Source organism: Natator depressus, chromosome 10, assembly GCF_965152275.1.
Source record: "Natator depressus isolate rNatDep1 chromosome 10, rNatDep2.hap1, whole genome shotgun sequence".
Taxonomy (NCBI): domain Eukaryota; kingdom Metazoa; phylum Chordata; order Testudines; family Cheloniidae; genus Natator; species Natator depressus.
Window position 1 is genome coordinate 57,551,987 of NC_134243.1, and position 144,179 is coordinate 57,696,165.

The 144,179-nt window shown below is 42.1% G+C and overlaps 2 protein-coding genes and 1 pseudogene across 3 annotated transcripts in view; 1 reads left to right on the forward strand and 2 right to left on the reverse strand.

The window, feature by feature from the left end:
- Positions 1-20,156: 20,156 nt before the first annotated feature.
- LOC141994669 (tetratricopeptide repeat protein 24-like) lies at positions 20,157-44,854 on the reverse strand (annotated as a pseudogene).
- Positions 44,855-58,340: 13,486 nt separating this feature from the next.
- On the reverse strand, positions 58,341-93,461 carry AQP9 (aquaporin 9). 2 transcript variants are annotated; one of them, XM_074964757.1, is made up of 6 exons: positions 93,022-93,461; positions 76,023-76,149; positions 72,485-72,622; positions 67,714-67,832; positions 65,091-65,308; positions 58,341-59,771 (listed from the first exon to the last, which is right to left on the reverse strand). In XM_074964757.1, exons 1-6 carry the CDS (start codon positions 93,121-93,123, stop codon positions 59,570-59,572), a joined length of 906 nt encoding a protein of 301 aa, XP_074820858.1. In that variant the 5' UTR covers positions 93,124-93,461; the 3' UTR covers positions 58,341-59,569. The 2 variants fall into 2 exon arrangements, with proteins under 2 accessions (XP_074820858.1, XP_074820859.1); XM_074964758.1 differs by having other exon boundaries at positions 92,868-93,072.
- A 25,078-nt stretch (positions 93,462-118,539) lies between these two features.
- Positions 118,540-144,179, forward strand: part of ALDH1A2 (aldehyde dehydrogenase 1 family member A2) — a 65,565-nt gene continuing 39,925 nt past the window's right edge. The window contains exon 1 of the mRNA XM_074966256.1: positions 118,540-118,731. Within this exon, the coding sequence (XP_074822357.1) occupies positions 118,615-118,731 (117 nt within the window). The 5' untranslated portion in view covers positions 118,540-118,614. The remainder of the gene's footprint in view (positions 118,732-144,179) is intronic.

A 144,179-nucleotide genomic window follows, 5' to 3' on the forward strand; every position in this document is an offset into this window, starting at 1 on the left:
TTTGACAGTCTTTTGAGTATTAGGGTGGGGTTTTTGGCTTGTTATCTGATTTATTAAAATATAACATTGTTAAACACATTCGGCATGAACTTCAAACTTTCAACTTCAGCTGCTAACATTAAACCAAAAATAAAATGCATCCTTTGACTATAGTTGTTGGACTTGGATCAGTCACGCTTTGAAGAAGGAGGATGTGTGTTCTGCATAAATCTGGGCTAGACTTAAACACACGGGGTCACTTGCATATTGAATTTGAAGTTAAGATTAGGCACACGCACAACAATAGAAGAAACTACAGTGAGGTTTAAAAATAATTCAGTACAAAGTTAAATTTTATTGCCAGTACTGTTCTTGCAGATCAAAGCTATGCTAATCTGGTCTAGAGTTAATTTAATATTTTGCAGCCTCCTGTTCCCCTGATGCATGTTTTAGGCATTAATATTACTCATTCATTTTTACAGTAAAATACTTTTGGAAAAAAGTCCTTTGCTTTGTTGTGGCCTCCTGAGGTGGAAAGTCACAGAGATGTTAAGTCTCACACTGCTTGCTCCAACTTCATTTCATTGGATGGAAGAACTGTCCTAGTCCTATCTCATAACATGCAGTGCTCCCTCAATAAACTTCCTGCTCTGAGGAAGGCTATTTTACCTAGAGGTTGAAACTGTCCCAGATGTTCTCCTGGCCTTCTCTATATGGTACATATTAATATATGTGTACGCACTATGGTGGGGAGCCTTGAAGAGGGATTTTCACTTGAGGGATGCATCTGTAGAATCGGAAGGTCTTTCTGGAAAATGTGCTATACAGCCTTGTTTTGATGCAGGGGACTCAAACTATGTTCTGTGAGCTGAATTCTATATTTAAGAGTGTATTCCTCTCAACCCACAACAGAATTACCTGTGGGAGTTTGATACAAGGGTCAAGGGTAGGTTATAGCCTTTGGCCAGATCTATACTGGGATCCAGGGCCAGATTAACCTTTTGTGAGCCCCGGTGTCAAACATATTTGTGAGCCCGCATGTAAGCATTGTGGGTCTGGTGTGGCAGTGCCATTGGTGCCATAGTATACCCGGTACTGAATCTCAGAGACATTTTTCATTTTGATCACACACCTCTGCATGACTATATGCATTGCCATACACAGTTCCATCAGCCCCCAGTTTTTCTCATTGAGCTGTACACTCATGTGGGTTTACCAGTGTCCAGTGAGCAGAACTTTTGTAGTGATCAGGGGAAACTCCCCACAGATCTATCTCCTTCCTCATTCAGACCTTCTATAGCCTTGTCTCCAGGACCACCCTATTTCACCAGTCACAGTATGTGGTCCTAGTCTCAGCTCAAAGTTCCAAAGCCAGCAGCTACCTGATCAATTCTGACAAACCCCTCCCTCAGCACCCATCCTGCCATTTGAGCAAGCCACTTGCAAACACCATTTCCCCAAAGTGAGGACTTAACCCGTGGAAACCTGAAGTCACCAGCCTTTCTCCCTCAGCTCCCATCTACATGCTAGTCTACTACCTGGTCACCACCACCTCTCCCCAGGCCTGTTTCCCTTCTACCTTGGACGCTATTCTCCCCTGCAAGCCTGACCTGCTTCCTCTTTCCCTGCTTCCCTTGACATTCCTTTCTTATGGGTGACCTCTGTTCCTTGAGGTTAACTCCAGTTTCTTTATCTGCTCCTAGCTTAATGGCCCCCAGAAGTCACAGAGCCACCTGCAGCTTCTCTGGCTAAAGCCATGGGGCCAATCGCCAGAGGCGAGCCTTAGATAGCTGTAGCTACTTGTCTAAGGAGGGGTGGTGATTCCAAGGCTGAGCATGTTTGAACCTTGCAACGGCGGCACTATGGACTCTAAATCCTCAGTGCTGGCCCTAGGCAGTTGCATACTCTGCAGTTAGGCACTTCCCTCCTCTAGGCCATGGCTTTAAGTACCTGAGATGCCCATCACCTGAAGCAGAGGCGACCAATTCCCATGCATCCCTCAGCTAGCACATAGTCGAGCAGAAAGTGCAGCCTGAATGATTTTGGAGGCTGTCGTGCCAGGAGGTCCCCATCCCTGAGCAGCAGCTCTGCCACAAGCTCACATGGTCCCGCTCCGCTGTGGTACCAGGACCCTATGAAGACAGTGGAGTTACCCCATGTATAACCAGTTCTGTCCAAAGCCTGTTGAAGTGAGTGGGAGTTTTTTCATTGTCTTTAATGGGCTGTGTATAGAAGCAAAGGACCCCATTCTAGACTCTAGGAGCAAAGTGCATTCTATGCTGCACTGGTTTACTGTTGTAACAGGAAGGTCTCACATTACCTAGTGAATAAGCAACACCTCCTACATCACTTAACTTTTTCTGAGAGTCTTCCCACCCAATTACTAAGTGTAAACCTGCTTTGCTTACAAAGGCTGAAAATATCAGGTAGTATGGTTACCAAAGCAAGGCACTTCTGAATTCAGTAGGAATTTTGGTTGTGCACAGCACACAGACAGGACTGGTTCCCACGCGGTTACAAAACTTCAGCAAAGTGGAAAAATTTTCAGCTTGTGTGATTGGAGGCTATCTGGATCCATATTATAAGACTGTCCTACATAAAAGTTGAGGTGTCTTTTTGTTATTCTTTTGTTCCACTCTTTGTTTCTGTGGGGAATTTGCCAATGCAATATTACTGTCTTCTTTTTAAACAAACAAAACTAAAAAAAATGATAATGGCTGTTGAAAATAGCAATTCCAGCCCTAGTTAGCACTGGGAAGATGCCAGCATTTGTTGCTCAATTTTATCCTACTTTTTCTACAGCAAATTACAGTCAATCAGTATATTTCATTTGGGAGAAATAAAGTAACAGCAGCCTAAATTGAGCTTAAGCACTCCTGAATTTTGAGGGTGTTCAAATCTGGAAGGCAGGTGCTAGATTCCCTTTCTGAATATTAGTTAAATCTGGAAAGGAAAAGCCAATTTCTGCTTCCATGGCTCAGAAGTGGAAATCCTCCTCTACTGTATCTAAAGCTGCCCAGGTCCTCTAGTAGAACCTTCCCTCCCTTACTTTTCATTTTAACTTCTGGTGGGATCCACATACCTCCCTTCAGAAAGAGAGGTGCACTGTCCATTTAGTTCACCCAATTCCTTTTTTGTGGGCTGCCAGGCAAGGTCACACCAGCATCCCTAATGCAGTCTGGGGAAGTCTTCTGAGGGTGATATCTGGGCCAAAACCTTCTACTCCTTGGGCATACTTGTTCCCCATTCACAGTGCCACACCCTTCCAGGGCCACCTGGGGTGGGGGGGTGGCAACTGGGGCAATTTGCCCCAGGCCCCCGGAGAATATTATAGTATTGCAACTTTCTTTTATGGAAGGGGCCCCCGAAATTGCTTTGCCCCAGGCCCCCTGAATCCTCTGGGCGGCCCTGCCCCCTTCTAGCAGCCAGCTCTCCATTCACAGCAAGCTGCGGTGCATGGGGTCTCACAGCTTCCCCACTCCCTCCCCCCCTTTTCCTCTTGATAGCTGCCAAGGGAATGCTGGGAAATGTAGTTCATTCCCTGCTCCAGGGCTGGATCTATAGGCAGGGAGCTGGCCAAGGAACTACAGTTCCCAGGGCCCCGTGGGTTCTCAGCTCCCATGCTGGATCCCTGCTGCTCCAAGGCTCGCTCTCAGAGCCTTGGCTTCTGCAGCGCTGTGAGAGGGGAGGAAATGAGTGTTGAGTGTTCTGAGCTTGGGCCCGGCACTCTGGAGCCATTGGCACCATGGTAAATCCGGTACTGCTGGGATCGCTTTGCCAGTATAGCTACACCAGTATGCTATAGCCGCATCCACACTTGGAAAGCTTTGCTGGTATAACAGCAAAACTGTGTTTTTGCCAGTATAGCTTAGTCCAGGTAATATTTCCAACCGCCCCACCAAAATAAAAATGAAGATGCTCTATTGGTAGAAGAGAAGCTATACAAGGAGCTTTCTCTGGCACAGCTATCAGTCACAAATCACACCTCCTCACATTCTTGACCGACAAGGCTACGTCAGCAAAAGTTTGTAGGGTAGCCTGGGCTTTTATGCAGTAACTGAACTACTGGTGCTTTGCCTGATGCTCTGAGTACAGGGTTGTGTGTATATGTGCCATCTGGGAAGAGCCCCTGTCTCCTCTTGCTCCTGTAGATGGGAAGTAGGGAAGGGAGGAGTACCTTGCTACCAACTACTTCCAGGTGTGGCTTGCTCCCCTCCCCGGGTATTGACTAAGGCTATGTTTACACTTAAAATGCTATAGCAACACAGGTTCTGCTTCCCTAGACACTCGCTACAGTAACGGCATTGCTGCAGTTAATCTACTTCCCTGACAGGCAGTAGCTAGGTTGATGGAAGAGTTCTTCTGTCTACCCCGGCTTTGCTACATCTCTTGCAGTGTGGATTTTTCACAGCCCCTGGAAGAGGTAGCTATGCCAATGCAAGTTTTCAGTGTAGGCCAGCCCTTAGCTCTGCTGGCCAGCCAGTTGCAGGCTCTGTACCTTTCTACCGCCTTTTTTTATCCCAGGGGTTTGGGTAGGGAATGCAGCATGCTGCCCCCGTTCTCTTGCCTACCTCTGGATCCAAGGTGCAGGGAGCTGCACAGGGCCATCATGGGTGGTCTTACTCTCCTGGGCAGCTGCAACCAGGCCCTGACAATCTCTGCTCTAAAAAGCTTACAGGCTAAAAGATTCAGCATCCCGCTTCCCTCTCTCCCACCCCTTCTCCCATTCCATCTGCTAAAATGATCAGCCACAAAATAGTTGGTTAAATAGCTCACATTTGAAGTGTCACCATTAGGCTTAGAGTTCACATCTTGATGAGATGAATTTGAGGCAGAAAATTTCACACCTTTGAGCTGTTGTTTATGGCTGTCTGCAGAATCAAGACAACACAGTTTCGTATTTTGAAAGCTTTCTTTGCAGTCACGAGGCCAGAAACTTTTTTTTAAATGAAAAATCAAATTCTGAAAAATCGAAATGTATTTATGTGGTTCCACACAAAACATTAGGTGGGCCAGCTCTGGTCCAGGAGCTCTGTTTGCACCACACCTGACATAAAAGGAATCTTAGAACTTGGTGAATCTGAGTGAAATTGTGGACCTGTGTCAGTGTCGTCATATTGTATTTGCTCTCTTTTCTGGCCTCGTTGGGTATTTCTATGCTGTAATTAGACACCCGCAGCTGGCTCATGCCACCTGACTCAGGCTCGCTGGGTTCGGGCTAAGGAGCTGTCTGATTGCAGCGTAGACATTTGGACTCGGGCTGGACCCAGGCTCTGGGACCCTCCCACCTCACAGGGTCCTGGAGTCTAGACTCCAGACTGTGCCCCAACATCTACACTGCAATTAAACAGCCCCTTAGCCCAAACCCCAGGAGCCCCACGGCCAGCCGCGGGTGTCTAATTGCAGTGTGCACATACCTTTCCAATCATTCACAGCTCTCTAAATTCAGGGTGTCGTTTATTTTGTATTGAACTAATGCAAATCAAGTCATAGAACCACTGTAGAGTAGAAATAATTAAATGGCTATTTCCAACATTTCAAGGTATTTTCACTGGTAAGTGAAGCTGTTTAGTTTTTTTCAGAAGGGAGAACAGAAAAGGACACTAACCTTTTTTGTGACCTTTGCTCAAGGGAGCTGGCAGAGCTCAGAGATCCTTTTTTTTCTAAAGTTGCTAATAGAAGCCTAGTTTGTTCCCAAACCATTATTTAGAAGCTTTTGTTTTTTTTCTGCCTGCTGCAGACCAAAACAAATGAAGTTCAATTAGAACTTGAAATTAGTTCAAAACAAATGAAGGTTTTTCAACACACATGGTAAATTATAAGCATTCCCAGTCCTCTCTTTAAAACCAGGCTGTCATGTTGAAACAGGGGGACTGCATTGTACTGAGTGTAAAATCTTTGTCTTATAGAGAGTAGGAGGTATATGATATCAATTTAAAAGGTTCTGAGGCAAACCAGTTAGAGGTTCATTGACAACACAGTGACCATTCATCTTCCAGATTAAATGTAAAATTAAGATCCTGATCACTCGTGGTCATTTAAAACTCCCAAAGAATCTTTCGAGACTGTTGTCCTGGTCAAATTCCAACTTGCCGTAATTACGTTCTTCCTACCCCTACCCTAAAACCCAACAGCAGGTTCAGATGGAACAAATTTATTCACCATTTGCTGACCTAACTACTGTGGTTGTGTTGCAATGCACTATTAAGCAGTTGCTGCCTTTCAGCTTATGAGTTGCTTCATTTTAGTGGTGTATGAAGTGATTTGTGGGCATAGTTTGTACTGTGCTTTGAGACCAAAGGTACTGTATGAGTGTTCGCAAGAAGAAAAGGAGAACTTGTGGCACCTTAGAGACAAACCAATTTATTTGAGCATAAGCTTTCGTGAGCTACAGCTCACTTCATCGGAAGCTTATGCTCAAATAAATTGGTTAGTCTCTAAGGTGCCACAAGTACTCCTTTTCTTTTTGCGAATACAGACTAACACGGCTGCTACTCTGAAACCTGCATGAGTGTTGTCATTTTAGCCCCAGAATATCTGAGAACTGTGTGGAGGGTGTTTTAGAGGCGCAGTATAGATAAAACTAGTGGCTCTCAAATGGTGAATAGGTAAAAGTGAGCTGTAGCTCACGAAAGCTCATGCTCAAATAAATTGGTTAGTCTCTAAGGTGCCACAAGTCCTCCTTTTCTTTTTGCGAATACAGACTAACACGGCTGTTACTCTGAAACAGGTAAAAGGCAGGAGATGCTGTTGGACAGATAAAAGGAATAGTATAGAGGGAAATGAAGTGCTTATGGTTTCAGGTAGTGGTTGGCACTGAATATGATTCAAAGGATCGTTTCACTGTGCAGCAAAGCATAATGAGAGAACGCTGGGAAGCAAAAGAAGGTTATAGATTTATTGTAATAGGAGACTCAATCATATGCTTTGTGTGTAAAAAGGGGTTAGCTACAGGATTGTTGTTAATCTTCCAGAAACAAAGATGAAGGAGGTTGCAGAGAGACCTAATACACAATTCAAGAGATTTGATGTTCAGCCTCTTGTTGCGCTACGTGTTGGACTAAATGATGTCAGAGATACTTAAAAGGAAATTCAGACTCTGCCTGGAAACTGAGAGCAAGGAAGCATGAGACAGCATAAGATATGAGAGCCTTTTAAAGGTTTTATCTACCTCCTAAACTGCTCAATCACAGCAGCATGCTCAGTTTCCTGCCCCTCTGTCCAGACACCTCATAGCACCTGAACTTTTCACCTTTCATGTTTTTAGGTGTAGATGTTCAGCTGCTAGACTATTTCTAAAACAAACAGCTTAAAAAAGAAAGCAGCTAAATAAATAACTGATCTGTGCAAACCTGTTTGTCCAGGGAATAACCACACGCCAAAATAACACTTTGTTCAAACTGCAAAATGGATACAATGGATGTAGGGAACAAATTTTCTAGGAGAGGCTGCCAGTTCCATTAACCTTTGCCCCTGTGCTGTGAATGGAAGCACAACTGTGCCTGCCTGATTTATCCAGCAGCTTGAAAGCAGAGATTACATCCCAGAACTTGAAGGTTTTCTCTCCATAGATAACTTGAGTTTAGTAGGTACAGCACAGCTACCCTTGCATACTCACGTTCTGCTACAGCGCCTTTCTCCTTCACTAGTTAGCAAAGAAAGTCAGGAAAAATCAGCAATTTATTCCCATCATTTAAAAAAAAAAATTGTGTGCCCAAAAAAGGACTTGGTGCTTAACAGAAACAAGACATGGTCCCTCCCCTGAGGAGCTTCCAGTCCAAGGCCCTAGCCCTGTAACTAAATCCACTAGTGCAGAATTGGTGTCCATATAGCATCCTACAGACTTTGGTGTGGGGCACTGTATAATGGGCTCGGAGTCCCATTGACTTGATTGGGACACTAGGAACACTGTATGGGCATGGAGGTCTGTGCGAGAGGTCCAACTGATTTCAATAGGATACTGTATGGGTGCAAGCGTTTGGTTTAGGAGGAGGGAAGTAGTGTTAAAGTGGCTTGGATTGCTGGGCTTCCTTATGATTCTGGTGATGGACCTGCGGCCCAGAAACACAGGGCTGGGTGAGAACCAGGAGTTCTAAGGTGCAGGAGACACATACAATGAGTAAAGCACCCTGTGAACCTGTTGTGGAGTTGAATAATTAGTTATTGTAGAACTGTGTAAATATTTTAAAAAACCCAAACACTTCATTTATGAATGGCTGTGAATAAAATACCTAAGTGCAATTTGCTGTAAAATGTCCCAGAAGTTTGTTTCATGTTATTGAAATGTTCATCTCAGAAGTGGGCTATTCATTATTTAGCATTTATAATCATCATTGTGCTGTATGTAGCTTGTATCTGTATTACTTTTGTGCTCGCTTGTTCTTTTTAATGTAAAATAAAGGGAATTGTGTTTGAAAGTATAGGGTTCTCCTTGTATATGGGAAAACAGAAGTTATTCTCTAGACTTAAAAATCTGTCATCCAGTCAGGGAACAGAAAATCTATACCAGGCGACTATAATACAAATGGTGATTAATCAAAGTGAACAGTTTATGAACAACCCCCATAGACTGAATACTAATGAATAATGCATGCATTTGAGGAAACTATGATTAGCTCCTGAACAATCCACTGAAAAATAACCCTTTTTTTTTGTTAAAAGATATTGTTTTAAATAAATAATGTAACTAGCTCTCTTTAATTGGCAGACACAACATTAGCCAATCATAGCATGTTTTCAGCAAGTCCTGAATCATGATAGAACCCTTTTGCACTGTTGAGTGTTTACCAGTTTTCTTGCCTTAACATCTGCTTTAGCCTGTGATGCCAAATACCCATCTATTGGTGTTAGAACACAATGTTAAATATTGAAATTACAAAATCTTAGCGCAGTATTTTAGTAGCATTTAATCCTGTTTCTTTTGGGCTTTGTATTTCTTCAGTTATAGCCTCAGTGGTAGGAACTATACAAGAAAATATGAAGATGTACTGATATAAAGGAAAATATAACTTAGAATGGTAAAATTTTCAGATGTGCCTAAGTGTCCTAAGCATCTAAATCCATATAATTGTTTAGTTAATTGAGGGTAAATAGTGGAATTGTATTGAAGTAACTATGAAATCTACATGAATGTCAGAATCTCAATGTGGTACCCAATGGGGATAAAACCCTGCTGCTGCTTGCTTTGAAATCAAGGAGTATCTGCTGTTTAAGCTAAAGAACTAGGCCTTTTAGCTGGAACAGTAACAGACTCCTAAACATCTTAGGTGAACCAGCTAGCGGTAGGACATCCACATAATTGTCACTCCAAAGTAGCATGGAAGTTTCTGATTCCAGCTTTTTGCATCTGATCTCTCTTAAGTTTTGTATCTGTGCAGATCCACGGACTTGAGTGACGTTACTCCAGAGGTACCTATGTTATACCAGAATCTGGCCCTCTGTGTCTCATAGTATGTAACAAAATCAGAACACTCCCTTTCACCTGACTTTGAAACAGATTACAGTTTGATGCAACAATTTTCACTGTAAAGTGAAGCTTTCAAACAAACATCAATGAAAATTCACTCCTTAGACACAGTGAATAGTGGTCACCAGCTAGTGTCACTATTTTGCGGGTTCTACAATAGAAGCCACAATGCTGCCACACTTTTAAAGAGACTGCAGAATTAACATGTTCTTCAAATATATTCTCAAACAAGGTTACTTGTATAATAATCCATATGACCAGAGATACAATTACCGTGTAAATCTCACACACAAACAGGGATCCAGGAAAGCAACTTGGATTTTTTTTTTTAACAGCAAGGCCTCTCCCACATGAACTAAAGGTTATTCTCTCTGTGAGACAGCCACATCACTCATCTACATATATTTGGTCCACTCATTATAGTGGGCAAACAGAGATCAAAGGTAAGCAGTGTTTTCCCCAAGAATTGAGATTAGGGGAGGTGTTGGAATATTTAGGGCGGGTGAGGCCAACAAGGGTTGAGACTGTGAGGGCAAAGGTGGGCTGTATGGCGCCATAGTAAAAACTGAAACATGTTTCACAACATTTTATTAGATTTAACTCATGTTTTAAAATCATCACAAAAATTAAAGTTGGCCACTCAAGCCTCCTACGATGAGCTACATCTACATCCATCTTGGTTTCTTGTAATTTTTCACTTTTTGGTGTCTTCTTGTATGTCCATTACTTCAGGTCCTTTATGATATGCTCATGATCAGGCAAAAGGCGACTTCTTTCAGAACACAAAATTCTATTCAATGAGGAAAAAGTATGCTCAACTGTAGCGGTTGTGACTGTGAGTAGCAAGTGATAAATTCCTACTTTTTTCATCCCAGGAAACATAGCACAAAGATTGGGTCGAACAACTAGTGAGGAGAAAGAAGTTGAAGTTAAATCTTCGTTCATCGTATAATATTCCACTCTGTGTTCAAAATTCTCTATTTTGTCCTGATCACATAGCAGCCCTATTGCTGGTAGTGCCTCACTCCACTCAACTGTAGATGTTTTATAAGACAGGCATCTGTAAAAGCTACATGGAGATTGAGTAGAATCCAGAAATCGCTATTGTAGATTTGTAAGAATCGAGTCTGTGTACTTTTTCAGTTGGCTTAACAAACACTTCTTGTCCTCTTCACTTAAAGAGTCAATATAAGTACCTTCATTAGTCAACTTCTGGACTGAAGTCTTTGCTTCTTCCAGTACATTTTCAATGGATATCTCTGATTGATGCAAGGGTAGCTTCTATTGCTGGACAAAGATCTACCACTTTTGTAGCAGATGCCTGGTTGACGTTGTTTAATGACCCAAGTGGTTTCAACAGTAGACATACAAGAGAGAGAATGACAGTAGTCTTCTCTGAATTTAGTAACAAATGTAGTCCACCAGCCTCACTACTTAAATCTGTCCTATCTTGGTGGATACTTTCCAAAGCCAGTAATAACGGTTGCAGTAATTTTAAGACAACAGCCAAGCATCGCTCGTGAGAAAGCCAGCAGGTTTTCCCAGGTTGGACTAATTTGAACTTCAATCCCAGTGTATCTTCTATTTGTTTCCAAGATGTTCAGTCCTTTTGGACTCATACTCTTTTTTTCAGCAAAAAACAGCCATTAAGTTTGTGGCTTTTTAATGTCTTTTTAAGATTCTGCGGCTTGTACTAGCACTAGCTGGAGTAGATGGTCTCTGCAGTGTGTATAGGAGAGATTAGGGTTACCCTTTTCTCTGAGCAAAGCTTGTACTTGTGCTTGTACTACTATGTCTTCCAGAGAAGTTTGCACAAGCAGCCATCTGTGTGGGGTTCAATTTACAAGCATTTAACTCTTCTAAGATGTCACAGATGCAGCTGATATGTCTTCTATAACCTGAACATCTAGAATGCATCTGCTGGCCTACCACAGACATCAAGATAACATACGCAATGACTTAATACTTGATGCCTATTTGTATTGGTGCTTCATCAACCATGAATGCACATATTTTGAATATGGTGAGAAAGTTCTTCACTTTTTCAACTGCTGTGTCTTTCACTGTTGCGCTGCATGCTTCTAGAGAGTCAGCTGAGTTTTTTCAGAAAGATAGCAAGCATTTGCCAGTCTTGTTTGAAACCAGTGTCCAACTTCAGGATTAACAAGTGGCAATGCACTTAACATTGGCCTCCAGTTTGTTGTGTGTGGTATCTCTTGCTTAAATAAAAAGTATGATGCAACAGCCATGTTGGTTCACAAACATTCTTAACAGCCTCATTAAGTTCTTCTAAAACTGGCTTTGACAGTGACTGGCTTATAAGGCTTTCTGCATGTTGATGCATGCCAGAGGCATGGTGTTTTGCAGGCTTTTCATATAGGTTTTCAGTATTGGCCTAACTGATCAGTCGGGCAAACCAAGCTCCTCCACTTTTACTAGATTAATCCATGATATGTCCACATCTTGAATACTGCATGCAGTTCTGGTCACCCCATCTCAAAAAAGATATACTGGAATTGGAAAAGGTTCAGAGAAGGGCAGAGAATGATTAGGGGTATGTAACTGATTCCATATGAGGAGAGATTAAAAAGACTGGGACTTTTCAGCTTGGAAAAGAGACGACTAAGAGGGGATATGATAGAGGCTTATAAAATCTTGACTGATGTGGAGAAAATGAATAAGGAAGTGTTAGTTACGTCTTCACTTAACACAAGAACCAGGTGTCACCCAAAGAAATTAATAGGCAGTAAGTTTAAAACAAACAAAAGAAAGTATTTCTTCACACAACGCACAGTCACCCGTGGAACTCTTTGCCAGGGATGTTGTGAAGGCCAAAATGATAACAGGGTTCAAAAAAGAACTAGATAAGTTCATGGAGGTTAGATCTATTAATGGCTATTAGCTAGGATGGGGAGGGATGCAACGCCATGCTCTGAGTGTGCCTAGCCTCTGTTCACCAGAAGCTGGGAGTGGAAGACAGGGGATGGATCATTCAATGATTCCCTGTTCTGTTCATTCCCTCTGAAGCACCTGGAATAGTCACTGTTGGGAGACAGGATACGGGGATAGATGGACCATTCGACCAATTACATAAAAATAATTATAATAAAGTTTAGTACAGAAACTCCCCAAGATAATGACCTCTTGAGATAGCGATGATGTGAGATAATGACCTTGGCAAATAATGCATTTTAAAAATCTTGGCCTACTAGGAAATGTATTTATATAAGTTTCCCCGTCACAAATCTAACATTCTGTAGTGAAGTCACTAAAACATAGTCCAGTGCTCTGGCTGCTTCTGTTTGTCGTGCCACCGTTCACTCTACCGCTCCATCCCCAATGGCCCTGTACTGTCACCTTCTGCTGCCACCTGCCACTGTGACCTCTGCGAGTTGGTCTCTCGTGGTTCCACCCAGCTCTCAGTGGGCAAACCTCGCTGCTAGTGCCGGCTGGTTTGTCTCTTCTGCAGAAACACTGTCCCACAGCAGGTCTAAGCTCTTAAACCTGATTATTAGTGATTTCAGCTCTAGTGGTCACTTATGAAGCCTAATCATCTCTCTCTCTAAACAGGAGAGGGGACAGGTCAAATAGGCAGAGCCCACACAGTTAATCAAGCAAAACACCTCTACCCCACCCTCTCTCTCTCTCTCTCTTCACTAGGATCTGGCATCCAAACCTCCTGCTTAGGGAGTGCAGTTCAGTTGAGGGTGACCAGTGCTTAATTTGTAACGAAAGAGGTGCTGGAGCTCAAGCTAGTTTGTTACTTTCAGAACTGATGTGAGAAGCCCAGAGGCTCCAGGGCTATGAACTGCCAAGCCTAGAGGTGCCTGGGCTCAGCCCTGGCAAGCCCTAGTGCAAATTAAGCCCTGAGGGAGACCTCCTCATTCAGTCAGACTAAGCACAGTTCTGCTGCCCTTTACTCCTACAATAAGGATAACAACATTTCATAATCCCCACATTTAATACTTAAGTGATTTGTAACCCAACGCCAGCCAAAACTGATCACTTGGGTAGCACAGCTGTCCGCTGGATACCTAGGCAGAGTAGGTGTGTTCATGTAAATACAGTCTGGTCCTGAAGCCTTTACATCCACCCCTGGCTCATCACTAGCTGTCAGGGGAGAGCTCATTCAGACCTTGCTTATAAATAATAATTTGAAATTATTAGGTAGGCCAATATAGCCGAAACAAATGTGCCGACATTGTCATAAATAACAGCTGTGTGAGGAAGCCAGTCTTTGTTCATACTTTGCAAACCCATTATGCTTTCTCAGGGACAAGTATTTTCTCATATACTGTATATGCTTTTAAAGTGTGTATTAATGTTTCAATTTCAATTCAAATTTCCAACCAACGACTAAATTGGCACCACTGCATGTAACTGGGAGGGGTGTTGGAGAAATTCAGGGGGAGTCTAGGGAAATCCTGTAAGGACATAGAAGACTTAAGGCCAAATTCTGCTCTTACTGAAGCTAATGGATGTCCTGTCACTTACTTCATTGCCCTTAAAGAACAATTAGTTTCCAGCTGGTTTTAAAATGGAATGAAAGGATAAAGAACTGTGTATGGCAGAGATCAGATTTCCTGTTAGGACACAGGAAGTGTTAGCTAGTGTGTATATAAGAATGGAAACAGTTGTTTAAACACTGGAATCTCTTAGAGTGAACGCAGGTCCAAATAATACATACCCATGAATTTTAAGGGAAATGGGAGTAGAAATTAAATCCCAATGTGTTGTTTAAAAGAGCAGATTCTGGGGTAAACATAATTCAAGATAAAGGTTAGGAAAGATTGGCAAGCAGTTAGAGTAGCCTAGTTACCTCAACAACAGTTGTGACTGAGAATATTAGCAGTCTGTTTTGCAGAATTTTGTGAAGGAACACTGTGAAAAACTTAATTTTATAAGAGCCAATCAAGCTGGATTTAGGAGAGGAAGGTCTTGGTTCATTATCTTCTTGCATTTCTTCAAGGATACAGTATCACTGCCATGATTGGCACAGCTAATACAGGCGATATAATGCAGAATAAATTTACATTAAAAAAAAATTTAAGGTCCCATGGTGATGTTATAGTGAAGACTCTCTGTGTGAGAGGGAAAAATAGCTTAATGGATAGAGATCAATCTCAGAAACAAGTAACTGAGTGACTATTAGAAAATGGTGCATTTCCTTTGGGGTCAGTTATGAGACATCTTTTTGTTGATTGCTGTATCTAATTATGATGGATAGCAATATCAATTGTAAGATAACTATTTGCTGAGGATACTGAAATTGAAGATAAATAAACTGAAGAATATTCAGGGAGATTTATCTTTAAGGTGATAGTGTAGGTAGACTGAAAATAAAGTGAATGCAGACAAACTTAAATTAATACTGTGGAATATACATACGAAATGGAACAGTGATCTAGCATACCAAGCAGCCCTGGGATTTAGGAGTCAGTGTGTGAAATCCTTGTACTTATCAGCTCAGGGTATGACTCCAGTAAAAATGAGCAAATGGATTGTAAGATCTTTGTTACCTCCTCCAAATATCTCCTCAAGATCCACTGCTGGCTTGGTGTATATATGAAATGAGTTGATTGAGGGTAAAATAAGGATAGCTGGACTTACTGTTTATAATTATGAGAAAAATAATGACCATACAGTCAAATAGACAAATTTTACATATTCCTTTCCCCCTCCTTTTGTATGTCAAATGTCATCTTAGATTGTAAGTTCTTCAGGGCCCGGGCACATGTCCTTAGGTAGTTTTCAGTGTAAAGGAGCCCCCGTTCTGACTGAGGGATTTAGGTGTGCCCATAATACAAATAATTTCACCAAAGCCAGTGCAGCACGTTTGTCTAGCTGAGGCAAGCTTATCACTACTCTCACTTGTGCAGTGGGGGTTTTCTCTTGCTTTATTTGAGGGAGCTGTGGCCTTTTGGCAACAAGATTCAAATCTCGGTTCTAGGATACACAGCAGCTGAAACAGAAATCCAGCCACGAAGATTGCATTCAACCACACCGCAGGCCCAGCCGCTGGTGTCTCCAGTTCCTGTATCATTTCCCTCCCCAGTCAGGGAGCATTGCTGGAAGCGCTTCAGAGATCAGGATTTTAGTCATTTTCATTCTGCTGTTGTTCACATATGCAGGGTACAGCAGAGAGAGAGAGAGAGAGCAGAGTAGAAGGAAATAAAAAGGAGGAGTGAGAACAGAGACAACACAGAGGAAAAGAGAGGCTCTCATTTTTGCCCAGCTCTTTCACCTTTAGGTCAATGGATGAATGCAGCCCAAGTTAATGGTAGGAGATAGATCAAGAACAAAACATCAGATTTCATGAGGTGTATGGGGATTAAGTTCACATTTGAATTCATGTTGCTGGATCTCTCTCACCCCCACCCTGCAGTTCTGGTTCCAGGTGATAACTAGAACAGTAGAACAACCTATGTTCAGGTTTGGATTTTGGATGAGGCTAAAATCTTATGTTTGGCCCAAGATGGTGGCAGTCTCACAAACTAATGATTTCATGAGATTTTTGCCCTGCAACTATTATTTTGTGCTGAACTGTCACCAGAATGTGCTACTAACTAATGACAACCTTTACCCTGGCCTTGGCCTTGAGCCCCAAATGTTCTCCTAAATGAGATCCAAACACCATCTCCTTGGTTTTCTGTAGGTGATGGTGACCAAAGGTTGTTGACATCTAATGATTGTAGGATGGTTTGTGTGAAATGAGTTGGTGGTTCCAGTCCAGTTTATAGTGGGCAGGTGTTCACAGCACCAGAAACCCCATCACAGTGCAACTGGCATTAATTAACAAGATCACACTTTTTAGTGCAGTGTAGAGAGCTAAAAGCCTTTGTGGGCATGAACACTGTGCACTTCTCTCCCCCAGACCTTTGTCTGAGGCACAAAGGTCAAGTTAGAAACCCAACGGCCACTGCCAGTGCTGTACCTGTTGTTTTGGTACACAGAGGAACTTCAGCCTCTGTGCTTCAAGTGAATGTAAGGCTGTGAAAGGAGCTGAAACACTCAAGGAAGAGTTAGTCTGGCTGCATTCAAGGGCCAACCATTTATGTTAGCATTTCTTGCCACTCACCGTGGAGTGGGTTGTCTTTCCCTGGCAACACCGCTGAACAAGATCTGATAAGAGCTAATTGTGGCTGGCTGGAGCTGTGTGTGGTGGTGATAGACCGTTTTCTTTCCTTAAAAAAGATAAGAATATCTGAATCACCCCTTCCTGTTGCCTCAGGCTTTTTACTGAGTTCCACCAGGTCTTGAAGTGATAGTACTTGCCCAGAATCATGGGCTAAAGTCAGCTGTGGTGTAAGCAGCCCTACTGAAGCCAATAGTATTTCCTCTGCTTACACCACTCTGAATTTGGCCCTGTCTCTTAGTAAGGAGTTCTGCATTGTCGGTCTTAATGCGCAGTGCTATATTCTAATTGCCCTTTAAACTGATGATTAAAATACAGCATTATCAGATAACATCCCCATTTCATGGCATCAGAATCCTTACTGGATAAGCAGTTCCCCAAGGCTGTTTGTCTCCATACAGTCAGTGCAATAGCAAAAAGCCAGAGAGCACAGGAGAAGGAAACTTATGCATTGTTGCTCTTGCATTTTTGTAAAGGAAAATAAATGGCCACTGATTGTGACCAGGAAATTTGGGGCAATTTCCTGGTGCCCTACCGCAGCTCTGTACTTTTCGTATGGGTAGGGACGGCCCTGGGTGTATGCCCCATTCCAGTGTTGAGATGCTATGTTTTTTTTCCAAACACAAAGAGTAACCATATACTTTTAGTCTGAAGACTTTTATTTTAGATAAAGGAAAACAATAAAGAAACCTGAAAGAGCAAATGTAACATCTCCATGGAAGAGCAGTGTGTATGTGTGTCATCTGTAGCAACTCTAAGATCAAAATGGCTACTGGCTCTGTGTTAACTTTTTTTTTTAAAAGTTGTTCTTACAACTTTACATAGGAAACCGAGGCATTATGATTTTGTGGCTACACACACCACAGATATTAGTTCCTGACTATATATTTTAAAAAAGACTGAAAGGTGTTGGTAGAAATATTTCAAAGCAATATATATCATCAGAAATGACTAACCAAATGTGAAAAAGAATTAATTCCTTTAAGCTGTGAGTCATGATTTCTCACTGTGCATGCATTCCTTTTATTGGCATGGAATAAAACACATCCCAGCCTACCAAAGCTACCAGCACTGACTCTAATTAATCATTGAAGAAACTGTGATAAGGAATGGTTTGTGGAAGAAATGTTGAATTTCAGCAGCTCTACTGAGGAAGAATTCCAACCCAGAAAGAACACTGGGATTTGCAAATAGCACAGAGTTATGCTTTACAAGTCCATCAGAAATGACTGCATCCTGGCAATATGAGGATGTAAATCCAGAGATTTTCTAGCTCTTCTGCTATTCAAAGCAGTGATCTCTAATATGAAAGCTCCGGTTCCTACTCACCGTAGAAAGTGCTCTCTCAAATCCCTTATTGTCTGCTCCTTATATTCAGATTGCTATAGAGTGGTTGTGAGATACCAGACCCCAGCTGTTCTCAAGCACATACAGAGGACACTAGAAGAAGACTAAGAATTAATAGAGATTTGGGGAGAGATGGTAAAAGAATACCTACCTTATGCCAGGCAAAGAAAACTGTTCTCTGGCAGACAAAGGAAGCCCTGCAGGGCTAAGCTGACCAATAAATAAAAAACTGTTATTCCAGAACAGTGCAGCTCACTTGTAGGCAATAATCTGCTGACCAGGAGGATGAAGCTGTTCACAGGACAGAAAATCTGTTGCAAAATTGTCTTACACCATGAAACATGGGGCCAAATTCTGCCTTGTTACATTGGTGTAGATCTGGAGTAACTCAGTTTCAGAGTAAATTGGAGTAACCCCATTGGATTCAATGGGATTAATCAGAATTCTGATCAGGATGACAGAAGAATTGGGCCCATTGCTCCTAGAACTGCAATACTAAAATAGTCTCTTTGGCTGCAAACAGCAATATGAAACATCTACAATTCAAATATGTTGGGAGCTGCTATGACTACTGTTAGTATTTCATCCTTTTAAAACTAGACTTGATCTCCTCTTGTACCGAATTACTGACAGCATATGTGTTGCTATATAAAATAGTGGAGACAGTCGTCATTGCTCTTTAATATTCTCTGTGTGTTTTGCAACACAGCAGGCAATTTGGAAAATCAGTGGCTTCTGAAAACCATGTCAGGACTGGAAGAATATCCCCAGAAATAAGGGTCCTCGTCCAGGGAAGGAGGGAGGGCAAATAAGACTTCTGAGCACGGTCCTGTAGAAGGAAATAGATTAAGAAAGGAGGAGGATAGAGAAATTGGAAAGATTTGCATTTAATTTGAACAGTTACGTGTATCTCCAATTAGCAGACAAAAATACATGAAAATGAATGATGAGTCTACTTGGCCCTGTTCTCATTATACATACATCTGAGGTGGAACGAATGCCATTTATGAATAATTTAATTAAAATAACCATGTTTTATTTTTGTAGCATACAGAACTGTAAACACTAATTTAATAAGGCTGAGGATCATGGAATGCAATCTTAATTACTAGAAACTAGAATAATCAGCTGAACTGAGGCATTTCCAAAGAGTTAATTGTCTTGCTTGCATTTACAGCTCCTGGGGTGGAACGAACATACTGAGAAAGTTAGCATAGTTATTACAGTGTATACCTCAATGTTTTGGAAGAGACCTTAAAAAGTCAAAGAAGACCTGGCTGTTTTGTGTGATTATCAAATATTCTGACACATCTTCCATGACAGCAGAGGTTAGCCTGTGTTCTTGGCTAAAATATCCTCTAACCCCAGTGCAGAGCAGTTATCTGCCAATCTCCTTCCCAGAGATGGCTGCATTCTCAGTAGTTCAAGCTCTACGTACAGTTTTATCCAGTAGTTTTGTAAAGTGCTTTGGGATCCTTTGGGATGGAAGAAGGTATAAAAATGTTAAATGACGCCATCATTGTTGCTATTATTTCAAATAAGACTTTTTAAAGTTCTATTTTGTTGTACAAATTATTATTCTTCCCTTCTTTTTAAATGCACTTTGCTTGGGCCTGATTGGGCTGCCATTGAAGTCAATGGCAAAACCCTATTGTCCTCAGTGAGTTCAGGGTAAATGTCTTTGATATTAAACCAATCTAATATCATGTTCCTAAAGATAAATATTGGATCCTACCTATATGTTAATCTAATGTTCAGTGTTGACTTAGATTCACAATGTTTTGCCATTTCTTGGTTGTTACAACCTTTGTTCTACCACGGGATTTAAACAAACGTCTGTGTATGTGTAATGGCCTGTGCTGCCTCCGTGTTGCCATAGTCTGCTCTTACACCATTGTGAGAGCAGGACAGGTATCTCCACTGACTTCAGTGGTGGTCCTCCTGATGCACATACACGTAAGGAAATGAAGAATCTGGCCCACATCTGTGATTCTACATTCATGTGCCCAGAAATGCAGTCATCCTCTTGTTCTGTTTCCCTCTCTTCTCCAGGGTCAGCTTTTTCTATAAAGGAGAATTGCATGAATGCAAGGTCTGGATATTCCAAACCGTGTCCTACTCAGTAAAACTGACCTGTCAGAGACTGAGACTTGAGGCATCAGAAAGCAGAGGTTTTGTACCCAATGGAACATCTTTAAACCATATCTACAGTACCTGTTAGCACTTTTGTTACAGTGGAATAAGGTGAGATGACATTGAATTTGCTCTGGAAGTTGCACTCCTTTCACCTTCAGTATATCCATCTCTCCGTTTCTTTTTATTACCCAAATACTCGTTCTGTGGCTCCTCATACAGACTGAAAAAAATTGAATAGAAATTGGTGCTTGAGTCGTCTTTTTATCCTTTCATCGTGATCACATACATAATGCACGTTTCTAATGCACACCCAGGGCCAAATTCACCCCTGTTTTGTAATTCCATTGTCTGTATGTTCTGAGATTTTAGTCTTTGAAATATGGGAAATTCTGTGGTTTTCAAATTAGACAAGTGATTCATCAACTCCTAGCTGGTCTTAAAATGTTCATGTTTTAAAATCAAAATGAAACTGCGCACTACCTCTGAAGGGCTAATGCCAATAAAACAGCATAGGATTACTAAAATAACCTTAATAAAGTGACATCTAGTGGCTATGCAGAGACTTACTGAAAGTAGAAGATGAAGTTGTCTGGGAAGAGGAGAATCCATACAACTGATGTGTGTGCAGTTTGTGATGTGAACCTAGACATTCAGAGGAATAACCATGACAGGACATAACAAGGGAATTGCTCTTCCTCACAGTCTGACTGTTTCTGACTCAGGTTTTCAGTACATGACTGGATAAATCTTCCACAACGAACTGTCCTCTAAAATATCTAACAGCATGGAATCATTGCTGCAACAAAAATACTGCGTCTTCAGTTGTTTCCATTTGATTTTCAAAAGTTACATAAACTATGATATCAACAGCTGCTCTCCCAGGTTTGGTATTTGAGCATGCAGGTAGCCATTTGTAACTTTTAAGTGTCTAGTAGTTGTGCATGCAATTACTGGAAACAAGCTTCTGGCAATAAAACTTACTACATACATTTTTAAAAATCTGATTCAGGTTTGGACACGGTGGAATGATCAGATACTTTGACTCCTAATTGCTGGTACTAAAATATACTAATGTTTTGTAGAAAGGACTCTGGCTGCCTATTGCAGAGTTTGATGTCAAAGTTCTTAGTTTGGGTCAGTACAGGTGCAGCAATGAAATCACACCCCCCCCTTTTTTTTTAAAGGAAAAAAAAATCTCGAACTTTTTCACCACCACCTGTTACCTGGTGATTCTGAGCCTATGTCATGGGAAGCAGCGTATCCTTGAGGTTAGAACTCAGGACTGGGAGTCCAGATCTGGGGTGAAATCCTAGCCCCATCAAAGTCAACTGAATCAGGATTTCACCGCTAGATTTTAATTCCAGCTTTGACACTGACTAACTCTGTGGTTTTATATAAATCAACTAACCTCTGTTTCTCCATCTGTAAAATAGGAATAATATGCTAATACTTTTAATTCTCAATATAACTTTGCAGGAGTGCGGCAAGGTTTTATTTAATTAGTGTTTACAAAATGCTTTGCCGTTCTCGGATGTAAGGTGCTAGAGAAGGGCTAAAGTAGTAGGGTCATTCGGTGACTGATGCATGACCCACCCACTCCTTGAATTTTTAGAAAGAAATTTGTGTGCTGCTGAAACTATAATTTTGTTTTTGTTTTTAAAGGGTGTGTGCGTGTGTGTGTGTGTGTGTGTGTGTGTGTGTGTGTGTGTGTGATAAAAGCAGAGTTTAATGTCATCTTTCTCTCAGAAGTGGAGCATTTGACAGGGAATTGGAGAGCAGCATAATAGTCTCACCATTGTCCTTTTTACATAACAATACTAACATGCATATTTTACTGCTTAAAAGCTGAGTGACTGCCTCATACTTGTGTCTAAAACAACAAACCAAAGAGACATCTCTCCTCCTTATGCATCTTGAGTCTTAGCATTCTTTCATTAAATACATGTGCCACTGATGTTGTCAATGACCTATTCCTCTTGTGCCAAATTTTGCTCTCATGGGCAGCCCTTAAATCACATTGACTGCCAGGGATAGAAGTGAGGGCAGAGTCTGGCTGCTCAGAAGTACTGGGAATGGCCCAGGTTTCAACAATATTTGTAATGTTTATGCTGAGTTTATAGCTTCTTTGCTGTATTTTATTTCATCTCATGCATATCAATTTGACTTGAGTCTCTTAAATAACGGTTGCTTAATATTAACAAAGCCAAATTTGCCAAGTGTACTGGAGTTTTGTGTGTTTAAAACAGAACATGGACTATAGAGAGAAGTTTGGTGTTTTAGGTCTCTGAAATCTGACCAACTAAAGCACTGCTGTAACTTACTATGTTTCTTGTTCAGATTCCACAGAATCATGGTCATCTCTGGCAACTTTGGGAGAAGATTGCTATGAAAGAGCAAAGGATTTTTTTATTATTATTCTAATAAGCACAGTATTTCTAGTAAAACTGACATGATACAGAACAGATTCTAAATTTGTTTGGCTTCTCTATTGGGACTCTAGATTTACACCATTTGTAAGTGAGGGGAGAATCCACTCCCAAGCTCCTGGATTCATTAGTAGGTTTTTTATTCTAATTATATAAAATAGAATTAGGTTGTGGAAGTGAAATGGAATAGAGCTGCCAGTTTCCAACCCTAAAAGGTGAAAGCATATTACGAGGATTTCAGAACTGAATGAAGAAGTTCTGATTATGCAGAATACATGAGTGTGTAAAAAAAAAATCAATCTGTTCTGAATTGAATAGTTAGATTCAAACTTTAATCTGAAGATGAAGTTGTTTGTGTTTAAATCTGAAGTGGCTTATGCAGCTGTGAATCAATAGGGTTTTAGAGAGACAACCCTGGGAGTCAGGAAACTTAGAAAAATAACAGGAAGCCCACACTTCACAAAATGCGGTGCGGGTGAGTGCCGGAAGGGCAGGATTGCGGCCAACTTTCTAATTGCAAAAAACCGAACACCCTTGCCCCGCCCCTTCTCTGAGGCCCCGCCCCACTCCCTCCATCTCCGCTCCCTCTGTTGCTTGCTGTCCCCACCCTCACTCACTCACTCATTTTCACTGGGCTGGGGAGGGTCCCTTTTCGACCACATGTTCTTGTTGAAAACCGGACACCTGGCAACCCTAGGCAGCGCACTGGACGGGCCAGCGTTGAAGCGCAGGCCGGACCCTGTTAGCCCATCATTGCCAGCCTGGGGTCCCGGCTATGGGAGGGGAAGAGCCCCCTGCAGCACAGCCCGGGAAGCAGGAAGGGGGCTGGGGACAGAGCGTGGGCGGGACCACGCAAGGCTGTTTGGGGAGACACAACCCCCCCTGCCTTTGAGACCCACCGCCCATGATTCCAAGCCTTACTTTCCAGCCAGAAATTTGCCTAAAAAATTTCTTGGCTTCCTCTCAAGGCCATCATACAAAAGCTTAACTCGCTGTCTTATCATTTTTCTGGTCCCTTCTGCCTACTTTCTGCCTGCTTCTGATGTGCACACAGTTCCACCTAATTAATCCTCAGCCCTTGTGTTTGCATTCAGTGTAGTCTAGTCTTTGGATAGTCAGTCCCCACCTAATATTTCCTATTGCTCTGGTTATCACTAAACAAGGGAGAAGGTAGGTGAGATAATATCTCTGATTGGACCAACTTTTGACTAGACTAGAGCTGTTGAGGGGATCCTCTGGCACATGGATGTGAGATCAGAAGGGAATAAGTTTAGGAGGTCCCCAGGGATCTTTTCCCCTCTGACTCAAGGCTCTGGACAATGCTGCAGACTGCATGTGTTCCAGAGAGCTCATTCTGTCATCCACCAGTGCTACCTCCTCTCGCAACACAGATGGGACAGCTGCTGCTCACCTTCCCTTTCTAGGTGAATGCCAAGTGCTACAGCACACACTGCGCTTGTTAGCAACTAGCAGGAGGGAGAAAGGGAGTCCAGCAAATGAGCAATGATTTTTAAAGTTAGCTTTTGTTTTCATGTTTTGTAATGATTCTCCCTGCCCTAAACTTACAGCTGCTGTTGTGTTTGAAAAGCCATCTCTTCATGAAATAGGACACTGATGACTGGTTTGATATTTAATAACATCCCTCAGTTTCCCTAAAACCCTTTCTCTGAAGAGATCAGATGTTTCCTGTTTCAGGAAAAAAAAGAAAGGGAAAAGTCAAAACAGTTAGATATTTCACTGTGAGGAAAATCCAAACATGAGCTGTAATCTTCCTTGATAAATACCCCATATTTACACTATCTTTTGCCTTGCCATTACACTATATTTTCTTTGTTCATTTTAATGTTTCCTACATCACTACAATGTATTTTCTCTGGGGTATTTAAAGCAGTATATCTACTTGTGTATAACTCAGCCCTTCTCTCTCCTGTCAGTTGTCATTTTTTTGTCTCGTTAAATTTTTCAACAAAAATTTTTCACCTAAAACAATTTTTCATTGTTGGGTTTTTTTGTGTGTAATTTACCAGAGCTAATATTTCCCTTAAAAATAACTTGCAAATGCTTCACTCCAGTGGCAGAATGTCAGCTAAACAGTGACATGCCTCTTGTTTGTGCAGAGAGCTTGAAAATAATTTGCTCTCATTATACTGGGTTCCATCATATAGTGGGAAAAGAGAAAAATCTAAACAATTTAAGTTTAACTGTGAGACAAATCCAAACGTGAACCGTAATCTTTGATAAATGCCATAGTGGCAATAACTAGATATTAATATTGAAAACCCTTTTTTTTTTTTTTAAATGAGGCTGGGTTGCTTGAGGTTGCAGGACACTATAGCCAGTGGTGGCTCTGATGTATATTTGCAAACATGCTTTCATCCAAGGTCCTTTTTCGCCTGTTCCTTTACGCTCTAAAACACAGATCAGACCTTTGCTGTAGAATGGGATGTTCCAAACAAAAACACACCCACCATGAGTTACTCCCCCCCCCCCGCTTTAACTGCTCTTTGAACTCTTTATCTCATCTTTGCAGCAAGCACAGTTACGCACTTTCCCTGAAATACAGGGCATGCACTGGCCACTCAAATCAACAGCAGTGCCTCTCTCAGGAGGGGCTCTGTGATCTTTGCAGCTATTACTCTGACCTACAGAATTTGAGAAAATCATTGCCAGTTTAATAAAAAAAAAAAAAAAGAGAGGCCGACCTGCTGGTTGAGATGATCAATGTTCTACATCAGAAACTACTTTTGCTAATTAATTCACAGTGTGTGAGATTCCCTAGTTAGCTGTTATGAAATGCATTTGTTACATAATATATTACATTTTAGGCATAGCAGAATGCACTTCAGTGAGCAGAATTTTAAATAGTTGATTGAAACTTTCTGCCTCTTTTTTTTTTTTTTAAATAATGCCTCTAAGACCACCACTCCTGTAAAGCTCCTTTTCATCACCCACTCAGCTGACAGATACTGTGTGGGAGGAAAGGTTGCATTTAGGAAGGTGCAGCTAAAGACTCAATTCTCTAGCTGCTATGTGTGTGGAACTCCCACTGGAGTGAATGGGAACTCTTCATAAGGTGCAGGCTCTGAGAAAACAGCTTACATTATTTCCTAATGCTGACAAAAAAAAGTCTTTATCTTCTGTGTGCATTACATATTGTGTGCAAACAGTGCAAACAAAAAGTGCCTTTGACTTTCCAAACAGAGTCAGCGCTTGTTTGTAATAAGAGATGGCCTGATCTAAGTCACCTAGGCAGAAACTAGTAGCACCCAATCCTTCGCAGACTTGTTGCTGGCCATACAAATCACCTGTAAGAGATCATATCATTGCTATTCAAAGTTTGTTATTCTGTCTATATAAATTCAACTTTAAAACACAGAATGGACAAGTCAGTGTGTACAGGGTTGAAATGTGTTGGATGCAGGGTATTCCTGAGCTAAATGGATGATGGTTTGATCCTATTCCAGTAAATAGTGTGGAGGTGGGGGAGGGTTATTGTTTGGTTGCTTTATTTTGCTTTGACAGGACATTGGAGCTTCTATTCCAGGAAAGATAAGATGTTTCATTTCAGGAACAATTGCTATCGATTTGAAGCAAGAAGGATGCAATGATTTCAGGCTCACCTATGTTAACTAAAATATTTTTTCTCCCTCTAATAATTTTAGCAGTAGCTAAACTACTGCTAATTTGGGGCCTAATCCAATGCACATTACCAGACACGATGGTGCCAGACATTAAATGAATAACCGCACGCATGTTAAATTCTGTGTATTCAGATATAATGAGTTTAATGAAGAAATTAAAGTTTAGATGGCAATTCCAATAGACAATTGCATTCTGTGTTTCTAACTTGAGGGAAAACATTCTTGCTGAAACATGGCAGGCTTGTTCACATTAAAATATAGTTTGCTGATTTTAAATATTTTTTGTTTTTACATTCAGAACTCAAATGCTTAGTTGATCTCAGCTACAAAATAACTATTAATGAATTCAACAAGAAATTGTGGCTCCATGTAGGCAAAACAGTGAAGACACATACTTAAATCCATCCTTGTTCAACAAAGCACTTAAGCACATTATATTTAAACTCATGCTTAAGTATTTTGCCTAGAACAGTCTTCAATGAAGACAAGAGGAAAGACTCATTGGCTTCAATGAGCTTCAGATCAGTCCCTATTAGGTTTATACTCCACCATTTGGATATTTAGTATAGTAGGTAGGTGTGCAAATGACCAGACAACTCCACAATGACTACACAGCACTGAATGTTAGAGAACAGGTTATTCCAGAGGAGAGGGGCACTAGCTTTTCCCTTTTCAGGACTTCTGATTTCTGATGATGCAGTATGGCTGTTTGGTGGTTTGTATTGAATTACACCCACTAGTCACACCATATTCCCTTTGGGTGTTCATTTTACCAAAATGTGAAAGACTTGAGGAGGGGAGGGTCCAGCAGCAGGTGCTAAATTAAGTGGAGGACGCTGGTGACCACTTAAATTCTGAAAGCCACATGTTGGAAGTCAACACTGCAGACCTGATAGTATTACACTGCCCCCAAAGTTTGTGTTAACTGATAAACCTGTATCTGAAATTTCCTTCTTTTATCTACTCATCATTAAATTAAATCTACTCATCATTAAATTAGGTGCCAAGGTAACGCAGGGGTCTCAGATTGGTCTCAGTACAGTGAGAGATATTATTTACTATCCCACAGCTAGTTTAAATACCTACACATGTCACGGTGATTGGGACAGAATGACAGACTTAATGTTAAATTATTTTGCTTTTAGTGACTTCATGTAGATATTAATTGTAATGTAACACAAATTATTTTAATTCAAGTGTATTGATGTTGGAGGAGATTATTTCTCTCTGGTGCTCATTTAATACCAAAGAGAAGAACATTCTTTTCCCATTGTAATGGCTCCCTTGGGGGGGCGGGGAAAGAACAAATTTAAAAAAATCTTCTGTTGACATTGTAAACAATTGTGCTGATCTTGATGAGCAAGAAACTCATGAGGCACTTCCATGAAAAATCTTCCATTGATATTGGTAACCGTAGAAACTCTGTTCCAGACCTGATCTTATGCCAGTGAAACAATTATTGGTTCTTTTCAATGAAGTCCAATGTCAATGGACTTCTAGTTTAGACATTTTTAAGTGTCAGGCACTTTGATGTTGTATAGACTTTTTGGACACCAAACAATATCAATACAAAGGTATGGGACACTTCCTCTGTAGTGGGAGCCAGTTAATTATGGGTCCTCCAAGCATGATGTGAAATCAGTGGATTCAGCCTGCTGCAGACTAATACTACTGATTTATTAAGAGCAGAAAATGCGGGTTTATTACAAATCTGAAATTATAGTGGCTGGAGGCAGCTCTCTTACCCACATCCACAAATGCATTAAGTGCTTCTTGATAGTAATACTCTGCCATGCCATAGTTTTTCAGCTGGCTGTAAGCATATGCTAAATTGCAGAGACTTTGTCCTTGGGCATTTCTCTCTCTCAGTACACCTAAAGCAAAGATTAATGTAAGTAATTCATGAGTTATAGTTACATAAACAGATTTATACATTCTCCCATATTCTGCATGAACAATTGGGTCCATGAATGTACTGTTTAAAATTATCTATGCTATTAATTGTTTAAGTATCACTATTTTACTTGTATTACATTTTAACTTACAGACATGATGTGCCCTGAAGCAAAGCAATAAACCTATATTATTATGGTGGAGATTGAAAGAAATACTTTGTTTGCAGTTACTATAGAATCAGTACAGGTATCTGGGGAAAATTCCTTTGTTATAACTTGTCTTGGTGTATATTTTAATACTGATTTGTTCAGGGGTGGCTCTAGACATAGGCTAAGTAGTTAGTTTGAATTCTAGGCCTAAACATGTTGACATGTGACCCTTTAAACCAGGTTTGGTATAAGCAATATCTTTCAGCAAGCTAGCTGAGAGGGACAAGACTTTGAAGACACTGATTAGCCAAACGTCTTTAATTAGCAAGGGAATGAAACAGTGCATCAATGGTGGGGAAAAACTTACCAAAGCCTGGTGCAAACCACCTTTAAAACTGAACAAGTCAAGCACAGAAGTTGAGAGAGACAAGGTAGATGAGATAATATCTTTCATTGCACCAGCTTCTGTTTGGTGTGGAAGATACAATCTTTCAGATCTCCTCTTTGCATATTACCTCACCTACCTTGTGTTTCTCATATCCTTGACCAACACTGCTGCAACAGGACAGAAATTGTAAGGATCACATAGAAGGATTTCTGAGCAATTATTATTTTTACTGTATAAACTGGAACAATGAAAATAATTGTAGTGTGTGGCTTATGTCTCCACAGCCTGAAAGAGGAGCAGAGAAAATATCAAAGTGGAAAAAAGTACAATGAGAGCAAACAGTACCAAAAATGTGCTTGAACTGGGTGCACAGTATATGTGCTACCCACACCTCCTCCTCCCCCCCACACTTCTTCAGATGGTACTGGTGAGAGAGGTTTTGCTCATTTCCATCCCTGCCTAGAAATGTCATTTACCTTGGTGTGTGGGTTCTGAAAACTTCAGTATCTGTTTGCAGTGTTAGCTGTAGCAATGTTGGTCCCAGGGTATTAGAGACAAAAGGTGGGTGAGGTAACATCTTTTATTGGACCAACTTCTCTTGGCGAAAGAGACAATCTTTTGAGCTACACGGAGCTCTTCTTAAAGAAGAGAGCTTGTCTCTTTTGCCAACAGAAGTTGGTCCAATAAAAGATATTACCTCCCCCACATTGTAAGAGTTAGGTAATGCAGTCGGACAGACACAGCCTTGTGTGTTTTGTGGCAAAATATGTGAGCTGGATGCATAGAAAATGTGACAAAAGACCAGTGTGTTGTGTTGGTGCAGGGGAGATCAAGAGGATTTTATTAATTTTTAAATGTTAGTATCTCTCGTGTTAAGAATCACTGGTGTAAGGCTGCAGTTACCTTAGTTACTGATACTTTAATAAACAATGTGTCTCGAAGCAAGTCTTGCCTAGTACTATGTAATGTATTTGTTTACCCTGTAAGGTTTTTTTAATTAATCCTGGGCTATTTGCAGAACACATGATCTTTGTTCCTTTGGAAACTTGCTGAGTTTTCCTCACCTAAGGTCATTGTTCTTTGCTTCGTTTTACAATAAATGTTGTTTGTTAAACAGGAGGAACTGTGATGTCATAGTCAGAGGCTTGTGATTTCAGGTGAGGGAAAGCCAGCAGGTTCAGATGACCTTCTAAAGAACAAAAGCCTGCTGTCGTACAAATATCCAACTAATGAAAAGCAGGGGAAGGAAAAGCATAAAATTAGATGCTTTGGAGGCAGAATTGTTCCAATAGAGATATTTTTCATGAGGCATCAGTGGTTCTTTATAGTTGCTTTATGACTAACCTAAATCCATTATAACCATGCTGTACCTTTTTGAATGTACAGCATGCTGATATCCCATGCAAAATGCATGGCTAGCCCGACTAGAAATACAAGCATTCAAAAGGATGCCAGAAAAATATCAAAAAGACAGCAAAGAAGGAAAAAAGATAATGTCTGGTCCAAACCTTACTATCCTTACGTATGACAAAATCCTACAATCTTTGAGTATCCAAAGCTCACTGACTGAAATATACATATTTCTTCATAGTGATAGTATAGTCCAGTGGATAGGGCACCTGGCTAGGTATCAAGATGCCTGGATTCTATTCTGGCTCTTGATGCTCAGTATGCAAACTTTAGCAACTCACTGTACTTCTCTGTGCCTCAGTTTCCCCCATCTACAGATGCTTACTCACTATTGTGGAGCATTTTGAAGTCTATAGATAAACATCTATAGGTATGCTGATTAAATGGAAGGATAGGGCCTTCAATCTGTAGTCAGGCAGCATTTCTATTCACTTTGATAGGACTTTTGCCTGAGCAAGGACTGCAGGATTTGGATCTGCGAACTTTTATTAGGTTCACCTAAGGAAAATAGAGTTAACAACCAGATTTCCTTAACAATTAATGAGTACTTTATAGGACTTAATCTGATTTAGGACAACTGAAATACTGGTCATGTTGAGTGGTTAACAGCCTCTGCACCAATCCCAGGGACATTTTCCTTCTAGACATTGTTTGCCATAATCTTGCTGCATTAAGGCACCACACTTGAATTCAATCCTTTTTTAAAAAGTCTGTGTAATGTTTAATGAAAACACTATGGAAGATCTGTAATTTTTCACTGTTAGTTATTTATGTAAGTGCTTGTGCATCGTTCACTTCCTCTCAATCAAGTTAATTAAAAACACAAGCCCATATTCACTCTGCTGGGATTGTGCTCAAAGTCCTGGCAGCTGTGGGTCTAGGCATGGGGTCCAAGTATTTCAAGTGTGAGGCTTAACCATAAATCTTTATTAGCATATTCACCCATTCCCCAAATTTTCTTCCTTAGAACATTTCATAGGCTAGAAGATGGCACAAAATAGTTTTGCTGAATCTGTCCCAAATTCTGTAGTCAATTCCTGTTCAGCAAAATACTTAAGCATGTGTTTAAGTCTCATTGACATAAAGTTAAGTATGTGCTTGAATGGTTTGCTGAAATGGGGCCTGCAATGGGGTCTACAAACCCCGTACTGCTCAGAGACAGAAGGGGGAGGAGAACCTCTCTTGTCTACAAGCAAGCAGTTTGACCACACCCCTTGCAGCTGTCACAGCTGCCAGTCATGGAGACAGGCACCCACAGCTGCAGCCAATAGAGGCAACAAGGCCTGCTATAAAAGAGAGAATACAGAGAAAGAAGGGGAGGCAGAAAGGCCTGAAACAGAAAGGGGCAACACTCCTGTACTGGGCTGCCTCCACAAACACAGCCAAGAGACTGAAGCAGACTGCTAGACTCAGTTAGAGGGGAGAGTCAGTGGTGAAAGTGAGCCAGTATGGTGTACTGGTAAGAAGCTGGTACCGGCCCATACGCAGCCCACGTTAGGGTCCGTACCGGCAGCAGGAAGGGGCAACAGTGTTAAAGTGCTGCCACAGTGCTGCAGGGGCCACCGACGGGGGGCAAAAAAGGGCAGCTGCCCCAGGGCCGGCGATTCCTGTCTGATCAGGGCTGGCCTTACCATGAGGCGAACTGAGGCGGCTGCCTCAGGTGCCAGACTGTAGGGGTGAGGGGGCACCACTAGGACCCAGAGTGGAGACAATTGTGTCTGCTGCTGGTGCAGATTTTCCAAAGGACTGGAAAATCTGGCTAGAAATCTGGCATGCCATGAGAAGGCAGCAAATCATCAGAGAGCATTCCATAGGTGGAAAGAGCTTGAGATGAGACTAAGGTTAAAGGCCACCATAGATGATCAGCATCAAGAGAAGATTGCACCAGAGTCTCTTTACTGGCAAAATGTTCTGAAAAGGCTCATTGTCATTGTGAGAATGCTTGCTACCCAAAACCTAGCACTGCGTGGCACTTCAGATCAGCTGTATTGCCAAACAATGGAAACTTCCTTAAAATTGTGGAGGTGATGGCTGAGTTTGACGCTGTACTCCAGGAGCATCTAAGAAGAGTCACCACCCAAGAAATGTACACACACCACTATCTTGGAAAAATAATTCAAAATGAGATCATACAGTTCCTGGCAACAAAAGTCAAATAGGAGATTGTGGCAGATCTGAAGTCAGCAAGATATTACTCTGTTATTCTGGACTGCACACCTGACATCAGCCAGGTGCGTTTTGTAATAACAACAGAACCTAGTGAAAATGTCCCTGCAATGGTGACTGTCAGAGAGCATTTTCTAGAATTTATTGACAGTGATGATACTACAGTAGCTGGTATGACAAATGTGCTACTTAAAAAGCTGGAATTGAGAATGGGAATTGCGATAGCTGACATGAGAGGTCAGGTCTACGATAATGGTGCCAACATGAGAGGAAAGAACAAAGGAGTGCAGACACGGATCCGAGAGTTAAACCTTCGAGCTTTTTTTGTCCCATGCAGTTCTCATTCATTGAACTTGGTGGTCAGTGATGCAGCATCAGCTTCTAGTGAGGCTGCTGAATTTTTTAATATAATTCAAAACATCTATGTATTTTTCTCTGCATCAACTCATCGATGACAAATTTTGAAGCAACATCTGGGAACATCCTCTCTGACACTGAAACCACTGAGTGCCACACAATGGGAAAGTCGAGTGGAGGTGATAAAGCCTATCAAACACCAAACTGGGAAGATAGATGATGCCATAGTTGCCATTATGGAGGATAATGCTATGACAGGAACTGTTCATGGGAGAACAGTGGCAGAGGGAAATGGAATCACCAGAAACATACATAACTTCAAATTTCTGTGTGGCTTAGTGTCGTGGCATGACATTCTGTTTGAAATAAATGTTGTAAGCAAGAGACTCCAAGGTGTTGACCTTGGTATATCTGGAGCAATGGAACAACTGGACAAAGCAAAGTCATACCTACAGTCTTACTGGTCAGATGAGGGATTTCAAAACGTTCTGAAGAGGGCACAGAAGTTGGCAGAGGAACTTCACACTGAAGCTATTTTCCCACTCATTCAAGAATACAAGAGTCACCGAAGAAGAAGACATTTTGATTACAAAGCACGGGATAATCCCATGAGAGACCCCAAACAACAATTCAAAGTTGAATTCTTTAACCAGGTGCTAGATTGTGCAAGACAGGCAGTTGAAGAATGTTTCATGCAGCTCAAGGAAAATGGCTGTATATTTGGGATGTTGTATGATATTCCAAAACTCCTCACTATACCTGAAGAAGACCTACACCAGCAATGCAGGGCACAAGAGACAGTGTTGACACATGATGACATACACATATACGATATTGATGCAAGTGATTTAGGTGATGAACTGAAAGCATTTTCAAGATACATTTCAGCAGGATCAACTCCAAAGGCTGTTCTGGAATATATGTGCACAAATAAGATGACCACCTTCTTTCCAAATGCTTTTGTTGCTCTGTGCATACTTCTAACACTTCCTGTAACAGTTGCCAGTGGAGAACGCAGCTTCTCCAAGCTGAAGTTAATAAAAACACATCTGCACTCCACAATGACACAGGAGAGGCTGGTCGGCCTTGCAACCATCTCAATAGAGCATAAGCTGGTCCAGACTGTGGACCTTCAGCAGGAAGCAGTTCAAATCTTTGCAGCCAAGAAGGCATGGAAAGCACCACTTTGATTTTTCAAACAGATAAAAATGCCAGTGTTTACTATGCAGACAAGAAAAGTAACATTTGCTGTTCAGGTGTTTGAAAGTTAAGTGTTACTTAAAACGCCTTGTTCAAAAAATTTTAAGTTGTTAGTTCTCTTTTATTGGAGTAGGTAGCAGAGCAGAACCATGAGAGGAGTATAACAGGAAGAAAACAGAATTGAGACCTTTCAAAGTTTTGGTCCAAGCGAGAGGACATGGGGGCATCATTTGAGCTCCCCGCCTCAGGTGCCAAAATGTTGTAGGCCGGCCCTGAGAGGTGAACCTCTCCACCCTGCTGAATGAATCACATGTTCAACACCTCACCGTACAGATGTGCTGCCTCGCCGTGATATCTCAATGAATTTTCATACTGGCATAAAGCATTGTAGATCGCTCCCAGGTTTTGTAGCAATACAGCTCTCTTCCATATAGAAAAGTTTGCCCCACTGCAGATTTGCATGGCTTTGATAAAGTATTTCCCAGCTTGGTGGAAGCACATCATTTCAGCATGGTGCAATCCAATGTGGTTGTAGAGTTTGCCTGAAAGGTAGCACAGCAACATTAACATTAGATAGCTGGGGCTGGGCAAAGAGAGAGGGGTTGGTACAATTTAGGACTAATAACTTGGCTATATTTTTCCATCCATAATGTTTCTAATTGGCTGAATGTATGATTAACTGCTTTTAGATGGTGATGTTTACAAGGCTATTTGAGGTAAATGAACTCCAGATCAATGTACAGTACAAGACACCATGAGCAGGCTGAGCCTGTGCGACATAATGGGTAATATGTTGCACAATTGGCTGAACCCTTCCTGTTGCATCTGGAAGTGCAAATGTGAAACTATTGCAACTGTGACCCAAAGCCAATGCTTATGTGCATGGGGCTCCTTTTAAATAATTGTGGCAAGTAAAAAAAGTAAGTAATAAATTAGCCATTTGTAGGAATTACAGTGATACTTTGCTGTTGTCAGTTTTCATCAGGGCTGGCTCTAGGTTTTGCTGTCCCAAGCAAAAAAAATTTTGGCAGCCTCCCCCGCGCCCCTTTTTTTGGCTTTTACACGTTTGCACTTTGCTATGTGTTTTTTGTTTGTTTGTTTGTTTTTGACTGTTACAAATTTTTAAAAAATGAAAACAGAGAATTTGTAGTTAGTGAAATACAACCATTTCCTACTAGTGTATTCATTTAATTTTAACAAAATCACAATTAATAACAATTTGGGTTCAACTATACACTGTAATGAAAAACGTTAGTGTCTTCCGGTGCGCCCGGTGTCTCATAAATTAAAAGAATTTATATGAACTGAATTTGTCTGGTTTTTATACTTGCGTAGTCTTTTAATAATTAAGTGAAATCTAAATTTTTTTGCAATGGTACTTTCAATTGAAATTAATGCAAGTCCTGACAAATGATTTTGAGCCATGGTGGACCTCAAATAATTTTTTAGTAATTTCAGTTTTGAGATACTGCGCTCACCAGAAGCCACTGATACTGGAATTGTTAAAAGAATGCGTAATGCTATAGCAGTGTTTGGAGTGAGGTGTACATTCCGCCTGTGGGCCCCCAGCCCGATCTCAGACCTAGCCCCACCCCCGCACAGGGGACAGTAACTGACAGAGTGGCTGGGGGGGCGGGTCAGCCATGGGGAGGGGGGCGGACCAGGGGCGCCCACCCAGGACTGAGCCGCCTGGGGCAGCAGGTCCCTTACTGGCTGCAGGTCCTGCCCCGATCTCGGGCTCCGGCTCGGCTCCGGCTCCTCTGCTGATTGTGACACGTGCGGCAGGGGCGGGAAGGGGGGAGGAGCCGCACCAGGGCAGGGACTGCCCCTGGGCCAGGACCTCCGCGCTGAGCCCGCCGCCCTGCCCCACTCAGGGGCTCATTGGTTGACTGAGCGGAGCCGGGGGAAAGAAATGCCGCCTCTGGAAATGTGTGTCCCCAAGCACGTGCTTGCTTTGCTGGTGCCTAGAGCTGGTCCTGGTTTTCACTGATGGAAATACCTGAACCACACTTGGAGAGCGGGACTGGGTTTTGAAATAGATGTACAACTGAAATTCTCTCACTTTCTATGGATCATGATACTTACTATCTATTAGCTAAGGCACAAGACTTTAAATAAAGTTATTAAAATTTGGTCCTCGGTTTGGCTGCATGAATCAGGAATTAAAAGCAGCGGCAACAGGCTAAAGCTTGCTTGCATGCCAGGCAAAGGCTTTGTGACACCGTTCACTACATGAAATCGCCCTTGAGAAAAAAAAGCAGAGAGATTTCTGTCTGGTGTTTAGACACCTCTGAAGGTTCTGGTACTTTACATAGATTCATAGATACTAAGGTCAGAAGGGACCATTATGATCATCTAGTCTGACCTCCTGCACAATGCAGGCCACAGAATCTCACCCACCCACTCCTGCAAAAAACCTCTTACCTATGTCTGAGCTATTGAAGTCCTCAAATCGTGGTTTAAAGACTTCAAGGAGCAGAGAATCCTCCAGCAAGTGACCCGTGCCCCATGGTACAGAGGAAGGCGAAAAACCTCCAGGGCCTCTTCCAATCTGCCCTGGAGGAAAATTCCTTCCAGACCCCAAATATGGCGATCAGCTAAACCCTGAGCATATGGGCAAGATTCACCAGCCAGATACTCAGGACGGAATTTTCTGTAGTAACTCGGATCCCACCCCATCTAACATCCCATCACAGGCCATTGGGCCTATTTACCATGAATATTTAAAGATCAGTTAATTGCCAAAATCATGTTATCCCATCATACCATCTCCTCCATAAACTTATTGAGTTTAATCTTGAAGCCAGATAGGTCTTTTGCCCCCACTGCTTCCCCTGGAAGGCTATTCCAAAACTTTACTCCTCTGATGGTTAGAAACCTTCGTCTAATTTCAAGTCTAAACTTCCCAGTGACCAGTTTATATCCATTTGTTCTTGTGTCCACATTGGTACTGAGCTTAAATAATTCCTCTCCCTCTCTGGTATTTATCCCTCTGATATATTTATAGAGAGCAATCATATCTCCCCTCAACCTTCTTTTAGTTCGGCTAAACAAGCCAAGCTCCTTGAGTCTTGTACTTGGCTGGATGCACATTTTTGTCTATTTAAATTCTGTAAGAAAACAACTTACACAGTTCTCTTTATCTTTATTGAAACAAAATTGGTAACTAAAGTTACTGACTTACCTAACAAATCCTGGTTAGTGATTCCAGAACACAGCTGTGCACATTCAGCTAAAGTCTCAAGCACTTCTGCCTTTGAGAACTTTTGACTCCGTATCATGTAGCTAGCTGCCTCCCTCATGGCCATGGCAGCATCTTCAGTTTTCTTTGCCTTTTGATAGGAGTGGCTGGCTAGCCTAAAGGAACATGCAGCTGAGGGTAGGTCTCCTACATTCACTGAACAATAGCCAAGTTTGATCAGAGCATCTGAGATGCTCTGTGTTTCACTAGGTATGTATTCACTAATAGCTCTCTGATAAAACTTCACCGCTTTAGAGTACTCCTTCATTTCATTGTAAGCAGCTGCAATGTTAAAGTAGAAATCACCATCTTTCTCCACAGATCCCTTTGATTTACACTTCAGCAGGCACTTCAGTCCTTTCTTTGGTTTGCCCATGGCAATATAGGCAGCCCCTAGATTGAAGAGACACCTCGTCTGACTTTTCATCTCAGGAACCCCATCAGCCAGAATGTACGCTTTCTTGAACATGCTCAGAGCCTGGGCTGCTTCATTGTTTTTTAAAGATGTAGTCCCAGCTTTAGACAGCTTTTGTATTTCATCCTGGATGGATGCATGGTGGCTAATGGCCTGCACTTCAGAGGAGCTGGAGACCAGAGTATTGGCCATTTCTTTGTATTGAATACAAACTGTGAAAGGAAGCAAATATTTATACTACTTGTATTTCAAAACTGAATTGAAATTGATGTGTGTGATTGTTTTGCATTCATTAAGAACTGAAAATATGTTCTTTATGATCTTTAGAAAACTGATTCCCATATTGGCATGCTGGGTATTTCTAAGGGATTTTGTGGGAGGTCAGCCAGGGTTTACAGCAGGGGAAACTGAATTGGGACTCTCTCCAGCATAATTCACTGAGGACTAATATATTCCATCTTCAGCTCTGTGAGGGTTAACCTTTTGTAAAGAAAACATAAATCACTCTCAAAATAAGTGCTATATGCCAAGTTTTTTAGCTGCACAGAATTTTCCCCCCTGAATTTATAAACACCTGAAAATAGGGGATTGTAATGGAAATGCAGCCAAGCCCTTAAAATAGTATTCAAATTCAAACACTACTACCAGAATACTCTTTGCTAACAGGCAAAGCTGTATCTGCTATTCACAGTATGGAATCCAGCATTGGCTACAGTCCTACAATATTGTCTGGCTCATCCTGCCTACAAAACAGGGAGCAAATGTAATTCTAATTCAAGAAATAACTGAAACACTTTAGATTGCTCTTACAAATGTACATTGAACCAGCCACTTAATGTGTCATTTTAGGTATTTCATATGAATTAGTTTAACTCAAGTCAAATATTTAAAATGGCATAGTGTGATTTTAAACTTTTTGGTAATGGAACTCTGTGGTTTGCAACTCCACCTATGTATAGACTGCTGTAGAATCCAGAGGTCAAATTGACCATTGTAAGTGGGCAAATGTTTTCTACAGTACATAAGTATACTTCATATTCACTATTTATTAGATCAGAAGCAATTCACTGTGAGATGAATAATAGAAAATGAATTAAGTGTCTGGATAGCACTGGAAATAGCCACATTTGTAGTAGTTGAGTAATCTAGAGAGCTTGTCTGGCCTGCCCAGTAAGAGCCTAATTCCAAACCCATTGAACTCAATGGGCGCCTTCATATTGACTTCAGTGGGCTTTGCCACAGCCCTTGAGTTACTCTACTGTAATATATGGTGATATCACAGAAAAAAATTCAAGGGGCATCAGTGAATTGTGAAGGCCGGTCAACCCACAACTGTCTAATGTGCATAAATGTTTTCAAAGCCCTGTCACAGGATGGCTGGCCCCTTAAGGGTTATTGAGCTCAGCCACTATGTCAGATTAGCTACCTTCTCCCCCATACCTCCCTGCCCCTTGCAAGCTGGTCCTGATCAGCTAGGTGATCAGGGCTGAGAACTCAGTTTGAAGGGAAAGAACCACAGAGAATGGGCAGACTTCTATGGAAGGCCTTGAGTGAGGGTCTGCAGATGACTTTAAGGGGACTCCAAGGAAACAGCCCTGACTCCCAGGCTCTATCCCAGAGCCACAGAGAGTGTGTCTTCACAGCAATTAGACACCGGCAGCTAGCTGCTGCCAGCTGGCTTGGGCTAATGGGCTGTTTAACTGTGATGTAAACATTCAGGCTTTGGCTGGCAGCTGGAGCCTGAGTCAACTGGCAGGGGCCAGCTGCTTGTGTCTATTGCAGTGTAGACATACCCAGAGAAACGAAACAATAGCCCAGAGGGGCTGAGTATGTGAAGCAGCCTGGAATTCATCGCTCCATCTTAGAATGAAGGGACTTAGAGCCGAGAAGGAGGGGAGCCCAAGTAGGCAAAAAAGAACCTTTTCTGTTTTTGAAACTTTTTGTTTGAACACTTGTTTCCCCAGAAGGGGATTGAATGCAGTGACCCAGCAGAAGGCTCAACCACATGTGTGCTTCTCTCCCCTCTCTCACCCGCAGAGACTAGAAACTGGGGCAGCAATACCTGCAGTGCACACTCGGCCACCAGGAGGCGCAGCAGGGCAGGCAAGCTGCCTGCTGAACCCAACAAATTATAACCTAATGTGTAGGCTTTGGCATATACTCAACATACTTTGGTGTGATTCAAATTGTAGAGGATTTTGGAGTATATTTTCAGACTTGTGTGTGTCCTTCAGACCACGGAATAGTTCTTTTTAAATGACCTTTATTAAAAGTGAGAAGTTAAAGTGCTTATGATCTGATTCTGAGTTTCAAAGAAATTCTGCAACAAGAATATGTAGACTACATTGTAATATTAGTTTCAGCTATCCTGGGAGCTCATCAGTTTCTCATATGTTTGGCTTAAACATACATTTTATTTCAAGTAATTTTGTAATGAACTTGATAATCTAGTTTCCTTATCAAGTGTGTAATATTTACATAGGTAAGAACCACTTTGCAAACAGGACTCTGATTAAAAATCATTATTAAAAATAATAAAAGCGACCACCAATCTTTGGTCCCATATGACCAGAGGTAATCTTGTAGCAGCATAAGATGATATAGTAAGACAATACATTTTATGTAGCGTAGTGTTACTCCATCACTTCTTTCCTATCCCTTCCAATATTATAACTTATTCTCTAGTCTAGGTAATACTTTGTTCTTGGTAGTGTCTGTGCTGCAGTTTAACCCAGGGCTCTCTACTAGGGCTTGATTTTTTTCAGCCCTTGACCTCCACTTGTGTGCATGCGAACCTGCACATCAATATTGCAGATACAAACACCTGCAAGCACAGCTGGTTGAAAAATGGAAAAACAATTTCACAAAAATAAATCAAAATGCATTTGTTTCATAGGCTTTGGAATGGGATAATTTCTTTTAAAAAATTTTGTGTTTATTTTTAACTCTGATTTTCAAAATTTGTTGTCCCTTTTCTCCTCCTTGCCTGTCTTTCAGTGATTCCAGTAAACTGAATAGTGTCAGGGTTCCTCCCCCCCCCCCGATTTTTTTCTACTCTAAATTTTCAAAACTACTTCAGCTTTAGAAACGTTAGAGGTGGCAGACTTACAGCATTTCATTTTTCCTTTTGCCACTTCTTAATGTTTGGAAAGTTGGGGAGATTTTGAAAAAAATTAGAGTGGAAAGAGGAAACATTTTCAAAACTCCCCCTCCCCCCAACCATTAATTCTGAGATTTCAGAAAACAAATACAAATGGCCTTTTTACGAGCTGAATGAATATAACAATTTTGGTTTGTTCTGAAGTTTCCTGTTGAAAATCCAAAGTCACTGAAATACTTTTCCCCTCAATTTTATTTTTATGCAAACCCATTTATTTTTTTAGCTGAAAAACTTCAACCAGCGTGCTCTTTAAACAGACTTACAGATGGACATAAATTTTGGAATTTTTAGTAGATGTTTGCACCTGCAAATGTTAACAAGTTTATATGTGCACTATTTTAAAGGTGGGCGCATGCATGCGAATATTGGCTAGAGACCCAGATATAAATCTACTCAAAGAGAGAAATGCTAGTCACCAGAACAAATCTTAAGTAAAAGAGCTTCGTGTTTAGGTACTACATGGTTGCTGAGTTGATGGAACTCTCTCCTAACCTGGAGGAAGGGTACAGAGAACCTTGGCAATTTGGCCATTGCCACTACCACACCCCACTGGACCCTAGTTTTCCCCTGTATCCCTAGGTGGAGTTAAAGACTAGGTTGAAAGACCCAGAAGCCACACTCCTGCCACTTAGCTGCCTCACAACTCACTCTCTCCATCCCTCTGTAGAGTGCTTGCCACTGCAGTACTTAGAAGTCATTTTGTAGGGCCTCTCTGCTTTAGGTCCTGGTGGGCAGGGGCAACACAGCATTTCTGCTGAATTTTTGGCCTTCTACTACCATGCTGTAGGCACAGGACTTAACCCTTAGAGAAATTTGAGGTGTTGATAAATGAGTAAATTGTTATGGCCAAGTCCCTCTTGACATGAGACACTCCAATAATCTATTTCATAACAAGCACTTCCTTTCCTATAAAGATTTTATTAAGGTTCCCAATAGGACAATAAGGGCCAGTCAGCCTAACTACAAGCTCTCTGGAATGGCTCAAGAGTATTCCACTTGAGAGTATTACCATTTAAGTTCATTTTATTGAATTTTGGCTCCTGCCCCACCAATTCCATTATCTGACAGCCAACATGGTAATGGAAGATCCCTATTTTCCCCAGCATATTAAGATGACTCATTTTCGGTTAGTCAAAAATCCTTCAAAAACGGTGATGCTTTTCCATTAGGCAACTTTTTTGCTGGAGCTTTTAAATGATAATGAACATAACCAATAGTACAGCATAGGATGTGAGGTGGTTAAAATGAATTAGTATTAAAAATCTAGCTTGCTTGGGATAGTCATATGAGATACACAGTCCTTGTCATGCTACTCCCTGGAGGCAGTATTCATACAGGATTGCAGCAGCAGAAAGTAAAAGTCTCCTACAAACAATATAATTAAGAACGCTAGAGACCTGATAAATAGATATATACATAGTTCTCCTGCTCAGGTCCCCTTATCAGTACAGTTGAGTTAACCACAATCTTTTGATAGTGCGGTATGCAGGAACTTTTTGCCAAATACAAATAACTTTTACTTTTTTACTTCTTAAAGTTAAAGGACCTGATTCTGATTTGATTCACAAGACTATAAATGTGGAGTAACTCAATGAATCCTTTGGTATAAACAAGAATCTGAATCTGTCCCCAAAACTTTGTACAATGAGTTTGCTGGTCTCTGTTTAGTAGGCATACATTCAAATCACAAAAACCTACAACCACTGTCCGCACTCATTGGCAGCCTGATTAGCAGTCTAAGCGGAGAGGTCAAGGATTGAATGAGCTGTGTGGACCATCTTCTTTGTCCCAGCCCTTTCGGTCAGAGTTGTGGCACGTTGGGACACTGTGGAGAAGCTCATTATTTATTTGTATCACAAAAGTGCCTTGGGGCCTTAATAGGGTCCAGAGAGCTATTGTGCTAGGCACTGTACAATCGTAGAACAAAAAAATGATCCTTATCTCTCAGAGTTTACAATCTAATTTCATCCTCCTGCTCTGTGGAGAGAGGACTTTACTGTCCAGAACTAAGCCCTGGCACCTTTCACATGTATTAAATTCATAACATTTAGAAAGGACAATGTTAGCCTTTATACCTAAATTGCTGCTGCCTACTTGAGCTGCCCTCTGTTGGAGAATGAACAAGCAGCAGGGATCAATAAATAATTTGCTTGTAAATTAAAATGTTAACAAGCAGTTGCCACTTGAAAATGTACAAATTAAGATGTCAAAATAGGCAAAAAGTTTAGTAAAAAAAAATATGGACATGGCCTTTGTATTTCAAGGTGAAGAACTGTGCTGAATAGTTTGAAAAATAAATCTGACCTTGCCATATTCTGCACATTTACAAAGCACATTTCCTACTCAGAATTAAAATATTGTATTTCTGTAGCATTTAGTCATCTATTTCTGACTGCAAGAAATAATATAACAAGTTATGGTGAGGAACAGCAACATGCCTTACAAGTTAAATTTAAAAATAATAATAATAAGAGCTTTGTAAGAACATCCTGAGGACAGCATGGGATTGATAATAATTTACCAATGTAATTGGTCATATAATTGTTTGAAAAAATTCCAGGGAGTCTTACATTACTAAAGAAAGCCAGACGCCTTGAAGCGCTGCTGCCTTTCCCCAAGCTTAGCCAGTGAAATGTTTGTCAGAGTCCTTAGCAACTTTTATTCACCTTTCCTAGGAGTGTTAAACCAAACCCACACTCAGCAGAGGAATCATGTGACTGGGGTATCTGCTCACAGTCATTTCCTGCTGTTTCCCTGCTGCAGTGGAGATTGTTATATTTGCTGTAAAGAGAGTGAAATGACATCTATCAAGGTTCTTATAAGGCCTCCATTACTGTAGTACTTGAGCACCTCACAATCTTTACAGGTTTCAGAGGAGCAGCCGTGTGAGTCTGTATCCGCAAAAAGAAAAGGAGTACCTGTGGCACCTTAGAGACTAACAAATTTATTTGAGCATAAGCTTTCGTGAGCTACAGCTCACTGGCATGCATCCGATGAAGTGAGCTGTAGCTCACTTCACTTATGCTCAAATAAATTTGTTAGTCTCTAAGGTGCCACAAGTACTCCTTTTCTTTTCACAATCTTTAATGTATTTACCCTCACCACACCGCTGTCAGGGTTAGAAATACTGTCATCTAGATGAGGAACAGACACTTGCTCTGGGTCACACAATTAATCCATGACAGAGCACAGAATTGAATCTCAGTCTCCCAAGTCCCTGGCTTGCATTCAAACCACTGAACTATCCTTTCAGACGTCTGTCCTAAAGACTCAAGGTCCAATCCAGTTGTCATGACGGCAAAATATTCCCTATGAGACAAATGAAGTTACTGAAACTGATGTGAGTTTTGCTTGCAGAAAGATTGCAGGATCAGATCCTCAGGGGTACTGCTAACTACTAAAGTGCTGCAGTTCTCTGGAAGCTGCAGTACATAATGTATTGCTCTCCCAGCAGTCAGATGCCAGATGCATGAAAAGAGGGCAGTGGCAGTGCAGTCTAAAGTTAGCCACCAACACTTGGAAGTGAAAAGGTCCAAGGGAAAACCATGCACATTTCATGACTAAGTAACAGAAATAAATACCATATGGAACAAATTGCTAAAAACAGGAATGTAGAAAATAAAGAAGAGTTGGCTAAATGAACACACCTGAGACCTGCAAAATAGCTGGAGGAGAAATTATATTAGTGTCTTCATAAAAGCAAAAGCTTAGCATGATTGTACAGATGTTACGTGTGTTTGTGTTAGTGATCATTCATTGGACATTTTTAAACATCGCTCTCTAAGCCACAGTAACATTTTAAAAATTATGAAATGGGCTTAGTCACTTCTAACACTTCACTTCTAAGTAAGTGTTTTATGTATGGTAATGGGATAAAGTTTCTAAAGCTGGGAAGATTTTTTTGTTTTGTTTTTGTTCTTTTAATACAGTGTTACTCTAAAAAGTGACTGAAAAATGGCATCTTGGGGTTCTGTGTTTAGCTCTCTCTAATGTGCATGTCAAATCACCTCAGACTACAGGCAAAAGGGTGTTTTTTCTAACTGACAATATCACAGGCTGGGATCTGAAAGTCAACCTGGGTTCTTAGTGGCTCATGCATCATACCCATAAATAAAAATTCTTCAATCAGAACTTAGTTAACAAACTAATAAATTTTTCCAAATTAAGGTTGATTTTGTGTAAATAGAATACCCAACCCCCTCAGATTTTGCATGTTCTAAACTTCAAATTAAATTTTCATAAATCCTATTCCTAATACACCACAAATCATAACATTTGGGCCTCTTGAAAAAGCACTGGTCTCACCTGTGTACCAAAAGCTCATGATTCTGTTGGGACTCATCCAAATTCCTTGAAGCTGTAATCTCTATCATGTCAGGCTCCTGTATGTAACACATCTAATAAACAAAAAGGCAAAGGAATGTGGTTGCTAGAGAAGTTGTTGGAAGCCCAGTTGATTAATTTGCTGAGATTTAGCTTGAAAATCACTTTTTTTTTTTTTTTTTGGCTTCATGAAATGAAAAGGTTGCTAATGGGAGCATGTGCTCAAGGGAATAGAAAGACCAGTGGCACACAGTCAAGACAGGAGCTGCTGAGAGACAGAAGAAATCTTGCTGAGAGAGACAGAAGGGCCTGCTGCCGGTTGTGCTGTAAAACAGATAAAAGACTTGGAACAAGAAAAGGGTACAAATACTCTTGCTGGCAGGGTAAATATTTTAGGTGGAGTTTTTCTTTCTTCCTTCTGTCTTTGTTTGAAAGCTGTTCTGTTCAACCGCAAAAGTTTCTCAGATTTCAAAGAACCCATTGTGATGTGAGGCAGAGATCCTAAAACCCCAGCTGCTGGTTGATTATTTTGTACCTTTTTGTTGTGGAGTAGGTTGGAATGTGTGTGGTTTGCATTTTACATTTTATTTAGCCACCGTGTTTTTACTGATTCAGATGCCTTTGAGGTGCATGCAGTGTTTGGTTTGATCGCTTTACAACAATGTACATGGCCTGTGACTTTGGACTGTCTACTATTAAAAAGGGTTCAGAGTAACAGCCGTGTTAGTCTGTATTCGCAAAAAGAAAAGGAGTACTTGTGGCACCTTAGAGACTAACCAATTTATTTGAGCATAAGCTTTCGTGAGCTACAGCTCACTTCATCGGATGCATACTGTGGAAACTGCAGAAGACATTATATACACAGAGACCATGAAACAATCCGATGAAGTGAGCTGTAGCTCACGAAAGCTCATGCTCAATAAATTGGTTAGTCTCTAAGGTGCCACAAGTCCTCCTTTTCTTTTTACTATTAAAAACTACTACTTCATGTACAGCCAGTAGTTGTTAGGAATATGTGCCTCTAAGCTGAGGTTTGTGCAGCACCTCTCTCTCTCTCCAAGACTTCATGGAGCAGCTTGTGTGCTTACTCCATCCAGTTTGTTGTAATTAGGTCATGGGACTGGGCAGCAGTCACACTCCGAGGACTTCCTTTCCTTGTGATTATTTTGATATCCAAGGGGAAAGTAATTATTTTCCTTATTCTCCTGATGGTTCCCCTTCCATGCCACCCTCTCCAAAAAACCACATGTGCCTGATTTTGCTCCCTTCTGTGCAGGGAGGTTAACACCAGGACCATGAACATTAGATGCAGACAGGGATCTCAGAGAGACAAGGTGGGTGAGGTAATATCTTTTATTGGAGCAATGTCTATTGGTGGAAAGTACAAGTTTTCAAGCTACATAGAGCTCTTCTTCAGGTCTGTGGGACTGACATGGCTACAACAACGCTGCAAACATATGGGGATTTAGACATTTAAGGTGAAATCCTCACCTCCTTGAAGCCAATGTGAAAGCTCCCGCTGACATCAGTGAGGTGAGGATTTCATCCTTTGGTGGCAGGAGGCATATGTTAAACAAGTTCCCTGCAATGCTTAGTCAGCACTAACCCGTATTTTGACCACTTTTTTGACACCAACCTCCAGCATGGTGTCACCTGTAGTGTATGCGTGATAGGGAGGCAATGATATTATGATTTTGTTTTCTGTGTCATGCAAATTAAATGTCTGGGATCTCTCTGCCAGTTGTCGGGTATTGGAGTGGGGTTTGTAATGCTGCAGTTAATTCAAGATGGTTGTCATTGTGTACGCTTGCTCTCTCTGCTCCTCCCTTCACCCCTATGAAGACGTTAAATTCATTCTTTCTTAGGTGTTTTTCCTTACTCTGAAATAAGTCATCCAGTTTGAAAATGCAAGTTTTTGCTTGAGTATTGGAAAATATAATATCCACCAATCCTAGGCCTTGGGAGATTTTTATCACTGAGTATAATTTGCAATTTTACCCCATTCAAGAAAACATCAGATAAAACAAATAGCTATTTAAGTTAGCAATATTTTGCTGCCAAACTTAGGCATCTGTGGCTGCATGTTAGTTATTTGAGGTTAGTTACATCTATTGAATTCTGGTCAAGTTTGTTCCTGATCTCTGTATTCAAGTGTAGTGTTCTTGAGTTTCAATGTGGTGCAAGCTCTGTTACTTTCTCATTGACAATCCTGTTGACATGACTGCAAAGTTGAAATGACTGGAGTACAGACTACTTTTTGAAGATGCTGAAAGTATTCCTCATGTATTACATTATTATTAAGTGCTGTTAATGAGCACATTAAAATATGCAACATCATTCACACAAGACTCAAAAGCTCAACTTTTAATAAGTTATATTTCTTTGTATTGACTAGTGATGTATCAAAACAGGTGCCTGAATTAGAAAGTACTTATTTCGGAAAGGTTTGAATTCACCTCTGATACCAGATTTTAATTTCATGAGTCAAACATGATGCTCGTGGTGGAGAAGGGAAGAATGGCCGTGACTAAGTGTTGTGACAACATACCTCTTTTGTCATGTCAGGGTCCAGCGTTTCTCCCTCTGGTGTTGGGGGGAGGAGCCTGGGGTAAATCAGCCCCACTGCAGAGGTTTAATACTTCAATATTGATAGGATAGGCCTTGGGGTTTTCACCCGAGGGCATCTTTAAACAAACAAACAAAAATACATTTCCTAACTCGCACTGGAAATCTGCCTCCTCTTATGCAGTTGCCAGCAACCCTCTCTAACCCACTCTGGGCCTAGCTACACTGGGAATCAAGATCCCTTCCTCAAACAGAAATAAACACAAGATTTCCCCTTATAGGGAAAAACTGCTTTTTTCCTAGGAGAAGCGTTTCCCCCTCGCTGTACACAACCCTTCTGCAGCTGGCTTCTCCACCCTCCTCCCTCACAAGAAGAGGTTTTTAAAGATCTCAGGCTGCCCTTAATTAGATTCAGGTGCCCATAATTAATCTGAGGTAACCTTTAAGTTCATAGGAATAGTTAAAGCCCTTTTTCTAAGGGCTTGTCTACACTTGAAATGCTACAGTGGCACAGCTGCTGTTCTTCAGTGTAGACCAGTGGTTCTCAAACTGTGGGTCGGGACCTCAAAGTGGGTCATGACCGCATTTTAATGAGGTCACCAGGGCTGGCATTAGACTTGCTGGGGCCCGGGGCCCAAGCCCTACCGCCCGGGGCTGAAGCCAACGTCTGAGGGCTCCAGCCCTGGGCATTGGAGCTCAGGTTACAGGCCTCCCCCCCACCTGGGACAGAAGCCCTTCGGCTTTGGCTTCAGCCCCCCTACCCGGGGCAGTGGGACTTGGGCAGGCTAAGGCTTCAATCCCCGCACCTGGGGTCATGTAGTAATTTTTATTGTCAGAAGGGGGTCGCCGTGCAATGAAGTTTGAGAACCCCTTGTGTAAACACTACCTATGCTGAGGGAAGGGTTCACCTGTCAGTGTAGGTAATCCACCTCCCTAAGAGGTGGAAGCTAAGTCGCTGGAAGAATTCTTCCATTGATCTAGCACTGTCTACATTGGGACTTAAGATGGTTTAACTATACTGCTCAGGATTTTTCACACCCCTGACCAACGTAATTAAATCAACCTAATTTTCTAGGGTAGACTAGGCCTGAGACTGATATACCTGCCCTTACCTACCCTTCCAGTACTGTCAGGTCACAGTTGCTTTTCACCACTATTTATGCCACGTTCCACAGACAATGTTATTTTCCTGAAGTGAGCAAACATTTATTATGTCTGCTTGTGGCTGGCCTTAATGTCTTGGTTTGTTTTGCCAACATTTGTGGATTTTCTGTTCAGCACATTTTCTTATTGCTTCTATAATATTTGACAGAGATTCCTGAAATTCAGATTGCTTGCAAGCTCCCTAATTCTTGCTGACATCATGCCTAAAATGTGGATCATCATTTTAGCATCTACTTGCTTTTTTACAGCCCCTTTTTTCACTTCTGATAGGTTTAGGATATGATGCTGTGGGACACTTGTCCCTGTAATATAAAACATAGGTTGAGAAGAAGCTGCTCAGAACTTTCCATACTTTTTTTTCCTTATTTTTAATGATTAGATCTATGACTTTGTAGTTGTACAACTTTTATGTTTCCTACCTGTCTAGATAGAGCCTTATACTGTGCCCATCAAGATCGTATCTGAGCATCATGGTCTCCATTCTCAATCCTGGGATCATGTCCTTTAGGGATGAGATTGTGCCATTAGGCACAGCCTGGAACATGCACCACCATCCCAGGAATACATCTAGGAGGCACTGTGTCTCAGAGACATCCCTTTGAGGCAGCGTTCTTTACGTACTTTCCCTTGCTTTGGTGTGGGGTTAAGTAATTTTGCTGTCCGTCTAACTTACAACATCCTCTGCTCTAGCTCATCTATGCTAGCTGATGCACTGTAGTGGCAGAGCAAAGATTCCAGCCACTCCTTAGTCCTCCCCACACACTTCCTCACCCCTGAAACAGATGGGCGGAGAAGAGTGCTTGCACAGCACTTCCTGATCCAAGGGATGGATATCCTGTGCCAAGAAAGGATTCACAGGTTCTTATCCCCCGTATGCACCCTGCCGGGGGTGTAGCCCAAGTCATAGTCTAAATCTAAAGCTGAAGTCTCTAGAAAATTGGGAGGGAAGTCTACCAGCACAGAAATCAGACCTCTTCTCCTTTCATTATAATGGGAAATTAAATTTCCCTTGAATCAATGGAAACATGCAGTTTTGTATTTTTATTGTGGGAAGGGATAAAGGATCTTATTATTCTGTCTCTCACCTCACCCCACCCCAGATACAGCTGTATGCTTTCCAGCAAACAGCAGAGAACACTTCATATTTATGATGCTCACCAGCAGGCCATCCATATCACTCCATTTATAGTTATAAAGGCCTTTAGGGGAGCTGTTGTGTAAGGTGACGTGTGTGCTGATTGGCTGACACTGTAGGTTTGCATTGCCAGTTTTTACACTGTCCACAATCATTCTTGTTACATAGGAGTGAAGGTGTGGGCCTTGAAATGTGGTGTAAAACAGGGGGAAGGCTATATATTTGTAATTACATAGTGTTTTGCTTTCATGATATTGCATTTTAGGTAGAGTGTAAACACTTGAGGGAAAATATGGTTAAATTTGCAAATACTGTTTTACTGTAATACCATTTTCCAACACTCTTTCCATAACAATAGGAGCCATCCTATTGCTGCTGTTCAGTAAACAATCTGTTTTTTCCTAATTGATATTTATCTTTGTTTTTATCTGACTTATGGCTGTTTCTTTCTACTGCTAAAGGGAATCCCTGCTTTGCTATCTATTATTAATGTCTTTGAAGCATTGCATTAAAGATAAGGAATAGATTTTTTGTTGTACTATAGTCCTAGAATGAAAAACCAATATGGACAAAAAGAAACAATGGGTCTCATTCTCTTCTGATTCACTTCACAGTAAATCCAGAGTATAACAGAGACCAGAATTTGTCTTTGTGTGTGCACCTAAATATGCATGCCATTGCAGTCCAAGGTTTCGTAGTAGAATTTGTAATTGTTCTAAACATCGAAGTGAAAAGATGCTACCTAGAAATGTTCCAAATCACAATAGGTGTCTGGAGATGGTGGTGAATTATTGTACAAAAGATCTCCAAATGTAGCTCTCTTCTTGCATTATTTGCACACGGTACCTTTAGTTTTAATGTAATTTTGAGAACAGTAAAATGCAGCTAAAAGGCATTTCTAATTCTTTAAAGCATACGAAAGAATGTTACTTGGTTGTGGTGTCCTGTGTATTAGCCTGCTATTAACCTTTTCATAACTAGGTCTTCTATCCTGTGAAACACATTCCCTGTCATAAATATAAAGGGAAGGGTAAACACCTTTAAATCCCTCCTGGCCAGAGGAAAAACTTTTTCAACTGTAAAGGGTTAAGAAGCTAAGATAACCTCGCTGGCACCTGACCAAAATGACCAATGAGGAGACAAGATACTTTCAAAGCTGGGGCGGGGGGGGGGGGAACAAAGGGTTCTCTCTGTCTGTGTGATGCTTTTGCCGGGACCAGAGCAGGAATGCAGGTCAGAACTCCTGTAAAGAGTTAGTAAGCAATCTAGTTAGATATGCGTTAGATTCTGTTTTGTTTAAATGGCTGATAAAATAAGCTGTGCTGAATGGAAGGGATATTCCTGTTTTTGTGTCTTTTTGTAACTTAAGGTTTTGCCTAGAGGGATTCTCTATGTTTTGAATCTGATTACCCTGTAAGGTATTTACCATCCTGATTTTACAGAGGGGATTCTTTTTCTTTTTCTTTAATTAAAATTCTCTTTTTAAGAACCTGATTCCTTTTTCATTGTTCTTAAGATCCAAGGGTTTGGGTCTGTGTTCACCTATGCAAATTAGTGAGGATTTTTATCAAGCCTTCCCCAGGAAAGGGGGTGTAGTGCTTGGGGGGATATTTTGGGGGGGAGACGTTTCCAAATGGGCACTTCCCCTGTTCTTTGTGTAACACTTTGGTGGTGGCAGCGTTTAACCTAAGCTGGTAAGAATAAGCTTGGGGGTCTTTCATGCAGGTCCCCACATCTCTACCCTAGAGTTCAGAGTGGGGAAGGAACCTTCACACTACCTACAAATACAGCATCCTGTATCAGTCCTAAAAAAAATTGGCCTGGGATTTGCAGGACAAATTGACTCCTAATTGGGCTCTAGATCTAACCCATCCAAAGAACTCATCCTACAAACTAGAAGGCACCCTGCTTCCAAAACAAAAGTACTCATGACTAAGCACACTTCTTACCAGATTCTGAGACCTAGACATTAATTTCTGACTTTAGTAAATACTAATGAATATAGGATGCTATCTTCAGAACCACTCAGCTTTGGCATAACTCTGTTCCCAGTGAAGTCAGTGGGAGGTTTACAACTGATTTCAGCAGGAGCAGAGGTAGGGCGGTCAGCGGTAGTACTTTTGAAAATTCCACTCTACACTTACCTCCGGAGCGATCGATCCAGCGGGGGTCTAGTGAAGACACGATAAATCGACTGCCGAGCATTTTCCCATCGACTCCGGTACTCCATTGGAGCGAGAAGTGTAGGCGGAGTCGATGTGGGAGTGTCAGCTGTTGACCTACCGCAGTGAAGACACAGCGGTAAGTAGCTCTAAGTATGTCAACTTCAGCTATGCTATTTTCGTAGCTGATGTTGTGTAACTTAGACCGACTTAGCTCTCCCCCACCCCCGACAGTGTAGACCAGGCAGGAGCTACAGAAACAAAAAGGAAATGGATCAGTCTGCATCTGTTGCCTTCACTGAGTGAAATGCAAAAGCACAACAGCATAAACTGCAGTGTTGCCAGCTCTTGATTTTTATCACGAGTCTCATGATGATTGATTGTTTTTTTTAATTAAAGCCCTGGTTCCTGGAGTCAAATGATGACATGAGAATCTCTGATTTCATTAAAACAAACCAGCAAAAATTTCTAGCCCTCATTATTATGAAGCAAAGATTGAAAATGTGACCCCCCTAAAGGAACAAAATCCAGAAGGCAAATAAAAAGAAACCCACCTTTATTATTTTTAAATCTCATGATTTTTAAACCAATCTCATCACTGGTTGGGGTTTGACTTTATGATTTTTGAATGCTTGGGGTTGGAAATATGGAGACAGTGAAAAGTAAATCTGATTTGTACTCCATTTGGGAGGGTGTTAATTACATACAGAAGAATAAGTTTTGGCTGTTTTTTTTCCTGATAACATCCCTTTAAGGAAGAAAAAGGGGAGGAATGAGGGAAAAACCCACACAAGTATAGTGTGCACAGCTTCCTCTTTCACACCTATATAGGTTTCTTTTGGGTTCCATTTACACGTGCAGAGCACATACCAGTGGCTTAAAATCATTACCTACTATTCATTCTTGGCTGACCAACGAACAGATGCTGTACACCTTAGGCTGACTAGAAAAGCAGAGGCAGTAACAGTAGTAGTGCCATACAAAGAAATAATTTTAACAAGATGCAGGTAAAAAAAAAAATCAAAAATACTGTTATGCCCAGAAGATGTTTTTTTCCTAACTATTGTTTTGTTACAGTTTAGCAACGGATTAAAAGGTAGAACTTTTTTTAAAACTACAGAGCCAGTAATGCTATGCGATAACAATTGTACAGAGCAGACAGAGAACAGCTGTTACTGGATCTTAGTCAGTTTACTTGTATTTTCCAGTGCAAGGTTGTTTGGTGGGAGGAAAAAATTCAAGCAACTGCCAAAAAACAAGCATGTGAGGTAAAACTTGTAGTTGCTCTCATGAGAACATTCTCAGATTCAAAAGTAGATGAAAAAAAATGCTGAATATAAATCTCTGGAGAGCCATTGCACTATATAGAGAAAGAGCTGAGAAAATAGAGATGGCTAACGAAAGAGAGCAGAACAAACACTACCAAAAAGACCATAAGCTGTAGGGAGGTAATACCCTGCTGGATGGATGAAGAATGAAATATCAGTTACAACTCTGAATCTCCTTGCTTGTGCTGATTTCTGTGACAAAGTGAAGAACCTCACTTAACCATTGTTTTGTTGGGTTATTTCCTTTGGTTATTGTAATCTGTACATCAAATTTTGTTATGTAAATTTAAATTAAAGAGTAAAATGCATCCCCGGTATAAATCTGTTAACCTCAATGGAGCTCCCCTGTGGTTACGTTGGCCTGGGAGGTTTTAAAGCACGGTAGGCCAAAATCTGACTATCTGTGCATGGCTTAAAATTGATTGCTGGAATGAGACTCATGTAGACAAAATTATTCCACCCTATTCTGGCTTCAGTTCAGACTTTTGGGAAAGCTACTTCAAGAGTTTTTCCCCAAGCAGAACTGCAGAGGGGGGAACAGGCTGAGATCTAGGGGCTTGGTCCACTTTGTCTGTGCATGGATGCCCCCTGACCCCACAATGGCCATTATTCATGCCCCAGCATTCCTGTGCTCCTGGCACTGCTTCTGACCCAAGTAATTTGCCATAGAGTCTGTGTTCTGGGAATTTGGTTAGTTAATGTGTTCTTGCAACACCAGCCTATAAAACACTGAATGTCATGATTAGTGGCTATTTATTTCTTAGTATTTTCTTCAGTGCCAAAGGGGAAGATTTTGATATAAATAAAAATTGGTATTAGAATGTGCTCATTATGGTTTGGATTATAACTCATTTGCAGTATAATCCAAATTTTTGAATCAAAACTACTTGAAAGTGCAGTTTCAGCTACATTAAGAGCCTGATCGTACAAATACTGGCCACACTGCTTATTACTGTGAGTGGTGCCATTGACTTCTGAACAATAACAACAGTAAGCATTTGACCCCATGGTGTTTGCAAGAGCAGACTCTAAATTAGTAAAGTGATTAATTAGCTTTAAGACACTATTTAAATTGTCCAAAAGATAACCTGAACATCAAATAATGCTCCCGAAGTGATTTTTCTCCAGGAGCTGATATTTCAGATCCAAATAAGTACACTGAAGCCTGCTCAATGGCAACTCAGTGACTGGAAAGTCTCTCTTAATGGAAAAGCTTTTCTTTGTACCTGACTATCTTATATTAACTCAGGCAATGGGCACATTTGCACTATCAGCTGATAATAGACAACTTCATGATTTATGTAAACTAAAAATCCTTTTGTTCTGCACAAACTGAACTTCATGAATTGAGGCCTGTAGCATGAGATGGAGTTCTATTTTTCAGCTGTGTTATGGAGATGCTGATTATGACTCCATTGTTAAGGTTGAGCTGAGTTTTGCACTCAAAGCAGGGATTCGGTCTCTTTGTTTGGCGTGAAGAGAACAACATATGCTCTCAAAAACTACAGCGCTTACTTTCTGGGTGAAATCCTGGCCCCACTGAAGTCAAAGAGAGCTGTCATTTGTACAGAGGGAATCTTCTGAAAATGTAGAAATAAGCTCATTAATTAGTTTGAGTTAAAATTAATTTTAAAAATGGGTCCCTGTGTAGAATTGATAACTTAATGATAGCAGGTTTTTGAGCCAAATTGGTGAGATTTGTGTTGCTTCTAGTCATTTTTTTTAACCATGATAACTTTAAACAATGATTTAATATTTGTGAATGACCTAGAGAGGAGGTGCACCGTTGATTTCTCTTGTAGCAATCTGGGCACCATGCAGAAATTGCAGAAGAGGAGCTTTGTGTACCACAGCTAATACACAGACACATGCTATAGGTGTAGACCAGTTGTTCTATATCCTGTGCAAAATGTCCCACTCACATTCCTGACCCATGCTTCCGCACTTTGTACCATGGTGCATAAAAGGAAACAACAGCGTGTGGTATGGGGGGCATGCTAACTGGCTGTGGCCTTCTTGTGGAAAATCCTGGAACAACAAACTTTAGCCTGCTGCAAACATTCCGGGCAAAATGTATTACTCCCGTCCAGTTGCATAACACATGCATATCTTTATCTTCTGTACAGATGCTTCCAGTAAGGCACTGACTTCAGTGGGAGTTAAGGGCACTCAGCAACTTGCAGGATCACACCATATGTGATTTTGGACTAGGTATTTTAACCTCTCAGTGTCTTGGAGTGTTCTGTAATTTAACAGACTGAGGATTGTAGAGCAGATGTTCGGAGGAAGGGTGTTACTGATTTGTACTATAAGTGCAAGTTATTCTTAGAGTTCATAAATTTCATTTTCTGACAGCCTTGTATTTTACTGTATGATGTCACAAGCTGTAACAGCACAATATATCAATATACAAGGCAGAGGAGGAAGCTGCCACAGCTGTAAACCCTGCATATAGCTCTGTACAGTGAGCAATCACATGTGTGTCATACACTTGCTTTTCCTGTATTCTTCTCTTCTCCAAAAGACATGGACCAGCTATGTCTGTCCTCCCATTTTGTTATGATGACTCTCCAAAAAGTGGTGTGATATGACACAAGCAGATGGATCTAACAGAATATATGTTTTTGAATACAGTAGTCCAAAGCAAACTAGTTAGAGGCAGATACAACCTTTTTCACTGTGCTTGTATGGTGACTTGGCAAGGTGAGTGTTTATGGTTGTGTATATTTTCTTAAAATGTTCATTGAAAATGGAGTTATGCTGGTTGGAAAACCGTTCCCAGAGAATAGTTCTCAGTAGTTCACAGTCAAGCTGGAAGGGGCATGTTGAATGGGGTCCAGCAGGGATCAGTTATGGGTCTGGTTCTGTTCAATATCTTCATTAATGGTTTAGATAGTGGTATATAGAGTACACTTATAAAGTTTGCGGATGATACCAAGCTGGGAGGGGTTACAAGTGCTTTGGAGGATAGGATTAAAATTCAAAATGATCTAGACAAACTGGAGAAATGGTCTGAAGTAAACAGGATGAAATTCAATAAGTACAAATGCAAAGTACTCCACTTAGGAAGGAACAATCAGTTGCACACAGACAAAATGGGAAATGACTGCCTAGGAAGAGTACTGCGGAAAGGGACCTGGGGGGTCATAGTGGATCACAAACTAAATAGTCAACAGTGTAATATAGTTGCCAAAAAAAAAAAAAGCAGCAAACATCATTCTGGGCTGTATTAGCAGGAGTGTTGTAAGCAAGACACAAGAAATAAAACCCCTGCAACGCATTATTAAGGATCTACAACCTATCCTGAAGGATGACCCAACACACTCACAAATCTTGGGAGACAGGCCAGTCCTTGCCTACAGACAGCCCCCCAACCTGAAGCAAATACTCACCAGCAACCACATACCACACAACAGAACCACTAACCCAGGAACCTATCCTTGCAACAAAGCCCGTTGCCAACTGTGCCCACATATCTATTCAGGGGACACCATCACAGGGCCTAATAACATCAGCCACACTATCAGAGGCTCGTTCACCTGCACATCCACCAATGTGATATATGCCATCATGTGCCAGCAATGCCCCTCTGCCATGTACATTGGTCAAACTGGACAGTCTCTACATAAAAGAATAAATGGACACAAATCAGATGTCAAGAATTATAACATTCATAAACCAGTCGGAGAACACTTCAATCTCTCTGGTCACGCGATTACAGACATGAAAGTTGCTCTATTACAACAAAAAAACTTCAAAACCAGACTCCAGTGAGAGACTGTTGAATTGGAATTCATTTGCAAATTGGATACAATTAACTTAGGCTTGAATAGAGATTGGGAGTGGCTAAGTCATTATGCAAGGTAACCTATTTCCCCTCTTTTTTTTCCTACCCCTCTCCCCCCCCCCCCCGACGTTCTTGTTAAACCCTGGATTTGTGCTGGAAATGGCCCACCTTGATTATCATACACATTGTAAGGAGAGTGATCACTTTAGATAAGCTATTACCAGCAGGAGAGTGGGGTGGGGGGAGAGAGTGGTAAACAGTTTTGTAGTGGTAAACACCCATTTTTTCATGCTTTGTGTGTATAAAAAGATCTTCTATACTTTCCACAGTATGCATCCGATGAAGTGAGCTGTAGCTCATGAAAGCTTATGCTCAAATAAATTGGTTAGTCTCTAAGGTGCCACAAGTACTCCTTTTCTTTTTGCGAATACAGACTAACACGGCTGTTACTCTGAAACCTGAAATTGGAGTATGGTGTCCAGTTCTGGGTACCACATTTCAGGAAAGATGTGGACAAATTTTAAAGTCCTGAGAAGATCAACAAAAATGATTAAAGGTCTTGAAAACATGACCTATGGGGAAAGATTGAAAAAACTGGGTTTGTTTAGTCTGGAAAAGAGAAGACGGAGGGGGGACATAACAGTTTTCAAGTACTTAAAAGCTTTTTATAAGGAGGAGGGAGATAACCTCTGAGGATAGGACAAGAAACAATGAGCTTAAATTGCAGCAAGGGTGGTTTAGGTTGGACATTAGGAAAAACTTCCTGACTGTCAGGGTGGTTAAGCACTGGAATAAATTGCCCAGGGAGGTTGTGGAATCTCCGTCATTCGAGATTTTTAAGAGCAGGTTAGACGAACACCTGTCAGGGATGGTCTAGGTAATACTTAGTCCTGCCTTGAGTGCAGGGGACTGGACTAAATGAGCTCTTGAGGTCCCTTCCAGTCCTATGATTCTATGCAGCTCCTCAGGTAAATGGTATCATCAATGTCCAGTCAACAATGCAAATTCAAATAAAGCTTTTGTCTGACCAGATGATTTTCTACCTTTTTGCTGCCATGTGCTGGGCCTCTGAATTTTTACTGGCATATTATGTCAAGGAGGGGGAGTAACAGACCTGCCCTCTGGAAATTGGGAGAAGGCTTCTGACCACGTTATTTTCAAAACCACCTCTGTTTGTCATTTGTTGGAGTGGCTGGCCATAAAAAGAGTTCTTGACTCCCCAGTGTAGATACTTTGGAGAAAATGTTGTGGATTTAGAGGATGAATTGACGTTAAATAGGGAACAATAATACCCTAAAATGAGTGAATAGAGCTGATAACCGAGTTTTGAAACATGGCTTTTGAACATGAAGTCTCTTTATTCACAATCACCACCAACAGCCATATAAAAATTAGAGATTGCATTGAGCTAATTTGACACATTCAATTTACATTGATAAAACAGGAAACTGGATTTTCAAAGTGAGGACTTGATAATGATACTAACTAGCATAAGCTAAATAGTGTGGAAGTAGAATACATCTAACCATCTTCATTCGAGAGAGAGAGCCCACTGTCTGGATTTGAACTCAGTCTGGATCTCAGAGCTCAGTGCAGTTTGAAACTGGGGTCTGGCTTTGGACCTATTTTTAATTTTAATGACTGTTTTTGTGAGATGACTTGAAGCTAGCAAAACAAAAAATTGCTCTCTCTTAGAGGATAAAATTCATCCTGTACAGAGTGCCCACACGAGGCCTGTACAGAGTGCCCACACGAGGCCTCTTAAGAACGTAAGTAGTGCATAGGACTTTTCTGCATTGCGTAAGCGTTGTGCTGCTGGCCCTCTGCGCAAGGATGAAATTCACCCAGAGAACACAGCAGGAGACATTTGGATGAATAATCTAGTTTAGGTTTTAAATAGATTCCATTAAGATTAATCAATTGGTTTGAAAACCTACTTGGAGCATTATGGCTATGAAGAAGCTGAGCAAAAGTATCAATATTGTCTTTTTGGACTAGAGCTCAAGACAGAGATTTCTCACCTTTTGTCAACATGTTATCTTTTCTCAATCCTCACCACTTGCATATCCTTTCACAGCTGTCCAGTTAATACCCAGATACAAAATTAGGTACAAACCACTTCAATTAACTTTCGGGCAATTCTGATATTTTTCCTAACGCATAATCTTTTCAGCACATGCCTTTTTTTAATAAATGGCTGTAATGAGTGAAATCGTTTCTTTACATGATAATGCAGCACTGGACCACTTAACTGTCTCTGTGCAGGCAGTTTTGTGACACAGTGCCTCATCCATTAATGGTTAATTAGATCACTTGACTTCTGGATTGTATGGATTGAATTAGCAGGTCAGTGTATCATCCCATTACAATTTCATCGAGGAGAAAACTTGACCTGAAAACCACAGAAAAAAAAGACAGCAATTTTTTCCCTGAAGCAAGTAAGTAATTTAAGTCCCAGATTTTGAAATAATCTGCTTCAGGGGAAGAAATTCTTTTTGGACTTTGTTTTCTGTGCAGGTCACATGTAACTTATGAAGTGTGTACTTTAATTGAGGCACAGTTTTTGCAGAATGGCCTATACAGTCATTCTGCTTTAAATCCGAACAGGGTGCTGATCGCAAATTCTTTCTTCTTTCTCCATATTGGTAAGTTCATATTTCTCATACATATCCGTGTCTTCTTCCAGCTGTGTATCTGAATGGTGAATTTCAATAAAAATAATATAGGTAACGGCTCCAATTACTCCTCCCATCATAGGTGCAACCGTAGGAACCCACCACCAGTTATTTCCAGCCCTGTAAGAAAGAAAAACAGAATTATGATTCACTCTGTTGCTAATATTGTATCTATTGTTTGGCAGCTGAGTTATAAACACTGTATGGGTGGTATTGACTTTACTGCAATATTTTGTATAGCTAGAATGCCTATCACAGTGAGGTTTTTGTATCATATCTTGTGGTAAATGTTTACTTTGACCTAATGTTTCTGTAGATTGGTGACAACCATTATCTTCCTGCGCACACTCTGGTTGAAATATACTAACAACTGCCTGGGCCATAGGTCGATTACTGTATATGTTCTTTAGAAAATAAGGCTTCCTAACTACCAGACCCTTAGCAGATGGGGAATTTGGGAAAGCTGAAATTTGTTGGCTTGTAGTGAAATTAAATGACACACATTTTGTGCACTACATTGTCAGATGATGAACACACATTAATGGGCAGCTGGAAACATCAAGTGTGATGATTGCACAGGTATGTCTCAATTTTTCTGCTTACATGAGGAATGGTTTGCAGGATCAGGCCCTATATTCACATAGTATACAATGTTTTGCTTGAGAAGTATAGTATGTTATGGGTGTCTTGAAGAGTATAGTTTAACATACTAAAGTGTAAAGTATATTATGCTTGACTAGAGTGGTCAAGATTCAAGTTTCATAAGGAAGTTTATTATCTCTGTTTTAAGGTGTGAGGTTTTCTTTCAGTAATAATTAAAAAAGACGCTGGCCTAAAACTGAGCCGTCTTATAATTGCAGTACCCTGATGGAAACCCTTGTAGAGTCTAAGGGTGAAATTTTGGTTCCATTAAAGTCAATGGAAATTTTGCCATTTGATTTCAATGGGGCTGGGTCTATGGGTAATACAGGTAGCTACTATACGTGTGTATCCTAGACATATTCACTTAACAGCAGCAGTTCCTTCTGAGCACTGGTCCCAGAGCTCTGATGATATACTCAACTGTGCTGGTATAATGAGCTGTTTTGGCTCAATAACATGATATATCAATTGAAGATGTGATTCTCAAGGAGAAAAGAGTCACTTACATTTAATGCATACTGGAAATGAAGAGGGAACGTATTTTCCCCAAATACAAAAAGATAAATTAATTTGAGAAAGGATTTTATTGGAAGACGATTCTAGGAGATTACTACAAACAATGGCAAATCTAATTTTAAAATTATGTAAATAATTGCGCAGTGCATGACAGCATAATTTTATGTGGAAGTGAATTTATGTTTAGCCACAGTACAAGTACAGTGGTATTTGTTGCAGTCTTCACAATGTCCATTTCATGAAATTATTCTTCCTTTACTCAGTCTTTATGCCATAGTCTGGAGTTTCTCCTTTGGAGTTGTTAAGATCTTGCTAGAGGGTACAAAATAGTCCTTGACATTGTCCCACTGAGTTTTGGCTCCATTCATTGCTCAGACTTGAATGGCCGTCTGGGCTCTGGATTGCTGTGACAAGGTGTACTCAGTAGTCTTTGTGCCGTTGATCTACACATGCAAAACTCCAACTGTGTCTTGCATGTGTGTGCATGTCCCTGTTCCAAACAAAGCCAGTGAAGATGGGACCCTGGTGCTCTCTATTTTATCTTCTCTAAATTATGGCCCTTACTTGCACTGGACAACTGAAGTTCTGGCATTTTCCCTCCTGCTAGGAGGGTGCAAGAGCAGCTGCCCTGGAGCTGATGCCAAAACTAAACTGAGATCAGGACATGCTTGAGTTGTGAGTTGCCATTACCTTCTGTCCTCCTCCACTGAAACAGAGACAAGTACTCTGTGACATCCCTTAGCTCCATTGATGCACATTTAGTTCTCCTATTGCCCAGCATACAGCTGTGCTGCCAGGTCAGAAGGAAATCATCCAATTATGTCTTTGTGATGATAAAGTATTTTCTCTACCACTACTACTAAAGGGACACATTCTGCCCACTTTATTCATGCAACTGAAGACTAAGGGAGCTTGCAGGTAGTTACCTCTGCGGCAGTTCAGGGCAAAAGAGTACACAGTGGATGCAGAGCTGACAAAGCTGATGCCTATGCTTTCTTTTCTGCAGCCTCTGGCTCAGGGAGCATGGTATAGGTGAGGAGTAGGAGTGGCTGAAATACACTGCACTCCGGTCATCCCCAGCTGGTTCATGGTCCTTTGGGGAGCTGTAATTAGCTCAGTAATAGCTCCACACTTTGCTACACCCAAAACTGGGCAAAGCAGAAAATCTGCTGGAAGCGGAGGCCAGTACATCCCTTGGCCCGTGCCACTTCCAACAGCTCCCATTGGCCTGGAGCAATGAACCGCGGCCACTAGGAGCTGCGATCGGCCGAACCTGCGGACGCGGCAGGTAAACCAACCGGCCCGGCCCGCCAGGGGCTTTCCCTGCACAAGCGGTGGAACAAGTCTGGGAACCACTGCCTTATGTAGTTCCTCTAGACTTCTCCAGAACAGAAACTGGTTTTAGTTAATGCTGTTTGGTAATTGCATCATTCAAACCAGACATGTCAGCAGAGATGTGTGTAGGCGGTAGATATCTGAGTGCTACCTATAACCTTTAAATAGGAGACGTTGATAGATGATAAATCCCTAAAGCTTCAGTATGGAAATATTAGGACTGATCTCTTGCAGCTAGCCACCAGAGGGCACTATTACTACACACTATAACTAAAAAAAACCAACCCAACACAAAGGAATTCTGACCTGAAGAGGGCTCTGGGTGGCTTGAAAGCTTGTCTCTCTCTCCAACAGAAGTTGATCCAATAAAAGACATTGCCTCACCCACCTTGTCTCTCTAAAGGAATTCAGAGGCAGTTTCAGGGGAGTCTAAATACACTGCAGATGTAATATTGAAAGGAACAGTACTGGCTGCACAGCTCATACAGAACTTTCAGTCTGCTAGTCAGTGAAATGCTAATATCTCTAAAGGAAACACTGCGTGCTTACCTAGCCTTTCGGAATCATCGTGGGCCCTGGTTAAAAAGGAAGATATGATAAACACGGGGGGGAAAATTCCACTGCTGCTAGATAGTTTCAGATATTGTAGCAAAATACTCATCTGTAGCAATGTCGCTCATCACCTCTTCACATTTTGTTAACCTGCCAGCTAATCAACTGCAAGGTTGAGCATTTGTATCTGAATCTCTGGCTCCCCCCCCACTGTAACCAGAACTGTTAGTGGAAACCATGTTTAAGCATGGCTGTTAAGCATTATTGCCCTGTTCAGAGGGATAAACCTTGAAAACTTTGGCTTTCCGTTGAGACAGTAGACTTCAATAGGACCTACTTGTCTGAGTAAGTTATCCAAACTGTACTACAGACAACCCTCTCTGTCCCCCTCTGAAGTATACAGAACGGTTTGACAACACATTTCTAACATGGGTTAGGCAAAACCAAATCTGTCCACAATGATTATAGAAATCCTGCCACTGACCTGCTTACAATATTATTCAAACTTCAGCATATTCAAGACCTTATCTGTATTCTGCAACCAACATACTGTACCTAAGTTTTAGCCCAGTTATGTAACACTCCATGTAACTTTCTGTACTCCAACTTGGAACTATGTTGTAAATGGGTAAGGGAACAAGTATGTTGTAACTGGCTCCCCAGTTACAGCTGTAGGGTAAATGAGGACAGAGAGGAAGATGTCCTACTTAATTTATATGTCTCTAAGACTGCTCAGATTATTTTATCTTGTGGTTTCAAAGATCTGCTGCCAGACATTCTGTGCTCTCCCTTTTAAATGCTCAATATGGTCTTTTCAGTGTGGATATATTTCCCACCTGACTATAAATCCCAAGCAAAACTAGCAGAAATGATCTGAAACAGGTAACGAATGCATTTTCTTCTGAGCATAGTTTTCCTGTAGATTTTAAAATATAAATGTGTATGACACCTCATATGAGGAGAGGGGAGTTCCTAGGGAATCTATGATTAGATTACTGTATGACAAGGCTTCCCAACCTTCTCCAGCAAAATTGCCTATTTATAATGAAAGTTTTTTTCCCGGATATGAAATCTTACATTGCATGTGCTCCATTTTTTAGAAGGCAATATCGCCCAGTGGATAGAGCACTGGCCTGGAACTCAGGAGACCTGGAATCTATTCCCAGCTCTGCCACTGGCCTGTTGGGTGACCCTGGGCAAGTCATTTCACAGGCACTCTGTGCCTCAGTTTCCCTGTCTGGAAAATGGGGTAATGATACTGGCCTCTTTTTATAAATATTTTGAGATCTATGGATAGAAAAACTTGCTACGTAAGAGCTGTGTAGTAGTATTAAATGTCTTTGTATGGAATATTAGGTGCTCTGGATATTTATCCTGTTGATATCTAGGGGCTTTAAGTAGTTGTGGTGAGTACTTGGGATTCCTACCTGTAAATAATTAGCAATACAAAACTAACCAACCAGAGGAGCCTCCTCCTGAAGAAAGATTTGAAAACAGTGCTGTTTGTGTATGTACAAAAGAGGCACCTGGATACAACTGGTTACAGGTGAGCTTTGCTTTTGGTATGTGCACATGGCTGTGTGCCTAGCCAGCTCAGTGTGTACAAACCAGGGATTTGAGAGTGCATGCTGAAACATGAAAACTAAGGAGGCATCACACAGCCTAAAAATCAGGCCTTTAGATTTTTCATATTTCTGCAATTACATGCATTCAGCTCTCAAAATAACAGTCCAAGTCAGCCTGATCTATTTATTTTGTTTTCAGCATTATTGCTGCCAGGTTGGTCCCAGGATATTAGAGAGCCAAGGTAGGAGAGGTAATATCTGTTATTGGACCAACTTCTGTGAAAGAGACAAGCTTCCAAGCTTACACAGAGTTCTTCTTACCTTTCCCAGACCTGAAGAAGAGCCCTGTGTAAGCTCGGAGACTTGTGTCTTTCACCCTCAGAAGTTGGTCCAATGAAAGACATTACCTCACCCACCTTGTCTGATCTAGCTATGGCTTTTAGTGCACCTATCACTGTACTAATTGCTGACTCTCTACAGCAGTTTTTGTTCTTTATGAAAACTGTTGTGAGAGAAGAAAGCGTTTCCTTTATGCTATTTGCAGTGTTATCTGAGACCCCATACTATTTTAGGAGAGTCTGTCTGAAACTGTACCTGGTCTTTGAGGAAATGCAAGTTTTATTTTCTAGATGTGCCGAAAATCCTCATTAAGGCAAGGTACTTTATCACGTGTCAAACTTCAAGTACATGAATAGACTTCACTGGGACTATTTTATACGCAGGTGAGTATGGTATGTGCTGAAGTACCAGGCTTGATCAGGGTCTTAGTCGTTCAGCAGAACACTTAACAGGAATATATTCACATCCCACTGATGCAAGAATTACTTACGTGAATACTTCGAAACCCCATCCTGCTATAGCTGTGAAAATCCTTGGACTTAGGTCCCTCGCTGGGTTCATGGCACAGCCACTGTTCATTCCCAAGGAACAAGTGAGCAGAAGGATAAGAAGCCCAACTGCAATTGGTTCCAAGCCCTTTGGTACGCCCATATTTTTGGTGTCAAAAATAGCAAAGACAATCAGAACAAGAAGAGCTGTTGACATCACCTGTCCAATGAAAAGAAAATATATTGAATAAATATATATATATAAGCTCTAAATAAAGAGGGGGCCTTCTGGATCAGAATCTGAACTTCCCCCAAATTTGGTGAAGTTTGGATTTGATGATCAGATTCATTCCACTACGGAGAGAGGACAGAGCAGCCCAGTTGTGATCCCACTGTCCCTATAGTTCAAGGTGATAGGAATATGGTCTGGTTTGTCCCTTATTAGCAGTAAGCATCCAAAATAAAAAAAATCCAACTCCACCCAAATGTTCATCATTTGCAAACACATAATAGAAAGGTGCCCGAGCAATAATAGATAAAAAAATACTGAAAAATGCAAGCAGAGAAATGCAATGTAAACTGAAGCTGCTGGTACCTGGCAGATCACATTCCTTTATGCAATGATTTTGCCCGCACAAAACTAATTGCTTCATATTTCTGCTTTGCTCAGCAGTCCCTGTTGCACATTTTGATAGTCAGTCGAAGTGACTATTTAAACACAGCATCCATGCACATTAAAAATGTTGCTACAGAACCATTTGCTGATGATGGGCTTAATCCTGCAGACTCTGTACAGGCAAAACTTCCATTAGTCAGCCCAGTGTGCTTACCTGGAAATGTATCCAGGGTTGCTTTACTTGCTGTCTAGGATGCTTCTGAAGAAGAAAAATCACCTTTCCCACCCACTGAGTACTTCATACAGTCACAAGTAGCTCTGCTTGATTCTAGTTAACTTTATGTAAAGTGTGTGTGTGTACATAGACACAAAGGATGAGACTGTCTAAACAGAAAGCAAAGGACAAATCTTAGAAATGTAGAGAAGGAAGTGGCAAGATTTGTTTACAAGCCTGAACAAGTGAAGCAGGAGAGAGAGAGAGAAAGAGAGATGTCCCCCAGTGTCTGAGGACTCATCTACGATCAGGTTTTTGTAGTAATTTAGCTATTTTGGTTAAGAGTGTGATATTTTTTACCGATATCATTAAATTAGTACAACTCCTAATTTGGTAAATTTTATATACCAGTATAAAGGTGACTTATGCAGATACAGCTTACTCCCCTAAATTTACAGTTTAAAAAAAGAGAGCGAGAGACAGAGAACCTTTATTCTGGTATTACATCCAAAACCTACATTTAAAGAACAATAAGTTTACTAAGTTAAGCACTCAAAAGTTTTCAAAAGTTAGGAAATGTCAGAATTTTCATTGCCTGTACAACCTTAATTTGGGCCCTTTGTGCATATGACTTATGACATAATTTTTAATAGAGCTGCATGGAAAAACTTTGACAAAACAGTTTTCTGTGAGAAAAGACAGTTCTGACAAAATCAAAATAATTTGGAAAATTGGGTCAATGTCCCAAAAATTTTATTTTGGAGAAAAACCTGTGGAGGGGTGGAAGGGGAGAGTTCTGACAGTGTCAAAACATCCAATGTTGACATTTTTGGAATGGATTATTTATTTATTTATTATTTGCTTTGAAATGACTTTTCATTTTGAAATTTTTTGGTATGTCATGTATTTAATATAAAATAAAAATTTACTTTGTTGCAAAATATTGATCAATACACTACAATTTTTTTTAAAAATTCTTTTGCAGAGAATTTTGGAATGTTCAGGTTTTGTTCAGATTTGAAATGAAGCCATGTTTTGAAAATTTCAAAATCCTTCACCAAATGGAATTTCCATTCTTTTGATAGCTCTGGTGGATCCTCTCAGTTTTTCTTTAATCATCAAAAATTTGTGCGGAGTGGGGTGAAGAGACATCTATGAGGGAGTTAAAGGTAACAAATAAATGACTGTGGTTCTAGGGGTAAACTGCTATTTAGCAAGGGACATGTACCAAATGGGCCAGAACCCCAGCAGGTATAAATTGGTGTACTCCCCTGGAGACAGTGGAGCATTGCTGATTTGCATTAGCTGAGGATCTGGCTCAATGCATTGACAAACATAAAATAGTAGAAGAATTCCAAAGACTGTGTGGATAAGAATAGCTGTTACCTGGGGTTTAACATGGCTCTCCCAGCTGGAAAGAGCAATTTTAAAGAGTTTTGCTTGCAATTTAGGGTGACCAGACAGCAAATGTGAAAAATCGGGACAGGGGGTGGGGGGTAATAGGAGCCTATATAAGAAAAAGACCCAAAAATTGGGCCTGTCTCTATAAAATGGGGGCATCTGGTCACCCTATTGCAATCTGAATGAAATTTTCTCTCTGCAAACGGTCATATCTTGTCATTACTATAATGCATAACAAGGAGTGACCAAAATGATAAACTTGGCCACAGTTGTTAGAATTTTAATCGTTGGGTTTTTTTATTGGCCAATTTTATGTTTTTCAGCATTTTGTTTCTACAATCAAGACAACAAATGTAACAAGACTAGGTTTTTTTGTTTTTCTCTGTGTACTTACTTGATCTGCAAATCCACTTATCAGGGACAGATGTGGAGCTGGATAGGTTGCAAAAATATGTGCGGTTGCATTAGATCCTGTAACTATAAGCTCTCCACCACTGTAGTTCATGAATGCATCTACAGAAAACATATCCATTGCCTGGTTATGCTTACTTATCAACATTACATACAGTGGGAATTGCACATCACATTCTCGTTTGGAAACTATTGGGTCCTGTTTTATTTATGGCCGAGGAATGATAAAACCACCTCCACAGTGTCTCATTTCTGCTCCTGTGCATTCAGGCACTGCAGTGCACCTCTTGTCTCTTACGTTCCATCTTTCAAATCCAGGCTCATGTGTTCTTTCTTTCTGATTGCTGCCCCAAACCAGTGCTTGGAAAAGTTTCCTGGTCTTGAACACATTTATATTGTTCTGCAAAATGTTTCTAGACCTGACATGACATCTTCAGATATCCGATTTCAGCAGCATTCTGATTTTACTGTTGTAAAACCATTCAGGTTACCAGCAGCCAGGGAATAATGCCACATTACTTTTTGCATTACATTATGTTATACAGTCCCTTGCTGTGGTGAAGGAACACTCCTGAGAGATCTCTGGCCCCAAAAGAGCTTGCATTCCCTGCTCTGTGTGAGGGCTTTACTTCAACCAACTGCCAGAAATTTCTTCTGATACCTGAACATCTGCCAGCCTGGAAAAGGGAGTCACTTCTCTCAGATGTGGCCATTCCCCAGCCAAAGAGCTCAGCTCCCTGGAAGGCCCTGCTTGGTGGCATGGGAGTTGGTGCCTTATTACTCTTAATTTCTCTATCTAATTTAGTGTTTACCAATGTCTTCGGAGTTGCATTCCTTTCCCAAATTATAGTCCCTCCTAAAAGAAGGGCTAAAGCCTAAAAGAAATGGCTCTCTCATTTTCCTAGTTATCCAACGTACTTTTTCTTTTAAATAGCAGACAGAACACGGTTAGTTCTCTCTTATCTTTTTATCTGTACGTAAAGTAGTACCACTTCTAGCATTGGTCTTCATGATGGCCAAGATTTTTTAAAGTGACTTGTGATCGATTCTTGGGTGCTAAACCTGAGACACCTTTTCGAGACCTGATTATCACCATGTGCTAAGCACCCACCCTGTGAAAGTCAGGTCCCTTTAAGGTGTCTCAAGTCAGACATCCGAAACACCCCTCAGTTTTGAAAATCTTGGCTGAGAAGGGAATATCTTATTGTTACACTACAGCTGCAGTATGGTGTTGTGGGGAAAACTCATTAGGACCGAAAGAAATGAGGAATCCATTATATATATCAAAATAAGGTATTTTAATGTAAAGCTTTCTGTAATTTGACTTATAAAATTTGAGGTAACAAAATTCTGGTCCTAAAGATCCAGCTTTCCAGATTTTCTGCCTGGATCCTAACCTGGAATGAGCTCTTACTAGAACTGCGTCGAACTTGGGCTGGGCTCCAAGGCCGTGGAAACCTGCCTGAATAGTCCCCTTGCTCCACCTTCCTTTTGCTTCAGCCAGTCTGCCACCCTCCACTGCCCATGTGGTGGGGCGGGAGATTCATAACTTTCTGTCTGTGAGTTTGTAGCGTGTTAACTATCTAAAAACAAGTTGCCACCTTGGCACCCTGCCTGACCAGGAGGAAGTGATTGCAGAGCCGTTGGCCATTATCTTTTGAAAACTCATGGCGATGGGGAGAGGTCCTGGACAACTGGAAAAAGGCTAATGTAGTGCCCATCTTTAAAAAAAGGAAGAAGGAGGATCCAGGGAACTACAGGCCAGTCAGCCTCACCTCAGTCCCTGGAAAAATCATGGAGCAGATCCTCAAGGAATCAATTCTGAAGCACTTAGAGGAGAGGAAAGTGATCAGGAACAGTCAGCATGGATTCACCAAGGGCAAGTCATGCCTGACTAATCTAATTGCCTTCTATGATGAGATAACTGGCTCTGTGGATGAGGGGAAAGCAGTGGACGTGTTATTCCTTGACTTTAGCAAAGCTTTTGACACAGTCTCCCACAGTATTCTTGCCAGCAAGTTAAAGAAGTATTGGCTGGATGAATGGATGATAAGGTGGTTAGAAAGCTGGCTAGGTTGTCTGGCTCAACGGGTAGTGACCAATGGCTCCATGTCTAGTTGGCAGCCGGTATCAAGTGGAGTGCTCCAAGGGTCAGTCCTGGGGCCGGTTTGTTCAATATCTTCATTAATGATCTGGAGGATGGCGTGGATTGCACCCTCAGCAAGTTTGCAGATGACACTAAACTGGGAGGAGAGGTAGATACACTGGAGGGTAGGGATAGGATACAGAGGGCCCTAGACAAATTAGAGGATTGGGCCAAAAGAAATCAATAAGGACAAGTGCAGAGTCCTGAACTTAGGATGGAAGAATCCCATGTACCACTACAGACCAGGGACCGAATGGCTAGGCAGCAGTTCTGCAGAAAAGGACCTAGGGGTTACAGTGGACGAGAAGCTGGATATGAGTCAACAGTGTGCCCTTGTTGCCAAGAAGGCCAATGGCATTTTGGGATGTATAAGTAGGGGCATTGCCAGCAGATCGAGGGACATGATCGTTCCCCTCTATTCGACATTGGTGAGGCCTCAGCTGGAGTACTGTGTCCAGTTTTGAGCCCCACACTACAAGAAGGATGTGGAAAAATTGGAAAACGTCCAGCAGAGGGCAATAAAAATGATTAGGGGACTGGAACACATGACTTATGAGGAGAGGCTGAGGGAACTGGGATTGTTTAGTCTGCGGAAGAGAAGAATGAGGGGGGATTTGATAGCTGCTTTCAACTACCTGAAAGGGGGTTCCAAAGAGGATGGATTTAGACTGTTCTCAGTGGTAGCAGATGACAGAACGAGGAGTAATGGTCTCAAGTTGCAGTGGGGGAGGTTTAGGTTGGATATTAGGAAAAACTTTTTCACTGGGAGGGTGGTGAAGCACTGGAATGCATTACCTAGGGAGGTGGTGGAATCTTCTTCCTTTGAAGTTTTTAAGGTCAGGCTTGACAAAGCCCTGGTTGGGATGATTTAGTTGTGGATTGGTCCTGCTTTGAGCAGGGGATTGGACTAGATGACCTCCTGAGGTCCCTTCCAACCCTGATATTCTGTGATTCTAAGGAAGGGATCACCAGCACCAAGCACCCATGAAAAACAAACAATGAGAAGAAACTGAGCATTGCTTTCTGTGCCACACTCCTGCCTTCAAGTGATGCTATGTGAGCGTAGAAATAGCCTCACCTATATCATAATGGAGGTCACTGGTAAGTATTCTGGCTTTGGCTAGAGCCGGAGAGACCCAAAATGGTTTTAGAAACTTCTCAGAGGTAAGAGTGCCCAGGTTTCTACTTTTTGTAATAAAAGGCCCAGCTAAAGAAAAAAAACATCTCTGCCATCTACACCCCATGGTTGTTTTTTATGTTCTAGCTTTGTGTGGAGCTGAGATTAGTTTAACTGTGAATGGCTTTTGGGTGAGCTCTTGACTAGTTTTCCCCCCTCGGGCTCCCTCCTTCTCATTGGTGGATGGTTCCATCACAACTATCTACTAATAAAAAGGGAAAAGAAAACTTTTTAACTGTGCCCTACTTTTGTTTAATTCTGTATATCTTTAAAAATTCCATATGTACATCAGTCAAATTATCACAGAATTCTGTTGTGTGAAGTATCATCTCTCCCTTGGACATCACTGGTGGTGAAAGAAAATAGCACAGGCAAGTGATGTGGGTTAAAATTATAAAAAGCACATAAGTGCCTAAATCACTTTTTAGGATGAGACTTGGGCTCCTAAGTCACTTTGGTGCTTTGGAAGAGTTTACCTGGCTTCAGGAATTACAAGCAATAGTATAATGGGAGGCGCATATATGGATGTAGGGATTGAATGAGGACTAAAGGAGAGAGATAGTACAGGACCTAGGGAAATGGGAGAAAAGAGAATTCCTGTAATCCTAGATTCTAGGAGACAGTAGCAGAAAACAAAGAAAAAGAGCATTAATGAAATAAAAACACCCACAGAGATCAACAGAATTAAGGATGGGACCACAGAAGCATGGCGTGAGTCCTTTTAAACAAAAATCAGAGATTAAAGAAATGACCTAGTCCTGGAGGATTTATCTAGCCAGGGAAGCCTATAAATATCCAATCTGACATTTTATTTTTCTATCATGCCACAATATGTCATAGAGAGAAGCATGGCCCAGACAGAGTGGGGAGTCAGGAATTCTTGCATTCTAGTCTTGCCTCTAATATGTGACCACTTAACCCCTCTGCCTCAGTTTCCATCTATAAAATAGGGTTAATACCTAGCTCAAAGAGGTGGTATGAGATTTAGTCAGGCGGGACTTCATCTCCCAATCTGAAGTCTCACTGAACACCGTTGGTGTTACTCACATAAGGGCTGTTGGATCTGTCCTTTATTATTTCTAAAGTCCTTGGAGGAGGAGGAGGAGCCCTATATACATGCTAAGAATTAAATAAGTAAAAGTCTTTGTGAGAAATACATGTTCTTAGAGTATCTAATGTCCCAAGAATGAGTCATTTTTTCTACATTTCAGAACTTTTTCTGTTTTCTGAAATGTTAGTGTTGTCGAACACTTGGGAGGTCAGAGCCTTCCCCCTTAGTTCTTCCTTTCTCTTTTGTGACATAGGCCCCAGTCCCACAATGAACTGTGTGTGGCAGACCTCTGTGCCTGCTTGGAACTCATCGAAGCATTAGGGTCTCAGAGATTTCCTTACTTCTAGCAAGTCCTATAGGTGTCTCTACTATATACTCACCATAATAAATCCCAAAGACAGCGGCTGCTCCAACAAATGCTCCCAAGAATTGTGCTAATATATAAAAAGGTAATTTGGTCCATTTCAACCTTCCAGTTGCACACATGGCTAATGAAACAGCTGGGTTTATGTGACCACCTGAAAAATAAATCACAAAATAATACCGATAATATAGACAACACAGAGAAATAGGAGGAGGTGGAGTGTTTGTAAAAATGTGAGCACTTTTAAACACTAGACTATGTGCCTAGGTTTGCTGGGCAATGGGGTTATTTTGCTACCGCTCACTCTTCTCAGCATTTGTGGGGAGGGCGTCTCATTAGAATGTTATTGACTGTTCATTCTGTTTCCCAAGCATTTATTAAGATTAAGAAGTAATGTTGACTTGGTCACGCTGCTAATCTTGATCTGGATTCTGGGCTACATCTGAGCTGCACTCAGGAGAAGGTGGCATTAAGTCATCTTTATGCTGTCCTCTTTGATCCTGGGGCTGGATGGGAACTGAGCCTTCCCTGGCATTAAGTAAAATCACCTCAGACTGCTCAGGTGTGCTGGCTAGAGGCTATCTGGAATCTGGGGATCACCAGTGAATAGACACACTCTTGCCCCTCACCACACTCCTATGCTGAGTTCAGGAGGGCGTGCGGTCAGGGGGCTGCTGGGGTGACCCTGTGGACGCAGAGGGATCTATTTTTAAATATTTCGGAAATGCTCAGATGCATTTGTGACAGGGACCATGTAAGTACCTAGATATTTAGGAAGGACGAGATTTCTCCAGTAGCTGAGTTTACTGTAACAACTTCATTATCAACATCTGAATCATGTTGTTTGTTATGTCATGTATTATCCACTTCCCTCAACACCTTTTCATCCGCATTGGGGAAAAGTGTTGAATGCCTTTGTAAACCTCATTATTGCTGGATGTGCAGTAGATGCTTAAGAAATGCATATTTCTAGTTACAGTAATAAGTAGACTTCAAGATATCTAAAATGTAAACATGGTGAATTTGGATTTTGCTACAATGTAGAACATGCCATGTGGTAACTTCCAGGTAAAGCCACATTCAGGGATATATTGAGGTAAGAAAAATAATGGCCTTTGTCTTTGATAATATGTATATAAGAAAGTGACCTTTGTCAAAGGATAGCAATGGAGAAAGGGTGTCTCTCTCCTATTTCCATGTGTACTTGCACTGTGTTATCTTCTTGTGAAACATAAGCACCTATGACATGTGAACAGATAAACACAGATAACAAGTAGGATAAACACGTCCCTTGTATCCTTTCCAAAACTGTCACCTAGTGGCATCAATCTGGAATGAATTCTTCTAATTCTTCATCATAGAGCTAATAGATGGATTGGAACTTAACAATCCTTCATGTGAATTTCATATGTTCTTGTCTTTTCTTTCTTTTTCCTTGCTCTATCTGAAAGGAAGAATTTTATTTTCTTTCAACAATCCCCCACCTGTTCTTAGCGAGTACATGCAGGGGAGATGCTTATAACCTGGAAAAGGAGCTCATTAGAAATGGCTGATAAAATTAGATCTGCAATGGGCTAGTCTACTGGGTAGATTTACCACTGACTTGGGAGACTCAAGATTCTTGGTCTTTGAGCCACCTGCTGCTCCTTCAAATGATGAAATAACAGTATTGACAGGCTTTGGAAAGTGTAATTTCCATTCTAATTCAGCCAGAAGGATGGGGAAGCATCAACAGTGAAATGAGGAAAAAGTGTGGGGAGGGGAATTCTCAGGGCATTGACAGGGATGTGGACAGCCCCAGAATGGTGGGGAAAAGGGAAATTCCCTTAAAATGGCATCTAGAAGAAAGCTCAGATTGTCCAGACCTTTAACCATATGATACAGGGAGTTAGAATTTCCTAAAGTACCAATGCGAAGGATGTCAGCAGCACTTAGCCATGGGAATGCAGGATTCCAGTGAGCCATAGGGTTTATTAATGAGGCTATGTGGAGGCAGATATTCTACTACATATACAAATCATTAGATGTTGGGTTGTCGCATCCTATTGACACATCTGGTCTTTCCTAGAGAAAATTGGCTGCATGCAGAATCCCTTCTCAAAGAAAAAGCTTTGCAACCTTGCCACAGTCGAGCCCCATATATTTTAGACAGGTTCAGATGAATATCCTTTAAAGGTACAAAAAGTGAGATGTGCTTTCCAGATTATTTTCATAGTGCTGCATTGGAAGACCTAACCGAACCCTATCCACATCACAAGGAACAGCCGTAGTTAATCCTTGCTCAGATTAGAACAGCATTCCGACATATTGTACTATCAAATTAAGCTGGTGTGGTACTATTGACTTATCTGTCTGAGTGGAGGTAATGAGATCTGGCTGTTTCACAATACACTGAACCACTTCTTGGTATGAACCTAGAAACATCCTCTCAGTCAGTTATCTCAATGTATTGTCTGCGTAAAAACACACTAGAGAGGAGAAAACAAACAGCCACAGCAATTCCTTCCAAGGCAACTAGATTTACATACTTATTGCTAGGCTGAACTGCCCCTCTTTATCAGTGGTCACAGTTTCCTCAACCGAAACTAGAGGGCAAGGGAACCCTTTAACTTTAACCATGGCAGTCTGCTCTTCACTGGCAATTAATTTTGCTTATAGACAAGAAATCCAAGCTTCCCTTTTAGGGGCGAGAGCTAACTCAGAATAAACACTCGAGCGGAAAGCAGGTATACAAACGCTCTCAGTATCAATTTGGTCAGAGCCGAATGGGAAGGTATAAATGTGCTGCATGTTGGTACTGTACTGAGTTACCTCAAAGGTAGACAGCGAAACAAAAGGAAAGTCTCTCAGTACAAGAAGAGAATTATTATTTTATTGATTTCTGTCATGCCTGATTCTTAAAAGTGACCAAACTGACATTATTTTACAAATCTTGGGGGTGGGAAGAGGAGGTAGACACTTTACTGACGAGAGACCTAGATCTGTAGTCTGGCTCGGCTCCCCTTGCTGCAGACATGGGGAAGGGGATGGCAAAGGTATCTGTATGTCACCTTTATACATCCCTGATCGTAGGGCTGGCTAGTGGTACAAGTTAGAGCAACTTCAGGGTCACTCTAACTTGTGCCCAGCTGGGAATCATTGTAGTAGCTGGGCATTGCTAGACTCTAGCAGCTTTTCCTGGCCATTACCCTAACATGGCTCCTATGCTATCCAGGGAGCCCTCTCTGTTGAGGAAACCTCAGGGCAGTGGCTTGGCTGTTTTCTGACCTGGTGCAAAGCACTTATTGTAAGGACCAGGTTTCTGAGGGGCCTTAGTGTTATGTGTTTAGGTCCAGAATGGAAACTGGTGGCTGAATTTATTAAATACTGAAAAAGAAAAGTGTGGGGAGGGATTGGGTTAATGGAAGATCTGCTCTATCCTCTGCTATAATGGTGCAGACAGCAACCTGAAGTTGCTAAATGTGTAACTGATAAGAATACCATGAAACTAGACTATATATAAATCTGTGAAAGCTGTGGTATGAATGCTTCACAAAAAAAAAAAAAAGACTTACCAGACACGCCCCCGGATACATACACTGCCATGGTGACTGCCATTGCAAATCCAACGGCTACTGTTACAGTCCCGCCCATGGACCCTCGGCTAAGGACGTCTTGGGCAACACTCCCACATCCGAGTGCCTGTAGTTCATAAGGGAAAGATAAAACATGAGAATGCTGGCACCAAGTGGTAAATGAGATCTTCCTGGAGAGTTGTAACTCCTGCTTGCTGCCTTAATGGCAGGGGAAACATGTTGGTGAAGAATTGCAAGTGTTTGAAATCAATGGCATGTGGACAACCAGTACTTCATTTGTGCTGGGCATTGGTTTTTCATCTCCCTCAATTCGGTGGCAGAAAGCATGGCTTGTTGTGGGTAGGAATTTTATCTACCAATGTCCTAGATTATAACAGAGAAGGATCTGGTATTCATGGAATAAAAGTGAACTTCTAGGTTGGAAGACAAAGTGCTATGACAATGTTACATTTCTCTTCTTGCTTCATTAAAAGGCAGCAAACCCAGCTCTTGCCTCCTAGCTCAACTTAGGTTGCATATACATAGTATTTTATATGGTCTCTCCCATGAAAATGCTTTTGAACTCTGTTGGTGAAATTCAGCCCAGTGCGGAGCCTGCACAAGAGCCTCTGGGCTGAGTGTCACTGGAAAGGAACACACCTTCGAGTGCACCACCCTCACAAAATTCAACTTGATTTATTGTGTAAAACATGTTCAAGTTTATATTTTGATTTTGACTTTTCTTTCAGACTAAATCCTTTTAATGCTGCCCTTTCTGAAGTCCACCTCCCAAAACAAACAAGTCCACTCCAGTGGATGGGTGCTGATTGGGGAAGATCATTCTGTCTGGGAAGATTTCAGTTCCAATAGGTTATTATAAGCAATGAGAAAATGATGATAAAAATTGTGAAATATATCGCAACAGTTTCATAGCATGTTACTTCATTTTGAAACTCTGGATTACACTGTTCAACCAGCAGGTAAAAGAGGAATCTCTGGAGATTTTATCGTGTGCTTGTGTAATGCGGTCCTGAGATCAGACAACACTCTGTGCGAATGTGAATTGCTAGAATATCATGTAAAAATATTTAAAATGCCAGGTGTCCATAAAATGGACAGGACAGTTTAGAGAAGAGGTTGGAATGACTGGAAAGATCCAGCATTACATAAATGAAGGTCAGAAACAAGAATGAAAGACCAGGACTAATTACATTGTGGGCCTAGGTTGGAAGGAGACAAGCTGGAGAAAGTTCTGGAGAAATCAGCCAAATAGATCTACCTGTTTGCTGTTTCCCTGTGCAAACAGCCTGAAAAATAAATAGTTATACATGTTCACTAATGAATGCCTCTTTCCTTTAACACCTATGCCTACCTTTTCAAAAGTGCTCAGCACCCAACTGCTCCTATTGAGAGCAAAGGGGAGTTGCTCTGTACTGAGCGTTTTGAAAATCTGCCCACTTGTGAATATTTTATCTTAGCCCTGTTCTTGGATGTGTGGACAAGCGGAAACCCTCACATGAGTGCTTCATTGTCTCTCCATTCTCCACATGGCACCTCATTAAAATGAAGGTTCTCCAACAGTTCACACGGGGGCATTCTCACTAGGTTAACAAATTTACATTTTACGCTGGTTCTCATCAAGATCCCAGTTCAGCAAAGCACTTAGAGTGATTAAGTCCATCCTGAGTCAGCAAAGAACTAAGCTTATGCTAAACTTTAAGCACATGCTCAAGGCCCACATTAAACCAATAGGGAAGATTGTGAATGTCACAAAAGGCAGTTAGGCACCCAGCTCTCACCGCAAGTCAGTTTGTGCCTTTGAAAATCTCCCTTTAAGCACATTCCTAAATGTAAACACACACTTCAGTGCTATGCTGACTAAGGATCCACAGCTGAACTGGGGCCCAGGGCCCTAGAATGGGTGGTTATCAACAGCCTGAGCACTTCCATTTCACAGCATGTCCATCTGTATCTAGAGGCTAAGGCTCACTGGATAGTAGCGCCTCAGGAGCCAGAGCACAGTCTGACTCACTCCTTGTTAGGGTGTGACTGGGGTTATCTTGAGCAATGTTAATTACAGGTTTCAGAGTAGCAGCCATGTTAGTCTGTATTCGCAAAAAGAAAAGGAGTCCTTGTGGCACCTTAGAGACTAACCAATTTATTTGAGCATAAGCTTTTGTGAGCTATAGCTCACTTCATCGGATGCATTCAGTGGAAAATACAGTGAATGCATCCAATGAAGTGAGCTGTAGCTCACGAAAGCTTATGCTCAAATAAATTGGTTAGTCTCTAAGGTGCCACAAGTACTCCTTTTCTTAATGTTAATTACGTTGGTGATTCATATTCATGTGCATATTCGTTTTCTACCTGTCCATGTGTATGGGATTCTAATTTTTCTTGCTCCTCATGAATGATCACTTTCTTATCTTTACTTAAAAGTGATGCCAAGTTAGCACGTAATAATCACCTCTCTTCATTCACTGGTGTAATGTTTTTGGGAGCCACCAGATGGCTGCGTTGCAGATGGTCTTGCTAACTCTCTTTGTCTGAATGTAAATACATTTGTTCTTAGAGAAGTGCATATTGTGAGTGTGATGCAGATTCTTCGCAGAAGCTAAGCAGAGCAGCAGTAAAAGCCTATTTTGCCTTAGGCCTACTCTAAACTACAAAAGGTTTGTTCGTGTAGCTATCAGGCAAACCCTCCCAGTGTAGATGCAGTTTATACCAGCAAAAAAAGTGCTTCTTCCAGCATATACAGTACAGGTTCCCCAAGTGAAATCACAGTTATCCTGGTATAACTGCATCTATACTCGGGCTTTTGCTAGTTGCCAAAAAAATCACCCCCCGACATTACTATACCAGCAAAAAGCCTTTGGCCTGGCCTGTCTGTCTCCGACTGCATCATCTACGCAGGGGCAGATGTTGCTTACAAGTTATATGTCGCTCACAAGCAAACAAAGCATTATGTGGTGCCAAAGCATTAGAGTTGCCAGGATATTTTTTATAGATAGGGTTATTGTGTTAGAAAGCAGTAGCATAGGCTATAGCATTGTATCTTGTGAAGCAGACCGACCAATTCCATGCTTCAGTCTGCTTTATGCTATGCTAGGAGTGGAACGCTTCTGTAATGTATATTCTCTCTTAATGATTAGACACGCACAACAAAAACCAAAACAAAAGGCATTTTAATTGTTTTCAAATCTGACTAGTTTTATTGTCTTTAGCTACACCCTGGGTCGTCCAGGCTCATATGTTGGCGTTTCTTTAATCTGGCAAGAACTGATATGCCTGAACTGAAGCAACTCGAGACTTAGACCACAAGACTGGGGTAATGGAATAGTTGATGGGAGCAGAGCTGGTAGAGGATGAGTAAAGCATTGTGCTCTGCAGCTACCTCATTCTTCAGACTTTGTAGAGGGGATATCTGAGAAATTGCACCAGGCAAGGCCTAGTGAATGACACAGCTTAGAAGTGTAACAAAAAGTTCCCAATATTGCTATGGTACCTATGTACCTTTCTGCAGGTACAGTTTGCACTCAGATTTTGCGCTCAGTCAGTTGGTATCCCTCAAGTGAATGGCTGGGCACAAGTTTTGCAGGCTCAGAAAAGAGACCACCTTCTTGAAAATGTGACCCAGTCTGTGTGTGAGAGAGACAACTGGGGTGGGGAAGAAGATGGGGGAGGGAGGGCAGGGAGTGCTAAATGCTATCTTTTCTAAATATGTAGCCATGCCCTGGGCCAAGCTTTCAGCTCTAGCCCCTCTGTTTTTGTGCTTGCATCTAACGGCACCCACAGAAGCAGGCACACAAACTAAAATTAGCATGTGCAGCTAAGGCACTCAATACCTTGCCCAGTGTGTATGTGTAATGCTTGCCCATGCGCAGTGAATGAATACTGACTATCATGGGCACAGTCAATTATATGCATACCAGGAGCTCAGCTTGCTAGTATTGCAAATACCACCTCATAATATAATTACATGAGCAGCAATTTATTATCTTGGTAACCTCCACTAATCTGAACTGAAACTGGATTTAGATCAGCATGTTGTAACTCAATATTCTAAGTTTCTAGGCCAAGTTCAGCCTTCAGTTACACCCATGCAATCTCATTGACTGAAACAATTGAAATCAGTGGGGGTTGCCTGAGTGTAATTGAGGGCAGATACCTTTATCTTATCTTGTGCTTCCAGGTTCTCATCTCCTCAGCAGTTGTCTGCAGCCTCATCTGCTTATATTTACCCCAGTAGCTTCAGGGCTGACTCTTTTTGTCCCAAAACAAACAAGATTATTGTCTTCAATAACATGTAGTTTGGCTGGGTGTGGGGTGGCTGTCTACACATTCTCTGCCAGAAGAGCTCGCTTCTCAGACATTGAAGCCTTTCCTTTGTCTTGGGTAATATGACAAACATCAGGGGAAGGAAAACAATTGGGCTCCTTTAAGCATAATATCCTTGTTACTCCTTGGCAGCTTGTAGAACTTTCCCAGACATTGGCGAGACTGAGAGCATACTGCCTCCATCTGTGTGATAGTCAGGATTTCTGCAAAGATGTATATAATAGCATTTCTGGTATTAAAAAGGGTTTTCTGAAAGGTCCAAGTCCAGAACAATAAGGGATCTATTTTCTATAGAGGCTACAGTGTCTGAGTCCTCTTAAAGTGAAATACTTAGAGTATATATAAGAATGGTATCTCTTTACTCAACAAAGTTGCTGCTTGTGTATTCAGAGTCATATCTACTTCCTGTAGTGCCAAAACTAAGGTTTCAGAGTAGCAGCCGTGTTAGTCTGTATTCGCAAAAAGAAAAGGAGTACTTGTGGCATCTTAGAGACTAACCAATTTATTTGAGCATAGGCTTTCGTGAGCTACAGCTACAGCTCACTTCATCGGATGCTTATGCTCAAATTAATTGGTTAGTCTCTAAGGTGCCACAAGTCCTCCTTTTCTTTTTGCCAAAACGAAGTTTATTGCTTTTTACCGCTGTTAGCTGCAAAGAGCCAACGCAGTTTAGACAATGAGCTGCATTCTGTTGTATCTTGCGCATCATCATCAGAACTGTGCAGTAAGCTCCAGTCAGTTACACTTGTGCAAGCCTACAATGGAGTGGCACAGGTGTCGCTGAGGGCAGAATATGGTCTTCAGAATCTTTACAACTGCTGATATTGTACAAGAAGGAAAGAACTCAACACAAACTCAGGCTGATCCCAGAGGTGGCAGTTACAAAACCCATCTTTTAACTTGTCCTGGAAGTCTGGAAAGTCTTTGAAAAATAATAGTGTCTGTTTTAGTCACTTTTCAGAGGACAGCCACATGTTGACACGCACATTTGCTTGTTCCAAGGATCACTCTAATGCAGTAAAACTATCAGTGCAGATTTCTGTGTGAAGGGAGGGCCGCTTCGCTGCCCCTTTCCGACACCAGACCCGCCTTCCTACTTTTCTCTGCAACCCTCGGCAGGCATTTTCTGTTGGCAGGCAACATGCCTTCTCAAGGCCATGTCCCATAAACAAGAGTCAGGGTCAGAGTCAAGCTAGGGTCAGAGACTGGACATCAGAGATAGTACCAGGTTAGAATTGAGAGGCAGCAATCAGGGTTGAAGTCAGGCTGGAGTCAGAGACAGAGATCAGGAGATGAGGCGAAGTCTGGTGTTCCAGCAGGCCAAAGTCTGTGTGGTTGCCCCAACAACTTCCTGGGGCAACCCCTGCAGCTAAGTAGGGGTACTTGGCCAATCAGAGGGCCACAAGGTACAGTCATTCTGGGTCTCTTGGGCACTGCTTTTTGCAGCACTTACTCTCCACAGTGCTCCCTAGCTGTGCCTCTGCATGGCCTCCCAGTGCCACTGTGGGAATATCAGCTGCCCTAGGCTCTGCAGACCTGGGTTCTAGTCCCTGGGTCCTAACACCAGCACAGCCCATAAAGTGGTATCACTGGCCTGGGAGTGGTATAGCTAGGTTCTCAGGTGATGTGCTGATTTGGATGTGCCTTTGACAGCCTCTGCCAGCTGGGTTCTGGTGGAGTGCTCCTAGAAACTAACGGTATGTCTAGGTTAGAACTGCAGTTGCCGTAGTGCTATAGCGTAGCATTTATTACAGCGATGGAAGGGGTTTTTCTGTCACTGTAGTAAACCCACCTCTCCAAGAAGCAGTAGCCAGGTTGATGGAAGAATTCTTCCATTGACCTAGCTGTGTCTATACCGGGGCTTAGGTCAGCCTACCTATGTCTCTCAGGGGAGTGAATTTTTCATACCCCTGAGCAACATAGCTAGGTCGACCTAACTTTCCAGTGTCGAGTAGCCCTGAAGCTGTCCCTGACCTGTGAACGCCTCAAGGAAGAGGGGCAGTGAGAACACCAACAGCCCTTCCCAAGGGTTAATTCTGCTACCCTCTTCCAAGGGGCATCAGAGGCCTTGCTAGTGCTGCAGGGTGTGATCTGCACCTTTTTGTATCAAGGGCCGAATCTATTCCAAAGCTTCATTTTCTAAAATGAATGTAGACAAAGGAACAGTGGACATTTCCGACCTGCTCAAACGTTTGACACATGGAAATCTAGTCAATTAAAGAACACTCAAAGGAACATAGCTGTAATGCAAATCAACCAACTAAATTTTTTTAAAACCCCAACACCTCCCTGCCCCTCCCCCACACTCCTAAAAAAATACCCCAGACCATTTTTTCTTTTTAATTTTGAAATGGGAGAAGAGCCAGAGACTCCACTAGGGTCTTTTGTATTGCTGGTAAGCTCGCATGTAAGTTGCTCAGCTACTGCGGTGATAGACAGCAGTATAAACGAAAGAAAGAAAAACAAGTTACAGGTCCTACCTCTGCCTCTTTGTAAAACCACAAAAATTGGCAGGGGGACAATCACATTTTCCTATTAGAAAAAAAGATTATTTTTCCCTGTTGCTATACGAAGGATCTTCACAAAGAGGGGAAACTGGCTAAATAACTGATTCTATGGGGGAAAGAGTAAAATTGATCCTATGCAAATTGCTGTCAAATGCACAAAGTAAAACTGAAAATGTAAAGAATATTTTTCTGTGATCTTCTTCAGTTACAGGAATCTTAGGTGTTGTTTTTAATAATAGCATCTAAACTATTTTCAGACAGAGAAAATTATCAAGTTGATGGTATCAAGTTTTTTCCTTTGTCTATTTTTAGTGCTCTTTCATTTACAATCCATCTACTTGCAAAATCAACTTTGCTTAAATCGTTATTTCCCATTTGATTTCCTGATTAGCTGTTTTTATAATAAACTGTCAGCTCTTTGGGGGTAGGGTCCAACTTTCTCCTGTGTGTTGGTACAACACCTAGCACGATGGAGCCTAGTCCATAACTGGAGGTCCTAAGCACTATCGCAATTCAAACAATAATAACAACAGAGGCATGTTTTAGAACAGCTAGTATTTCGGATCAGAGCTCTGGAAGAATTCAGGCCACAGAATTTTTCTGAAGCTTTTTTTATCCTTTATGGAAAATCTTCAGCAAAAACTACTCTTCATCTCCATCTTTTCCAATATCTCCAGTGTTTTGGCTGATATCATTTCTAATTTTCATGGCGCAATAAAAATGTAGTCTACTAGTTAAAAAAAAAAATCATGTAACTACTTTAAAACCACATGGCTCTTTATCATTAGTTACATATTTAGTTTTGTCCTGCTATTGCAATTTAATCAAACTTGGAGTAATAAGAGTGCCATATGCATTCTTCTGGAGATCTCCTGGGACACAATCAATATCCTTTCAGGCTCAAATGGATTTCCCTTCATTTGTTTTCACTATCCAATGAAATAAGGGTTTGGAATTAAAGCTGATCATTTAGGCAATTAAATAGTATGGACATAAACCCTAAAATTATTATAATTTTGAAACTTTCTTTTTAATGGCAAAAAACATTACTACTAGGAGACAGTGATATACTGTATATTTCATAAGAGTCTGGCAGAAATGTCTACATTAAACTTTTAAAACACGTGAAGATCTGGTTCAAATTGCTCTATGTAAAATAAAACAAATATATGAGAAATATTGAGCTATAGACCCTACTGCATTTTTAAAGTAGTGCTTTAAATGTTTTATTATTGTTCTTGCACGTGCTATAGAGGAGGAATAAACTGTTAAATTGCCTGGGGAAACTGGAAAGGTCTATACTTTCTCATATTTTACTAATTTAATGTTGCCCTCTTCATCGCCGGATACTGAAATGCTTTTCTGTCCTAAACTAGGCAAGACAACCAGTTTGAACCAATTTCTTTGGTGAAAATTATTTTCAGGTTCTCACTGGGTTTTAGAAATCCAGGAGAGGGTCGGAAAGGAAAACACTCTGAAGGAGTTCAGGTTGTAGACCCTACCTTGCAGGGGTGGAGGGTGTCTGCTTCAAAACGGGGATGGGGTGCAGAGAAAAAGAGAAGGAGGGAAGAATTACTTTTTAGCTTCTCAAGAAGAACTAGACTATCTTAAACTGGTGTTTCCTTGCAAGTCTCATCATTTATTCTTGTACTGAGAGGTGTCTGTCTCTTTTCCTTCCTGCACCGACTTACAAATGTAAAAGCTTAAAAAAAGTAAAAGCATGTTTAACCACAGCAATGCTGGCTGGGGAGTTGTATCACACAGGCAGTAGTGTCTGGAGGTGTTGTGCCTGCATAGGACAGAAGCTGGCCTAATGGCTCCTGGGAGAGCAGTACCTGAAAAGTGCAGTATGCACTTCCTCCAGGCGCTGGCAAATGAATGGGAAAGCAGGGCTTTGGCCATGCTCCCACGTGTACAGTCACACCCCATGCTGGGTGTACAATGCCGTTGGTAGTTGGCTCTTAGCTAGTTGAACTTTTGTTTTCATTCAAAAATAGGATAAATTTTGTCAGTTTAATGTTTTCAAATGTTAATAGAACAGTATGACATGGTAGGTGAGCTAATCTCTTATAGGACCAACTTTTGCTGGTGGAAGGGACAAGCTTTCTAGCTTCACAGAACTCTTCCTTAGGTCTGAAGAAGGTAACCAGAGTGCCTAAGCTAAACAGAAGGTGGAATAGATTATTAAGCACAAGGGGTTCACACCTGCTGTAGAAGACCACGTAAAATGAAGTGGGCAATTAAGGGCAGCAGGCAATAGGGTATGTTACAAATTGTCACAATGAGTCAAAATAAGTGCACTGGTTAATCTATATTTTTTAGCATCCAGCAGAGTTATGAATTTAAGTTCCCAGACTCTTCTTTTGAGAGTGTTGTGCTGTCACAGTTTCAGGGCAACTGCACCTGTTTTCTCCCTCCGTGGTCCACCCAGGGGACCCATTTAATTGTTTCCAGCTCCTTGCTGTCACTTCTTCTGGGTGGAGATTTGTGCCTCACTCCCTTCTGAGTGGGGTTTTTAAGGCAGTTCCCTGATTTACAGTGTGATACCCCCAACAAGTCAATCTGCTTAAACAGCCCAGTGGCTGTGCTTTGCTTTCTCTCCAAAGGCTATGACCAGTGTATTGCCTGCAGGTGTAAGTTGCTGCACTGCTTCTTCTAAGCAAGCACATTTGTTCTTAAGGTAAAAGCATTAGAGAGAGAATATATCAAAACAATAGAAGTTCCTATGTGCATGCTTAAAGGCTTACCAGAGGTCATTGCCTTCTCCAACCAAGGGGTCTGGTAGGTTTTAATCCTTCACAACCCACAACTGGGTTTTCTCCATGGTTACAAGTTCACATCCATCTTAGATCCAGAACCAGAACAAAAACTGGGCAGATCAGTCTATTTCTTTATAGTGCTCAGGCCTTTGAGCTTGGCCTGCTGTAACAGGTAATCAGCAGACAATGATACTCTCCTGGAGCTGGGGAATTTGCATTAATCTTTCCCTAGGGATTCCCCAGAAAATCCACTTATTGTTCCAGATGTCCACACTTGTCTGGCATATTTTCAATATAGTCTTTTTCGAATTGCCAGGTATAGTATCTGCCACTTCCCCCAGAAAGGTTCCATACAACCCCAGCCCACAATAATACATACATTTAACATAATAAGGTTTTTCAAAAATATTGCAGGAAATTGCCATATCAGTCATAAACAGTTTTAGGGACAGCTTAGAAATTGATTCTGTCATTATACAAGGGAATGAACTAGATGTCTCACAATAATTCCTTCTAACCCAAACAATTATATGATTTTAACAATCAGAGCATACTGAAGGCAAAAGAGTGTAAACTTGCTTTATAGTGAAAAGTTAATTTCTTGTCTCTCGTTATACGTTCCAGGCTCTTGTAACAGTTTGGAAACTTTATTAGTTTAACTTCGTTGTATTTATTTTTATTTTCTTACTTAATGGGCCAAATTACCAAAAGAGCAGTGTCCAAATTTGCGCCTGCAAAATTTGCACCCACATTTTGCACCTATAGTTGAATTGTGAATGTAGATTTGATTATTTTGTAGTCAGGCTGGGAGAGGCTAAAGTACTCAGCAATGTGCATGCATTTCAGTGCCAATTTTGCTGGCAAAAGTCATATCTGCACAAAGGACTCTGGGCCTCTGTCCTTTGAAAATGTATCCCAGTTTACTTATTGGTACCTCTGTGTTAATCAACAGGAGCCAATGAGATGGGGCTGCTGGTATTGCAAAGATGAACTGAATTCTCTTTTAAAACCTTTGCACAGTACAGAATGTTTGCAGCACCTGAAATTAAAATGTCAGATACTGGAAAGCCTGACTACCACAATTTTGCACTTTGGGTAACAGGAAACACAAAGGATTTCCTGTAACTTTTAAAAATTATTTGCTGTGAAAAACATTTTAGGTTTGAAAAAACATTAGCTAGCCTCCCTTCCAGTTCTTCCACTCCACTGCTAAACATTCAGCTCACTTAGAAAGAAAAACTACAGTGAGATATGAACTGGTGTTTGGAGCAAAAACCTAATTTTGATAAAAGTACAATTGTGGCCAGAAAAGTAACTATGCAAAAATATCCCCCTCACTCAGCACAATCTGGTGCCTGTGTGTTGGGCTGACTGTCCTCTTTAGTGACAAAAGTAAGTGATGTTTTTATTATGTTTGACTTCTGTTTGCAAGCAGGTTCAATACATGTGAGAGAGAGAAAGGGGGGGATTCTTATTTGGCTTGCAGGTCATCAATAGGATTGCCAACAAAATTCTAGCTTCAGAATCTATGTTACTGGTAAGTTTGCAGGCGCCAGAAAACTTTCTGACCCCAGGTTGAATTTATGGCATTGGCAGATAGGAAAAAACACACACATTTTTACTTGTAAAATGCTCTGCAAGTTCAGGACCAAACTGTGTCAAGTTCAAATCATGAATGATTATTATTGTGTTATTTGTACTTCAGTATGCCAGAAGCCCTACTGCATAGAACTCCATGACATCGTAGAGACACTTTTCAGAGTATTACCATATCTGAGCCCAACAATGCATAGAATGTTGTTATAAAGGGTGTTGCCATAGTAAATGATGTATCAAAATTTCAATTATAAATGCATTTTAATCTTTCATTTATAACCGCTTTTTTCTCACTCGTGACTAACCCATCCTACTTCAAGTTCCTTCTAACTAACCATTCACATGATGCCTTCTGAAGATTTTCAATGATAACAGCTAATAGTTAGGTGGCTCTTAGAGGCCACTGATATCTATTTTATTTATATCTTATAATATACAAAAATGACTGAACCTTCTCATTCTATACATAGATACTCTCACCTCTCTTTCAAACTTTGCTTTTTGATAATGTCAAAACTTAAATCATCTTTGTTTTTAAAAATACAAAATTTGTAAGTACTTATTCCACAATGTAGGCTAAACACGTCTTTCATTTAATAAACAGAAGTAAAGAATCCAGATTTAAACTGGCTATTATCCAATAAACACCACTTTATAAAGACTTGAAATATGGCTTCGCTACTGTGGATCTGCAATACAGGAAGATACCATTCTTAATGTGCACTGGAGTTCATATGGAGCATGGAAGAAGGAAAATATGAAGTCAGCTAAATTGTAATGGATTTACTGACTTGATTGTGACTTGGCCAGCAGTCGATGATTGCTTTGTAGCTTTTTCAGACCGGAATAAACCAAGATGTGGTATTTTGGTGCAGACCCAAAGAGGAGTTTATTTACAATAGGAACCAGAAAAAAAAAAGTGGTGAGTACAATAATGAAGTGCTTGTGGTTTGAAAACAAGACAAAAGATGCTGATGACCACAAGATAAATAGGCATTCGGTCATTAATCAAACAACCGCTGCTACCTTCCCTCAGCCTGTGGCAGTGTCTTGAACACAGCTGGTGTATCGGATCTCCACAGACCGCAGTCTTTATGCACACACAAACACCCATTTGTTTCAATGGGAGTTACACAGGAGGCCTTGCGACTTCAGCCACGGACTAAAGCTGCGCAGAAGGACAGCAGTCCTCCTAAGTCCCCGGCTCTACTCCCTTCAAGGTCAAGTTTAAGGGTTTACCTGCACTGCATTTGGGGTGTGTGATTGCAGTACTTTGCAACATACATACCCAAGCTAACTTTAATCTAGCTAGCACGGGTACCAACAGTACTGAAGCCACAGTAGCATGGACTTCAGCGCAGACTAGTTGCTTGAGTAATTACCTAAGGTTCTGGACAGGCTCGAATGGCCTGTGTTGAAGTCTGTCCATCTGCAGTTCCACTGGTCAGGTACTCACACTAGCTAGGTTAAAGCTAGCTTGGGTATGTATGTTGCAATCACACACCCCAGTTACAGTGTAGATGTATCATGAAACATATACAACCTCATCTCCAACTATAACACACAGTGAAATGTTCTCCACAATCTGTAGGAGGCCACAGGCACACAACACTCAGTCTATTTGTAGAGGGGGCCTGCACAGCTGCCACCCACTTGCTCTGATATTGCAAGTGGAAGCTTGTGCTCTACGTTAGCAAGTAAACAGGCCGTGCCCCTACCTGCCTCTTGGACCCTGGAGTTATTGGCTCCATAGCCAGTGTTCTGGGAAATTGCTTTCAACAAGAACATTCTCTTGAGGGTGAAAATAAAACAGAAAATACACTCAGCTCATGGGAACAAGCGAGGGAGTTGCTCTTTTGGAACATTTCACTGCTCCAGTTCAGATGTGTTACACTGGTGTAAACTGGAGTAAGTCTGACTACACTGGAGTAGCAGATCACCACCACCTTGGTTCCTGTGTAGCTGCATTGGTGTATGCTACACTGATGCAAGACACCCTTGCACAGACATGGCTTTGGAAAAGGGTAAGAAAACAAGGGAATATATACAGAGAGAATGCAGGTTTAAACCAGAGAGAGGCAGACTAGCCCTATGCAGACTCCTAATGAGAGATCCCCTGGAAATCATATAACCCACTCCTCTGCTCCATTGCTTCTCTGCTCTGTTTTGTCAGTCTCCCTGAGCCGCCTCTGCCACTAGCCCCATGGAGCTCTGGGAGGAAATGTGCCACAGGCCCCACAGTGCGAGGGCTGCAACCAGCTGCAGGAGCCCTGTCAATGGGGCTCCAGTGGAGTCTCACTGCCAGGAAGCTGTCTGTGTGTGGGAGGTTGGCGTGGGGCAGGGGTTGGGTGCATGCATGTGTGTGGGAGACCCAGATGAAACACGGAAACCCATGGAAGGTCCCTGAGATTTGGGGCAGAACCTACAGCCTGTTTTGGAGGAGTGCAAACCTCACCATAATGAGAACAGGGCCAAATGTCAGCCAGAACTGGAATGATCTGGCCCATACTGTAGTTTCCATATCCTGGGTGTGCAAAAATCACATGACACTGCACCTGCTGTGAAGAAACAGTTGTCTCTATTTTTATATATGTGCTGCAGACCTACCATAACTGGGTGGGTTAAAGATAGACTTTCATCTTTAAAAGTGTATTTAAATTACACGATGAGACTTTAGATGTTACATGTAATGCCACCAACACAAGTGCAAAAATGGGGAAATGAACAGTTCAGACATCAGCAAACCATCTGCAAGCAGAAATCTTTGGCATAATGCACACTCCTCGTAGCACACATTTGCCTATGCTGCTAATATAGCTCTGCCATGTAGAAACTGCACTAGTCCAAGTTTGTTTCTTAGAAATTACACACGAGGCCTGATGTTCCTTCCTTGATTAAGTGTGACGTTTTCACTGCCTATGTGTGGTGGAACCACGCTAATCCTGGTCCTAGAGCATAACTAGAGCAGCCACGCTGTGTGCTGGGGAACACTTTGGAAACTGGTGGTGAAAGCAGGCCTCTCCCCATATGGCCGAGGGGTCTAAAACTGGAGTAGGCTACACAGCAGCATCTATGACCCATTTTATATAGGGGGCCATGGCTGTTGACCTATACGCCATCAAATTCACCTATCCCACTTTCTTCCTATGGATTTGTGGTGTACAGTGAACCCCCATGAAGCCAGGCTCTGGCACAGGGTGTGTGAGTAGCTAGCTCTGTGTGGCATCCTCAAGGCCTGTCCTCAATGGATCCACATCAGTTCTACTGTAGGCAGAACCCTCCGCGACCCTGGTGGAAGGGCAGGTTTTGCCCCATAACCAATTGCTACTTTACCAATATCCTGAAATAAATCCTATAAGGCTTTCACACTTAATTTTTAAGAGTTTGGAAATAACATTCCAGGTTTGACTGAACTTTTAAAACTTGGTACATAAGAATGCATTGCGGTCTAGGATCAATGATGTTGCCTCCCAGAAGAACTGGAGCCAAAGTTGGATTGCTTTGCCCGTGTGTGTGTGTTGGTGGGGCAGCTACGTTTTCTTAGGGTCAGTGGGGTTGGAATCCTGAGTTCGTAATAACAGATGCAGCCTTCCACTTCTAGGAGAAATAAGAGAGTGGCCAAATTATTTTAATTTTTATTTTTATTATTCCATTAAACCCCAATTTGGTCGTGACTGAAAGTCATTGCAATATGTGGCATATGGGAAATCAATAGGTGGTCTTAGCCCATTTCTAGGTGGATATAGTATCCACATCCTACAAGCAACCCTCCTAACTGGCATCAGTTGTGCCTCCAGAGAGGCTCTGGATTGAATAGACCCACTGAACTGTCTGACTCTCACTCTAGAATAGGATTAAGGCATGTCAGTGGGACAGTGTGGGGAAGCTCTTACTTCTGTACCTGCTCTTCGTGGATTTCTGCCTCCAGAGTTGTCAGTCATGCCCCTTTCACCAGCTCAAAATTAAATCGGGTTTAATTTTTTTTTTAAAAGAAGTGAATCATGAGGCGAGAGATGCTATTGGTAGTGGGATTCCATTGAATCATGGGGCAAGTAACTGCAGAAAAGGGAGCACCTTGTTACAATAACCCTGAACTGTACTTTACTTCAGAAAATCCTGTGCAGTCAAAACATCAGCCTAGATTCTTAGCAGCTTGCTGATTGCTCAGTTATCCAGTTTTGTCTATTTGTAGGTTTTTCCAAGGCTGAAACAACTTTAAACTAAAAAAAGGAAAGTAGGTTGTGAAATTTAGTCACATTGCCAACCCCAGGATTATGTAGTTTGATTTCCCTGTTATACTATAAAACAGACTGTAGGGTTGCATTTCCTTCCACTCTTGTGTGGCAGAACATTAAATAACAGTATCTACACTGTAATATATTTTCTTCAGTTACAAAATTTGATTAATGAGTGGGGGAGGAGGATCATGTGGTTAAGACATAGGACTGGATGTTAATTGATTATTGCTGGTAAAATGCTTTGAGATTCTTGCATCTAACTGAGTGAGTACTGTTCCTTGTTATAACACCGTATAGATGTTTTGGAAAATTGCAAAGTAGGATTGTTACTGTAATGCCTGTGCTAAGAGTTGGTTGAAGTAGGATAAAGAATGTCATTTTCAACACTTCCGTAACTGTCGGGAGTCTTCTAGATGACCTGCTTTAAATCTAACTGACATGGTTACAGACAAAAAGAATCACCTTTCCATGCTAGTATTATGCCTGTATTTAGTTTGGGGTCTTGGTAGGTACTTTTTGTTTTTATTTTTGTTTTGTTTAGTTTCTGGTGCAGTTTCACCTTGATGAAATGCTTAGCAAAACCACAAGACAGTTGCATTCCATCTACAAGGAAGGAGACGGGTCTTGGAACTAGTATTCTAATCCCGGCTGTGTCACTGAAGTCTCTCTTTGGTAAATCAGGGACCTGCTCTGTGCCTCAGTTTCCCCATCTTAAAAAAAGAATACCAAACTCACTAAGGATTAGTCAGTGTTTGGAAAGCACAATATAATCATTATTTTATGTGCTATTAGAATATTAATAACATGTCAGTGTGTCTTTGTAAATCAAATCTACATTGTGTGTCTAATATCTAATATGCAAAGATCCCAGGAAACTTTTTGAATAAGAAGTAAAGAGAAAAACATTTTGTTGTTGTGAATAAATAATGGAGGGGGTCTAATATTTGCCTGAAATGGAAAACAGTAGCAGGTTACAGCAAATATAACAGTATAAAAACCACACACAAAATATGATAAGCTTTCAAATACCTGAGGATTCAGCAGTGCAACTGCCATTACATTCACTAGGAATCACAGGATTAAATCTGTGTAACACAGTGAAAAGATACCTAGTCTGAGATCTGTTATCCCCTATTTGCACAATATGGTTAATTAGTCAATGCAAATGGAACTCATGAATGAGAACTGAGAAATTCCTGATTTAAAAAAAAATAGAAAAGCAGGATTATTGAAGTGTATTGTTCACATCTGCACGTTTTTCAGAAGTTGGTAAGTCACTAAAAACCTAGTCAGCTATCAAATGAAACCTTTAACAGACAATTGTAAAGTACATTCAACAAATATTGTTGTCTATATTTAATAGTCATGCATATTTATTTCAAGTGACTGAAGTAATAACAAACTTACCATTAAATAGAAGCAATTCATTCACTGCTGTGCACTATTTGTCAGTCACTGACCCATGCTACTTGTAGAGTACAAGGAAAAGCAGCACATGTCCCCTTACAAACACTGTCCATCATTAAATTAGTGGGAAGGAAGGAAAACAGCTGACACTTACTATCAATATAAATGTTCCCAGGAATTCTGACAGGGCTTCTTTTATAAAGCTGTTCTTTAAGGCAAATTTCTCCTTGAACGTTCTTTTGCTTTGCCCGTTCATTTTTTGGTTCCTCTTGTTGCTCTATAATGCCAGTCATGCACCAACACAGACCCCTTAAATTTGCTTTGTAATCATCCCTGCTTCAGCTGAACTTTGACACTTTTACTTATACATTGAAATATGAGATTTTGACATCTGTGCTGCCAGTGGAATCATCTGACTGTGCAGGCATTGACTGGATCCCCTGGACGTGACCTGATGATTCATCATGAGCTTTCCATCCTGTGCGATATCTGAGTTTGCTGGCTTCTATTTATATTAGCAGAACGAGATAATACTGGAAACCTCACAATCAGAAGCTGATGGACTTTTTTTTCTTCTAATTCCACACAGACTGGATTAATCATTGTCTTCCCCCCAAGGTTACCTTTTACCAAGGTAAACTTTTGTGTGTTTATTTCCCCAAAAGATGAGAAGGGGAGAGATTATATAAACCGCCAAATATGGAAGCAAGCCCTTGGTTTTGCTCCCAGATGGGATTAAAGTTACGCAGTTGTTGGCCATTTGAAACCTTTCTGCAAAGGAGGCTGTGCCAGTGAGTGAGTGCTTGCCAAAGAAATGTGCTCTAGCCTGCCTGCCTTTCTTTTCTTTTCTTTTCTTTTAAAGAAAAAAAAAATCACATTCTGTACAGTTTAGAGAGATTTCAGTGCCTAATGAAGAATGCTGCTTTAGAAGTGCTGTGATTTTGTACATCCATGGACTGAATAGTAATACACTTCTTGGACTAAATGCCTTAACTCTCCAGTGATGAGAGAGGCCTGTTTATGAGAGCAATGAGGCAGAATAATGTAAACCCCTCTAATGAAATCTGCTTCAGTCCAGTGGCTTTCTACAGTGTGATATAATCTGGTGAAGCACTGAAAAAGAGTGTATGCCTCCAAAATGTTTAGCTTAATTGTAGTCCCTATTTTGAAGTAAAACTGACCAGGGGCTTGATCCTGCAAGGTATTCAGGACCTGATTTCCCACTGACGTGAAAGAGAGCTGAACGTTCTGAGCACCCTACAGAATCAGGCCCAGTGTGGAATAATATTTCTACAGTGAAACATTCATCTGCTTTTCTTTAAAAAGCTATTAGCATCTTGGTTGTTCCTATCAGATGTCACTGACTCAGTTGACACATTGATTGATTGACTTGAACAAGTTGACGCATTATTTCATCCGTTGGCTTTGTTTGTATTAAATACAGGAATACCCAGAGCCTAATCCTGGTAGGTGACTTCATGATGAGTTGGGGATGCACAGGGTCTGGTGCTGTGTCTACACCTGGGGTCTTTTGGATCCCTGGTGTATATTTACACTGCATTTAGACACCTGTGGCTGGCCTGCGTCAGCTGACTCCAGGGGTGAAAGTATGCTGGAGTCCTGAGCGGGGGCGTGGCCTCAACCAGAAGAGGTGTGGCCTTAACCGGAAGAGGTGGCCGGGAGGCAGAGGTGGCTGGGAGCTCAGGGGCGATTTAAAGGGCCCGGGGCTCCAGCCACTGCTACTGCAGTGGAGCTCCGGGCCCCTTAAATTGCTGCCCGAGCCCGGCTGCCAGAGCCCCGGGGTAGCGGTGGCAGGGCTCGGGCGGTGCTTTAAAGGGCCCGGAGCTCCTGCCACTGCGGGGAGCCCCGGGCCCTTTAAATTGCCTCCTGAGCCCCGCTGCTGGAGTCCCAGGGTAGCAGCAGCAGGGCTCTGGTGGTGATTTAAAGGGCCCGGGGCTCCCCACAGCGACCAGAGCCCTGGGCCCTTTAAATCATCACTGGAGCCCTGCCATCGCTACCCCAGGGCTCCGGCAGCGGGGCTCAGGAGGCAATTTAAAGGGCCTGGGGCTCCGGCTGCTGCAGGGAGCTCCCAGGGGGGATTTAAAGGCCCCACCTCTTCCACTGCAGGGAGCCCCGGGCCCTTTAAATTGCCAGCCTGGGGAAGCCGGTCTGGTCTGGCACGGCGTACCAGCTCTTGCTGGTACACCGGACTGGCTTACTTTCACCTCTGGCTGACTCAGGCTCACAGGGCTTGGCTAAGGGGCTGTTTAACTGTGCTGTAGACTTTTAAACAGTCTACAACCTCTAGGATGCTAGGAGGAGGGAGGGACCCAGAGATCAGGCTCTAGCCTGAGTCTGAACGTCTAAACTCCAATTAAAGACCTCTTAGCCTGAACCAGCTGACATGGGCCAGCTGTGGGTTTTTAATTGCAGTGTAGGCATATCCACAGTTCCCAATGGCTGCATTTCCACTGGTGGGTTAGATGCCGCAGTGATAATGATGTCTAAGCCTTGTCCATGCTATTCCTGTCTCCAGCAGTGCCGTACCCATAGGGTATTAGTTGTCTGAAATATCCTAGTGTAAATAAGGCTTTGTAGAAGGCAGCGGCACCTTGCAGCATCAGGAATATAGGGCCTGACCTAAAGCCGACTAAAATCAGCGGGAATTCCCATTCCCATGAACGTCAGTGGGTTTTGGATCTGGCCCATCCAGAATAAGGGCCTGATTCTGCAGGATCAGGTTAAGGGTAAAATTTACTTCCCTCACTCAAGTCTTCTACTCCAATTGCTTCAGCTGAGTTATTCCAGAGATAACTCTGGTTTGGTGCAACTTTGGGGTCTAATCTGATTATAACCCAATTTATTACATTTTGGGAGACACCTTTGCATTACTACATCACAGAGCTACATGTTCAGGATATTAGTTATTACAGCATATAAAAGGTACAACTTTATTATGGCTCTGAAAGGAAAAGACTTGCATAATTGTGTGTGTTTAAAAAAAAATTGCAGCAGGACATGTAAATTACAGCAAGAATGAGGTGAACATGGTGTTTCTTCCTTGAAAGATGAGACATAAGTGGTGTACTTAAGAAAAGTAATTGATTAAGATAAATGTTGATAGCACTTCCTTCTCTAATAAAGGCCTAGATTGTGGCAGATAGCCACAGACCTGAGTAGGGAGGCAATGTAGAGCTGCATTGTTCCAGAGTTGCACTGCATTTCTGTATCCCTTTAGGTGCTCAAAGGGTGGTGTGGTGATCACCTCGTTAATCCTCACAACAGGCGCGCAAGGTTTGGTAGCCCCATTTTTGGTAGCTGGAGATACTGTGGGAGGGAGAGTTGGCTGAAGCCACAGAGTAGAGTCAGTGGCACATCCAAGACTATGACTCAAGACCTCCTCATTCCCAACTCCATGCTCATTTCTCCAGGCCACATTGCTTTCCCCACAGTGCTTTTGTTCCTTGACTAGGTGAGCATAACTCTGAGAATCCGCTTTGTAGTGCAAATACCTACACTTAAAAGATCAGAATTTGCTTTCTTCAAATATTCTTTAATGTTTGCTTAAAATTTTCAGTTTTCACATATATTCTTCCCATTAAAGTCATTGGCTAGAATCTTTGCAGAAAGCCAATACAAAAGGGGCACAAACACAGCTGTAGTGAATTCAGTTTATCATTTGAGTGGTAATCACATCAGGTTTATTGAGGTATTCTCCCAGTTCTAACAAATATCTAGATGGCACTGGGGGGGAAGAACACATGAAATGTTAGGAAAAAGAAATGCTATTAAACATTTAAAACCTTAATTAGTAATCCATGCAACCTACCTTTCCTGTTACTGCTCCTTTACTACGTAGAGAGTTGGACTGCCCAATTAAACAGCGGTCAGATGATAACACCATGATTACTGTTTTCTACTAGTCTCACTCATTCTCAGGTTCACCATCTTGGCCCTGCTCGTGGTGTCATAATGGTAGGAATACTGGCAATGCCAAACAGATGACATGAGCACCCTTCAAAACTGTCAGGGTAACTTAGAGCCTAAAAAACTGACAACTGGGATGGAACTCCCCAGGTCCAGGCAGTAAGCACCACTACTCTGCACCAGCATCTCTGGACTGTGATTAATCCTGGCCTTTGACCATCGCTCATGTGGAAAGGCTGCTATTTCTGCAAAGAGGTGGAGACGGTCGTACATGTGCAGAACAGCACAAAGAGACTAATGCTCTCTGCCTGTAGTTTATTGATTTTTGCCAGTGATGTTTCATCTGGACTTGAGTTTCCAATGTGTGTAACATATACAGTTTAAGTTTCATTAAATGGAATTCAGGTGACTGAAAGCAGGGAGGCCAATGCTTTTTAAAAAAGGGAAAGAATGTCTACAATATTAATGTGATCCATTCTTGAATGTACCTATACTGTAACCTCAGAACTGGGCCCCATAAATTGTGCCATTACATCTGTGAAATCTGCATTGAAGTACTTTGGCCCTATGTCTATATCCAAGCAGAATAGGAATGAGAAAGGGTTATATACAGACTGTATTATTCTACCTTCCTTACATTCCCTCTCATGCTTTGCCCTACAGAAATAAAGAATAATGCTGCTGTGTATTGTTCCCAGACCTTAATTCTCAGGGGTAACAGTATATACAGCACTGAGTTCTTAACAGGATAGTATTCCGAGTATCACATAAATCATTATTGATGTAAGTTCTAAACCCAACACAGCTAGGGTGAGCAAGTTTATTAACATGCAACACAATGCACCTTTCAGTATTTGTATTGTAATATGGGCCAAATTTTTCCCTACTGTAAATCTCTTGGTTTTAGTGGAGCTACGCCAGGGGCAAATATGTCCAAAACTTCCTGTCCGTATGCAAATTTATTCACCCAACTTACATTTTCACAGAAAAATTACTACACAATCTTTGAAAGATTTTCTCTAGTAGGTGAATGCTGGTGCATTCAAAGAAAACAACTATTTTATGATGAGCTGAACAGATTCAAATGCAGCATTACTGATTCTTTGACTACTTAAGGAACAGATTTTCAGACCATCTTTCCCTTTCTGGTCTGTCTCCATCTATCCTTTGCTGTGATCTCTGATGCATAAATACTAACGTGAATCAGATATAGGAGTAAAAGATCTCAGGCCATAGAAGAAACATCAGCCCTTGGAGTGACAAACTTGAAAGATTCCTATGAATTCATGTTACTTCTATTAGTAAACACTTTAAGCATATTTCACATTGGCTATAGCCTTAAGGGCCTGATCCAAAGCCCACTGCAGTCAGTGAGAGTCCTGTAAACTCCTTGGGGCAAAGCCAACAGCTCTTTGTTCTGTAAAAGGCTGAATACACCATTGGGTCTCAGGAAATAACAAATAATGATAACATTTTAGAAGATACAGAAGTGCAATGTGACAGGGTGGTGGGCATGATCAGCCCCCTGCCACTTAATCAGCTCCCTGCCACAACAGCCCCAATCAAGGGGAATGGATTGGAGTTGGCTGAATAGCCCTGCCTGCTTGGCAACTAGAAACTGCTGCCAGCCTAATTAGCCAGGGGCTATAAAGGCGAGGAGGGGGAAAGAAAGGCCAGAGGCTGAGAAGGGCTGGTGGCTCTGGCCTGTTGCTGGTGAAGTCTGGCTATAAAACCCTGAACAAAGCTAGTAAGCTGGTAGTGGGAAAGAACTATAAATAAAGTACACAGGTGATTACATGGACCTAAGGTGTTCCTGATTGGTTTTGTGAGAGCAGCAGGGGGCAGAAGCAAGAGGAGCCCAGCAGCGCCTCGCTACACGTTGGGGCTTGTCCAGGATCTGAAGCCAGCGCGAGTGTGTGGCAACCTGGAGATGGAAGGGACCCTGCAATGGCTAGTGAAGCAGCAGGAGGAGATGCAAAAGGCGCTGCAAGCCTTCCAGCGATCTCGCCAGCTAGAGAGGCAGGTCTTACTCACCTGGCACCTGGAACAACCAAGAACCCTGCAGGACTTTATAAGGGAGAAGGCCAATGTGCAGCAGCAGCTCCTACAGCGACTGATGAGTCCCATGTGGGGTGATGGCACCCGAGCGATGGGATTGGGCCTGTGTGAGATGGGCCCCACTGATGACCCGGATGCCTGGCGAGGCTCAAGAAGCCTATATAGTGCTGAGTAATGACCAGGCCAAGGACTATGAGGCAGTCCTAGACTGGGTGAGACTATCGGCATAAAAATAGCACCAGAAGTTTCGGTCAGCCAGGTGGATGGGGGGGTTGCTGCCCCGGGCATTCACCCAGAAGCTGACGGACTGGGTCACTTGTTGGCTGTGGCCGGATACCCAAACAATGGGAGAAATTATGGACCAAATGATTCTAGAACAGTTTTTACAGGGCTTCCCAGATAGCGTGCAAGTCTGGGTCAAACGACCCCAGCCAAGCACAGTGGAGGCTGCAGTCAAGCTAACTGAGGAATATGGGGAAGCAGACTTACCCCGGAAGGAGGATCGGATGTGCAGGGACCTGGAGTGGGGGAAAAAAAACCCAGGAAGGACCCGGAGAGGAAGAAAGATTATACCAGGGGAGCCGCTGGATGACCAGGACATAAAAAGGGGGCACTGCCCGGAGATGGAATATGGCCTAGCCGAGTTTTGTGGCTGGACTAACATTGGAGGGCCGGGGAAGGGGTAAGGACTGTCACCATTCCAGGGAGTGTGGGGAGGAAGTTCCAGAGGAGCCTAGTGGACATGGCCTCAGCGTGCTTGCTTATCCAGAGAGGGCTGGTAAAGCCAAACTGGCTTATCCCCGGGGCGAGGATGAAACTTGAGTGCGTCCATGAGGATAGGAAGCACTGCCCAATGGTTCAGGAGCCCCTGGAAGTGTCGGGCAGGTTTTCCTGGAAACGGGACAGGGTAGTGGAGGGTGATACCGGGTGGTGGTACCCGGAGAGTGTACCCGGTGGTACTGGGGATGGACTGGAACTGGAACCCTTTCCTAAAAGGGAAAGGAGGTGGAGGGAGTAGACTCATGGGAGGGGGGAAAAAAGGGACCCCAAAGAAGGGAGGGGCGCCCCCTACACTAGTGGACCCCAGTAAGGGGGAGGACCAACATTCTTAGGAAAGAACAGAGGAAAACCCTAGACAACAGAATCCGAATGGGAAAGAAAAGGGAGTACAGGAGGAGGGGCCAAAGGAGTGCCCCAAAATAGAGCCCCCAGGCAAAGAGACCCAGACCCCACTGGACAGGGTGGAAGAACCTGAGGCCCTGGGTGTCCTGTGGGAAGTCGCGGCTGACCCCAATCTCCTGCCGAAGGGAAAGGGGGAGAAGCAGAGAGGTCAAACCTGGGGATGTGATTGGTGTGGCCACCTGTGCATGGCAGAAGAGCTGTGGGGCCATCCACCCCCTACACAGTAAGAAAAGGAGTACTTGTGGCACCTTAGAGACTAACCAATTTATCTGAGCATAAGCTTTCGTGAGCTACAGCTCACTTTATCGGATGCATACTGTGGAAAGTATAGAAGATCTTTTTATACACACAAAGCATGAAAAAATGGATGTTTACCACTACAAAAGGTTTTCTCTCCCCCCATCCCACTCTCCTGCTGGTAATAGCTTATCTAAAGTGATCACTCTCCTTACAATGTGTATGATAATCAAGTTGGGCCATTTCCAGCACAAATCCAGGTTTTCTCCGCCCCCCCCCACCCCCAGACGCACTCTCCTGTTGGTAATAGCTTATCTAAAGTAATCACTCTCCTTACAATGTGTATGATAATCAAGGTGGGCCATTTCCAGCACAAATCCAGGGTTTAACAAGAACGTCGGGGGGGGGGGGTAGAAAAAAACAAGGGGAAATAGGTTACCTTGCATAATGACTTAGCCACTCCCAGTCTCTATTCAAGCCTAAGTTAATTGTATCCAATTTGCAAATGAATTCCAATTCAACAGTCTCTCACTGGAGTCTGGTTTTGAAGTTTTTTTGTTGTAATAGAGCAACTTTCATGTCTGTAATCGCGTGACCAGAGAGATTGAAGTGTTCTCCGACTGGTTTATGAATGTTATAATTCTTGACATCTGATTTGTGTCCATTTATTCTTTTACGTAGAGACTGTCCAGTTTGACCAATGTACATGGCAGAGGGGCATTGCTGGCACATGATGGCATATATCACATTGGTGGATGTGCAGGTGAATGATGAAGTGAGCTGTAGCTCACGAAAGCTCATGCTCAAATAAATTGGTTAGTCTCTAAGGTGCCACAAGTACTCCTTTTCTTTTTGCGAGCCTCTGATAGTGTGGCTGATGTTATTAGGCCCTGTGATGGTGTCCCCTGAATAGATATGTGGGCACAGTTGGCAATGGGCTTTGTTGCAAGGATAGGTTCCTGGGTTAGTGGTTCTGTTGTGTGGTATGTGGTTGCTGGTGAGTGTTTGCTTCAGGTTGGGGGGCTGTCTGAAGGCAAGGACTGGCCTGTCTCCCAAGATTTGTGAGAGTGTTGGGTCATCCTTCAGGATAGGTTGTAGATCCTTAATAATGCGTTGGAGGGGTTTTAGTTGGGGGCTGAAGGTGACGGCTAGTGGCGTTCTTTTATTTTCTTTGTTAGGCCTGTCCTGTAGTAGGTGACTTCTGGGAACTCTTCTGGCTCTATCAATCTGTTTCTTCACTTCCGCAGGTGGGTATTGTAGTTGTAAGAATGCTTGATAGAGATCTTGTAGGTGTTTGTCTCTGTCTGAGGGGTTGGAGCAAATGCGGTTGTATCGCAGAGCTTGGCTGTAGACAATGGATCGTGTGGTGTGGTCAGGGTGAAAGCTGGAGGCATGTAGGTAGGAATAGCGGTCAGTAGCTTTCCGGTATAGGGTGGTGTTTATGTGACCATCGTTTATTAGCACTGTAGTGTCCAGGAAGTGGATCTCTTGTGTGGACTGGTCCAGGCTGAGGTTGATGGTGGGATGGAAATTGTTGAAATCATGGTGGAATTCCTCAAGGGCTTCTTTTCCATGGGTCCAGATGATGAAGATGTCATCAATATAGCGCAAGTAGAGTAGGGGTGTTAGGGGACGAGAGCTGAGGAAGCGTTGTTCTAAGTCAGCCATAAAAATGTTGGCATACTGTGGGGCCATGCGGGTACCCATAGCAGTGCCGCTGATTTGAAGGTATACATTGTCCCCAAATGTGAAATAGTTATGGGTGAGGACAAAGTCACAAAGTTCAGCCACCAGGTTTGCCATGACATTATCGGGGATACTGTTCCTGACGGCTTGTAGTCCATCTTTGTGTGGAATGTTGGTGTTGAGGGCTTCTACATCCATAGTGGCCAGGATGGTGTTATCAGGAAGATCACCGATGGATTGTAGTTTCCTCAGGAAGTCAGTGGTGTCTCGAAGGTAGCTGGGAGTGCTGGTAGCGTAGGGCCTGAGGAGGGAGTCTACATAGCCAGACAATCCAGACAGTGTACGTTCTGCAGGTGGGGGATGAACAAACCCTGCAAGAAGGACCCCGGGGAGCACCCAGTGGGAGACAAGAGACTCTCCAAGAGTAGCCCCACTGGCAGAGGGAGGAGAGGACAGGGAAGGATCAACCTAGTGGTTACCTAAGGCGGGAGGTGTGTGACAGGGTGCTGGACACAAAGTGCTTAATCAGCCTCCTGCCATGCCAGAATGGATTGGAGCTGGCTGAATAGCCCTGCCTGCTTAGCAACTAGAAACAGCTGCCAGCGTAATTAGCCAGGGCTGGGGGCCTGTAAAACCCTGTACATAGATAGGAAGCCTGGCTGTAAAACCCTGTACATAGATAGTAAGCTGGTGGTGGGAAAGAACTATAAATAAAATACACAGGTGATTGCGTCAACCTAAGGCATCTCTGATTGGTTTTGTGAGGGCAGCAGGGACAGAAGTAAGAGGGGCCCAGCAGCGCCTCGCTACATACAGCCATCCCATTTATTGACATAGCTTTTAGGAGCATACAGTATGGCACTTCCTATGTTCCTGTATAGGATGACTGTGCAATGATTCGTTGAGAATGTGTGCTGTCAGAGATTATCTGAAATAGTATGACACAGATAACCGTTCACACTGACAGGGCTTTAAGAGCTGGGCAGAGGGCGGTAGTGAAATGCTGTGGTATCGCTGCTCTTGTTTCAAAAGGCAAGTGTAGTAAAAATGTTGTACAGCTGTTTGTGTGTCCATGCCAATGTTATATGTAGCGTTAGTGATGGCTTTTCCTTAAACTGCTGGTTATAATACTAATATAAGCTCCTTTTGTAAGTTACATTACAAGCAGCTCTATCTTACTGTATGCACATGGGAGAGGGGGGCGTAAATCAGGGCAGGATTTGGCCAGGGTTTTTTTTTTGCGAATGGATTGATTTAGTACAGAGAAGTAGTTTGTTTGCCAGTTCCCTGTCCATTTTCAGACACACACTCCTTTTTTCAGAACAATTAAGGTCCATGAGTTGTGCACACCTTTCTCTGCAAGAACAGAATATCATTGGCTCACTTCATATTTTTTTTATTAATTTCAGACCCCTGAATAAGAAACACTTCAAAAGGTAGCACAAATGGGTGTTGCTATGAAAACAAAAGGTTTCTCAATAAATACATTTGTGATGTATGAAAAAAGGAAGACAGCCTTGAAGTATTTCCAGTGGATTTTTCTGATGATGTAAGTTCTACATTTTCCTAATCAGAATGGATTGCATTATCAAACCCTTTTACCCTGTTACAAAGACTAAATTCCTTATGGTAGCAGGAACAGTGGACCTTGTTATGGCTACTGATAAGACAATAAGAATTTTAGAAGGACAGTAGACCTAAGCCTACCTAGTGTGAAATATTATTTTAAGAAAACCCAAGGGAAGTGAGGACTTGATTCCATCTCCACAAAAACAATATAAAATGCTGCATTTGGCAAGCAAATCTTTGAAGATGGATAGGGCAGCATCTTTAGGAGGGCAACAAAACTTCCTCCATTTACACTGCAAACCACCTTCCCTTTACACTGCCAGTCCACTCCCAAGGCCACCCCTCTTTCTCCCTGCCCCCCGCCCCAGATCTCCTTGCAGCCGGGCACTGCCTCATGCTTAGTGCTTCTACTTCCCTACTTCTAGTATGTCTACCCAGCAATTAAAAACTTGTGGCTGGCTCATGCCAGCTGACTTGAGCTCCTGGGTCTCAGGCTGTGGGGCTGTTTCATTGCAATGTAGACATCCGGACTCAGGCTCGAGCCCAGGCTCTAGGACCCTGTGAGGTCCTCCTTTAACTTCTCACTTGTGTCATCTCTAATAGCAATGTTACACTCACTCCACTGAAAGCTCATTCAATCCATTACTTGCCACCTAACAGATTCCCTGCCTCTCCAGAAACAGAAGTTTTGCTGCTTGGGTTCATTTTGCATGGGGGAATCTCTCAGATGCTAGAATGAGGGCAAAGACCAGAAAATTGTCCAATTCACGCTGTACAGAAACGTTAGATTGCATGTGCACTGTGCTCTTAGCACTCCGGTTTATTTAATTGAAAAAAATTGCTCTGAGATTCATAGCATGTTCTTTACAGGATATATAGGTTGGAACACTTCGACACAGCAATCTGCTGTTGCCCCAGTGCTGTATCCATATTCATTAAGGTATAATGAATCTATTAATTGAATATGTAAGTTCAGTTAATTAGATATAAGACTTATTCCTTTAGTTTAAAGGGTAATAATAAAAAATTTAAACTGGCAAACCAGATGGAGCATTTAGAGATGATAAATGTGAACTGGAAAGTGCAATATTCCAATATGAATTCGTTAATTGCATCCGTTCATTAGGTGAGATACGTTAGCAGAAAGGTCAGACCATTTGAGGCTTGATGTGTTTTTCAAATAGTAAATTCAAAAAAGCAAATTGAAGAGATGTTCAAAGTAGGAAGGCTCAGCATAGAGTATGTGGAACCAAAAGCACACCTGGCGTAACTGCATAGATGTTAGCACACCCTTTATAGAGCACTGACCCAAGCCATTGCACATTGTCCCCATCCCTATGTGAGTTTTACTGATGCTTAGTTGACAACAGTGGGACAGACTGTGCATGTGGCTCTTCCCCTGCTAAGCAGAAAGAGGACACCCACACGGATGACGATGGTCTCTCAGGCAGATCTCAGGAGATCTTCAGATTTTGAGGCTACTCCTCGTGCACATTCCATAGGGGGCAACGTCAGCCCCCTACAGACTATTCTAGTCATACATCTGTGCTGAGAACATTATGTTTAAATCATAGACTTAAAAAGATAAAACCAAACTTTGCAACTGACTCCTGTTTCTAGTATAGGCCAAACCAAAACCGCAGAGCCCAACCCCTGCAGACTCTTTCTGCGTGCACCCTAGGTATGGGTTTATACGTAACTAAATAACTTGTGGCTTGACTAAAATCCTGACTTTAGGCTTAGGATCAGATGAACTGCAGCAGCGAGGAATAGATCTGTGCAGCGTGAAATGGACACTATCATAGGTTTGAAAGCTGACCCATTGGTCTCATTTGCAGTAAATAGTATATCAAATCTAGTTTTCGTCACTGGTAGTTTCTGGACTTCCAGTGATCAGGAATCATTGCTGATGATTGACGTCACCATCTATTTTGGATTCTATATTGAAACCATTAGTGTAAAAGGTAAATCAAAATATAAGTATGGTTTTGGTAGCATTTGTAGAACTTACGACAGATCCAAAAATCCTCATTAAGCAATTACGACTACAGATATGTAATAGGCAGACAGTGGATCCTTTTTGGAATGTAGAATCTTTTTATAGTGAATTAATATTTCTCTGTAAAATCCCTGTAGTAAGTTTGGATGCTATTTTACAGGAACTACTTCAAACAGGTGCCCCTTAGTAATCTTATTTAGGAGAGTATTAGGATTGTACTTTTATCTGGAGTAAGTATTGAGATCATTTTGCATGCGACTCCAGGAGTATAATTCTTAAAATATTTCAAACAATAAACCTCTCTCAAATCATCAGGCTTGAAGACATTTAAAGAAGTGATTCAATTAACTCGGGGGCTTAGGGGGAAGTGCTATAATGTGTGATTTATTTTTGCAGATAAATTACAATACCAGTATCTGCGGAAGAGCATTTGCTGCCATCATGGCCAGCAATGAAAATACCAGGCAATTAATATGAGACACTTGAGGCTGAAGCATTGACTGCATGAAGTTCAAATTTTAGAGTGGAAATTTGATCAGAAAAGTGACTTAGTGGAAGTGGCTGTTTGGTCCTTATTTATTATCCAGTTCTAATTCCGAAGCATATTTGATCAATTTTCCAAGTGAATTATTTTTAAACTGCCAAAACTGTAAACTGAAACCAATCAGCTTGTATTTTTTCTTACTTTGCAAGTACATCAGCACCAAGCATTACCTACAACTAACAGTCTGAAATTAGAGTTTTGCTGGCAATTTGGTTGATGAATTTGTTTTGCTCTTATGCAGCTATACTGAATCAGTGCAAGGGTAAGAAAAAAAGTAAAATTATTTTTCCGGAAAACAAAGTGCAGCACTATACAACATTGTTTTTTATAGTGTCTTTATACAAACTGAATCCCCAAAAAGCTTTATGGAGTTAAATGACATAATTACAAAGTTAATGGTGGGGGAGCAGGTGAGAAATATGAAGAGATGAGATGTTTGCAGATAAGATTTGAAATGAGAGAGATTTAATGAGGCAGGTTATTCAAGATGGCAAGAGCTGCAGAGGAAAAGGCTCTCACACCCACAATGGTGACATTGTATGGAGGGCAAGAGACACCGGAGTGGAGGAAGTCCATAAAACAGGCTTATATCCATCTATGGAGGGCTTTGAAAACAAGGTCTGTTTTCAACTGGGTCCTGAAATGAATGGGGAGCCAGTAGAGTTGTAGGGTTTTTATCATTCTTTTTACTGATTTTTTATAAAGAAACACAATGTAAAGTACAAAAAGGTATAGACGCTCTCCGACTTGCGCAATCGTTCCGTTCCGGAACACCTTGCGTAACTCGAATTTTGCGTAAATCGGAAACGTAAACCCAACCGTTACACCAAAAAACAAAACAAACAAAAAAAATCCCTCCTATTTCTAGCTTACGGAACTTTTTCCATAAGTGCGGATTTGTGTAAATCGGGTCTTGCGTAACCTAGGGAGCATCCGTAAATGACTTACACCTTGTATATGTTTACCAATACCAAGCAGAGTTGTTTGAGTAGCAGAGTGATGTGATCAGACTCTTTTGTGTGATAAACAGTCTAGAGCTGCTAGGGGAGTCTAGGAGAAGCCATTGGGAATAGAAATAGTCCAGGATCAAGGAGATGAAGGCATAGACAAGAACCTCAACAGCCATGGAGGTGAAGCAGTGCCTATAAATGTTAGTGATGGGTCAGCATTTACGTACCCTGTGTTATTTTCTAATGATAGTGGAATACTATTACACATTTTTGTATAAAATACTTAGTGGGCTTTAAGTGAACAAAATCTAAGATGACCAGGATCTCAAGTGGATAATGATATTAATGAAACTCCTGTCAGAATAATGCCCAACTACAAATCCACCTCATTGCCTAAGATTTGGTAGGCTTGCTTAGCTATTCTCTGTATGAGCTAGACTCTCAGGACATATGAGTAGGGCCCTACCAAATTCATGGTCCATTTTGGTCAATTTCATGGTCACAGGATTTTAAAAATTATAAATTTCATGATTTCAGCTTTTTAAATCTAAAATTTCACCGTGTTGTAATTGTAGGGGTCCTGACCCAAAAAGGAATTGTGGGGGGGGGGTCTCAAAGTTATTGGAGGGGGGTGAGGTTCTGCTACCCTTACTTCAGCGCTACTGCTGGCAGCAGCGCTGCCTTCAGAGCTGGGCAACTGGAGAGTGGCGGCTACTGGCTGGGATCCCAGCTCTGCAGGCAGAGCCCCAGCAGCAGCAGTGCAGAAGGAAGGATGGCCTGGTATGGTATTGCCACCCTTCCTTCTGCACTGCTGCTGGCAGGGCGCCGCCTTCAGAGCTGGGTGCCTGGCCAACAGCTGCCACTCTACAGCTGCCCAGCTCTGAAGGAAGCACAGAAGTAAGGGTGGCAATACCATGACCTCCCTAAAATAAATTTGCAACCCCCTTACAACTCCCTTTGGGGTCAGGACCCCCAATTTGAGAAATGCTGTTCTCCCTTGTGAAATTTGTATAAAATAGGGTAAAAGCACACAAAAAAACAGATTTCACAGTCTGTGATTCATTTTTCATGGCCGCGCATTTGGTAGGGTCCTACATATGAGCGATGGTCAGCATGAGATCATAGATGACTCTCTGCTACCCTCGTCCTGAAGACAACCTGGTGCTGGTTTGGCCCCTTTGGGGCTGCTTTGCCAGCCCAGGATCTTTGCAGCACAGATTACTCTAGCCACATCACCTCCCAGCCCTAACATTCCCTGGGAGTGGGGGAGTAGGTGGTGCAGAGCTGCTATGCTGGCATTATGCCTGGGATTTCTTTACATGAGCGATCACCAGAGGCCCAGTTAGGGAAGCATTCCAGTTGCTTTCTGGACCACAGATGGCCACCTACACCTTTTGAGTAGTTTTACTTTCTAATGATTCACACTTGCTGACCGTAATATGCGCTGTTGTTGCTTCTGGTGCAGCACAGGTCTAAGGCCCCGCCTACACTGGCAAGTTTGTGCGCAGTAAAGCAGCTTTGAGCGCTGTAACTCCCGAGGTGCACACGCTGCCAAGCCACTTAGTGCGCAGATGCAGCGCTGTAAAAAAAACACCCTGACGAGAAGCGAAGAGCTTTCTGCTCTGGGGCTACAGTGCTGCTTTGCCAGTGTAGACAGCGTGGTGATTACAGCGCTGCGACTGGCCTCCGGGAGGTGTCCTGCAATGTCTGTTCTCACCCCTCTGGTCATCGGTTTGAACTCTACTGCCCTGCCCTCAGGTGACCAACCCTCAGCCCCACACTGTATATTCCTTTGCAGATTTGAAAGTCCCCTTCCTGTTTGCTCGGTGATGCATGCAGTGGTCTCAGCGCATCTTTCCAGGTCGCCATGCCTGCTCCACACACCAAGCGATCCCCCACTTGGAGCAATGCCAAGCTGCTGGACCTCATCAGCATTTGGGGAGAGGAGGCAGTGCAGTCACAGCTGCGCTCCAGCCATCGGAATTATACCTATGGACAGATTTCTAGATGCATGATAGAAAGGGGCCATGACCGGGACACATTGCAGTGCAGGGTCAAAGTGAAGGAGCTGCGGAAAGCCTACCACAAGGCATGGGAGGCAAATCACCATTCCTGTGCTGTGCCCATGAGCTGCTGGTTCTGCAAAGAGCTGGATGCGATACTCAGTGGCGACCCCACCTCCACTACGAAGGACCCTGTGGATACTTCATTGGCTTGCATGCCAGTCAAGAGTGGACCGAGCCAGGAGGAGGCAATCCTGGACGAAGAGCGGGAGGGGGACCCAGAGGCAGAGGATGACTCAGAGGCCAGAGATGCATGCAGTCAGGAGCTCTTTTCTACCCCGGAGGAGCCTAACCAGTCACAGCAGTTGGAGCTTGGCAAAGTGCAAACAGGAGAGGAGGCCTCTGATTTTGGGAATTGCTGAAGTGAGTTGTTGGGGACAGGAGGGATGCAGAAAGCAGGCTTGTCTACTACCTCATGCCTAGCCTGAGTGGCAGAACAGGCTGTTGATACACTCCCTCACTTCACGGGAATCTCCCTCACAGATCTTCAGGAAACTCGTGGAGATACTGGGCAATCCACTGCCACAGGTTGCTCGGCAGAGCGCTTTGTTTCTTGACCCATTAACAGTAACTTTTCCACACCACTTTACCGTGACGGGTGAGGGGATCATTGTTGCACACACGCTACCACATAGGCACCAGGGCAGAAGCTGCAGGCTTGGAGAAAACTCTCCCTTGATTCCCTGCTCACCCTCAGCAGCGAGATATCTTTGATAATGATCACCTCCTGTGGGGACAGGAATGATTATCAGGCCCACCCTACAGTGCTGGCTCTCTTCAAGTGCCCAAGAGCCACATGCCCAGTGTACAGCAGGGTCTTGGAACAGTGATTTACCCTGCCCCTGCGGCTACTCACCATTTTTAGGGTCTTGTGGCTCATGTGTGCTTGCCTGGGTTCAGCCAGTTAGTGACAGGTGTGTGAGCACTGGCTGTGTGTTAAAGCACTGAAACAGTGTTGTCTATGTTGCAAACAATACTGCTTCTGTAAAATGTTGCATTTAAACGTCACAGATATGATCTTGGGAGCACAGCCTCCTTCTTTGTTATCGGTGGCAGAACGGCTGCACAGAATTAGAAAGCATCCAAGAAGAACTAAGGAGGACTTTATGCATGAGGTTATGATGCACTCCACCGCCAAGAAAAAAGAATTGAAGGAGTGGCGAGACAGCGAGAAGAGGGACTGAAAGGAGAATGCGGCACACCAGAAAGAAGCCATGGAGTGGCTCTTAACAGTTATGGAGCGCCGAGTGGACACAGTCCAGGAGATACTAGCTCTTCAAACCGAGCAGCTCCGCGCCTGCTCTCCCCTGCAGCCACTGTCGCAAAACTCTTTCCCATGCACCTCCCAACCCCACCAACACACTCTTATCAACCTCCTGGCTCCACTCTCTACCCGCAGCATTCCACTCCTCCCTCCTCCCAGCCAGCAGTGTGGACTCTCTCTACCCACTGCACTCAACACCGATCCCTCTGCAGTTTGGCCCTGCTGAAGTCCAGCACCCACTGCATCGTACTCCAAAGGAGAAGTTTGGGTATGATCCTTGGACATACACAGATCTGTAGCCATCCCGGGACCCCTCCTCCTCTTGATACCTTCCCTTCCCCCATCATCTTCCCTGCTGATGATTTTTTTCATTTGACTCTCTCCTTTGGTTATTGTCTTTCAATAAAAGAATTGCTTTCAAACAAACAATCTTTATTCTATTAAGTGAAAGCAAAAAGAGCACTGCAAAGTTAAGGTTATGTTAAGGTCCCTTCTTGCATCATGTGCACAAGTCACTGTCTAGCATTACAAGCACTGCAATCCTGAGCATAGCAACAACTATTAGTGGCGTTCATCTTCAAATTGCTGCCTCAAAGCATCCCTGATCCTTATGGCCCCGCACTGTACCCTTCTAATAGCCCTGGTCTCTGGCTGTTCAAACTCAGCATCCAGGTGCTGAGCCTCTGCAGTCCAGCCCTGAGTGAAGCTTTCACCCTTCCCTTCACAAATATTATGGAGCGTACAGCACGCGGCTATCAGCATAGGAATATTGTCATCAGCCATGTCCAGCTTCCCATACAGGCATCGCCAGCGGGCTTTTAAACGGCCAAATGCACACTCTACAGTCATTCTGCACTTGCTCAGCCTGTTGTTGAACCACTCCTTGCTGCTGTCAAGTTGCCCCGTGTATGGCTTCATGAGCCATGGCATTAAGGGGTAGGCGGTCTCTCCCAGGATCACAGTGGGCATTTCAACTTCCCCTATGGTGATCTTCTGGTCAGGGAAGAAAGTCCCTGCTTGCAGCTTCTTGAACAGGCCAGTGTTCTGAAAGATGCATGCATCATGCACCTTTCCAGACCAGCTTGCATTAATGTCTGTGAAATGCCCAGAGTGATCCACAAACACCTGGAGAACCATTGAGAAATACCCCTTGCAATTAATGTACTTGATGGCTAGGTGGCCTGGTGCCAGAATTGGAATGTGCATGCCATCGATCACCCCTTAGGGAAGCCCATTTGTGCAAAGCCATCTACAATGTCACGAACGTTGCCCAGAGTCACGGTCTTTCAGAACAGGATGTGATTAATGGACCTGCACACTTCCATCAACACAATGCAACCATTGATTTTCCCACTCCGAACTGGTTAGTGACTGATCGGTAGCAGTCTGGAGTAGCCGGCTTCCACAGTGCAATCGCCACACGCTTCTCCAATGGCAGGGCAGCTCTCATTCTTGTGTCCTTGTGCCGCAGAACTGGGGCAAGCTCATCAAACAGTTCCATGAATGTGGCTTTCCTCATGTGAAAGTTCTGCAGGCACAGCTCTTTATCCCAGACATGCATCACGATGTGATCCCACCACTCAGTGCTTGTTTCCCGAGCCCCAAAGCAGCGTTCCACTGTGGTCAGCACCTCCGTGAATGCCACAAGCAATCTCGTGTCATAGCTACTACGTGTGGCGAGATCAACATTGCACTCCTCTTGACTTTGTAGTTTAAGGAATAACTCCACTGCCACTCGTGACATGTTGGTTAGTGTGAGCAGCATAGTGGTCAGCAGCTCAGGATCCATTCCTGCAGCCCGAAAGAGGCAGGACAGGGTGCACAGTAAACAAACCGTTGAAAGATGGTGCCAAATGCGGACAGAAGCACAGGGAATGCTGGGATGTGAAGCAATGCATCACGGGGCATTGGGACAGGACCCAGGATGCCCCATGACCCCTTCTGCCTTCCCACAAGACTTAGCGACAAAAGAGAAAGAGGTGCTCTGTGGGCTAGCTGCCCAGAGTGCACCGCTCCGAATAGCACGGCAAGTGTGAACATGCTATTGCGCAGGCAGCTGTCAGTGTGAACACATAATAGCGGTTTCTCTTCGGCGCTCTCTGAGCGGTTTCTCTTCGGTGCTGTAACTGCTGGCGCCGTAACTTTGCAAGTGTAGACGTGCCCTAATACCTAATCCTTGGAGGGGTGAGCCCATTACACTGCAATGGCCAAACCTGGAAGGTGCCGAGTGGGAATGCAATAGGTAGTAAGGGTGGGATCCACAAAAGTATTTAAGCACATAAACCCCAGACTTAGGTGCCTAAGTCCCTGTTTTAGGTACCCAGAGTCCAGTTTTGGCTCTACCGTGATCCATCAAACTCCTGCCAGAGCCTGTAGGCACCTAAACTCACTCTGTGCCTTAAGTTTTTCAGGGTAAATGTTCCCTAAGCGCCTAAGTTTCTGCCTCTGGGCATGCATGCTGCTACATCTCTATAGCCAACGAGATACCTGCCTCCCATCCCAGAGCAATCCATGAACCAGGGATCCACAGGTGATTAGTCGCATAAATCTTGTGTGAGGCCCACCTGGATCTGGTAGGTGTGCTCAGAGGGCCCCTACTGGATTGGGTCCCATTCAAAATCTGGCTGGAGGAGGTGGTGCTGGTGCCCATCTTATAACTTTTTGCTTGGTAGTTAGAGCATTCACCTGGGATAGGGGAGACCCAGTTTCAATTCCCCCCTCTGCCTGATGGGGAGAAAAGAATAGAACAGGGGTCTCCCAACTCTAGGAAAGTACTCTAACCACTGAGCTATGGGATATTCTGATGTGGGGGACCCTCCGTCTCTCCTGTTCCACTGTGAATAAATGATGACAGTGTGGTTGGAGCAGGGGGACTGGATTCAGGCTCTCCCACCTCCCGTGTAGGAGGGGTACCCTAACCACTGGGCTACAGAGTCATTCTAATCCTCTTGCTCTCACCCAGTGACTGTATTTATCCACACTGGAACAGTCCTTGGGCCAGAGAGAGAGGCAGAGTGGGGAACTGAAGCTGGATCTCCCCCATCCCAGCTGAGCGGTCTAAGCACTCTGCTAAAAATTACATGGTGGGCACCACCGCCTCCTCCTGTTTCTTATGGAGCAAGGCAGGTGCCTAATTCATTCCTACAAGAAACACCTCTGGTGCCTAACGAGTTTAACTCCAGGCAGTGGGTTCCTATTTGTGGATCACTAGACATGGATAGGCACCTCCCTGCAGCCTGGACTTGAAAGAGGGGCAGGCTTAGTATGCAGCCCTCCGGGCAGCATCTCCTATTGGCTAGTTTAGGTAGGTCCCTGCTAGCATGCTGGTTTTTGTGGCTCGCATTCTTCCATGCCTCTCTCCTCATGCTTTGTATGGGGAGTCTAGGAGTCTTGGCTTTGTGGATCACGGTGGTGTTGCTGGATTTTCTGTGTGTCATAATGCTCAGTGTTGCAATGCCTAAGTCCCTTCCTGGATGCCACCCTAAGACACTAGGCAGTAAGAGTCCCCACTTGCTAATGTAAAGGATGTTTGTGAAGTTTGATTTACTAGATGTAACAGGAGCCATTGCATTCTGGGAATACTGACCTCTGCCATGTGACAAGGGACCGTTTGTAACTCTAATCCATGTCACGTGAGTGGGGCTATAAGCTAAAGACTAGCCTTACCATGACTCCTGGCTGTCACACCTTTATTACATTTGGGTCAGGAAATATACTGCTTCCCATGCCACAGCACTGGCTCCTGTCGCCTGTGCACTATCCAACACTTTATTTCTGAGCTTTGGCAGTTGGCGTTTATATAAGTGATGCCACTTATTTGACTATGAACAGCATAATTTGAAAGGGGGGCCATTAAGGTTTGGAAATGGAGTCCAATTTTTTTCTAAATGTTACCTACCTTTTAGATCCACATGAGCAGAACTGATAATAAAGAAGAATTGTGACAATTACAGAATGAATATGTTATTGGCTAGATACTAACTGAAATCCTTCCCTTGAAAATAAGGGAGACAATTACTCAGGTCTTTCTCCATTTTTGCCGATGATTATTTCTTTACTAAGTGTGGAAGGACAGTAATATCTTTGTCATTACAACCTGACACAGAACAAATTTGTTTCCAGATTAAGTGATTTGAAGTTGCTGTCTAAATAGGTGTTTAATTAAAACCCATTCACATGGAAGAAAGTAAAACACACTGATTTAATTACCAGTTTACTTAACACTTCCACTCAGAAAAAGAATAGAAGTTGCAAGAGTTCAGTAAAATATTGTCGTTTGTGGAACTCCTCAGGTTTAAACACAGATGGTGTTTTCTTCATTTTCCATGCAATGTAGTTTTTATTGGAATTATTTTGTTCTCCCATGAGAAAGCAAATCAAGTTTAGTTCTATATTCATTTCTACTTATTTATTGTGATAGCACCCAAAATATGGTGGGTACAGACACATAGGGAGACTGAGTCCCTGCTCCGAAAGATTACACTCAAGAAGAAATATTTGTATTCCCTTAGTGGGGGCTGAACAACCTATGGTATTATAATCAAGCACTCATAGTGTTGAGTTATGCTTGCAACGTTGTTGTTATGTCCAGTGTAGCGTTTTGTATTCTAGACCTTGCTATTACTCCCATTTGGCCAAGCTGCCATTGACTTCAATGAGAGCAGAATCACACTCTGTTTTAGGCCCAAATCGTTGCCTTTGCAGACCCCTGGCTAGTAGGAAGAGTGAACGCCGGTCTTTCCCACCTCTTGTCTTGGGATCCCTATTCAACAATCTGTTCACAGACAGTGGGCTCAGGCAGGACTAGGGTGGTGCCAGTCATCACCCCCCCACCACATAAAAGGTAATGCTAGCAGCCAGCCCAAGGGCCTTCAGCACACTAAGAGGTGGCTGGGGTCTAGGGTCTGTGTGATAGACGGAGGAATCTCGAGCGACAAGGGGGACAGGATCTGCACTGCCATGGAGCTGGAGGAAGCTGGGAGGTAGTGCAAAGGCACAGGGCCTCTGTGCAGACTGTCCCAGCCCAGACTGAGCAGCATTTAAGCAGTTTTCCCCACTTCAGTTAGTGTGTACTGGGGGAATGAGTGCCTTCTGGCTTAATCTCCAGCAGCCTGTATTGCTTAAGAATGAAAAAGCCACCCAGGCTCTATCTCTCAAATCTTTCCCAATAAAACCCCCCTAGATACAAACCCCACTGAGTTTCACTCATTTCGGGGGAAGATTCCCTCATTTGGTTCATTTTAAGGCAGTTTATAGACTATATCACTCATATGATAAAGCGCTGGCTCTGTGTTTTTAATGTGGCATTATAAACTGCATTGCTAAATTTTTGAAGTCTCACTCATTCAAATTGTCACAGTCCTGCCTATCCTATAAAAAACACAAAATTATGAAGCCATCTTCACTGGGAGGAGAATAAAGAAAAGAAGGAAGTTAGACAAATATATTTGGACCTTACTTTTTTGTTACTCAGCTGGAACCACTACTGTGGGTGAATTCACAGATCAGCGCTGTGGCCTATACACCACTAAACACTAAACATTTAGCCCTAATGTGACATATACCTTTTGCTGGCTCTCTGCGGAGGGGTGAAGTTCACCGTGTGTCCTTACATAACCCCTGTTGACACTCTATATTTGTATTTGCAAGTTGTCCATGAACTGTGGCCATGTTTGTACAACAAGGAGCAACAAGGATTTGTGGACTCTGCAAAGGGTCCATCTAATAAAACCAGAGTGTCCCCAGATTCTATTGTTTATTCTTAGCTAGTTCAATAAAAAGAATAACCTGCTATGTTCCTGGTTGCTCTGATGTGCATTCTTTGTCTTCAGTTCCAACAGACGGCGATAGTTCTGCTGGGGGACCGGACGATGGATATGAGCCACGTGGCCCAGCAGAGGGCAGCAGGCTAACAGAAGATGCTGCTGCCTGTAACCAGGTATCTGCTGCCGGCCGCTTTCTTTGGAGGATATTTGGTTTGCGTTTATCACTGTCACACCCTGAGATCCAGCCTCTTTGATGTAAGTAGCCGCAAAAAAGCGAGGCGATTTTGAGAAAATCGGTACATGCTGAGAATAAAGCTGGGAGAGATATAGAAGGGGAAAAACACCAGGACCTGTTTAAAAACTCTGGTTCCCAAATTGCGGCATCCTGTGAGACCAATGCAAGGAGAGGCAGGGTCCCTGTTCTACAAAAGTAGATGAAGGGGGAGTGGAAATCCGTTTGGTTAGATCGCTTGAAGGGGAGGGAGGAAGGATGGTAAATAAAATAACTGGCAGATAAGAACAAGAGGCTGGGTTGAGCAAGGAAACCCCTTTCCTGTAGTGGGGTGTGATGCAGGTAGGGCAAAGGGAGCAGATCCCCATCTAGAAACAGACCAGGAGGGAGGTAGTTCTAAAGAAACTTTGGGAGTGTGCCCTGTTGTTGTCCCTCTAATATCCTGCCACCCAACATGGCTACAAGGTGGGTGAGGTAGTATCTTCTTCTTGGTCCAACTCCTGTTGGCCAGAGACAAAAGTTTTCCAGCTTCCACAGAAGGAAGAGCTCTGTGTAAGCTCCAAGCCTCTCTCTCTCCCCAACAGCAGTCGGACTAGTAAAAGCTATTACCTCACCCCCACCTTGTGTCTTTGATTGGGAGTGGAAGGGTTGCCCATCTTTGCTCAGGGCAGGGCAGCGTGGGAAGAGGGTAGTCCTAGCAAAGAGGCAGGACTACCAGCATCTTCACTGGTACCAATTCCCCTATTTTCTCCTAAGGTGGAAACAAAACGTGTGTCGGCATGCGTCTGTGCTGTGCCCCTCGGGGGGTACTTTTGTGTCTGTGTGTATATAAAAATAGTGTATCTGTGTGTGTATACACATATCTGTCGGTGTATGTCTCTGGGTATGTGTGTGTACCTCCGTGTATGAGTATATCTGTGTGTCTGTCGGGGTGTATTTCTGGGTATGAGTATCTCTGTGTGTCTCTCTCTGAGTATCTGTCGGTGTGTATCTGTGTGTCCGTGTGGGTCTGTCTGGCGGGGTGTATCTCTGGGTATGAGTATCTCTCTCAGTGTGTGTGTCTCTGAGTATCTGTCGGTGTGTATCTGTGTGTCCGTGTGGGTCTGTCTGGCGGGGTGTATCTCTGGGTATGAGTATCTCTCTCAGTGTGTGTGTCTCTGAGTATCTGTCGGTGTGTATCTGTGTGTACGTGTGGGTCTGTCTGGCGGGGTGTATCTCTGGGTATGAGTATCTCTCTCAGTGTGTACACATCCGTGTCCCTCTGTCTGGCGGGGTGTATCTCTGCATGCGATTCTGTCGGGGAGTGTGTATCTCCCGCAGCCTGGCTGGCTGTAGCTCCGTCTCTCCGTGCGTGTCCGTGTGTCCGGCCGGCTCTCCCTGCCCTACCCCGGCGGAGGGCAAGCAGGGAACTGAGCCGCTGCTCGGCGCTCTGCCCGGGGGACCGTGCGCTGGGAGGGAGGGAAGCTGCTGTTGGCACAGGGCTGAGCCTGTCCCGCGGAGCTGGACCAGCAGCTGCCCCGGCCCCGGGCTGTGTGGGCTGCTCCGTGGCCGGGAGCGCGGGGTTCTCTGCACTTGCGGGTCCGCTCCGGGAGGGTCGCCCCTGGCGCGGGGTGTCCGCTGAGCCGGGCCTCCCCGGGAGGGGCTGCCCCGCTGGGGCCGGGCGCGCATCGCTCTGTCCGCCCCCCCCCCCTTGGCAGAGCGGCTCTAATGAGGTTCCCAAGTGCCCCCCTGCGGCCGAGAGCCTGTGCGCCCCTCGGAAACCCGCTTTGATTTCCGCCGGGCTGCACCTAGCACCCGGCTGCTAATTCCCCTGCCCTTCTTGCAGGGAAATCCTCGGGAATTGCCCCCGCAGCCCCGGCACCAGAGCGCGCTTCACGTGGCGGCCCAGCTGCTGGCTACGCGGCGGATGGGTGAGAGCCGGGGGGAGCCCGGTCGGGCTCCAGCCTGGGCCGAGAGAAGAGACCTGTTGCGGGCTGGTCTCCTGCACGCTCGGCCAGACTGGGCTGAGGCTGAGCGCTCAGGCTGATGGAAAGAGAGAGCAATTTTAATTCTCGCAGCCTAGGTAGGATGGACCTGCCCCCCTGCCTCTGCCCTCATGGCCAATAAGAAGAGACCCGGCTTGACACCTGCCTATATACAGAGGACGAGAGCAAAAGCTTCAGCACTGATCTGTGCAAGGGGGGGTGGGGGGAGGAAAAAAAGAAAAAAAAAGGGGGGGGAAGCCCAGGTCAGATAAGGGGGAACGTTTGTACTATAAAACCCCCAAAGACTATGACTTCCAGTAAAATTGAGATGCCAGGAGAGGTGAAGGCAGACCCTGCAGCTCTGATGGCATCTCTGCATCTGCTGCCTTCTCCCACTCTCAACCTTGAAATCAAATACACCAAGGTAAGTTGTGTTCATTTATTCTGGCAGGGAGCTCACAGCTTTCCCTCCAGAAGAGGGATTTTGCTTAACATCGGTTCCAATCTGCCCTAACCGACTTCAGTGCAGAGATAAAAAAACTGCCTTGAAACACTAATAAAGGAAACGGATTGTTGTAGCCCTTTAACCATCTGGAAAGCCAAAGGATAATAGAAAAGCAAATGAGATTTGCTGAGGTTGGCTGAACCATTTCTGTGCTTCTTTAAATGTTGTTTTCCACAAAACTGATCAGTTTTATTTTCAGTGTAGCAGTCAGTGCTTCCCTTATACATTTCAGTTGCTCCTGATGGAAATCAGAGGAGGTTATACATACTTCTACTTCTCAATCAGAAAATAAAAATGTTTTCTTTCTTGAAATGGTCCATGTACCCCTGGGACGTTTTTTACAATTCCTGGAGGGCTCTTAATCCTACCAGGTTGTTACAGCCTTGAAACAGGTCTCTTGACTAACTTCCTCAATATCTGAGTATGCCCTTGAAATGACATTGTTTAGAGGGCAAATTATCTTAACATTTAAGACATATAGTGTCATATTATATTTTCATTAAGGCATGGTTAAGAATTATCCAGTTGGGTCACTGTAGATACATACTCAGGATTTCTATATTACATTATAGAACTGAACAGTTTCCAGAGGCTAAAACAGGCTTTTAGACCAGTTGTTTGTAAATGCAAGTTCAATTTTTAAATTTGTTTTTATGTTTTTAATCTTTACACCTTTAGTACCTTGAACTGAAGTATGTTTTCATTTGTGCTGGAGAAATATCAAATTCATTGTATAAATAGATTCCAATGTTTAAGATTTTATTCCTAATTATTGAGTAACTTAATAGGAAAAGAAAACACATTAACATTAGAAAAAGGTGATAACATTTTTATCTACTGGAAATACACCTTCAGGTGTCTTAGCACTGATAGGAAACCCATGTTGGCCAATCCATTGTAATATTTTCTTTCCAATTATCACTTTAAAAGCTTTTTGTCTTTCTTTTTTAAGCTAGTGCCAAAACGAATTTGTTCTCTAATTTGTTAGTTATTCCATGTTTTAGAAGTATGTTTGAGGGGAAACTCAACTACTTTAGGCTTCATAATTTTCTAATGAGAAACGAGATATACAAACTAAGAGTGCGTATATTTGTTTGCTTATAATTTTCCAGAAGGTAATTTAAATGAAAATAAAAAAAGTATATGGGTGTTTGAGGGTGATTGCTGTGTCGTTGCAAGAACAATGATATTGAGCAAATATTTTGCATGAATTTTATTTACCGCTTAAAGTTATTAGTTCTTGTATTATAAAATGTGTGTCAGGTATTATGAGTCCTCTTTGAATGATGTTGTGCTTATCCAAGTCAGTTTGTATAGTAATTGTGTATACATTTCTCAACTTTATGCAACTGGGAAGTTGGTTTAAAAATCTTTCTAAAGTATAATGCAAACTTGTGAGTGGCCATGTGCCTCTTCTTTGTTTGAAAACATTTCCAAGGAATATAAACTCTAATCATTTAGAATGCAAATGCCATAATCTCAGAAGTGTGAGAGTTCTGACAGATTTTAGCCTAATGGTTGAAGTAAGAGAGTTCATTTTTCAGTATTAAAGCAACATCAAAAATGTTTCACCAGAATCTGAATTATCAGGTAACTCGTGATTGCCCTTGAAGAAAGAAGTTTGATATAGAAAAGGTATCTTTAGTATTTTATTTGGCATGTCGTCTGTCTCTGTTTTTCTGTCTGTCTCTATCTCTTTCTCCTCCCCCTCCCTTTTCTTTCTCTCTGCAGGAAAGACAAGTGATTTATAGATAATTGGAGTCTTCAATTTAGAGTCTTGTCTTGGGCAGGACTTTTATCCAGGATCCACTTTCCCACCTATTACAAAGAAAAACAATCAGAAATGAAATAATGGATTGAAACTTGATTCTTTCATTTGGGGGAGGGGTCACTTCATGTCTTAAGTGACAAACAACTTCCATAAACAATAAATAATGCTAGACTAAAGCACTTTACAAAAAACTTGTAAAATCAGACATCTGTGAGCATTTCCAGCAGCCTCTCTCCTCCTGCTTGTTAGCTGAGACCTTTAAACACACAAGCAGTGCTCAGAATTCTTGAACTTCTTATTACAGTTCTCTCTGAATGTAAAGTCTTAACCATTTCGGAGTTAATTCTTTACATAAAATAAAGGTACTCATGGTAATACAGAGAAATTAAAGTTATTTGAAAATGTTTTTTCTAGTTAAGGATTGCATTTCTGCTGTGTTTTAAATTCTAAATTTGAAAAATGCTGAGGAAATTTTGTTAAGTCTAAAAGCTATTAGATTTCCAGGGAGCCTTAAGTCAGAATCAATATAGATTTTAAAAATGTGCATTGAAAGAAAGTATTACTTTTTTACCCAGAAATCTTTAAAATAGTAGGACATATATTATTTTCCTAGGAAAATACCACACTGTTAAGGACCATTGAGTGACATACATAAAATAAAAAGAACAGGAGTACTTGTGGCACCTTAGAGACTAACACACTTATTTGAGCATAAGCTTTCGTGAGCTACAGCTCACTTCATCGGATGCAGACGAACACGGCTGCTACTCTGAAACCTGTCATCATACATAAAATAAACGCTGCTTGTGTTTGTGTGTTTAAAGTTGGGTGTCTTTCCACTAGTTAGCAATCAAATATCATAAAATTGTTTCTTTAAAGTATTAAATGCTAGATGTAGTGAAATGAATGAGCAGAGACTGTTTGCGTTCTATCACATATACTTTTGCTCCATGTTTTGGAACGTGCACACTGTACATTTCTTCACTGATCAGGAAAAAAAATATTTGCAATGACTGTCAGTTTCCTGATGCACAAATGCAGTTTTCTTTTAATGTATGCTGTAGTTTACTCTGCATTCCATCCTCAGAAGGGAATGTAGTCTTCTTTTTAAAAACTAGTTGTAGAAATATATCGCCCTAGATCGGGCACTATAGAAAATGACTAATTTAATATGTAAATAATAGGAAAATGCTGGAAGAGAAACAGCCAGATTCTGTCCAAACTTAAACAAGATTAATGTCCACATTTAGACAGGCTTACAGGTTAAGGGTTAAATATCTCCCCTTCTGATGACACCAACTGAAACTGCTATGGGCAAGACACTTAAGATTTTCAATATAATTATTATTTTTTAAACCTGTTCTTCATTTCTGAGCCCCATATAAATATGTGGGGAGGAATCATTCCCCCAGGCTCACCAGAGAGGAGGGTCTTCCCCTCTTGCATAGAAGCAAAGTCATTCTGCAGTTCTGTTTTTCTGCCTTCCTCATCCCCCTGCTCCAAACCTGTGGAGACCTCGGTCAGTCCAGGGATCCATGAGTAGGGAAGGGGCAGGCAGGAGGAAATGCCAGGCTGATTCACACCCTCTCCCTGGCAACAAGCAATCAATCCAATTGTGCCATCTCCATGCTGGGAACTCCTCTAAAATGGGGTGTTCCAGGAGCATCAGATGTTGAGGGAAGCCGCAGCAGTGAAGCTGCAGTGAAGCCACGCCGTCTGGGCGTTCTGAGCATGGAACCCTGGAGATCTGTGTGTATCTGTGAGGACTCTGTGGGCTCCAGAGTCTGAACCCCCTTATCATTTGATCTGTTCTCCTATCTAGATATTTATATGGCTTCGCCAACACAATAATATCTGAGCAACTCTCCAGTGTTTAAAAATAGACATGGAATTATTCCAATGGAACTATTTCCCCTTGCAGAGTTTTCTTCCCCTAAGGCCACCTCTGGTGGTTTTTTCTGCAGGAATTCTTGATCTCTTGCTGTTGTGTAATCAACCCTGTTTTATAGATAGGACTTCTGATGTTAGGTTTTAACCAATAAAACACCCCCCAATTTGAAAAAAAAATGTAGGTGTTTATCCAATAAACACTGGAAAAATATCAGAAATGGTTACTCAGTTTATGTTGACTTCACCCCTTTCCCATTACAGTTTGTTATTATATGGGCACTATTGCTGGTCCCTGGCTTGTATCTACATGGAGCAGTAACGGGGATGTGATTTCTAAAGTGTACTAATGTGTTGCACATTAATTGGTCTGTGTAGTCCCTGTTGGTGGACACTAAAGGTTCCTTACTTCACTTTAACATAAATAGAACCTCAGAATTACGAACACCAGAATTACGAACTGACCCATCAACCATACACCTCATTTGGAACCAAAAGTATGCAATCAGGAAGCAGCAGAGACAAAAAAAAAGGGGGGGGGGGCAAATATAGTACAGTACCGTATTAAAAGTAAACTACTAAAAAGGGGGGAAGGAGTTTAAAAAAGAAAGATTTGACAGGGTAAGGAAACGGTTTCTCTGCTTGTTTTGTTTAAATTAAAATGGTTAAAAGCAGAATTTTTCTTCTGCATAATAAAGTTTCAAAGCTGTATTAAGAATGTTGAATTGTAAACTTTTAAAATAACCAGAATGTTTTGTTCAGTGTTCCGAACATTTCAGAGTTACGAACGACCTCCATTCCCAAAGTGTATGTAACTCTGAGGTTCTACTGTAGTGCCATTTGAAACAGTGCTATGTTAAAGGTCAGTGGGGAACAAATGCACTGAACGCTAAAACCAACGGTTCAATAACAAGGATAAAGCTTAAACTAACATGTAAGTCATTTTTATACATATAATAAAAATTAAAGCAGATCCTGTTTAGTCAAGAATTTTGGGAAGTATCTCCACAAAAAATCTTCATTACAGTATTAAAGAGAGAATCCCCAAAACCTGATTTTTGAACATCTACACAGAACTCAAAAATTGCTAAAAATAAACCCTGAAAAATAAAATTAATAAATCCTGTTAAATAGAAGCCCTATGTGCAGAGCATTGTCATAGTGATTTTAATAAGTCACATTGACGAGAAAGGATGGGGGGGGTAGAGTGCTGTGAGCTGGAATAAAGAGCCAGGACTCCTGGGTTCTTTCCCCAGCTCTGTCACTGACTTGCACAACTTTGAGTGAAAAGCTTCTCCCTCTCTGTGTTTCACTTTACCTCTGTATAATGGGGATGATAATACTCAAGTTGATGTTGAGTTCTAATTCTTGTTTGCATGGCATTTTTAGCTTGATCTTGAGCTTGAGTAAGAGTAAGCATTGCTAAATGAGGTCTCTTGAGATCCTCTGATAAAAGGACTGTAACAGGATGAAGTTGCTTTATTACGAAAGGAGTGAGTATATAGTTCTATTAATGGCTCTTTGTTCAAAAAGAATTATACATTAGGATTAGGTGAATAGACTGATGGCCATATTAAACCTGTAACAGGGATAGTCTTCCACTCCTAAACTATAAACTAAATATAGACCAGGTACAGTTCAGACAATTTAGCCAAACTGTAAGCCCAGCCCTACAGTAAAGCAGTAAAATTACAGAGTTTGTAATAGGGATGGGCAAGTGACTTCTGGTGAAATAAGAACTGAACAGAAACATTTGAGCTTCCAAAAAAGTAAGTGTTTGGGTTTTTTACTGGTTGCTGCTAAATTCTCTTGCCCATCTCCACTCTGTGACATTGCCTAGAACCCTTTTCCTGCAGGTTTTCTTCCCTGCTGGAGATTCTCAGAGTAATTTCTTGACCAAAAGTCAGATTGGGGTGGCAGGGAAGATGATTTATTTAGAATGTGTTGAACTGAAGCAGAAGGTTTGAAAAAATTCAGGTGAGTAGAGTTCTCCCTAACTATCTTTATCCTTTGTGGTAGCAGATCCTCTTTGGGTTGACGTGTCTTGTTTCATATAAAAAAAATCATTCTATCCGTGTAACAGGCCATTATTAGCTGGCTAATTTCTTGTAGATTTATTGGTAGAAGTTGCTCCCAGGGAAGCATTTGAATGGGAAGGGGTTAGTGGCCTTGTGGGTCAGCTCAGCTGGAAGATTCCAGGACTAGGGGGTACCTGGATGAAAGACAACCAGAGATGAGATCTGAGAAGTGGACAAATAGAACCCCTCGGTTCCTCTGTCCAGAGGGTTCAGATTGCGGAGATGCTGCACTCTGTGATGCTTTTCTCTGTGCCAGCCTGGGTGGGGGTTTGGCTACATCTCTGCCAGTCTGCCCTCTGTGCCAGCATGGACTGGCAAAGTAGCTATTGGATTTGATGCTATGTGGATCCACAGGCCTAATCTCTCTGCACTAGGAGTATGCTGGAACTGATCAGTGGACCAACTGGTATGTAACAGTCTCCCACTGTGACCAGGTCTAGATGTTTCAGAGAAAGGTGCACTGAACTGTGCAAAACTATATTGTGGTCTAAAGGGGAAATTTCCTCCTGACCCCTGATGCTTTGAAGCTTGAGTATAGATAATATCATTGAAAATGCTATTATTTTGATATAAATATCTTTCTCTGTTCTTAGACTCATAGAAGTTGGAGACTGAAAAGGCCTGTTAAGTTAGTCAGCTAATCCATCTGCCTGACAATGCAGAATTGCCCCCCACTCCTTAATCAGATCCTATACATGTTGTTATCTACAATAAACTGAATGTAGTATTCCAGGCGAACACATTAATTCCATTGTATGTATCTTCCTCTATTCACTTCTTTGTGCTGCACATTAAGAGATGTCTTCAATGAACTGTCCACAGTAATGCTTAGATCTTTCTCCAGAGGTTACAACTAATTCAGATTCCATTAATTTGTACTAGTAATTTAAATTCTTCCTTCCAATATACACTGCTTTGCACTTACCTATGATGAATTTCATCTGTTGTATTGTTGTCCAATTACCCAGTTAGGTTAGATCCTGATGGAATTTCTCACAATCCCTTCCAGTCTCTTGACTACTTTGAATATTTTTCATCTGCAGCCGATGCACCTCACTGTTAATGATCTAGTGAACAAAGATATTGATTGCCACTAATCATAGTAATGATCCTGGGGCACCTTTCTATTAACCTCTTTCCAAAGTGAGAATTGTCCATTTATTTCCACTCTTAGCTTCTTATCTCTTAACCAGTTTTTAATCCATGACAGGACTTTATCTCTGACCATGTGGTTACTAACTTTCCTTAATAGCTTCTTGCGAAGGACTTTATGATCAAAAGCCTTTTTAAAGTCTAAATAAATTATAATCACTGATTCTTCTCTGCCCATCATTTGGGTAATTCTTTTCAAAAAACTCTTTAACGGGTTACAGAGGCACAGTGGTAGAAGAATCTATATCAGTTTGCTTGTATAGCCAAATGGTTCATAAAATATCACTGGTTTTTTATGATTTTTCTCAACTATTTTTCCTAGTACTGAAACAAGACATTTGCAATTTAATTTTTCATCACCTCATTTTTTAAAAATGACTGTTTTTCATTAGTTTGTTTTAGTTTTTTCAGTATAAGAGTACCACTTCCTCCCTGAAGCAAACAAAACTAAAAGCACAGATGCAGAGACAAAGATACACAGCTCAAGAAAATGAACGATTGCATAGGCCAATGTGACTAATTCATTATTATAAATCAACATGGATGCATCAAAATTCAACCTTAAAGAGATGCATTGTGACAGCCAAATCGTGTATTTATAGAGAAGTACCACTATCATGGGGCTATGTAAAGACAAAGTATTTTTATTTATTATCAAAGAAAGTCAATTTCTTCAGCAAATTAAAGCTCTTGAGCACTTTCATGCTGTTTGCATATAAATCTCCCTCCACCTTCTCCTTTGGAGAGGCATCCTCAGTCAAGTGATGTGGGTACCTAGGAACAAACACAAATAAGTGGCTAAATTGGCTCCTTAAAGACGTTTAAACATTATTTGTATTTTATATAATATATTAAAATGATGTAGCCTAAAAAGTGATTGCTTTTTAAGGACCTAATCCTGCATTATTTGCACACTCATTATTAGTGAAGGGCTGGCTGCTCTGATTGTATATAAGCAGCTTGTTTCACCCAGAACACAAGAACTTCCATGCTTTGGAATCTGTCAAAAATCATAACATCCCTGGCCAGTGTTTTCTATTATTTTTAATAATGATCTACACTATGTGTATATAAGTGTGACATTTATTTAAATTAATACAATGTGATCAAATTTTTAGTGCACAAACAATTCATTACTTAAATATGCAGTACAAATCGCCACATAAAAGATGAAACAAAGTCAACAACAAAAACAGAATTCCTCCCCCTTCAGTAGCACTCCGAACCCTGCCCAGAGGGTGCCTGGTGAACTAGATTTTGCAACATGACCTGAAAATCAATGCATTCAGGTGTTGCTGGACTGAAGTAAGAGTAATTTTCAGAGGGAAAGGCCCTCCAGTGAAAATTCCCTGACACCCCACCTGATCTCAACTTTCACAATAAAATACAAGGAGAGAGGTGGTCTCTAGAATACACAGGACTTACTCCATAAAGCAATTAGTAGGTCACAGTCAACACTCTAAATTGCACTCAGAACCTAAGTGGAAGCCAGTGTGACCTATTGAGCAAAGGTGTAATGCAGTCCCTGTACACAATATCACTAAGTATGCACTGAGCCACATTTTAATCCAGTTGCAGTTTCCATGTGGTCTTCAGGCGTAGTGGAATAACTCAGTTGCAGTAATCCAGGCTGGAGGTGGCAGGGGCATGGAGAATTGTAGTGAAGTCCATCTCTGAATGAAACAGTTGCCACCTTTTTGCCAACCTCAGATGAAAAAAAAAAAAAAGCACTCTGGGTCAATACCGCTCTTTGCTGTTCTCTGGACGTCCATTAGCAGGCAATGACTGAACAATCCCAAAATTGCAAATGTGGGTAATAAAAGGTGCCTTTCAACACAAAGGATCTCCAAACACACTTCTCTCTGTAAAATACTTTACCCGTCACTGAAGTGAATCCACTTCTGGGGTACAACACATTAGCTGCGTAACAATGCAGAGTAACACAAGGCTGAACAGTTTGAGACAGGAAGTGAAGAATACTAGTGTCAGTTGAACTTGGAGAGGATTTTAGGAAGGTGAAATGTAATTACCCAAACTAAAATGTGACCATAATACAAAGGCTAACAACCCTACCACCCCTGGGTGGAAAATGCCACAGGATTTTAAATGACAGTGTTTGGTCAGGACCTCAATTCTTCATTTCATCTGAAATATGACATCCCTAGCAGCACCATGCTGGGGCATTGTTTCAGTACTGGCTCAGTGGGAAGTATGCCACATACTAAATCACCAACTCCACTTTTAGCAGCACCCTGGGATTTCCGAGGAGGTTTCTCATGCAATTACTGGCCGGCCCTCAGCCTGATTAGGTTGTGAGATTTGAGGTAGGTTAGCATTCGGGGCTGCTTGTAAGATCTCAGAATTAATCTCTTTACAACATATATGAAACAGTGGCACCCTTGACTGATAGGTTTCAGAGTAACAGCCGTGTTAGTCTGTATTCGCAAAAAAAGAAAAGGAGTACTTGTGGCACCTTAGAGACTAACCAATTTATTTGAGCATAAGCTTTCGTGAGCTACAGCTCACTTCATCGGATGCTGTTTAAATAGAGAAGTAAAGAGCAGTCCCTAGGACAGGTATTTCCCCATTCACTTCTGTGGTGAAGACTTATGACCCCCCTCCTCCACGTCCCCGTTCTTCAGTTTAGGCCCTGACTGCCTAGAAAGTCTCCTAGCTTTGTGTGCTTCCAGATATGGGTATTGTTATTATTATTATTATAATATGGTCAACTTGAGACACACAAAATCAGGGGCCAGTTCTGAAAATGTCAGTCTTAGCTTAGTCTGCGGCCTCCTTTATTCTGCCCTTCACAGCCAGGTTGTCTTGTGATCCCGCTGACTCTCGCAAAGCTGCTTAAAAAAAAAAGACTACACTTTATGAATTTTTAATTTGCCTTTACATCTTTGGTATTTTTTCGTCAAATATCTCAAAGCAGTTTTTTAATTTCCATTTTATATCTTGCTGCCTCTACATTTTATGTTCTCTTCTATTAGCATCACTTAGGCAGGATTTCTTTTGCTTTTGCTTTTATAAAGGATATTTTTTGGCCTGCATAAACCCTTGTATCTTTCTGCTTAACCATCCCATTTATTTTCTTGTCTCTTTGCTTCCTTTTTTTGGCCTTGGGAATGCAAATCTTCTGTGACTCGTATACATTCGTAAGCCTCCATGCTGATTCTATGGATTTTAATTTCCTAACTTCAAGCAGGAGGTTTCTAACTTCCTTCCTTTTCTTTAAAAAAAAAAATCCCCTTCTTGAAGTTTTAGTATCCCAGAGAGTAGTGCTTCTTCATGTGATCCTCTCCTGCAATGATGTTGAAATTATTTATGTGGTAACTGTTACTCAATGGTCCAGCTACAATTACTTCTTAAACCTCCTGTGTGACAGGACTAAGTCAAGTGTGGGTTAGAATATAGAGAATTATTTTTCTTACACTCTTTCACAGCATAATATTCAGTTGGGTAATATGTGGTGATTATTCTAATAGCTTTTATTGCCTCCCTGTTCTTTTTCAAATTTAACTTCACGATTATTGTTCTGATCCAGAGGTCAGGACTATGCCCCTGCTATTGTGTTTGTACTTTATGATCACAGGTTTTTATCCACTGCTGAGTCTACCTCAGGGTCCTCTCTACCCAGACATTTTCGTTCAATAGAATTCATGGAATTCTTTATGTATGGGGCTACTCCCCCCATCTTTGCAGCCTAACCTGTCCTCCCTATGAAGTTTATAGCTAAAAATTATGGTATGCCACTGATTATTCTCACCCCACCATGTTTCAAACATGCCAGGGTTTTTTTCTCGCAGTGAGACAGTCCAGATCACCCATTTTTCTCTTAAGCATTTTGCATTGGTTTATAGGCACTTGTACTTTTATAACTGTAAGATGACTTGGATGAAAGCTGCAGGCTGACCACTTGAAAAGCCTACAAAGCCTCTTCAACTAGATCACCATGGCATTTCCCAAGACATAGGACCTACTTCTCATTTTCCACCCTGGCAGTGAAAAGGGTCTTAAAATGGAAGTAAGTTACATTTACAGCCACTTTAAGCCCCCTTTATGCTGCCACAGTGATGTAATGGGGCTTGGTGTAAATGAGAATCAGGGCTCATGGACCTGAAAAGAGCCATTTTATTTTGCATTCTGAAATCTAACAAGAGTTTGTCATCACTGCTCTTTCTGACCCATTTTAGAAGTGCCTTCCTTCCAGCACTTGTCACTGTACATCTCCACCAAGCACCAATTTACCTTATCATATGAAATCTCTATTTCCTCCTAATAGCTTTGAATACTAATCAACATTGAGCCATCTGTATAGGTTAACTTAATGGAGTGGGTAGAAACGAACAGGTTAATGGGCTGTTCACCTGTTCCGATCAAGGGAAAAGGAGAGCCTTCTTTACCGGTTACCGCTTCTTTCAGGCTGGAAAGTGTGCTTCTAGCAGTTCCTGTACTGGGGCATCCTGAAAGCTCTGACAAGAACTTCCAGCTCTTGAAGCTGACAAAGGGGCTGATCCAAAGCCGCTGCAAGTGAGCGAGTCTTCCCACTTGAGTACAGAGGGGTAAGCCCAAATAGGAGCCAATAACTGAACCCAGGATCATCCTGATCAGAGACCTACAATAGTCTTCACTTGTTTAACATTGTTTTTATTTAATTGTAATTTTTGCAAACTTAAAATACCCGATCCAGCCATTTTTCTTCCTAGATGCCTAAGGTACTGAGGCTACCATTACACTGTGTCTGTGACAGATCTTAATAAGATTTCAGCCCTGACTTCTCCATCACCCATGAGGCTTTCTTGGTCTTTCCTTGTCTTTGCCATAATTCCCCAGCCACTTCTACTAAGGGTCTGATCCAAAGCCCACTGAAGTCAATGGAACTCTCTCCATTGACTTCACTGAACTGGAGCAGGCCCTAACTCCGCACCTGTACTTTTTAGGCAAGCAGCCCAGGTCTCCAGAGCAACATGCCTGTACTTTACTAACCTGGTCCTACTGGTCTGAGCCCTTTGGTAATCATTTAAAAACCATTTGTTATTTTGGTAAAGACATTTTTACCTAAAGTCATTCTACTGCAATAAATAATATTCAGCACTTTCCCTCCAAGGATCTCAAAGCTTCTAACAAACATCAGTTACTTCAGCCTCCCACCATCCCTGGGAGACAGGTGAGCGTTAGGTCTGTTTTACAGATAGGGAAGCTCAGGCCTGAAGGTGGTCATGGTGACCAGCACAAGGTTAAACAAGTCAGTGTTAGAGTCGGGACTCGAATCCAGAGCTCTTGACTTCCCCATCCTTCACTGCATTAATTAGGCCATGTGCTTCCCTTGTCTTTGAACAGAGAAATGGCATATTTTAAATAGTCCAAGCAGTGAGTTCTCTAAATTACTCCCTCTGCAGAGATGCATGAGTATCAAAGACCTCAGGGACAGTCATAACACTGGAGACAAATTAACAGGCTGAGAGCCCTGGACAATACAATGCACTTTTGGAATTGGGCTGCTTCCTCAAATGCTCAGAAGGCTGAACTTAGTGTATTATATATTGTGTGTACACACACACACACACACGCAATCGTACATTTGCTTTTTGCTCTTTGCTGCTTCTTGATGTAGCATGAAGATGGACTCAGTGTCTGGGAGTTTTGCTGCTGCTGTTCATTAGAGATATTAGGTTCAGATTTTGATGGGAGATCTGAATAATGAGGTCACATGAGGCTGTATCCTGAAATGCTACCCCCCTTTTTATTTTTCTATGAATATCAGAATTGTTTGGGGTGACAGGGTGTGGAGAAGACGACCTGCAGCTAAGGTCATTCCCACTTGTGACATCACTATTCAGGTCTTCCAAAGAGCTTAATAAGGTCCTCCTTTTTTTTTTTTTTTAAAAGGGTGCGGGGAGGTGAGGCCCTGATATTTAATATGAAAAGTACCCCAACCCCACAGGCAGAGACATCCAGCAACTGGAACAGCTCAGCGTCCCCCACCCCCATCTACCCAGGTGGGCCAGGTTGCATAGAGCTTTTGGGGCCAGATTCTCAGCTGGTGTAAATCGACATAACTCCATCTAGTCCCTGATATTTTTTTTAGCTCAGTCTATGATTGTCTCTGTATCTCTCACTGCTTTTTTTAATCGACTCATTTTGAAAGAAAGCTGTTTTTATGGCAACCTGACTTTCCCTCTGGTTACATATGGAGCAAGAACAAATTGCTTTTCTTTTTTGGGTTGTCTCTCTAAATACAAGTGTGGGCGCGCACACACGCAGAGTACTTGATAAAGGCTTCTGACCAGGAAATCAGTTACCTGTTTTCACAAAGTGGCTCTCTGTGACTGAGAGCCTTTGTAGTTAGCTCTTCCATCTGTTTGCCTAAATGGTCTTTAGGGAGACTAAAAGCAGTGAACCTGGAATAACAACATTTGACTTCAACTAGGCCCCCTGAGAGTTCAGTTATTACTTAATGGATTGAATTGGCGACATATCCTATACCAGATAACAGCCAAGGGTTGTATTAAATTAACCTTCGCAAATGGGTATTTATTGGTGTGCTCTTTAGAGAAGGTTAGTTATTGGTCTACATGTGCTAGCTGTAATTAATATGGCTCTTCATGCTTCTACATGCTGATAGGTATTTGCACTGTCTGGGTGAAAAATTTCTCAGATTAAAGCCTTGATGGTGGTTCTAGCCATTTAGTGATCAAGTGTCACTGTGTTCACTACATTGAGCATAAATCCTGTCTTGTAAACAGCAGGGAGACTAATGAGCTTTGCCCACATTCTGGTATCATTACAAGGGGTTCCAGCAGAGTAAAAGGGGAGTCGTTTGGAAAGAGGAAGAGAAACAGTGATTTGAAAGCAAATGGAAAAATTCTCAGGATTAGATAAATGAACATGTGTGTGTAGGGAAGGCTACACACACAAGACTTATAACCCACTCTGGTCATTTAGGGAAATCTCTGGGTTGTGGGCTTTTGGTTTTGCCCTAGTCCATATTTTAAAAGCTGTTTGTTTGGCAAAAGGCGAGGCTTATGTTTTTAATTTACACACCTAAAATTATTGGTCTGCTTCTATTTAGAGGTAAATAAAAGAGCTCATTTTTCATGCAGGCCATAATGAATAGCTCACAATTATAAAAAGACTAGTGTTAAACACCATTAAATATTGGCATTATTTTGTTATACCCCTAAGTGTTTTATTTGCTCAGCACTGTAATCAACTCCTGCAAGAACTCTTCACATCCAATTTTCGTCTTAGCACCACAGTGTACCTTGGGGTGTAAATCTGTCAGATATCCAAACACAGTGGGATACTTTTGACAACTTAATCCCAGCCTTCCCCAATCAGCCTTATGGATAATAGAAAGTAAGTCGAATGGACTGTTCCAATTTTCTATTTGTGGACTCAATGGCTAATTGACTGAAATAACTGAAGGAGGAATCAAAATTGAACTCTGAGGCAAGGGACTCTAACTAAAGTTTTATTTCCTTCAAGAGAGAAACCATGTTTAAAATAAACAAATCAAAACCCCCGCAAACTCCTTTGTTGGAAAGAAAAGCCCCTGTTCATCTCTGCCTGTGAGCAAAGAGATTCCACTGTCATTTTGGAGAAGAGGAGAGATGATGTGTTCTATATCTTTTTGAAGAGCAATTGAGAAAGAGTTTCCAAATTAGTCTTTTGGGAATTACTTCACGCCCGCATCTACCAAACACAACAACTTGTTTTAAAGGCTTCCACCAAGGATGTCACGGGTGGTATTCCCTACAGTGTAAGTGGTACATAATGTGACGTAACTTAATGCTGATGATGCCAAGCTATTCTCTTTCTGAAGCCCATTAATAATGTCCCATTTTCAGGAAGGTTAATGTTCCTGCATAGTATCCTAGAGACAAGTGACAGTTTAACCTGTATCAGACCCAGAACTGAGCCCCAGGAATAAGGGCCTCCAGAACTTTGGGAAAGTTCAGATTTAGATCAAGACTTTGTGGCTTGGGGTCTTCAATTATAACCAGTCTGGGAAGTCCAATAATCACCTGCACGTATCTTATTAGATGTATCAGTGAATATCATGATTACTAGATATATCAGTGAATGCACTTTGGGTAGAACAGGGTTAGTGTAAACTTTAAAATGTATAGATGTTCCACAGAAATCCAATCAGGCTGATAAATATTCAGCTTGATTTTATATATCCCTGAAGTGTTGACAATTAAAACAGTTAATCCAAGGTTATATTCCTAAATGCTTTTTGGGCTGTCTGGTTTTTCACTTTTAGGTAATTTTTGCACTGCAGGACCTACAATAAAAGGAAGTTTCATCGGTATCATTTAGCAAATACGTTCAAAATGCTCTAACAGAAATATTTGCAAACATTAAGTAGGTTAGTGGGATACCAGTGGGGGCAAATTTTCCAGAAGCCATGACTGTTCACTTGGGTCTAATATAGACTTAGCACTTTGCAGGTCAGTGGCTCTGCTATTTGTCTCTGACCTAACAGATCTGGAGTTCTTCACATCAAAACCAAGTCTTGCTGAGCTGAGATCAAACGTGCTAAGGTAAGGATTCTGCCAGTGATTTATCATGCCAGGGAGAGTGATCAGGCCATATGGGGCCACTGCAAACGAAGTTGACATTCCAGCAATTTCTCATATGTGGTTATAAAGTGATTTTCTCATGTAGGACTTTCAAGTCAAACTGAACTCTTCCATGACATTTTTCTGAGGGCAGAGTTGTCTGTAATGTTCAAGATCTTAGCAGGAGAAATACTTATGTAGAGCAGCTAAAATGTGGCCTAATTTGTAAGCAACACCCTGCACTTTGGTAATGAACATGTGAAATAGCAAATAGTTAACTACAAACAATTCTGAAGACTAATGTTGCTGTCTTCATTTAAATATTAGAATCATTCTCCCATGCAAAAATGAACACGTAATTCTGTTTTGTAGTATTATTTAACTACCAAATCCATGCTGAGATGCACAACAACAAACAAAGCACACAAGCACCTATGCATGATTCAGGAAAAAACATGATGTTCAATTTTAGATTCATTTCTAAAAAAAATCCTTATCTGAATAGTCCTTATGCCCACTGCCTAAAATGGCAGTCCTTGTATAAGGATACTGGTGAAAGGAAGGGTTTCCAGGATCGGTTTCTTAATTGCCACAACTTCATTAAAGTGCACTGGCAGCTCAGTAATTGATTTTCAAAACAAATACCTCCTCCCTCCCCCCAGTTCCTGACAATTAATTTTTAGAAATCTCTCATTGTTTAATTTTTAGGTCTCAGTAAATGCAATCAACCAGATGGACTGTGTGACCTAAACATAATTTTTCCCCTCACATGTAACCAAATTTGCAGTTACTTGTTCACAAATGGCTTTTCTTTTCTCTAAATGGCAGATCCAGTGCATAATAAATGTTTCAGGAATCCTAGTTTCCAACAAAACCCTTTCTGATGCAGGGCAGATTAAGACAGTGGAGAGTTTCACCAGAAATTAAAGTGAGCCCCACTACTGAAAGCATGACTGAAAGTTTTGTTAGGATTACATGAAATATTAGCTGGACTAGTGCAAGTGTAATTGTCCCTGTATTGTGCTACTATCAGCAGATAAATTCTTCATTAAATGAAAAGGTGCAAATTACTTTGAGAAAAGCAATTACTTCCAGTGCTGCGTGTAAAATTGTGTTTATAGGCTGCAATAATACAACCAAAACTAATAAGATGTTTCTGATCTGTTACAAGGACAGTGTAACAAACAATGCACTTTGATATATTTTTTCCCTCCTAGAGTAATTTTCTGGAAGAACCAAACGCAAAATTAATCCCTTTAGTGTGACTGAATTAAAATAACGGCTGCTTCATCAGCATGTGCCACAGTGAGAAACTCGAATAGAAAAGGATATAATCGGTGTTTGGCAGACTAGGTTTTACGCAGGAAATACTTGTGAAGGAAACAAGTTAAGTAAGCATGCTACTACTGCACGTTGTTAAGACATACTTAATCTCCTCAACTAATTACCCAAACCTCCTAATTCAAAATCATACAAACAAAAACATTTAGATAAGCTGGATGTTTTCTCAAATGGGTGTCCCCTATGGCTTAGAAAATAAACACGACAGGTCTCCCCTTGTCTGATGTGCTGCCATTTGCAAAAGAGCAGACTCAACTCTCAGAAAGACAGAAGACTAATTAAGCCAGGGAGATAGGCAGATCAAACATTTGGTGCGAGGATTTTGTTTCATAGGGAGAAGAAAAATCATGTTACATTCCACTTGCACAACCAATTGACAGGAGGTTGTCAAACCCCATCAGTGTCTCCAGCTACTACTCAGGAGTTGAATTTCCCACAGAACTTCTCCTCAAGCCACAGCCACTTCCGGCTGTACCATTTTAACTCAATGGACATTGCAATGGAGTGACTCCTGATTTACACTGGTATAAGTAAGAGCAGGATTTGGCTCTGAAACTCTGTTCTCAAGATATTGATGTACTTTACTATTTTAAAAACTTAAATCCTGATCCACACCCCAGTGCAGTGAATGGAAAGACCGTCATTTACTTCAATGGATTTTGGATCAAGCCCTTGTTGTTTGAGGATTATATCCAGAAAAACGATAGGCCCCAATCAGAGCTATCCAGACACGCAGCACTTGGGATAAGCCTCAAAGGGGTGGTAAAGGTGACTCTACTCCATTTCAATCCATCCCAATCCATGGAACTGCTGCAGGCAGTTCAGCTCTCAGCATAAGTTAGCGGAGCCTCTGTGGCCATTGCGGCACCCAAAGATCATGAGTCTGGCCATATGCTACCTGCCCCTAATGCGCCCCCTACAGCGGAGGGATCCCTAGACCAACTTAAAGACTTATTTGTTTCACCATTATGGTGCAAAGCACCTTATTAGGGCTGAGGATTTGGCTCAGAGATGGAATGACTTGATCCTGAATTTACTAGCCTGCAGAGCTTGGTGCAAGACACATCTTGTCTGACTCCAGAAGGCTTTCCCTGGGCCCAGTCCTTGTCCTTGCTCATGGTCTCTTTGGGAGAAATCTTGACCCTACTGAAGTCAAGGAACGTTTTGCCTTCATTGACTTCAGTGGGGCCAGAACTTCACCCATTGACTTTATCTAGGACTTATTGGCTGAATAAAGGCTTCGGTATGAGGCTTCTTTTGATGGTTTGGAACACTATAGAGAGAGAGAAGCTGTTTGTCCCATCAGTTGTGTATAGTTTAATGTCCCACTTGCTTTTAATTAAAATAAAATCTCTGAGACTTGAACCAGATTAAAATGGAATCACTCTTACATGGAGGGGGGGGGGAAACTGTCTTTGTCAGTAGGAAACTAGATTCTTCTCTTTGAAATAGGACTTAAAGGACAACGTTAAAACAAAAATAGTGGGCCAAATCCTTTGCCAGTCTAACGAAGCTAATGAAGTTACAGTAGGATTAAATTGTCCCAGTATAGTTCATAAAGATCTTATCTGTTGTGCACAACATTTTAGATTATTCAAAAGAGAAATTTAAAAAAATAGTTTACTTTTCACCTCAAGTGTTTTGCATTTCAGCCAGTAGTGACAATGAAACTGGGTTTGTCGTGTCACTTTCACTGTGTCAGTTTCTAGGCAATTCCCCTTTCTGGTTCTTATACTTTAGTCCCTAGTTGCAAATGTTCTAAATTTCCCACTTGATACATTTTGGATTTTAGATATTTTGTATCTTGTGTTTTTTAATAAAACCTAAATTTGAGTTAACGAATGAAAACCCCATTCTATGGCAGTATTTCCTTAAGGGCCATGACAACTTGTTCCTGGCTCTACATCCAAATTAGAGCTGGGAAAAATCCCACCTGGTAAAAAAAGAATGCTCTTCTTTCTTTAGAAATCTCTTCTTATTTGGGAGGTCAGGCAGAGCTGAATAAAAGTCAACAGACAGGCAGCCAAAGAAGGAAAATCAACGTGCGTGTGGGGTTCGCAGTCTTTCTGGCTGGTTTCAGTCTCCAGTAAAGCAATGGAACCTCCCAGTACAAACATCTCCCTACTGGCTGCTTGTGTAGCTACCTTTTCATCACCTAGGGGCCTGCTCCTGCTCCCTTTGAAGTCCGTTAGAGTTTTTCTGTTTACTTCAGTGCAAATGGGATTGGTCCCCTCATGATGGAACAGCAGTTCATTGGCAGTCCTGGCTTGCTTGCCAGAGTTTAAATCTTGTTCACAGTTCATTGTCACTCTAATTAAAGTGATTACAAACAGTCCCCATTTGAAAGACACCTTATTATGAAAACAAATGCTGGACAACTTCAGTGGGAGCCACACTGTTCCCTCAGCATTGCTTTAGTGAACAACAGAATAGCCACTGGCAGTTTATACCATTAATCTGTATATCCTGCCTCTAGCTGTGATTCTTCTATCCATCTATTGATTCAGGTTCCAAAGTGGTCCCATCACTGGCACAGCCCAAATATTGGACCATGTCATGCCACTAGCTTTATAAACAGAACTCCACATTGCTTAAAAGTGCATAGCCCATATCATTTGTTTAGCGGCCACTGCAAAGCACTGTGTACTCTGTTCATTCACTGCACTACGCCTTATTTTATTTATAGTTAGTTTGTTGACCAAGTTCTCCACCGACATGCCAAGATTGTATTTTGCCATCATGATGCCAGTTTATAAAATATGGATTTTTCCGGATTCTGTAGCCACCTGTCGATTCCCAGGCAATCACAGCAATGCCCTGTGACACACTGTCTAGAATGCTGGAGGCTTGTTGTATCAAGGCAGCCATAAAAGTGAAGGAAAACAAAGCCTGAGAAAATAAACAAGCTGCACCTCTGATTGGCAATCCCGTCTAGTTCATTCCCTTCCCAATGACGAACTGTTAGAACTCCTGAAATGTGTCCAAAGGAGAGGAAATGAAGTTGCTGAGATGGGAAAGGATATGAAATTTCCTGACCAGACTGAGGTACAGGTGCCCAGTATCTGTGATGTTATGAAACATTTACCAAGGGACTGATGCTGAATTTTTTGCATGCCTCTAAAAGTGTGCCTCCCCCCACCCCCACCCCTGAAAAGTGCTATTATGTATTTCTTAATTCCTCCAGCTATGAGAAGATGCTGGGGGCCAAACAGCTGTGATTCCTTCATAAAGTACTTTGGCATCTGATGCCCCCCTCCCCCTCTCTTGTAGCCTTGGCGTTGAAGGCTCTCCAAGGAAAAAAGCCACATATGAAAAAGGGATCACTTTGATAGAACAAAACTATAACCAGCTCTAAATCAATTGAGTTAGGAAATTCCCATTCATTCCTGCATTCATCCAGAACCATGTCTCCTGTGGGAAGCCATTATTATTTGGATGTTAAAATCCTCTTCCTGTACCAAAAAAACATTTTTGGATCAGCAAAAGTACAAAAACACTGTTTATTAAATCCATGGGAAAATAATTCTATCTCAAAGGAGCTGAAAGCTAGGCCACTGTCTGTCCACTGGCGGAGGTTCTTACTTGTGCACCTGGGGATCTTATAGAAAATGTCTGATGACATCATCACTAAGCAATATTGAATTAGGAATGTAAATCATCCATTTCACTAGCACATCATCTGAGAACATTTTAAAAAAAGGAAATGAAAAGTTACATTGTTGCCACCTGTGTTGATTGCTCTGCTGAATTAAAACAACCCCAATGCTATTGTTCCTGCATATTTTTAGAGAAGACAGTAAGCATGAGAGGCAATGAACATGCAGGAATCCCTGGTGGATTTAAAAATCAGTTCCGCTTCCCAAAGCCAGAGTTAGCCCCAGGGTAAACATCAGAAGGAATCTGTAATTCAACAAAAACAAATTTCTTTCGATTCAGAGCAGCACAGAAGATATTAGCTCTGTGGCATATTTGTGTGGGGGGGGGGCGGGGGAAGCAGGGGGTGTCACTTAATAGGAGTTTGTAAACATAAATTTGCTTATCGATCATGTTCTAGAAATGAATTACAGCGATGTTTTGAGGTGAACATTGTTACTAATAATGATCAAGCCTCAAGTGGGACAGACTACTAGTTAACTGGGCTATTATAATGGTTTCTTCATGAAGCTTAGACTGCTTTGCGTTAGACTAAAACAGCTGCTACTACTACCCTGATCTTTCAGAAACGATGAACATCCACAAATCCTACTAAGGCCAGTGCTCAGTAGCTTTAAAATTCAGGCCATATATACCATAATGCATGATCCAAAATAAAAAACAGGACTGAGAGTATATGTCTGTAGTATCTCCAGGTGACACTGAGAAATCCAGTGCTTGTTTTCTATAATATTCAGGATGATACCACAGGTTTCATTTTTCTAGGTATCCCATCGTGTTTGGGACAGCCATGTGTCCTAATCAATGGGCCAATGCTTCCCTTGGTTACAACGCCCAGTGAAGTCAATGGGATTTGTACGTGATGAACCAAGGCCCTACTAATAACGTGATTCCCCAGGCAAAAATTGGGGCAACCATTAGGCATTCAAAGCTCCGGATTAGAAACTGTCTATGTGTGTGTGCATGAGAGTGAGTGAGAATATTAACCACGAAACCCTGGCCTGGCAAGAGAAATATGGGGACCCACCCTCTCCCATTTCATTTTACTTAGATGTTACAGATGATTTTGGAGTAGGACCTGAGCTCAGGGCTCCAGTGCAATTCCCCCCCTTTTTCCTCCCCTCTCTTCATCTCTGATGACAGCAGGAATATCCCTACTCTTTTGGGAAAGTGTCTTGAGCCCGTCACAAGAGCTGGGCAAGAGGGCCCTCTTGTTGATGCCCCTTGTGAATAGATGGCACTTTGAACAGTGAATAACAACCTCCCCCACCTGTTACATTATGGCGTCAGCACCGATGCATTATGATTGGTCAGTTCATTGTACTGGATAGATTTGTGGGCTATTTGATAAGGAACACAAATAAAATGGGAGAGTTTCTATTCTCTCTTACTGGTCTGACATGGCTGAAGTACTCACTTAAATGAGGGTAGATGGCAAACTTAATGCTTACTGCATTGCTTCCAAAATCTCTCCACTATTTTCCCCCTCGTTTGGCACAGTTTCATTGACAACACCCAGTGGGCTAGATTACTTAACTACTCACATTGCCACATAGCTAATACATGACATACTGTACACTTATTCTTTTCCCTATTGCAAACCACAAAAGTGAACACTAGGATTCAAACAAAAACAAATTACTTCAGCAACTCCTGGAAAACTCAAGTGGTTAATCAGTTACTTTTTATTTAAATATATATGCTTAATGCTGAATTAAGTTGTAAAAACCAAGGGCTGATTTATGGCCTCACTCAGCCTTAATTAACATTGATTCCAGGGGAATAGTAAATGTGAATAGCTTTCACAATTGAGGTTGAACAATGAACTCGCTGGGTGTTGTCCAATTTGTAGCATGATTTACATGGAAGCAAGCCCTTCTTTTCCTAGGGTTATCCCTTTTTTCATCTGGTGTTTAGGATGGGTTATATATAATCCATAGATAGGAACATTTGCTGTCAAATATTTTCCCTGATTTAGAGCGAGCCACTACAATGGTCACTATAAATAAGGAAGAAAAAAAAACCCAATTTGAGGCTTTGCAGGGATTCCTTGTTCTTGCAATGTGTCATCACTTGTCCATTCCATGGCATTTTTACGAAGTGGCCATAATGAAAGTCAGATTAAATGTACAGGATATATACATTTAATCAACAGCCATTGGAGTCAGTAGTGCTGGAAGAGTTATAAAAGCTCTAGTGAATGCAAATTTATTGCAAAAGAATCTGGGTCTTGGTGGTATGAATGTCTGCTGAATGGTACTACCTGACACAGAACACCTAAAACTTTCAAAAGTGAGTTATTTAAGTGTAACGTTTTGCTTGTAAAGCCGCCAGCTGCTGGATTTCAAGACTTGAAACTGTTCCAAAACATTGGACGAGGTACTTTATATGTGCACTAGAGTAAATACTCTGATTTTACTGCCAATTTAAATGTGCTCAGTTTACAGTAATGAGCTTGTATAGGCATTACCTTGTTTATAGAAAGTGGAACAGGAAGAAACTAACATTAACCATTAACAGTAGCAATTTCTTTTGCCTTCTACCTCAACATAATGCCAAATAGATCTTTCCCGTGCCCTATCTAAGAATCTTTGCTGGTGCTGCTTTTTAAACACTATGGGGATAAATGGGGTATTGAATAAAAATATTACATCAGACAGGTCAAGTTAGTTTTGTGACTTCTGTGTTGCTGTATCCAGTCCCTGCTTTGAAATGCATTTTAACAATATATACAATACGTGTCCTACATACCGGTGAACTTGATGATTGTTGTTGGTCCCAGCAGAACATATTGTGGCATTTGTTAAGCTCTTTACAAAGCCAGAGCAATTCCATCCGGGAAGAAAACCAAACTGCTGTTCCTGCCCCCTGTTCTCCTTCCCTCCCATCTCAACTTCTTTTATTCAGTCCAAATGTTTTATTATTTCAAGACAGAAAAATTAAGTAAGACGCTTCATGTCTCTGTGCACTCTGCAACCTTGGACAAACATCCTTGCCACCTCCCTGGCCATCTGCTTCTGGAGAGCCTCCTTCCCCCCCCCCCCCCCCCCCCCCGGTATGAGCCTAATGTAAAGTCGATTAAAGTCAGTGGAAAGGCTGCCAGCAAAATCCTTGTTCTACACAGGTCATAGCCAGCTCTTTGTTTGTAATATCAAATCTGGTTTAAAATATACTCTAAGAAGTGACAATAACATGCCGGATGAGTCCAGCACGTGGTGTTACTACAGATGATGAGTTTTATTATTTCTATTGGGTTAGCACCATAGTGTCCCAGTTGGAAGCAAAGCCCCATTTTTTAGGTGTTGTACAAACCAGTAGGACAACACAGTCCTTCGTCTAATGAGCTTACAGTCAATACCCCTGCCAGACCAAGGATGCAACATCCAAAGAAAACGATATCTGGCAAATGCCATGTTAGGCCCAAGCTTATTTATACTGTGAAGGTGAAGCTGGTGGAGGGGGTGAATTTTTTAGAACTAGGGGAGCAGAAGGAAGAAAGGAAAGGCGAGGGGACACCGCAGTGGGATAGAGAGGAGCAGGGCAAAGAGAGTGAGGCTGAAGGCAAAGGGAATGTGAAGGAAAGCAGTGTGAGGAGGTTGCAGCTAGCAACCAATTAGCAGTGAGGAAAGGATGTCCAGAGTCCAGGGGTTCTGAAAGTGCCTTGCCCCTCTGCCCTGCTGCTGACACTGCCTACAGAGCTCCTATTGGGGGTGCGGTCTCCTTTGCTCATAGGGTTGGCCTTGTCTGGGAAAAGGAAAAGGAGGCAGGGTGGATCTTGGTTTAGGGGAGGTGTCCCCAGATGAGTTGAATGGTGGGTGCGGGAAAGGGACCAGTTGGGGCTCAGTCCCTCTCTGCTATGGGCCACTGTGAATACAGAACACACATCCATCATCTCTACAATATTTTCACATCAAGTCATTCAGAATTAGTTACCTTCCAGTGGCCCAGTCCATAAAAACCCAGAAAGCTGAGATCCACCAAATCCATGTACATGCAGATCCATCTTGTGCTTGTAATTGCCCATTGGTGTGCAAATTAACTTGTGTGTGTGTTTGTCTCTCTCTCTCTCCAGGTCCAAGTCTCACCCTTGACTTTAAAAAAAAAATCAGATCCACAACACTGTCCTTCACATTTCTCTCTCAGTTTATAGGCCTTTATTTATTTCTGTATGACAATGCCTCCTCTGTAGGTTCCTCAGTGAGTTTTCTAAAATAGCAATAATTTATAATTCTCCAGTTTATTTTTCGAAGAGTATCCTTTTGTCTTTCCTTTCTCATTAAGAATTTCCTTGTATCTGGTTTCTCCTTATCTCTTTACTATCTTTCTCACTCCCTCACTTCCCAGGAGACAGACTGCAGCCTTATATGATCTTTCTCACTAGTCAATGATTCAATGTTACAAAGACCTCTAAGGCTGGTGCTTTTTTCAAGGTCCAAGTAAGTTATAACATTGGCTAGTTAACCCTTGTTACCCCGGAGAGGCAGGCAAGTGTTACTAGCCCTGCATTACAGACAGGAAAATTAAGACAGAAGGCAAAGTGACTTGCCCAAGGCGACAGTGGAAGACATTGTGAAAGCCATTATTGGAATGGAGGAGTTCCTGGCTCCAAGCCATGTGTACAGACTTTTAGATCCTGGTCTCTCTAGTAGAAGCCAGCTCAGCAACAGTTCTAATCTTATATGTTCTTTGCACAGTGAAAAATAGAATTATGGATCAATTTGTAGTCAGATGAGTTTTACCAAAATTTAAACCCCCATGGAATTATCAAACACACACAGTCAACTGAGGAGTATTGTGCCAGCCAGAGTGATTACAATGGATGGTGTCACACTAGGTATATGGAAGTGCCCAGATCTGGCTCAATCCTGCAAATTCACAAATCTCTGGGGTGTCTTTGCAGGCAGTGTCAGGCAG

Bases quoted from the DNA above. Each gene is read 5' to 3' on its own strand.
- AQP9 (XM_074964757.1), bottom strand. From the start codon at position 93,123: ATGAACGGGCAAAGCAAAAGAACGTTCAAGGAGAAATTTGCCTTAAAG. The intron at 76,150-93,021 runs GTAAGTGTCAGC...TATGAACTACAG, and splicing joins TGGGAACATTTATATTGATA to GCACTCGGATGTGGGAGTGT. The intron at 59,772-65,090 runs GTAAGTAATTCT...TCTTTCTTACAG, and splicing joins TGGGGTTTCGAAGTATTCAC to GGCTGGAAATAACTGGTGGT.